Source organism: Talpa occidentalis, unplaced genomic scaffold, assembly GCF_014898055.3.
Source record: "Talpa occidentalis isolate TD23 unplaced genomic scaffold, MPIMG_talOcc4v2.1 talOcc4.9, whole genome shotgun sequence".
Lineage (NCBI taxonomy): Eukaryota > Metazoa > Chordata > Mammalia > Eulipotyphla > Talpidae > Talpa > Talpa occidentalis.
Genome location: NW_023605305.1, coordinates 2480878 through 2607423, shown reverse-complemented (window position 1 = coordinate 2607423; position 126546 = coordinate 2480878). Strand labels below are relative to the sequence as shown.

Here is a 126546-nt window from a genome sequence, read left to right as displayed (position 1 = left end):
GCGCTGACGTCGCGGCGCCCCCCGCTCGGCTCCCCGCGCCTCGGCCGGGCGCAGCGGGCGTGTTTCGCGGCTGGGGCTCGGGCGGCGGCTCCCGCCGAGCGGGGCTCGCGCCGCGGGGCTGGCCCCGGTGTCGGGGGACCCACTCGGGGTGTCGGGGCGCCGCGTTTTTAAAAAACCCGGCCTCGCTCGGTAGGGTGGAGCGGCTTGCTTAGCTTCTTTTCCATTTTCTCCCCGACCTCGCGGCGCCCGCGCACCCGCGCTTTGGTTGGGTTCCTCCCCAGAGCCGGTTCCCCGGGGTCGCCGTCGGGGCGGGCGGAGGCCGGCTCGGGCCGTCGGTGTCTCGTGCGGTTCGCGGTGTGCGCGGGCCGGGCCGAGACGGGCCCTCCCTGTTTCACGGTGTCTTACAACTTCCCCTGCTGGGAATGGGCCGCACACCCGGTGGTAAGAGCCCGCGCCCGATGGCCGCGGGAGGCCCCCTGGACGGTCCGCAGCCCCGTGACAGCGCGAGCCCCCTGCGCACACAGCCGAGGCCTCAGCGACCTGTCCGGGGGCTTGGAAGGCAAAGGAAGGGGGGCAGGGAGGCCGGCCGGAGGGGGACATGAATTTTAGGTTCAAATCAGAAAACCGACCGACATGCCAGGTCAAGTCGGTGGTCGGAAGCGCCCCAAAACACCAGCTGATTTCCCAGGCCGTGACTGCCAGGCTGGTTGGCTGTTGAGGTGGAGAAGTTCATTGACTGAAACATTTCGTAATTGAGAGACTGGATCTTAGGAATACTTCTCCAGCCTCAGCTGCGAGGTTATGCTTACGCTGGGGCATTTTTATAGTGTAGCACTGGCTTCAAATGGTGGTTTACACTCACTGTTGGTGTTTTGTTTTGTTTTGTTTTGTTTTTAAGATTTATGTATTTATACATACAAGCACTGGGGACAGTCAGAAGCGCGGGAGGGCGAGAGAATTCACCAGAGCCAGAGCGGGGAGCAGAGCAGGCAGAAGGACCGAAGGACACTGCTGAGGGGAGCAGCGGGCGGCAGGAGAGGTCTGCGCGCCATGTGAGACCCTCCGGTGGCCGGGGAGCAGCCGGGGATCGAACCAGCGCTGCAGAGGTGCGGGCAGCTTTGCAACCCAGCGCTCAATCTCTGCACCACCGGGGAGGCCCTCACTGCTGTTTTTAAACCTCAGCAATATCTTTCCTGATGGGCCTGCCCCGAAGTGATAACACATTGAGGTGCTTTAGCAAAGCTGTAAGATTTTTTTTTCTTTAATCAGGCATTGGACTTGGCCTATGAAAACATCATTACTAACTTCTTCCAGAGTTGTCATTTTCAGACGCCACTTTTAGCCAGAATTGGAATGTCATCTGATCTCCGTGGTCAGAGCAATTGTCCTGGGGTTGACCAGTGTTGCCCAGCGTCAGATTCTCCAGGCACAACTGGTTTTGCCTGAATAGGAAATGGCCAAGAAGGATATTATGTCATTGGCTGTTAGGAAAGAGGAGGGAAATTTATTTAATTTTTGAAAGTTTATATCTAGTCATTATTCCCTAGGGAATAATTTTTCACATATTCAGGTACTATTTCTCAAATTTTGCGTGAAATCAAGAACTCGCTCCTAATCATTGTGAATTTGATGGATGTACAGCAGCCTAGAATTGGGGAACCTACACTAGGCCACTCAGTCACACTAGGGAGGAACACCCCCAACTTGAATTGTGTCATGAGACAGTGATAACTTGCTCCAACAGGTGCCCGACAGCAATTTTTCGAGTAAGTTGTTCCTAAAGGGTGATTCTCAGTGCGCAAGCCTGACCAGCACTTAACTGCTGTGCTGTCCCTGCCCCTTGCGCTGCCTGCTCTCCGGGGAAAGAAAACTGCAGGCCAACTTTCTCCCGCCTTTCTTCGATTTCCCTTGGAAACTGGCACTTTGAAGGAAGTGTGAACATTAATATTTGCCATCCCTTAACTAGATTCAAAGGACTGTAACCCAGAGCCCCTAGTGGCACAGAGGTTTAAGTCTCAGCACTATCAAGCTGTTGCCAGCCACTGAGTCCTGAGTTGGATCCCAGGCCAGGGAGCTACCCACATGGCGCAGCAGACCTCTCCTGTCTGGCCCCCTGCTCCCCTCAGCAGTGTATTTCAGTCCATCTGCCTGCTCTGCTCCCCACTATCTCTGGTGAATCTTCTCACCCCCCCACACACACACCCCTCTGGCCTACACCCCAATCTTATATGCATAAATAAATCTTTAAAAAACAGAGGACTGTAACCCCAGCAGCTGACCCAAGTTCAATAACATATGTGCCTGTGAATAAGGTTGCCTTTTTCTGCAGGACAGGGTTAGGTTTCTGTGTTACGCCAATTTCTCGAGTGGACTGTACTCCTCCCGGGCTGCGGGAGCAGATCTAGAATTCCTCCATGAATGCATTAGCCACCGAAGCAAGGTCCTTGGAGTCTATGACTCTTTGTTTTCTGTTATACCTGGGGGGCGGGGAGGGGAGGGATTGGGGTCAAAATAAGGGCGTTGCAATTGTATGGGGAATATAAAAATAAAATTTAAAAAAAATAGATACAAAATTAAAAATAAAATTTCACGTAAGCTATAAAAAAATAAAAAGACTTATTATAAAAAAATTAAAATTAAAAAAAAGAAAAATTATACCTGCTGCTGCATACTAATTCTCAGATGATTATAGTTACTTAGGAAAGAGGAAGAAAAAAGCCAATGTTAGCACAAGTTGTGACAAGTTTAAAAATACTAAGAATACCATGGTTTCCCAGTAAGTAACTTGAGAATGGAGTTATTTTAATTGAGTTACCAAATATAGCTTCACCTTCCTAAAGCTCACTGGCTCCACTGCATTCATAGGGGAACATTCAGGAAAGCTTTCTGCCTCCTAGTTAGTGTGTTATACACATAAGGATTTATGTTCCCCAGAATTATTTTTCTGGTATTTCAGCTTGTTATTTAGCTTAATTAATAGTATATTCTTTTAGGAATTTTCAGGAATTTTTGCTCTCCTGCTTTTCTCACTTCCATTTCCATGGAAGGGGGGGAAAGTGAAAATTTCTCAAAATTGCATAGTTTTAAACTTTTCAGACTTTATATGAATATATGAATGATTGTAAATTGTTAAAAAAAAATTTCTGAATGATGTAGTCAGCCTTTCATCTAGTGAGGAGAATGCGTACTGATGAACAAATTTTCTTATGGTTTGTGTAAGTAAAATATAAAGATTAACTGCTAACACTACGTGCCAAACACTAAATAGTTTTACTTTCAATAGCTCACATATAATAATGAGCTACATAACGAGAGACAGCTACAACATTCTTTAAAAAAAAAGTTGGGGGTCTCCCTGGTGGCACAAGCGGTTAAGACGCAACCTACGAAGCTGTCTGCAGCCACTGCAGCACAAGTTCGATCCCCGGCCAGGGAGCTCCCACATGGCACAGCAGACCTCTCCTGACTCGCCCACTACTCCCCTCAGCAGTGTGTTTCAGTCAGTCTGCCTGTTCTGCTCCCCACTCTGTCTCTGGTGGATCTTCTCACCCCCCACACCTCTGGCCTATACCCCAGTTCTTACAGGCATAAATAAATAAATCATCTTTAAAAAAGAAGTTAATAGGGCCTCCCCGGTGGCACAGCGGGTTCATCGCCGCACTATGAAGCTGTCCACAGCCTCCGCTGTGCGGGTTCTATCCCGTCTGGCCAGCGAGAATCCCACATGGTACAGCAGACCTCTCCTGTCACACCCGCTGCTCCCCTTGGCAGTGTATTTCTGTCGTCTGCCTGTTCTGCTCTCTGCTCTGTCTCTGGTGAATCCCCCGGCGCCTCTGGCCTGTACCCCAGCTCTTGTATAAAAATAAATCTTTTTTTTTTGTTGTTTGAATGAAGTTAATATAGGCCTACCCAAAGGCCTAGGGGTTAAGTCCAGCCCTATCCCTATGATGGCCTGAGTTTGATCCCCGGCCAGGTTGCTGACCCACATGGCACAACAGACCTCTCCTGCCTCTCCTGCTACTCCCCTTATCAGTGTATTTCAGTGGATCTGCCTGTTCTGCGCCCCACTGTCTCTAGTGAACCCTGTTATCCCCCCCATACCACACCTCTGGCCTACGCCCCAGTTCTACACAAAAATAAATCTTTTAAAAAAAGTTATTATATTGTAAATGTGTTACTATCCACACCCATGCAACCCAGAACCAGAAAAAATCAGGGCATATAGTAGGGAAAAAGGGTGACTCTAACCAGGCTAAGTTATGTCTTTTTTTATGTTCTCAAAAGGATAACAACTTTTAACATTATCTCAGCCACCTTTTACCCCGTCTGCCCAAAATCCTAACTCAAATATCAAAAGGAGGTAGTTTGAATTTGTCTAGTCCCATTTTGTGTTAAATTACATTGGCATAAAGAAATTATTTAAGGTGCCCTCCTGCTGGCCTAGGGGTGAAGTCTCAGCGCTATCACTGCTATGGCCTGAGTTCCATCCCCGGCCAGGGAGCTGACCCACATGGTGTGGCAGACCTCTCCTGTCTCGCCTGCTGCTCCCCTTAACAGTGTATTTCAGTAGATCTGGCCTGTCCTCCCCACTGTGTCTCTGGGGAATCCTCTCATCCCCTGCACCTCTGGCCTGCACCCCAGTTCTTCTATATACAAAAAAATTTTTTTCAAAGAAATTATTTAGGTAAACACCACTGTCATGATTATGGAAAAGATAAACTCCTAAAATTGTCCTGGCTGAAGCTTAACCTATAAATACATTTTCCCACAAACTGTTGCTGAATTGACAAGTTTATCCTCTTCCTTAACCAACCATAGCGCTTCCCGCACATGGGGTTGGGTGATAAAATTTGGGTTTGAATCCCCTTCATTAACAACAGTTTGCCGGCTGTATGGGCTGTATGGATGACATGGGAATGGGTGGCCACTCTCCCATTTTGAACTCAGGAGACTGATGGGTTGATGTGTTACTCAAAATTCCAAACACAGCTGACAGGTCTAAATCTGGGCCTGCCTTTTCTAACCACATTCCTTTCAGGACTTGCTTCAAAAGCTGGCCTGTTAAGTCTGGGATGTTAATAATAATCTCCTTTTTTACTCAACAACTGAATCTTTCATTCCACTTTGACTTGTTTTCTTTCTTTAATGCACAGATTGTATAGGTCTGGCACAGAAAGCAGGAAAGGCAAGCAAGCAAAAACAAAAACAAACCTAACCACACAGAGAAAGTGTGAACCTCACACTTTTGTTACGCCTATGAAAACATCGATCAGGCCCTATCACGGGGCAATCTGATTCTCACAAGATGCGCTGGAGGGCTTCCCCTGGTGGCACAGGCGGTTGAGCACAGCGCGGTGAAGCTGTCCGCAGCCTCTGCAGCGCTGCGGGTTCAGTCCTGGCGGGCGGGGGAGATACCCACATGGAGCGGCAGACCTCGGCAGTGTATTTGTCAGTCTGCCTGCTGTGTTCCCCGCTGTCTCTGGTGAATCCACCCACCCTCCCGCACATCTGGCCTGTACCCCAGTTCTTGTATGCATGAGTGAATCAATCTTTAAAAAAAAAAAAAAAAGATGCGCTGGAGCAGGAAGGTCGTCCCTTCCAATACTTAACTCTGTGCTCCTCAGGGCAGCCCAGGAGGCTGCAGGGGGGTCTGTCGAAGCCCCCTTAGAAACACACCAGGCTGGCCGCGGATCTGCGCTGTGGAAGGCCGGCTCCAAGGCTGTGGTTGGTGCAAGGTGGGCGGGGGCCGGGGCTTCCCCATCCACATCCCGCTTCCTGGCCGCTCAGCCTCTGTCACGGTCCGTGCGCGAGGGAGCGATTGGCCCGGCTCCTGGGCCCAGGAATGCGGCGCTGCCCTTCCCGGCCCATCTATGGGCATCGGCGGCCGGCGGGTACCTGCTGTTTCCTCCCTGAGCCCGGCCTCCCCTGCTGAAATGCGGGCCAGACGTGTCCCCGCGGCAGGGCGGGCAGGGGCGCCGGCAGCTCCCTCCTCTGCGGGGGCCGCGGCTGGGCCTCCTCGGGGGCTGCGCTCGCTCGGCCGGGCCCCGGGCCCCGGACGGCTCCACCCCCGTGGGTGTGGGGGGACGCGCTGCCCGCGCGGGGGGGGGCTGTGAAATGACAGAAACTCGGGTTTCAACTAGGAAACCCGGGCACTGGAGGCAACAGGAGGGGCTTTCCCAAACCTGAGCACGGCAGGACTCACGGAACCAAAGAAAACAATGGCTTCCAGCGAGTGTTTTCAGGAGGTTCTGTGGAGAGTGAGCTAAGGCGAGGCCGGGGCCTCCCTCGCGGCCACCCGGACAGCCTCACCCCCCGCCCGGGCCGGCCGTGCCCGGCTGACCTTGGCCCGGGGCTGGGGACGGGGCTGGCAGCCCGGGGCTGCCTTCGGGCGCCCGCGCGTTCTGCGGGGCGCACTCGGGGCGCCTCGCGAAAGCTCAGGGCTCTCCCGGCCCCCGGTTTTCGGCCCGGCGCCTTCCCCCTCCAGGAGCGGCGGCGGCGCGGCCCGCGCGCCCGGGCACCGGCGGGGCGGGCGCTGCGCCCCGTCCAGTCCGCGCGCGGGGCGGGGGCGGGGGGGGGGGGGGGGGCCTGGCTGGAGGCCTGACGTCCCCGCGGCTGCCGCCCGGCGGGGCCCGGGCTCGGGGCGGGGGAGCCCGAGCGGCGGCGGCCATTGTGCCGGCCCAGCGCCGGGGCGGGGCGGCGGGCAGGCGGCGCGACCGGGCGGCCGGGCTTCGGGGCCGGGCTCGCCTCCCCGCTCCGCCGCGGCGGCCGGGCCGGGGGGGTCGGCGAGGCCCGGGGCGCGGGGGGCGGGCGGGGCGCGGGCGGGGCGCGCGGTGACTCAGCCGGGCGCGGGCCGGGCGCGCGGGGGTTAAGTGGGCGGCGCCGCGCGCCCCGCCCCGCGCCCGGCCGCCCCCGCGAGGCCGCCCGCCCGCCCGGCCCTACTTATAGCGGCGGCGCCGGGCGCGCCGCGTCTCTCCCGCGGCCCCGGCCGGGCGTCCCCGCTGCGCGCCCCGCGCCCGCGCCATGGAGCGGCCGGCGCCCCAGGCCGTGCTGCCCTTCTCCGACCCGGCGCACGCGCTGAGCCTGCTGCGCGGCCTGAGCCAGCTGCGCGCCGAGCGCAAGTTCCTGGACGTGACCCTGGAGGCGGCGGGCGGCCGCGACTTCCCCGCGCACCGCGCCGTGCTGGCCGCCGCCAGCCCCTACTTCCGCGCCATGTTCGCGGGGCAGCTGCGCGAGAGCCGCGCCGAGCGGGTGCGCCTGCACGGGGTGCCGCCCGACACGCTGCAGCTGCTGCTGGACTTCAGCTACACCGGCCGCGTGGCGGTGAGCGGCGACAACGCCGAGCCGCTGCTGCGCGCCGCCGACCTGCTGCAGTTCCCGGCCGTCAAGGAGGCGTGCGGCGCCTTCCTGCAGCAGCAGCTCGACCTGGCCAACTGCCTGGACATGCAGGACTTCGCCGAGGCCTTCAGCTGCGCGGGGCTGGCGAGCGCGGCGCAGCGCTTCATCCTGCGCCACGTGGGCGAGCTGGGCGCCGAGCAGCTGGAGCGCCTGCCCCTGGCGCGCCTGCTGCGCTACCTGCGCGACGACGGGCTCTGCGTGCCCAAGGAGGAGGCCGCCTACCAGCTGGCGCTGCGCTGGGTGCGCGCCGACCCGCCGCGCCGCGCCGCGCACTGGCCGCAGCTGCTCGAGGCCGTGCGCCTGCCCTTCGTGCGCCGCTTCTACCTGCTGGCGCACGTCGAGGCCGAGCCCCTGGTGGCGCGCTGCCCGCCCTGCCTGCGCCTGCTGCGCGAGGCCCGCGACTTCCAGGCGGCGCGCTACGACCGCCACGACCGCGGGCCCTGCCCCCGCATGCGCCCGCGCCCCTCCACCGGCCTCGCCGAGATCCTGGTGCTCGTGGGCGGCTGCGACCAGGACTGCGACGAGCTGGTCACCGTCGACTGCTACAACCCGCAGACCGGCCAGTGGCGCTACCTGGCCGAGTTCCCCGACCACCTGGGCGGGGGCTACAGCATCGTGGCGCTTGGCAACGACATCTACGTGACGGGTGAGTGGCCGGGCGGCCCCGGGAGCGTCCCTCGGCGGGACTGGACCGCCCTGGAGGCCACTGTCCAGCTTCCTCTCGGAGCTGGCCTTGGGCTTCCCCGGCAGGTTCCTCTCTTGGGTCCAGAGACCCCCGGGTGTGACTGGGGTCAGGGAGCTGCTTGAGCAGCCCCGTACCTGGCAGCGCCCGCTCCTGTCCAGGATGTGCCCCCCCCTTTTGCTTGCAGAGTGCTGGACCCCGAACAATGGGTGCTTTCTTTTCCCGCCTGAGGAATGCAGGCGCCGGCTGGAGGCTGACGCGCCCCGTGAGACATCCGTCTCCCCCCGGGGCTGGCTTCCTCACCACCGAGGCACCCCGGCCTGCTGACGCGCTCAGTCACCTCTTTGTCACCGGTGACAAGCTCCCGGGCCTGCACCTTCGTGTGGGTCACGTGTCGGGCTGCTCCGGCCCGCACTGTAAACACAGTCACATGCTAAGAGGTTTTCCTCCAGTTACTTGGCCCAAACCCCAAAACACTGCCGAGTCACGCTGGGCGGGTCCCGCCAGCCCCAGCCCTGGGCTCTCCCACACTTCGTTACAGAGAAATCCCCCTTCAAGCTGGCGGCCCCTCTGCGGTGGCGTGAGGAGGGCGGTGGCCGTGCTGGCTATATAAGGAAAGAACCAGCGCCACCCGGGGCCCCTCGGAGGCTCTTATCAGCCAGGGGGCCTGCGGGCAGTCCGTCCCGTGGGGCGCTGGCTAGAGACCCGGCGCTTCCCCCCGGGGACGCGCTGGGCTGCGGCCACCCCTTCCCGGGCCTCTGCGGAATCAGAATCGGGCCTTTTCTGATCCCGGGGTGGCCTGGGCGGGCGCGGAAACACCCGTCTGGCCGGTGAAGTCCCTCCCAGAACTGGTCAGACTGGCCCCACTTTGCTCACTTCCATAAATGTCTCCGCTTCGGGCTGGCGGCTGGGTCACTCCACCCAGCCGCCTGCGGGGGATTTCACAGGGCCTGCCTGGCCTAGCACACAGCTGGCCCCACTTCACAGGGACTGGGCTCTCTCCCTTTAGCCGCTGGAGGCAGACAGGATGTGGTGCCTGCTCTGCTCCGGGGGCCCCGGCCTGGGGGCATCGCTGGGTGCTGGGGTGCCCTCACGGGGGATCCAGTGTCCTGGTAGGCCTGGACTAACTCCGTCACCATCACCGCCTTCGTGGGCTTCCTTCGTGTCTCCCGTTAGCTCTTTTTGAAATAAAAAAAACAGAAGCAGGCGTAGCCCCCTCCTTAACCATGGGGCTCTGTTCCATGACACCCCCCACCCCGGTCCGAAGTCTCAAGCAGTGCTGAGCCCATAGGGACCTGTTGTCTTCTCCACTCTCATACCCGAAGTTTGACTCACCGGTTAGGCAGAGTGAGAGAGTGGCGTGACTGGTGATAAGAGGGAGCAGTTTTAACAGCGTGCTGTGACCTGGTCTCTTGATGGAATGTTTTGGGCTGTGGAGATCACCGCTCCAGACAGGGGGGTCACCATCGCACGTGGTCAGCCTGGCAGGTTTTTCCAAACAACACGCCTCAAACCTGCACCTACAGGAAGAACTAGCACCCGAAGCCCCACGCGTGGCCTGAGAGCTCTTGCTCCAGCACAAAGTAGAGTTTCTCTCGGCTCGACCTGGAGCAGCCTTGGTTAGGAAGGGGTACCAGGGAGCCCAGGCTCTGGTGCACAAGTCCCTGTGCACCCCAGCGTGCCTGCTTTGTGGCTCCCCTTCTGGTGTAGATGTGCTGTTAGGCAGTGTGAGTGGGGGCCAGCATGTGGCCCCAGGGCCTTGGCTTCACCCTGGTAGTGTTTTTCTGTAAAGGTATTTTTATTTATTTATGCACAGAAGACCCGGGGTTTAGGCCAGAGGTGCAGGGGTCGAGAGGATTCACCAGAGACAGAGTGGGGAGCAGAACAGGTGGATCTACTGAAATACACTGCCGAGGGGAGCAGTGGGAAGGCAGGAGAGGTCTGCTGCGCCGTGTGGGTAGCTCCTTGGCTGGGGATGGAACTTACTGCCTGGCAATAAATAGCTTGATAGTGCCTAGGCCCAGGCAGGCCCCCTGGTGGTGGTTTAAACCTGAAGCTCGGCTGACTGTCTTCTGGGCCTGGGGTTCCTTCCTGCATTCCCCCGGCAGAGCCCCTACACATTCATATCATATCATATCATATCCACGGCAGAGCCCCCCCACATTCATATCCAAAAGGCCTGTGAGGTTCCTTCCGCCGGGAGACACCACCCACTGGGCAGTGCAGGGAGATCCAGTGGGCACCCTGGGCTGACCACCCACCCCCTGTGCCCCTGCAGGCGGGTCTGACGGCTCCCGGCTCTACAACTGCGTGTGGCGGTACAACTCGAGCGTGAACGAGTGGACGGAGGTGGCGCCCATGCTGAAGGCCCGCGAGTACCACAGCTCCTCCGTGCTGGACGGGCTGCTGTACGTGGTGGCCGCGGACAGCACGGAGCGCTACGACCTCAACACCGACTCTTGGGAGGCCCTGCAGCCCATGACCTACCCCATGGACAACTGTTCCACCACGGCCTGCCGCGGCCGGCTCTACGCCATCGGCTCCCTGGCCGGCAAGGAGACCATGGTGATGCAGTGCTACGACCCCGACGTCGACCTGTGGTCCCTGGTGGACTGCGGCCAGCTCCCGCCCTGGTCCTTCGCCCCCAAGACGGTGACGCTGAACGGACTCATGTATTTCATCAGGTGAGTCCCCGTGGAACTGGACTGACAAGGAGACCGAGGCGCTGGGTGCTGAGGCCGGGCTCGCTGACCCCTGAGGCTGGGCTCTGCCTCCTAGGAAGGTTTCCACGGGCGCCCCTAAGCAGGTGCCTCCATCTTGCGGAGACCTCGTGGTGTCCCTTCGGCTGGACTTGCTTCCAGAGGGGCCTCCTAAAATACCCAAGTGGTTCTTGTATTTTCTCTGTTCAAAAGGACCCCGGCAGGGCCTGGCATCGGATCAGGGGCAGCTTTTGACCCCTCGAGTCTTTGTGGCCGTGGCTGGCGGCGGGGCCACGCGGTGGAGGAGCTGCCCCCACTCCCGCCCAGGGCTCAGTGTCTCCCCCGGCATAGCAGGCCTCAGAGTCTTGTCAAATGACGACTTCTGGGGAGCCCCGAAGCTGCCCGTGTGTGATGAGGACAGTGAGCGGGTGTCAGGGCCCTGGTGTCCGGTGCTGCCTGTACCTCAGCGATGGCAGGAGGGTTGGGACGCTTGCCCATGGCCCCCAGCTTTATGTGGGGGCTCAGGCTTGGGAAAAGGGCATCCACCCCGGTCCCCAGGAGGCATCCCTGGTCTGGGCGGTGGCCTGGGCAGCGCGGAGTGGACACGGCCCCCTCCTGCTGGCTGGTGGACACGAGGGGCCAGGAGCTGGTGTGGGCGTGACGGTCTGCTGCTCCCTCTGGCCCATGGTCTGCCTGAGGGAGCAGGGCGGGAGAAGGGGGTCGCTGTGAACAGCGCTGCCCTCTGTCCGGTCCGCCTGGGGTTTTGAGTTGGGATTCAGCAGACGAGTGCGCTTTGCTTCTCAGCCTCCCCCACCCCCGCCCCCGCCCCCGGCTTCCTGGGTGAGCACATCAAGAACCGGCAGCGTTGCTTGTCCTCACCCGGCAGCAGCCTGCCGTCGGCCCTGAGAACACCCTGGAACCCCAGCCAGCGCCTGGGCTTCTTACAAAACACCTCTGACCTTCGGCTTGCTCTCCCTCCCCCAAGTCCGGGTGGTTGTCTTCAAAGAGGGGGTGGCAGCTGCTATAAATACCACCCGCAGAGCACCAGTGCCTGGCCTGGGCCTCGCTGGCCGTTCCAGCCCAACACCCTTGTGAACAGCCTCCCACCCTGTGGCCCCCGGTCACACCCAAAGGCTTCCTGTCTGGGCGGGGCCCGGGTCTCCCTTCCTGGTCTGTCACTTGTTTGTCACTAGGCAACCTGAGACTTTCCCTACCCCGCACTGGGAAAAGGTGGGTGTCCCAGTGAGGTCGCACAGGCTCGGGGGGGCAGCCGGTGATGTGCTTCAGCCCACGTGGAAGCCCCGGGCCCTCCGCCCCTGGTGTGCTGTCGGCCTTGCTCCAGGTGCCTGAGTGGAGCTGGGGGCCTGGCCGGGCCTCCCAGACCAGCCCCAGGGCCAAAAAAAAGTAAGCAGTCGGGAAGGGCCAGAGCTTGCCCCGGAGTTGGGAGGCCGGCCTCCACCTGAAGTGGGGGACAAGTCTGACGCCTTCACTGGTCCCTGTTCATGCGCTCCAGAGCCCCATAACCCCCACCCGACACCTGTCTGGAAGTCGGGTGCTGTGTGGACGCCTCGCTGCTCGCGCTGCTGTCCTGGGCTGAGCAGGTACCCGTCTTGGTCCCGGCGAATGAAAAGTGGCCCTTGGCTGGGCCTCCCCGGCCCCACACAGGAAGGGGTGGGCCCTGTCCCGCCCCCAGGCTGCGGTCCGTCTACCCGTTTGTCCGCTGGGGGTGGCAGCCCAGTGGGTCCCGGCCTTCCTCGTCATCACCTCGACCACAAACAGGATGGTTTTCACAGTTTGAAATGATGGGGGAATCAAAGCAAGAGTAACGTGTTGTGTGAGAGGTTCTACCGAACCCAGGTCTCTGTCCATAGTGAGGTGTGTGGGCACCCAGCGGCCCCAGTTTCCTGTGCCTGGGCTCCGAGCCACTGCCAGGCCCGGGCTGCTCCCCATGGGCGCCCCTGCCACCCCCTACCTGTGCTCCTTGTCACTGTTGCTACTTGGGGGGCCGTGCCTCGGAGCATCAGACAAGGCTGGAGGGGGCCCCAAAGGGAGGGGCGTCGCTGGTGCCCTCATCCTGTGACGGTGCCTGCTGGGCTCCGAGGACACAGCAGTGATGGGGCAGGACTGGAGGCCGCGGCCATGGGGCAGGCGGGTGTGCTGGAACGGGAATTCTGGAGGCCTGGCAGGGCGGCCCCAGGGGGATGGGAAGGGTGAGTAGGAGCCCATTCAGGGGGTTGGGGTAAGTTCGGGATCTGAAGGAGACCCCTGTGGCCGCAGTGAGGGGCAGGGGCCGCCTCGTTGGTGCTGGGTAGCATGGAAGGGTCGAAGCTGCCAAGGGCGTGATCTTTCAGAGTCGGGATTGAGGCTGATTCTGGCCAGAGTCTAGACCGGAAGTCAGCTGTGCCGCCCAGGTGGGCTTCATGACCAGTTGGGCTGCCAGCGGCCATCAGAGACGTCCCCCATGGAGAGGGCCCTGGAGGACTCTCCTCCAACCCTCCCCGCCCAGAGTGCCCCCCTCAAACTCCCCGCCTCCCCCACAGGGACGACTCCGCCGAGGTGGACGTGTACAACCCTACGAAGAACGAGTGGGACAAGATCCCCGCGATGAACCAGGTGAGTCTGCAGGGGCGCCGGGCAGGGTCCGTCACGGGGACCGTCCTGGCGGGCAGGGCCGTGCTGGCCCTCCTGGGGCTCTCTGACGAGACCTGGCGTCTCATCTCTTTGCACTTGGCCGCAGACACGGAGACCTTCGGTTAGACCCCCGGGTCACGCGGCTTGGTCGTCCGCTGCGGCCAGTACCGATTGGTCGCCTGCTGCGAGCCGGCTTCATGCTGGGGCAGTGTCACAGAGGGACAGTCCGTGCAAAGGCCCGGAGGAGGGTGCGACACAGGATGAGCTCAGACAGGGCTTGGGGACTGACCCTGGGGTACACTAGGAGGCGACTGCTGTGCTCTCAGCACGACATAGACCGGGACTGTTGGGACAGACCCACCGCTGAGTCCCCAAGCACCTTCTCCTTGGAGCGGGGTCTGGCGCGCTGTGTTGCCCTTGCTGCCAGCCTCCATTCACCCACCCACCCCTTTGACCCACAGGTGCATGTTGGGGGCAGCCTGGCCGTCCTCGGAGGAAAGCTCTACGTGTCGGGAGGTTACGACAACACCTTTGAACTCTCAGACGTGGTGGAGGCCTATGATCCAGAGACTCGGGCGTGGAGTGTGGTGGGCCGGCTCCCAGAGCCCACCTTCTGGCATGGCAGCGTTAGCATTTTCCGCCAGTTCATGCCCCAGACGCCCTCGGGCGGGCGCGGCTTTGAGCTGGACAACAGCAGCAGCTACATGGACCCTGGCCGGCCCCGGCCGCCGCAGAACCCCAGCGAGCCGCACTAGCGCTGGCCTGGCCCAGGGCGGGCCTTGGTGCAAGTAACTGGCACCTCTGGGGGTCGTGACCCCTCCTTGTGCACATGGACAGGTGGAGCACCAGCTCCTGGGCTACATGAGCCCGGGGATCTGGCGCCCGGAGAGTTTCTGCATTTAGAGCGTGGGCTCAGCTGCTTAGGGTGCCCAGACCTGGGACGCAGGCCCCGCCCTTCGTCCAGAAAGACCTGCCTCCTGGCCGGCACTGGGCTCCAGCTCCAGCATGTCGCCCCAGCTCACCAGCGCAGAGCCTGCCTTCCCTGCTGCTCCCTCCCACAGGGAGGGCTGCTTTGAAGTCCTGCCTTGGAGCCTGGGGGTGACGGGCCTGCCCCCCACGCTGTCTGCCCTGGAGATCGGGTATCAGGCACAAGGTGGCTGCAGCAGGGTTCCGGACTCCAGGCCTGCACTTGGCTCTCCCAGCAGTCTGCTCCCCAGCCCCTGCCCCTGCCAGGGTCTCATCAGAACACCCCATCAGGAGGTAAGCTGAGCCCAGGGCGCTGGCAGTGGGATGTAGCAGGAGTGTGGTCCTCGAGGGGGCCCAGAGGGAGCTGCTCAGTGTTTTTTGCCTCCAGGGGACCCGGGTGAGGCAGGTGCTGGGCCTCTGGCTCTCCATCCACCAGCCTTGTGTCCTCACCTGGACCTTTGTCCCAGGCCATAAGGGTTGGATGGGAGCCTGCAAGTGCAGACTCACGGGCGTCACCGGGCGCCAGCCAGGCCCCAGGCCAGAGCGGGCCTGTGAGAGAGCCGTCCTCAGGCAGGCTGGGCAGCGCGGTCGGGCCCTCGGGAGGCAGGGGGTCGAGGAAGCAAGGTTGGGGTGGTCAGAGCTCCGTGTCCATGATGGTGTCGCTCTGGAGGCGACACTCCTGGGAAGCCTGGGCGAGCCCCCGCTGTTCTCTGGGGTGATGGTATTTCTGTAGACCCGGTGGTCTCGTTCCTCCAGGGCCCAGGCGGCCTTGCGTCAGTTCGTCCTTCCCTTCCAGGAGGAGGGCGTTTTCCTCATTAGATGAATTGAAAGCAAATGTTCCCAGCACCGCCGCCTCCTGGTGAGCTAACTTGGGGGTGTGTTCTTGGCAGGACCCTGAACCGTGGCGCTGAGGCCCTCGCACTGGCCTGACGGCGCGGGTGGTTCTGGGAAGGCTCCCTGGTGCCTGCCACGCCGGGACCCTGGGGCTATGGGGCGGTCCTCCTGCTCACAGCTGCCCCTGGGGCCCCTCTTTCGCCGTCTGGCTAGGCCTCTTGCAGGGATACCCGCGGCTCCCAGCCCACCAGGGGCCTCGCTCACATGGTCGCCCGGGCACTGTTGCTTCCTGCCTCAGCCCTAGGAGGGACTCAGCAGTCTACCTGCTTCTGCAGGTCTCAGCCTGGGCCCTAGGGACATGCCTCCCCTCTGCCCAAGTGTTCTGGGGTGAGCAGGGCTGACCTGCTCACATAAAGCTTTGCTGGGAAGGGGGCTGCAAGCGTTTTCTTCTTGTGCGGCCAGCTTTCGGAGCCGCCTCGGCCGTCGTGGTCAGGTCTGGGGGCCAGAGCCGGTCTGGGGCCCAGGCGCCAATTTGGGGCTCAAGCCTTTGTGGGGCTCCCCTGAGGAAGCCCCCTCTGGGCAGCTGGCAGATGTGGGCCAGTGAGCCCAGCCAGCATCTGGGTTTTCATCTACGCGTTCACTCGCTAGAACCCCCAGATCCTGTCCCAGAGGTGTAGCGGAGGCAGTCGCCTAGGCAACAGCAGGTCCCTCCAGTGGGTGGGCCAGGGCCAGTGACCGCCCTTGAGAAACCTGCTCCCCTACCTTGCCCGCTCCCTGGGTGTGGGTCCTGAGCTGGGGAGCCCCCACCCCTTCCTGCTGTCTGTACACTGGCTGGGACAGGCCGGCCAGGGCTGGGGCTCCACGTGCTGGATTCGTTGCCTGGCTGGCCAGTGCCAGGGGCTGCGTCCGGCTGCAGGACACGTTAAGTTATGAGAATTCAGTGACGAGTATTTAATGAGGTTCTTTATTTATGTGATTCAGAGACTCCTGTGGACTCTAGGACACCCTCCTTCCAGTGTCCAACACCCAGTTCCAGCCCCGCGCAAGGGGCCGACCTGCGTATTTATTTGTTCTGTAGGCGTACGTGGCCAGGATCCTGTGTAAGGTTTTAGGGTGCCTTATTACACTTTTTGAAATAAAACCATTTCCTATACGTTGGTGTCCCTGGCCTTTATTCCGCTGCTGCTGCATTTCTGGGACCTCTCTGGGCTGAGGTCGACCGGGGCCAGGAAATTAGCAGCGGTGGGTACAGGGGTGGAGTCTGGAGGGCAGATTCGTGCCAGCAGTCACGCCTATGCAGCAGCAGGGGCCGCACCTGAGAGAGGACTGTGCGGTCTCTGCCCCCACCCCCCTCCAGCGCGCAGAGCCCCGTGAGCATCTGAATGATGCCCATCGAGCCTGAGTGAGCAGGGAGAGGCTGTCTGGGCCGGGGAGGCGTCTGGCCCCAGAAGTTGGCCAGGGGCTGACAGAGAAGGTGGGTTAACCAGTCTGGCCCCGAGCTGTGCACGTAAGTGGCCCGGCGGGGTGGGTGCTGCAGCGTCCCCCAGCGATGGGACTCCATCTCAGGGTCGCGTGCACCGGTCACGTGGTGCCTCGGGGGCCACTCCGGGCAGCAGTGTGGCTGCAGGGTTAGACCCCCATCCCATCAAGCAGTGGAGGGACTTCTTTGGTCACTGCCTGGGCCAACAACATGGCGGAAGTGATGGACTTCCAAGGTCCAAGGTGTTAAAAAGACCCCGCAACCTCAACCTTCCTTGGGATGGTTCCCCTTGGCACCAGCCACCAAGAACCCGGACCAGTGCCAATAGGGCCTCGAGGGCAGACTCCAGGGCAGCCGGACAGTGAGTTACCCATTGAGGGGACTATCTAGAGGCTGGTTCTGTTAGTAGCTCTGCCCCCGCCTAGAGCCGTCACTAAGGGAGCTGGATGTCAGGGCAAGTGACCGTGACAACTATGCCCTCTTCCAAGGCACGGCGGTACCCCACTTCAGGAGCTAGGGAGCCTGGGGACCATCAGGGCCTCTTGCCACACTGGGCCCCATGTGGCTTGCGCCCCAAAGCAAGTAGGGCTCCCCAGGGAAAGGCCCCGCTGGGCAGCCACATTTGGGTCCAGAGGCCCTAGCCACGCCCCTCCCCAGGCCCCTGTGCTCACGCACACCCTCATGCGCCCTTGTCTGGGGCCAGCAAGGACTGCGGGGACCGCCTCCACACCCCTGGCTGGCAGCACCCCAGCCTGAGCAGGGGCCCCGTGCCATTCCAGGCCACTGCTCAGCTGAGACTCCGGAAGGACAACGGGGAGATGCACGCCGGGCGCGTGCCTGGCTACATGTCGGGCCCCACAGCTCTGGGCCAAGTGCTGCGCCCGGGTCTCCGACAAGAAGCTGCTGGCTTAACAGGCGCAGGCGCCCTCCCTTCTCAGGACACGTGAGCAGCACAGCCCTGGGGCCGGTTACCGGGAACAGACCACCGGATGGGCTGACGTGCTGGAGTCCAAAGCCGTGTGGTTTATTGGGGGAGGGAGTCGGTGGGCTGTGGGGGGCTACGTGTCACAGTCCTCGGGGATGGAGGCTGTGATGATGAGGGGGGGCTCCATGACCCCTGGGCTCGCAAAGCTCTCCTCCGCGCACAGTCTCTGGCCAGGGAGCTGGGAGGCCAGGCCGCCCTGGGCCAGGGACTCCACGATGACCTCGGCCGAGCCCACCTCCAGCTCAGCGGGCGGCTGCAGCGCCACAACCACCACCTTCTCGTCCTCGATGACCAGGTTCCGGAGCTTGCGCTGCCGGGGGTTGTAGTTCTCCACCCGGTCGTGGATCTCCATGTGCCTCCGGAGGTGGGCCTGGGGGCGAGCGGGCACTCAGGGCCAGGCTGGACGGAAGTGGGGGGGGGCGAGCGGCAGAGCAGTGAGCCGGGGACCTACCTGGCGGGTGAACTTGTAGCCACACTCGGTGCACTCGAACTTCCTCACCCCCTTGTGCCTCCGCACGTGCACGCGTAGCTGCTCCACGGCTGCGGGAGGGAGGGCGGGGCTCAGGGAGATGGGCGGTGGCAGGGCCTGCCCTGAGGAGAGGCGGCAAGCCCAGGGCAAGCAAGGAGCCCTGGCAGGAAGGGATGGGGGGGCGGTCCAGCATCCAGGGGATGCCCCTGTGACCCAGGCCGAGGGCTCCAAGGCTCCGCCCCAAGGCCGCCACCGCACAGGCCCTGAGGGGCTCCCCCACCAGCGAAAGCATAAGCAGCTGCGTGGTGACATGGGGGAGGTGGAAAGGGGAAGCTCTGGCGTCGAGAAGAGCACACACAGCCGCCGCTGCTCCTGACTTTGAGACCCCCCCAACTCTGACCCCGCCAACCCAGGTACCCTTGAAGGTCTTCCCGCAGATCTGGCAGAAGTGGGGCCGGCCCTCCTGGTGGCGGCTGGCCACGTGCCGCAGCAGCGGCCCCTTCTCGGTGAAGCGCTGCTGGCAGAACTCACAGCTGAAGGGCCTCTCACCAGTGTGAGTGCGGTTGTGCTTGTCCAGGCTGGCTGTGGGGACAGGGTGAGGGCTGAGCCACAGGGCCGTAGGCCCACGGGACGGGAAAGGGACGGGCCTGCCTCACCTTGGGTGCGGAAGGTCTTGCCACAGAGGTGGCACTGGAAGGGCTTCTCGCCCGTGTGCGTGCGCAGGTGCATGTTGAGGTTGGCCTTCTGGGTGAAAGCGTGGCTGCAGAACTCACAGACATACGGCCGCTCGTTCCTGTCCGGGCGGGGGGCACAGCAGAGGCAGCGATCAGGGAACCGGCCCCTTCGCGCTCTACAGTGGCGAGCAGGCCTGGCCTCGGATTAAGGGAACAGGCGAGGCCAAAGTTGGCCTCCTTGAGCCATGGACACTGGCCTGGGCTACGACAAGGAGCCTGGCAGGAGGGCTTGGGCAGTGCCAGGAAGGGGGCACCGACTCCATCCTAAGGTCACACTCAGGGAGGCGCAGAGCCTCCTCTTAGCCTGAAATCCCCTCCCCCAGACTCTTGGCTTGGCAAACTCGCTCCTGCCAGGAAGGGCAGGGGGAAGCTGCCTCCCTGGCCCCACCTGTGCTTGGCCTTGATGTGCATCTGCAAGCCATTCCGGCTGGAGGCCCGGTGCCCGCACTCCTCGCACACAAACAGCTTCTCCCCGCGGTGCTTGAAGGCCTCGTGCAGCTGCAGCTCCGTCCGGGACAGGAAGCACTTGGCACAGGTGGGGCACTGCGGGCGGAGGGAGCAGGGTCAAGATGACCACAGGGCGGGGCTGCCTACACTGGACCCGAGAACGCCCTAAGCACAGCCGGCACGTACCGCGTGGGGCTTGGGGGCGCCGTGCAGCTTGATCATGTGGCTTTGCAAGTCCTTCTTCTGCATGAACTGCTGGGAGCAGGAGGAGCACTGGAAAGCGGGCGCAGTCACTTCAGAGGCAGCCCGCGCCAACGGGACCCTGGGCACCCAGGCTTTAGGGCAGCAATCTGAGGGCAGGCCCAAGCCAGAGATCCCAGGGGGCTCTGTGGCTACTGTGAGGCCAGGCCCACAGGGGTGCTGAGCTTGCCCTCCAGGGAAAGAGATGAGGTGCCAGAAAGAGCTCGTGGTGCTGCCCATTGGTTTGGGGGCACTGGATGGGCAGGGAAGGCTGGCAAGGGGGAGGTGCCTGCCACCAACCCACATAAAGGGCTCGGCCAGGGGAATCCCGGGCTGGACCACGGCGCTGGGGACCGGCAAGCCTGACCTTGTAGGGCATCTCCCCGGTGTGGGACACCATGTGCACCCGCAGCTCCATCCTCCGGCGGAAGGTCTCCTGGCACACGGAGCACGTGAAGACCTGGTAGTGTGGGGGCAAGCAGGGCTGGTGTCAGGGGGCCCTCTGCCTGCGACAGCAGCCACTGCCTGGGTCTGCCCGAAGCAGGGGCACTAGGCTGGGAGAGGGCAACAGTAACTGCTGCCCTGCCGCTGCCCCTGGCCGAGTGCTGCACACCCACCAAGCTGGCTGGGGCAGGGAAGGGGCGGCTTTACCTACAGCCCCTGCCCCAGGAAACAGGCCTCTGGCGAGAGAAGGGTGGAGCTCAGCTGGCCAGCAGGGCAGGGGGTGCAGCCAGGTGGCCTCTCAGCAGCCATCCCCCACGGTGGCACCCCTGTTCCCTAGCGCAGGGGCCTGGGCAGACAAAGGCCCTTCGGGGGCTTGTCCCTTCCGCGCCTAGGACCTGTGTCCCCACCTGTAACACCGAGGGGGGACCCGACAGCATCCAAAGTAGCTGTAGACCCTCTGCGCTCGAGTTTAGTCCTGTCCCTTCCCCAGGGGCCCCTCCCGAAGGCAGGAGGACAGAGGCCCGCGGGCCCTGCCAGCAGGATCTGGGCCGCCCATGGGTACCTGTTCTGAGCGGTTCACACAGTTCCGGGCTTCGTGCTCCAGGAGATTCTCCTTCCGAAAGTAACACTTTCCACACTTGGGACACTCGAAGGGCTTCTCCCCTGTGTGTTTCCTGCCAGGAGTCACAGGCCGTCGGCTGAGCGGACAGCCCGCCGCCCAGCAGTGCAGCCCGAGGACTCCTGGGGCCGCCCGTGGGGGACGAGCGGGTAAACCTGCACGTCAGCCCAGACCCCCTCCTCTGCGAGGAGAGAGGGGCCGCTCAGAGACCCCCACCTCTGCCAGATCCACACAGGCTGGCGGGGGCTGGCTGACCAACACGGCTCTGAAGGCGGAAACGACCCCCGAGTCCGGACTCCCGAAACCTGCACGGGGTCTCCCTTCAGAACTGAGGCCAGAATCTGACAGCGCCACAGCTACCGCCACCCCAAGGGTGGCCGGGCCTGCCCACAGCACCCCCGCCCCGGGCTGCTGCCTGAGCCTGCCCCCTGCTCTCCGGGCCTGCCTCCCTGACGTGGCTGGACCTCGGGAGCCAGACGGGCATGAACTGCGAGTCAGCTCTCGTCACTGCTTTGTTCACGGCCCTTCACGCTGCCCACTTCGCCCTGAGCAAAGACCTGGGGGCCGTGGGACCTCCCTCCCAGGCCCCTGCTGCTCGCTGACCACACTCGCGCCCCCCCAGCGCCTCTGCTCTGGCTCTTCCCTCAACCCCTGCCGCTTGCTCCACCGTCTGCTCGGCGGGTAACGACCGTCCTCCCCCACCCGCTGACCCCGTGAGGCCGGGCCCCTCCCAGCTGTCAGGGCCAGCAGGGCAGCCCGCAGCCCAGGTAGGCATGGGGGTGGCCCCAGCTCCTGAGCCTTACACTGCGGGAGCATCCAGGCCATGCAAGCCCCCACCCCCCTTTCCTCCCCTCCTGGGGCCTCCCCAGACTCCACTGCCCCAAAGCGGGGAGCGCAGCAGCGGCCATGGCCTCCCAGAGCACCTGCTGTGAAAAGGCCCCACCTGGCTCGGCCAGGAACTGCACCACTGACTTGCGGTGTCCAGGGGTGTCCCCCCAGGAGCAGCGCAGCCCAGAGCCGCTCGGCGACCGGGACACGCTGTCAAACTCGGCAGCCCAGAGCCGCGCGGCCACGGAGCACGCGACATGTGGCTGACGCGTCCGGGCTGCTTTCACCTCGGTTGCTTTTAAGTTACAACAGCTTCGCCAGGCGTCTGGTTACCTCAGCGGGCACTGCAGGGACACCCGGAGCTGGCGTTTCCCCAGAAAAGACAGCGCCGACCCTGACGATTGACCTCTCGGCCGAAGGCCCCACTGCCAGGCTAAGGAACCAGCTGGGGTCGAGGCTCAGCTCCGTGCAGGCCCCGGGCTTCGAGTGCCCTGGGCATAGGCAGCTGGAGGTCAAGGTCCACAGAGGGCGGGGCCTATGGACAAGCTGTCCACAAACCCCTCCAGCCGCAGGCTCATGGGGGAAGGGGAGAAAGGGGGAATCTGACCCCAACCTGGTGCCTCAGGCCCACCCCCCCCCCGCAGAGCCCGGGCTGACTTGCCCCCACTCCCCCAATGTGCAAATGCAGGCAGAAAAGAAAATAAAAAACAGAAGGTTTACCTGTTGTGGACTTTCAGGTAATATTTGCTGAGGAACTTTTTATGACACGTGGGGCATTCAACAGGCACCGCTGTACCTTTTCTGTTCTCAGCGGGCTCGGCGGTGAGGGACGCCGCGCTCGGGGCTGGCTCAGCAGCACACGGCTGCCGGATTACGTTTGATTTCCTCCTGCTTGGGACAGTCTCAGTCTCAGAAACATAGTCTCCGTCGCCGTCGTCCTCAACTTGAACCACCACTTCCCACTAGGGCAGAAGAGGCAGAAGGAGGGGGCGAGATCGGCAGGAACTCTGGGGAGTAGCTGGCCGCCCCGCAGTTCCAGCCCCCCCATGAGCTCCCTGCAGGGCCCCAGGGCAGGCAGGATCTGAATCTCGGATTTGGAGGATAGTGGCTCTACTTGCGGGGAACTAGAAGTGTGGCTGGATTTCACCACCCGGGGGAAACACCTGTAGCCCTAAAGCCGCCCCCTCCGACCTAAGAACTGGCAAGTAGGGACAGCTGTGACTCGAAGAGGGTCAGCCCGACACTGCAGGACAGACCCGCTTCCTATGTTTGAGGAAAGGCTGCTCCAAACCCACGTAACTGAGCTTCTACCTTGGGGTCCGGATTATCTCGGGAGCGAATCCACTTCTCTCCCCACCTCCTGCCTTCCCATTTCCAGCACCCTGAGCACAGTACCTCACTAGTCCCGCCTTGCAGCTGGGCACCATCAGCCTCAAAGGGCCTCGGGGGTACTTTGCAATCCTCAGGCTCCTTGTCCTCTGGGGGACAAAGCTTCAAGGCCTGCTTGAGCTTCCCACGGAGAAAGGAAGGGCTCTCACTATGAGCAGGGAGACCAAGCTGAGGTCCCTGGGGGCTGTAACTGCCACTGGGTTCCTGATCCTTGGGGACTTGACCGAGAGTCCTTGAAACTTCCTCTTCCCCCAAGCTTGCAGGCTCCTTCAGATGGCTAATCACATCCCGGGGGGCAGGTTTCCCCGGCCCACTGTGGCCATTCGGTGCCTGTCCCATTGAGGTTTTGGGCTTGAAACTCTGGCACAGCTCCACGGCCTCAGGCACTCGTAACTCCCTGGCAGCCAGGAGCACCTGATCCCGGTTTCCCGAGGTGAGGGCCAGGTGACCAGTGTAGAAAAAGTCCAACAGGAGGCCAAAGATCTCAGCAAAGACGGCAGGGAGGACAACACTGCCCCCAGAGCCATCCCCATTAAGGCTCTGGAAGAAGTGGCTGCAGCAGGCAAGGACGCTCCAGTGTGCCTTGAACACCAGGCCCCCGACGTCCAGGGTGGCGTCGCAGTACTGGCCCTTCTCCCGCTGCTTGTTGAGCTCCTGCAGAACCCTCACGCTGTGCTGCACGAAGGAGCCGTCCATGGTCCGTCTGCGGGGGGAAGGCAGAAGTGACACCGTGGCCAGCCCGCCCCGGGGTGGCAAGAGGGGAGGGGGTCATGGACTCTGCTCATCAGAGGGTCTGGGTCGAGGCCAGAGGGGCTACTGGGCGCCTCCCCGGCAGGGGCCCGGGCAGTGAGAGCAGCGGGCGGGGGTCAGGCGGACCCCCGCGAGGAGGGGCCGGGCGGGGCACAGGGCCGGGTCGTGGGGGGCTGGTGGAGGGTCAGTCTGGGAAGAGGCGCGGGGTCACGCGGCCCGCGCGGCCGGCACGGCCAGGGACCCGCGCGGCGGGCGGCGGCGGCAGCGAGCGGAGCCCACGCCGCGCCCACACACCCCGGCCTCCGGGCGGAAGGCGGCCGCGGCCCCACGCGCGCCAGCGGCCCCGGCGGCCCGGCGGCCCCCCGCCCCGGCCCCCGCCTCCTCACCGGCCGGTCCGCCCCCGCCGCCCGCCGGCCGGCCCCGCCGCCGCCCGGCCCACCGCCCGGCCGTACGTGCCGGCAGACCGCGGGAGACGCCGCCGTCGCCACCGCCGGACGTGACGTCAGGGCGCGCCGGCCGGGGCGGGCGCCCGGGAGGCGGAGGGCCTCGCGCCGGCCCCCGGGGCGGGGCCACGCGGAGAGCAGCCAATCGCATGCGGCGGGAGGCGGGGCTAGTCCCGTTCACGCGGCCCTGGGACCGCCTCCGCGGTTGCCTAGCAACGCCAAGCGGGGCCTGGGCCGCGTCCTGAAGTTCCGGTCCCGGCGCCCCGCTGCCGGTCTGGGGCGCGCGGTTCCCTTCTCCCCGGACGGAAAGCGCCACCGACACTCAGCTGAGCACGTCATCTCTTTATTGGCGCCCTGGAGCGCGGACTGGGCTCTCCCGCGGGTTTACACTCCCGGAGCCAAGTTCAGGAGCCCGGAGGCCTCCATCGCCCCAGGCTCCTCTCAGCCTCTCCCGCCCAGCCTGCCCGCGAGGCCCCCGGGCGGTGGTCAGGAGGAGCCGCAGCGCCTGGTGTAATCCTGGATGGAGGCTTGGAAGTGCTCCGTGCTGTTGAGGTCTGGGCGGCGGAGGATGACATAGCACTTGGGGAGGAAGTACCCGCTGAAGCCGCTGCTCAGGCTGCTCAGGGCGGCCAGCACGTTGACCGCGGTCAGGTACTGGCCCTGGTAGACGCTGGTCATGGTGAAGAAGGCGATCCAGGTCACGAAGTTGAGGAGCAGGCTGAAGGTGACACACTTGGCCTCATTGTAGTTCTCGGGAAGGTCCTTGCCCAGGTAGCTGCAGGCGAAGGCGCTCACCAAGAGGCAGGCGTTGTAGGCGAAAGCCAGCATGAAGCCCACTGAGTTGGCCTCGGTGCAGTCAAGCACCACCAGCTGAGGAAAGCGCTGGTAGTCCCTGGTGGGCAGCGGTGTCCACACTGCCAGCCAAGTCAGACAGATGAGCAGCTGGGCCGTTGAGCTGATCACCACAAACAGCCCCGCACCGTGGTTTTGGACCCAGGCTTGGTAAAACATGGGCAGTTTGGTGGAAAACTTGAAGATGAAGACCAGCTGGAAGGAGCGGATTGTCAGGCAGGAAAGGAAAATGGCAAAACTGAGAGAAAAGAGGGCTTGGCGCATTAAGCACATGGGCAGCGTGGGCTCCCCAAAGAAGCCATAGAGGCTGCAGCTGCCCCCCGCCAGGGAACCCAGCATGAGAAAGCACAGCCGGCCCCCAGCTGATCTCACCACTGGGGTGTCTAGGTGCCGGGCAAACAGGCCCACAGTGCCAGCCAGCAGCAGTAGCAACAGCGTATTAGCTGCCAGCAGCACCCAAGAGATGGGCTCATGCCAAGTCAGAAAAACCACGGTGCGTGGGAAGCAGGTCTGGCTTTCCTTTGGTGCCCACTCTTCTTTCCCACAAGGCTGGCAGCTGTGGGGGTCTGGAAGGGAAGGAGAACCAGGTCAACAGAGCAGGATGGGAGGCCATGAGACCCACAAGGTGCTAGGAGGGCAGGACCTGCAGGAGCTGAGCTCTGCTGGGCACAGTGAGATGGAGGCGCCCCAGAGTGAGGCCCGGGGCCAAGTGTTTCTTCAAGGTGTGTTATTACGACCCCAGAGACACGTGGGTAGGTTCTCTCTGGCTCATGATCCCAGCCAGGGTTACAAACCAAGAGATCCTTAGGGCTCCCTCCTGCTAACTCTGCCCACAGGCCAGTGAGTTTATGATCCAATGGGAACAGCCACCCCCAAAGGAAAGGTGTTTTCAGCTCTTTCCCCAGCCTTTCCACCAATAATGTTCTTAAGCTGTTGCTCTGTGGATTCTTTGAGCCAGCTCTCCCAGGACAGAAAAGATACATTCCTATGCCCACAGAAATAGTAAAAGGAACAAATGTAGCCTCTGGAGGCCAGTCCTGGGCTGAACTTCTTCCAGCTGTCTGATCTTGACCTTGTACTACTGGGTAAGGTGTGGGTTTTTTTTCCTTTGCAGACACCCTACTATGTCCGGGCCAAGCTATTCAGGCGCTGGCTGTGTTTGGTATGGGCAAGAGAAGAGACTGGATATAGAAATCATGGGGAGGTACTCTGGGAACAAGAGCTGCATCCAGTTGGATGACGAGTTTGAACTCGGATACGATTGCATCTGTAGGAGTTGGAGGGCGGGGGGGGGGTCACTGATTAAGGATCCAGTGAGGTCTGAGGCTTTCACTGGCACTCTCTGATCTGAATTCTCTCTGGTGGCGGCAGGTAGCCTCCAATCTGAACCGAACTGGCAGCAAAGGGACCAGGGCCTGGGTTCTGGGGCCCCGGCCATCCAGGCCGGAGGAGTGCAGGGTCATTTGCCCGCTGGCTGGGCCACTCACCACTCTTGTTGAGGAATGTGCCAGCCTCACAGGGCACACACTCAAAACAACAGTGGAAAAACCCCATAATCACTCGCTGATGCCCTTCCGGACAGTCACTGGAGCACACAGACGTGGGCACCTGCAAGAAGCCATGGGTGCTCTGCATCCATCTGGAGGTGCCCGCACATGGAGCAGAAAGCGGCCTCTGTGCCTCTGCCCCACCAGCTGCTCCCTGAGCGCTGCCCCGGGTTTGTGAGCCGACAGCAGCTGTCCACCAGCCCACGGAGTTTCCCTGGCAGGGTGGGGTAGAGTGGTCCCTGGGGCCTCCCGCTCCATGCCAGCTGTGTCAGCACCGCCCCCAGCTCTGGGCCACCCACGAGGCATTACCTGGTTGTCCTTTCCGTGCCACTGGATCTTGGTCTCATCAATGTCCAGCTGAACTGGAGACCACGTGGAGGAGCCAATGACACTGAAGTTCCACTGGAGGCCAATCCAGTTCCAGGCAATTATGTCATAGCCACTGAGCGGGTCCCCCTTGTCATTAAATGCCAAAGAGTCCCCGTATAGCGGGAAATTCACCTTGCGGATCTGCTCCAGGAGCTGGAACAATGAGGGGTGGATGGTGGCGCCGTCGGCAGTGCCTCCTCCACCCTCTGGACCCAGGCCTGGGAGGCCCAGGAAGCAAGTATGTGGGGCCTTCTCGGGCTTCTCCTGGGCAGTCTGGAAGTTCTAGTCCCTTCCTCAGAGCCACCTCCCCTCAACCCTCACAACCAGCCTCCTCCAACAAAGGACCCCTTAAGAGAGATGTTGGCCCCATCAGTGGGTGATGGGGGCAAGTTCAGGGGAAGAAACCTCAAAGGTGGGCCTTGCCCCCCGACGCCAGCATTGGGTGGCCAAGCAGGGGCCACACTGCCCCCCGGGAGAGCACTCTGAGGTGGGGGCCAGTGCTACTGTACCTCCCCAGGGTCGACTCGGCCCCTGGAACAGGCTCCAGAGGCACAGCCCAGGAGCTGGTGGAGGCCGTGGGCCGCGGCGTAGACAGCCCGGTACACGTTGTAGGCAGAGCTCATGGAGAAGGCTCCCAGCGTGGGCACCGTATGCTCCGTGAAGGCCTGGCACTCTCTGCAGAGCTGGTTGCAGCTGCACCGGGGGCCCTGCGGGCAAGGTGGGCGGGCCCCCTGGTCTGCCCGGACAGAGGCCTCCTCAAACGCCTGGAGGCCCGGGACCGACCTCTGCCGGATGGCCACGCCCAGCACCGTGCCGATGCGCCAGATCCCCGGCACCTTGCTGATGTGTCTAGAGATGGCCCAGTCTTCCGAGGCGATCCAGACCTTGGCCGTCAGGTTGGCCAGCACCACGGACTCAAAGAACACCCTGGCCAGGTGCCTGCTGGCAAAGACGACCACAACGGTGGTCCTCACGCGGGCCAGGTGGCGCACCAGGCTCCGCATGCTCTCGTCCCCAGGCTGGGCAGAGGCGGGCACGATGCCCCTGAAGGCAACGCAGATGCCCTGCTGTGTGGCCCGGTACTCCAGCGCCTGCACCCCCATCTGCCCATAGTCACCGTCGCTGCCCACCAGCGAGATCCAGACCCACCGGAACCTCCACAGCAGCAGCACCATGACCTCCACCTGGTGCTCATCGCTGGGGAGGGTGCGCAGGAAGGAGGGGTACTGCCGGCTCGCAGTCAGGATCTCGCTGCTGGCCTCGTAGCTGATCTGTGGGGGTTCAGGTCGGCAAGTTCAGGGGCCTCAGCCTCGCCTGAGCCCCAATGCCGGCCCTGTGCCGGGCGTGGGGGCGCCAGGGCTGTGGAGACAAGGCCTCGGCCCCGGTTCTCAGGGAGAGTTCGATCTGACATGACTGAGAAGCTGCTTGCACAGAAGGGGCAGGTTCCAGGGAGGAGGGGACACCCGTGGGCAAGGGAGGCGCCATGCATTCTCAGAGGGGGAGCGACAGGAGGCAATGGGACGGTGTGATGTGAGGGGCCTGGGCCCCACTGGAGGGCCATGCCAGGAGGGAGAGCTAGAGGTGTGCATGGCAGGGCGGGAGTTCTCTGCTCTCATGCCCAGGGGCTCGGTCTTGACCCGAAGGCCAGGGGGAGCCCCCATGGGCTCACACAGAGACATGGTGGGTTCAGGTGGGTTCAGCCTTGTTTTAGGAGAGTCACTCTGGGTTCACGCTTGTTTTAGGAGAGATTTCAGTGCAGGGTGTGTTAGAAAAGGCTCAAAACCAGAGTCGGGGAGAGCTGAGCTGGCTGGTGGAAGTATCTAGAAGAGAGATGCCGGCAGTGAGCTGTGGCAATGGTGATGGGGTGTGGCCTTGAGAAGGTGAAAGCAGGAGTTGTGGCTCCAGCTACTGGGGCGGGGGGCAGAGGGGCAGGAGTGCAGGTTAGTTCTGGGGTGCACAGACCTTGCGCTGCTGGCTGGGCTGCACAGAGGACGCAGGAATCAGAAAGACCTCAGCTGCCTAGGGAGGGGAGTTCCAGCTGGGGCCTGTGCATCCATCAAATGGGGGCACTGGGTGAGCACCGGAAATGAGGCCCAGCGCTCAGAAGTTAGGGGGGACGTGAGAGCCGGGAAGGTGGGCCTCGGAGCTGCCCCCCGCCTGGGAGCCAGAGAGGTGAGCAGAGGAGAGCGCCGCCTTCTCGGGGGAACATGGGGAAGAGAATTCTCTACAGCAGGTGCAGACAGAGGTGCCACGTGTGAAACAGGGGTCATAAATGCCCAGGAAAGGGGGTCATAAGGTCATCATGTAAAGGACTTGGGGAGCCAAGAGCCGCAGCTCACAGCCAGAACAGGAGCGGTGTCGGCACAGAATCCAGGAGAAAAGACAGAGGCCCACAGAGAAGTCTCCGTGGAAGGGGCGGGGAGGGCCGGGCACGGGAGCAGAGGGCCCAAGAGGTGGCCGCTGGCAGGAGGAGGCAGCGGGGCGTGCAAGGGGCGAGGCCCAGAGGGGCAGGTGGGCCTGGCACTGAGGGACTCCGCACCTCTCACCAAGAGGGCCCGGGGGATGTGGTGCGTTGTGGGGTTGAAACAAGAGTGTGCAGAGCGTCAGGGGTGACAGAGCTGGGGGGAAGAAGCCAAGGACAGAATCTTCACAGGAACATGGTTTCCCGTGAGTGCCCAGCGGGCGAATCTGAAAGCTGCACTTGGTGGGAAGGACCTGGGGACAGGGACAGTGCCAGGGGGCAGGGACCTCCATGTGGCTAAGGAGCTGTGTCCACCAGGGCACCCAGGAGGGCAGCCTGGCCCTGAGCTCCTGCCCACCCGCCCCAGCCCAACCTGGGGAACCGCCGGGGCCCCGCTCACCAGGGGCACCAGGAAAGGGCTGAGCAGGGCCGCGGTGGTGGCCGCCCGCTTGGTGGTGTCGGGCCCGATCACGGCCACGGCCATGGGGGAGTGGCTGAGGTTTCCCGGGACCTCCTCGAGGTGCGTCCCCAGCAGCGAGAGCACGCTCAGCGCGGCGTACACGTTGGCCGACTCGGAGCACACGTCGTAGATTTCATATCCCAGCGTGACGTTGGGCAGCAGGGCCGTGGAGTTGTTGATCTCCTGGACGGCGAACCGCATGGCCTGGAAGTGGTGGTAACCATGGCCGTTGAGGCTGTTGGGCCTAGAGGGAGGCACAAGGTCCCCGTTGAGACCCTCGGCCACCTGGAACCCAGGCTTGGGGGTAGGAAGGAGCCTGTGGGGTCCCTGCCCGGTCCTCTGCCACCGAGATCTCCACAAGGGCCCTGGAGCACTGCGGTGCCTCTGTGGGGAGCAGCAGGGAGAAACGCGCGTATCCACATCAGCAGTTTAGCCAGGAAGGTGCCCGGGTCCTGTAGCGGAGAAACCTGCTGTTGTTCTGGATTCTCCAGAGACGCAGAGCCCTCGGGATAGAGGCAGGCAGACGGGTTTATTTTAAGGAACTGGCTCACGCGACTCTGGGGCTGGCCAGTCTGAGACACGGAGGGCAGGCCGAGATTCCTGCGGGAGTCGGAGCGGCAGGCTTGAGTCTGAAGGCAGAATTCTTTTCCTGGGGACCCCCATCTTTTCTCTTCAGGTCTTCAGCTCATCGGATACAGCCCACCCACATCATGGAAAGCAGTGTGCCTTACTCAGTCTCGATTTATTTATTTTTTTTAATTTTTAAAAAAGATTTATTTATGCATACAAGAACTGGGGTACAGGACAGAGGTGTGGGGGGTGAGAGGATTCACCAGAGACAGAGTGGGGACCAGAATGGGTGGATTGACTGAAATACCCTGCTGAGGGGATCAGGGGGGAGTCAGGAGAGGTCTGCCGTGCCATGTGGGTTGCTCCCTGGCCAGGGATCAAACTCGTGCTGCAGTGGCTGTGAAGTTGTGTCTTTTTTTTTTTTTGCGGGACCCTCAGCGGCCAGGGAGCGAACCAGCGCTGCAGAGGCTGCAGGCAGCCTCGCAGCCCAGCGCTCAACCACTGAGCCACTGTCTCCTTTACAAGAAAAGCAGCAATGGGGCCTTCCCAGGTGGTGCAGCAGTTGAGAGCTAGATTGCGAGGCTGCCCGCAGCCTCTGCAGCGCCAGTTCAATCCCCGGCCACAGGCGAGGGTCCCACCAAAAAAAAAAAAAAAAAAAAAAAAGGGGGTCTCCCAGTGGCGCAGCGGTTGAGCACTGGGTTGCGAAAAGCTGCCCGCAGCCTCTGCAGTGCTGGTTCGATCCCCGGCTGCTCCCCGGCCACCAGAGGAGGGTCCCGCATGGCGCGCAGACCTCTCCTGCCGCCCGCTGCTCCCCTCAGCAGTGTCCTTCGGTCCTTCTGCCTGCTCTGCTCCCCGCTCTATCTCTGGTGAATTCTCTCACCCTCCCGCGCTTCTGACTGTACCCAGTGCTTGCATAAATAAATAATAAATAAATCAATCTTTGAAAGAAAGAAAGAAAGAAAGAAAGAAAGAAAGAAAGAAAGAAAGAAAGAAAGAAAGAAAGAAAGAAAGAAAAGCAGCAATGTTGGGCCTCCCTGGTGGCCCAGGCGGGTGAGCGTAGCGCTGTGAAGCTGTCCGCAGCCTCTGCAGTGCCAATTTGATCCCCGCCGGCCGCAGAGATACCCACATGGAGGGGCAGACCTCTCCTGTCTTGTCCACTGCTCCTCTCAGCAATGTGTTTCTGTCGGTCAGCCTGTTCTGTTCCCCGCTCTCTCTCTGGTGACTCCTCTCACCCTCCTGTACATCTGGCTTGTACCCCGGTTCTTGTATAAAAATAAATAAATCTTTAAAAAAAAAAGCAGCAGCGATGTTTTCTCTGAGGATGCTGCTGTCGATGTGAAGGCACCAGCCTGCTTATGCTCCTGCCGCTCCTGCCGCAGGCCGCGTCTCCGTCCCCCACGGAGAGCCCTGTGGGTCCTCCAGGCAGCTAAAGAGTATGAGCTTGAATAGGAAAAGGGCCGCGCTGACCTTGTCCTTGATGTCTAGTTAGGTCAGCCGGCCAGGACATAACGATGCAATTACAGTGCAAAGCCTGATAATAGCCAGGACAGCCGGACTTGGGAGCAGAGCTGGGGAAAGGCCAGCCAGTGCCTGCAGGCGGAGACCCCATGGACATGGCCCTCAGGGACAGGTCTGCTGACCCCTACTCACCTGTCACAGAGGGTCACAGTGGGCTTGTGTCTCACCCCCAGACTCTCGGCGTGGATTGAGAACAGGCCTGCAAGGAGGTAATCCCCAGGGAGGCTGAACCCAGGCGAGCACTCGGCGTCGTGGCAGCTGCAAGCCCAGCAGCAGGAGAGGGACAGCAGCAGGCTGACCTGGTGAGCCAAGTGGGGTGACATGCTGGCCAGACAGCCCTGCGCCCAGCACAGCCGAGTAGCCCTGTCGGGCTGGCTGGGGCTGTTTAAATAGAAAGGGCCGGCATTGGCCAATGGCTCCCCAGCTTCTTGCCTATAGAAGGGGGGGGACTGGAACCCTGTTGTAGGAAGCCACGGTTTGCTTTGGCCTTCCGGGCCTGCGGGCCTCCTGGGCAGGGCACACAGATGCAAACCAGAGGCCCCACCAGCCCTGCCCCCGGGGGCTCCTGTCCTCCCTCAGTGCCTGCGGCTCCACCTGGGTGGGGAATGGAGCCCTGGCATTTTGTGCAGAGGAAGGCTGGGCACAGCTCCTCTGGGGGGCAGGGGGCAGCGTGGAGGGCTGCGATCAGGGAGCTGTCATCTGGGCCTCAGTTTACCAGATGAGAGGGGACTCTGATCTGACCTCACCCCCCACGTCCTCAGTTTTCTGACAGTGAAATTCTGAGTGAATGCATGCAGGTTTTGCCCGGTAATGCAAGGCTGCTCCCACAGAACAAAGACGGACGCATGCAAACAAAGCCATGCAAATGGGCGGTTTTGCTTAAGCCCGAATCCAGGAGCTTTTCTGTAGGGAAAAGATTCCCAGACGCGTTTCCGGAGGAGAGGCCCCGCGGCGGGGCGCGGGGTGTCCGGCCTCCCTCTCGAGGCGGCCGCGGGGGCGCGTTTGCATAGAGTCCAGGCGGAGGGTGGGTGCCCCGCGCTGGCGCTCCGGGGCCCCGAGGGGCGGGCGCCGGCCCGGGGCGCTCCCGAGCGGCCGCCAGGGGGGCGCGCGCCGCGGCCGGGCTCGCGCTCGGGGCTGGGGCGGAGCGTCCTGTGGGCGGGGCTCCGGGGCGGGGGCGCGGCGCGCGGGCGGGGCGGGGCGGGGCGGGGCCGGGCCCGGGGCGGGCGGCGCGATCTCGCGAGACCCCGCGCGCGGGAGCCACGGCCGCCATGGCGGACTCGGCGCCGCCGCCCCGGCGCGCTGCCCCCCGCGCCACGTGGGTGCGGGCCCGCAAGGCGCGGCCCCAGCTCGCGCTCGGCCGCCGGCGCCGCCGCCAGCTCGCCTCGCTGCGCGGGCTCGGCCGGAAGCGCCTGCGGCGGCGGCTCCTGCAGGCCCAGGCGGCCGGCGCGGACTGGCGGGCGGCCGGCTGCCCCTCGGCGCGCGCGGCCCCCCGGCCCGCGCCCGCCGCCCCGCGCCCCGCCGCGCCCCCCGCGCCCCCCGCGCCCGCCGCCCGCCGCGCCCCGGCCGCCGCCCCGGCCGCCGCCCCGAGCGCCCGCCTCCCGCCGGCGCGGCCGCTGGGCCCGGGCCGCGCGCTGCTGCTGCTGCCGCTCGAGAAGGTGGGTGGCGCGGGGCGGGGCCGGGCCTGGTGGGGCGCGCGACCCCCGCGCCCCGGCCCTCGCTGGCGGCGTCCCCGCGACGCCCCGATGTGCCCGGAGAGGACACTGCCGGGCCGCCCGCCGAGAGGTGTGCGGCAGAGGCAGCACTGGGGTTCGCCGCAGGCAGCCCGACTGCAGCCCCCCTCGCTGGGACCCCGCGGAGGGGCCTCAGGCAGGACCGGAAGCCAGAGAGCAGCAGAGCCCAATTTATGGGACCCCCTGGTGGTTCTCGTGTACTTGACGGTCACGTGAAGCGGGGTCCTCTTGCTCAGAAGGCAGCTGCCTTGGACATGTGAATAGCAATTAAGGTTTTTTTTTTTTAAGATTTATTTATTTATTCATACAAGCCCTGGGTACAGTCAGAAGCGCGGGAGGGTGAGAGGATTCCCCAGAGCCAGAGCGGGGAGCAGAGCAGGCAGAAGGACCGAAGGACACTGCTGAGGGGAGCAGCGGGCGGCAGGAGAGGTCTGCGCCCCATGTGGGACCCGCGCCTGGTGGTCAGGGATCGAACTGGCGCTGCAGAGGCTGCGGGCAGCTTCATAGCCCAGCGCACAACCGCTGAGCCACCTGGGGAGGCCCAAGGGTTTTTTTTCTTTACGTTCAGTTGGTAGCAACAGAATATGTAATGTTCTTTCTTCCCCTCCTTTCTTTCCCTGCTAGGATTTCACATTCAGCGGGATCTGTCGGGTGACCTGCCTCTATGGCCAGGTGCAGGTGTTTGGTTTTGCCATCAGCCAAGGCCAGCCCCCCCAGGATGTCTTCTCTACCTATACCCACTCTCGCCTGACCATCAGCTCAGTTCACTACTTAATGCCTGAGAGAAGCAGGAAGGAGATAAAAAGGGAAGCCCGGGCTTTGCTCCGACCGCACCTTAACCGAGGTAACGGGAGGAACCTGCTGCTTTCCTGCTGCTTTGCTGCAGGCCTATAAGGCCTCTCAATTGTAGGTGCTTACTGTGTTTAGATAATGCAGACTTCGCTGTCCCCGTTTATTTTTTATTTTTGCATAGAACTGGGGTGTAGGCCAGAGGTGCGGGGCTGAGAGGATTCACCAGAGACAGAGTCCCGGAGCAAAACAGCCAAATTACTGAAACACACTGTTGAGGGGAGCAGCGGGGAGACAGGAGAGGTCTGCCGCGCCATGTGTGGGTCAGCTCCCTGGCTGGGGATTGAACCAAAGCGGTGTTGGCCCTGAGATTCAACCCCTAGGCCACCAGGGAGGCCTCACACTGTCTGTGTTTAAACCCTCACCATAGTGCTGTGAATGGAACTATTGTTTTCATTTTTTTATATGAGAAAAATTAAAATTTACCTTTTAGCTGAGGAGATCATAGTCCAAAAGGCAGGTAGAGAATTGAATGGAGTCTCCCTTTCTAAGGTAGTTTATCTTTCTCCTTATAGAGGACAGGTGTTGGCTGATGAAGAATTTTTCTCCTCTGTGCTCCATTGTACTGCTGGAACAACTGAAAACCCCCACCGTGAACTTCATCAACAGCCATCCGGGCTTGTCGTATATTTTCGTACAAGAGGTAAAACCAGTTTTCATTTAGAATTTAGGTAGTTACTGTTTTCCCCAAAAGTCTTGTCCACTGAGTGTGTTGGGCGCGCCCTTAGGAGCTCAGTCTGTCTGCTGGGTTGTCTGTAGGTCACGTGGAATGTAAGATGTGGGCACGGGAAAGATGATATAGAAGATGTGTTGTCTCCGCCCCACCCCCCTCAGCTTCATCCCCCAGAAAAAGACATCATTTCATGTTGTGGTTGGTTTAGCACCTCTTGGCATTTTTAAAAATGATTATCTTTACTATTAATGGCGTTGTGGACAGACTAGATGTAGGTGTGAGCAGGAATCAAGGGATTGGGCTTTTTGGCCTCATTATCTGGGTGTGTGGAGCAGGAGGCGCAGGTGAGGCGTGCGAGCGTGCGAACATCCAGTTGGAGATGTCAGGTGGGCAGCCTGAGGGGTGACTCCGAACTTCAGAGAAAAGACTGAAAGTGTAAATTTCAGCTGAGGAGGACTCCAGAAGCCATGCAACGGGCAGCGGCCCCTGGGGAGGTGCCCAAGAACCCCCAAGGGAGAGCTGGGCGGAAAGGAGGGAGCAGCTGAGAGGCGGAGACGAGTGAGGGAGGGGTTGGCACTGAGCGTGACCAGGGGGAGTCCTTCCCGGACAACAAGTGCACGGCTGTGTCAGACAGATGCTGCGACCGGAAGATGAGGCCTGCGGAGGCAGCTTATGTCTGGATCAGAGAGGGTCGGTAGATCCCCAAGGAGGATAACCTGGCTAAATGGAGCTTAGAGTTTGGGGCTACGGGGGAGAGGACCCCAAGGGTGCAGCAGCAAGGCATTTGGTTTTGTAAAGGAAGGGAAAGCAGATGACAGAGTGGTAGCGATATTAGTGTGATCAAGAAGAGTTGCTTCCCCGCCCCCACCAAAGATTTACTTATTTATACAAGCACTGGGGTGCAGGCCAGAGGTGCGGGAGGGTGAGAGAATTCACCAGAGCCAGAGCGGGGAGCAGAACAGGCAGAAGGACCGAAGGACACTGCTGAGGGGAGCAGCGGGCGGCAAGAGAGGTCTGCGGGCCATGTGGGACTGTCGCCGGTGGCCGGGGATTAAAGCAGTGCTGCAGAGGCTGCGGGTAGCTTAGCGGCCCAGCATTCAACTGCTGCGCCACCTGGGAGGCCCCCAAGAAGAGTTGCTTTTTGTTTTTTTGGTTTTTTTTTAAAGTATTTATGTATTTATTTATACAAGCACTGGGTACAGTCAGAAGTGCGGGAGGGTGAGAGAATTCACCAGAGCCAGAGCGGGGAGCAGAGCAGGCAGACTGACGAAATACACTGGGGAGCAGCGGGCGGCAGGAGAGGTCTGGGCGGCAGGAGAGGTCTGCGTGCCATGTGGGACCCTCCTCTGGTGGCCGGGGAGCAGCCGGGGATGGAACCGGCGCTGCAGAGGCTGCGGGCAGCTTCGCAACCCAGCGCTCAACTGCTGTGCCACTTGGGAGGCCCAAGAGTGCTTTTTGTTAAGGTGGGTGGAAAAAATGTTTGTATGAAGTCACTAGGTGGGATTGATGGAGGGGTGAGAGAGCTGCTGGCGCTGCAGAGAGGAGGGAGGGTGCTGGATTGTCGGCTGCGAGCTTGGCCTTGGAAGCACCGGACGCGGTGTGTCAGGGGAGCCCAGCGAATGGCAGGGCAGGGCAGGCACAGGTTGCTCTGTTGGGATTTCTGTTGCTTTTGAACAAGGTTGGATGTCACAGCCGAGTGGGGTGCTGGGAGTCAGTTGGTCGCCTTTCCAAGTTGGAGGTGAGAGAAGACAGGAAGGTGGGACAGCAGACAGACTGTTGGGGCTGCATCAGTTTCATTGTGCAGAGCCGAGTGGCTTGATCAGGGCAGTGGAGAAAGGACCAGAAAGCCTGTGGAAAAGCCTTTGCCACTTGAAAGTGAAAGTTCTGAATGGCAAGATGCGACCTTATGTTTTCATCTCTATTTTTCTGGGGCTTGTGTATTCAAAAGGATTTTGCCCTAAAGCCTTAAGGACCTCATGCCATCGGGGCGTCTCCATCCTCAGCAGTGACAAATTACAAGGGTGTGGTCGAGGCAGGTCTCTCCTTGCTCCCCTCTTCTGTGCCTATTGGACAGTCCTTGGGCCTCTGGACTCGCCTCCCACTTCCTTGGGCTCCAAGTGTGCTCCTTGTTCTGCTGTTTCTGGAGACCATCTTGACTTTGTTCCAAACCACCAGCCTGTTCCACAGCTGTGGGCCTCCTTTCAGTGTTCTCGTGGCGATCACTTTTAAATTTCCGTGTTTTCTTTTCCCGTGGCGGCTCCTGGAGAGGCCATGGCAACTGGAAGTGGAGCTTAAGTGCTGGAACACAGAGACATTAGTACTTTGGGATAGATTCTGAAGGACTCATCGAAGGATTTGGGGGGTGAGAGAGAGGCTTTATTCCTTTAGAACTGAAGAAAGGGGCATTAGTTTTCGCTTTTTCTTAGAGTTTAAATTGTTCGTTTCAGAGTCCAACTTCCCAGATTAATGCTGAATCTCTAGCCTTGAGATCTGTCGGCATTAGAAAAGAGAAAAAGAGAAAAAATGGCCTTCGTTTAACTGAGAGTGCCCTCTCCGCCCTGGAAGAGCTGGTCAGCGTCGCCTGTGGTGAGTAGGATGTGGGCGAAGTCCAGGCGCGCCCTTGGGACCGCTGTGAGTGGAGCCCTAAAAGAGAGCGCTCGTTCTGGGCTCATCTCTGTTTCCCCGCAGAGGAAGTCGATGGCTGCCCTGTCATTCTGGCGTGCGGGCCCCAGGACATCGGGAAGTCCACGTTTAATCGATACCTGATTAACCAGCTCTTGAATAGGTAAGTGTTTCTATTCTGTGCGACGTGTTGCTACATTTTTGGTGTGAGGTGAGATTTGAGAAACTTAATGGCATGCGTCTGCACCCCTAAACTGCTGGCCTGGCGTCTGTGCCCATGCTTGGACTCAGGTGTCTCGGGGCATGTGGCCTTTCCTGTCAGCTGGCAAAGGGGCCTTTGGGTCTGAGTCTGTGTTCGTCCAGGTCCAGAGAGAGACAATAGGGATAAGATCTGAGGTTTTAGGGGAGACAAAGTGGTGCCTCCCATGCGTGGACACCAACCACCTGTGCCCTCTCCCTGGCGGCGGCATCCTCACCTCCCCGGAAGCTGGCGTGGTGGTGGGTCTACCCGCGTCGGGGAAGCCTCTAAGGTCTGGCTTATCCTTCCAGGGCGTAAGCTGCCTAAGGTTTTCTTCTTTTCAATTTCCAGTCTTCCTTGTGTTGACTATTTGGAGTGTGATCTGGGACAGACAGAATTTACTCCTCCTGGCTGCATTTCCTTAGTCAGTGTCACGGAACCAGTTCTGGGTACGTATTGTATGCTTCTTAATGTTGTGGTTTGATGAAACTCAAAAGTAATGATGCTTATTTAAAACTCAAAGAACGTGTAATTATAAAAAGAGAACGTTACCCTATCAAGCTTACAGTCTTATCATAACTCTTCCCCAGCCTGTAAAAACATTTCAGTGAATGGAACTAATGCCCATTTTGTTTCATGTAAGTGAGAAACACCTTTTCTTTATAGTGACATTTTCTGTAACTGTGTAAAATGGTCTATGAGTAAACCAAGTTGTTAACGCTGCTATAATATTAACAATCTATAGGTTTTATTAAGCACATATCGATTCTCCCGCTACTGTCGTTTTTCTGGTTTTGAATCCAACCTGGGGTCCCCAGTTGCTTTTATGTTGTGGTAAAACACACATGACCTGGCACTTGTCGTGTTAACCAGTCGTGCATGTACTGTTGCGTGGCGTTAAACACACTCACAGTGTTGCCCAACCATGTCACTGGTGGTTCCAAAACTTTTTTTTTTTAATACTTATGCATGCAAGAGCTGGGGTGCAGGCCAGAGGTGTGGGGGGTAAGAGGATTTACCAGAGACAGGGTGGGGAACAGAACAGGCAGGCTGACTGAAATACACTGCTGAGGGGAGCAGCGGGCGAGTCAGGAGAGGTCTGCTGCGCCATGTGGGTTGCTCCCTGACTGGCCGGGGATCGAACTGCTACAGAGGCTGCGGATAGCTTCATAAGCTGCATCTTAACCCCTTGCACCACCAGGGAGGCCCAATAGTGTATTTCAAAGCAGGCGTGCCTTTGCATTCAGTGGAAAGCTTAGATTTCTGAAAATGGGAGTACAGCTGCTCTGTGGGTGCTGTGTTCTCAGCGTCTCTCCCCTCCTTCTTCTGTGATGACAGTGGAAGGAAAGCCCTCCCACCCTCCAAGGGGTAGAGGGCTGACAGCCCTGACCCTTGTCTTCCAGGACCACCTTTCACCCACCAGAGGACACCACAGAAAATGGTGTATTATGGGAAGCCTTCCTGTAAGAATAACTGTGAGAGTTACATTGAAATAGTCAAGTACGTGTTCAGCGCCTACAAGCGGGAGTCCCCGCTCATCGTCAACACCATGGGCTGGGTGTCGGGTAAGCCGCATGCGTGTCGGGAGGCTGGGTGGCCACGGGGAAGAGGCCATTCCCCCAGCCTGTGCAGAAGTCTGACTCTCTCCCACTCACAGATGACGGGCTCCTGTTGCTCATCGACCTGATCCGCCTGCTGTCTCCCAGCCATGTGGTTCAGTTCAGCTCCAGCCGCAGCCCGTACATGCCGCGTCTCACCCCCGACTACGTCGACGACATGGACGGCTTGTACACGAAGAGCAAGATCAAGGTCAGAAACAGGGGTTTCCACCTGGCAGAATTCGCGGAGACTTTGGACTTTGCTGATGACGAGAAGGAGAGTCCGGTGGTGTTCACTGGACACAAACTGATGAGCGTGCAGTCGGAGTTTGCATTCAGGAAAACTTCAAGAAATAGGTACATCATGTCTTGCCTGGGAGGCTCGCTTCCTCTGGCGTGATGCCGCCTCTCCCCTCGGGTTCTTGAGTACTCCCCGGGGCCTCAGGCCTCTGCCACAGCTCATGCTCCAGAAGGGGACTCCGTTACTCTGGGAGCTCTCATTACCCCAGGGAAATGCCTGGAGTGGCCTCCAGTTGGAAGGAGAGTGTTCTGTCTCTCCAGGGAGTTCGCGGGAGGTGGGCTCCATGGTGTTAGGGTGGGGCTGACTCTGAATCTAGAACCCACGTGGTGACAGACGGCCTCTGGTGCTGTGTTCGCTTTTTGCAGGGAGTGGCACAACAGGATTTTCCGTGATTTGGCGGTGTTGGGTTACCTGGGCCAGCTGCAGCCCCCGGTGCCAAAACCACTCTGCCCCTTGCAGGGTCTGAAGCCCTATCAGGTGAGCTGAGACATGAGTACTGGAGTGTTAGGATTCTGGGTGATGATAAAATAGCAACAGGTGGCTCTTGCTTTTTTTTTTTTTTAAAGATTCATTTATTTTTATACAAGAACCAGGGTATAGGCCAGAGGCACGGGAGGGTGAGAGGACTCACCAGAGAGAGAGCCGGGAACAGAACAGGAAGACTGGCGAAACACACTGCTGAGGGGAGGCGTGGGCGAGACAAGAGAGGTCTGCTTCGCCATGTGGGATCCTCACCGGCCGGCCAGGATCAAACCCGCGCTGCAGAGGACAGCTTACAGTGTGGCGCTCAACCGCCTGTGCCACCAGGGAGGCCCTCTTGCCTTTTTTTTTTTTTTTTTTTTTTAAGGATTTATTTATTTATTTCTACAAGCACTGGGTACAGTCAGAAGCGTGGGAGAGTGAGAGAATTCACCAGAGCCAGATCAGGGAGCAGAGCAGGCAGAAGGACCGAAGTACACTGCTGAAGGGGGCAGCCATGTGGAACCTTCGCTGGCGGCCGGGGATAGAACCGGTGCAGCAGAGGCTGCGGGCAGCTTCGCAGTCCAGTGCTCAACTGCTGCACCACCAGGGGAGGCCCACCTCTTGCTTTTTTTATTTTTAAAACTTTTTGAGGACAATCTCTTCGTGCTTACTCTGTGCTAGACTTTGTTCTAGGCCTGTGCTGACTCCTCACCGGGCCCTGTCATTGCTCCCATTTCACAGATGATAAAAAGTGGCATTGTTAGCTTGGGCTGGGTGCCCAGTCCCGGCCAAGGTACTCCAGGGCCAGCGCCTTCATCCTCTGCGTGTTGGGCCGGGCGCTCTTTGGAGCTCTTCACCGCCTAAGAGGGACACTCATGACACTGTGTGGCGACTGGATGTGGAGGTGTCGCCTGACCTGCAGCCCCAGGCCCCCGAGGCACCTCCCTGGAGGAGCCGGGAGGTGTTCAGGGGGTTGGGGCTGATGTGCCGTTGCCTCGTGGGTGACACTCTGGAGCCAGACTTGAAACTTAGGTGCCACCTTTTGTTATTTCAGATTTGTTTTTGAAATCTACATGACTTGTTGCCCGGGAAGGTACACATTAAATAAAGGGAGTCATTCATCGAATGTTCCAATCTATTTTCTAATTCAGTACATTTTGTCAGGGAGTAATCGGGGCTTTCTGTCAATGAACAGATTTTTACTTTCTTATATTAGGGGACTGCTCTGTGGATGGGGTGTTCAGTCTCCCTTGACTTCTCAATTAGGACATCTCCAAACCTGTACCCTGTTTGTGTCTTTGGAGAAGAGTCCCAGGCACTTGGGTTGGATTGCTGGGATCGTTGCTGTAGGCAGGGCCCGGGTCAGTGCCGTAGGCTCTTCACGTGAAAGTGGCGACTGCCCGCCCGGGGACTCACTGGCTCATGTTTTCATTCCTTTTAGATACTTTTTGGTAGGTGGTTTGGCAGGCAAATTTTTTTTTTTAAAGATTTTATTTATGCATACAAGAACTGGGGTACAGGCCAGAGGTGAGGGGATGAGAGGACTCACCAGAGACTGAGTGGGGAACAGAACAGGCCGACTGGCTGAAATACACTGCTGAGGGCCTCCCCTGGTGGCGCATGTGGTTGAGTGCAGCGCTGTGAAGCTGTCTGCAGCCTCTGGAGTGCCGGTTCGATCCCCGCCAGCCAGGTGAGGGTCCCATGTGGCGAGCAGACCTCTCCTGTCTCCCCACTGCTCCCCTCAGCAGTGTATTTCAGTCAGACTGCCTGTTCTGTTCCCCACTCTGTCTCTGATGAATCCTGTCACCTTCCCACATATCTGACCTGTACCCCAGTTCTTGTATAAATAAATAAATCCTAGGGGAATAAAAACACTGCTGAGGGGAGCAGCAGGCGAGACAGGAGAGGTCTGCTGTGCCATGTGGGTAACTCCCTGGCCGGTGGTCTTGCAACGCCAGTGAGGGCAGGAGGGCGACTGGAGTGTAAGCACTTGAGCTGGTGCAACCTCTTTTGTGTGATGTTTATCTCTGTAGTTTCTTTCTACCTTATCCTTCTCATCTTAAACTCCTAGAACCATGGCTCTCTCACTTAAGAAATAGACCTTAGTTAAAGTTACTACTTTTAAGAACTGTTGCTGTGTCAGCAAACTCCAGATCATCTTCAGAGGAATCATTTCTAAGGTGGTCAGATTGTGATAGCTGGCCAGGGATCGAACTCGGGCTGCAGAGGCTGTGGATAGATTCATAGGTTGCGTCTTAACCCCTTGCGCCACCAGGGAGGCCTGGCAGGCATACTTTAGATAACTGATTAGTTAATTTGTAGAAATTAGAAACAGTCTCGCGAAAAAGTGGGATTAATAGAGGGAGATGCAAATTTCCTTCCAGGTCCCTTTCAATGCTGTCGCGCTCCGGATCGTCCACTCCGATGTGGCCCCTGCCCACATACTGTACGCCGTGAACGCCAGCTGGGTGGGCCTCTGCAAGATCATGGATGATGTCCGCGGATACACGCATGGTCCTATCCTGCTCGCCCAGACGCCCATCTGTGATTGTTTGGGGTTTGGTGAGTAGGAGTGAAACGAGTCTGTAAGCCACCGACACTGACCCCTTGAGCTGGACTGGCTGGTCCTGACCGAGGAGCCCCGCATGGAGCCTGCTAGTCAGAAGCGTCTCTGTCTTCTGCACACAGGCCTCAGGTGGGCAGGATCTGCTTCTGTTCTGCTTCCTCTCCCAGAGCCCCTAAGATGCAGGGTCCTCGGGTCTGGTCACTGGATGTTTCCCTAACATGTGACCCACTGTGAGGGCCAGCCCCTCCTGTGGCTTACTCCCAGATTGTCTCCCCGGCCAGCTCTGCACCTGCTTCATGCCCGTGCTCCCCATTGGGCGTTGGACTGAGGTATCGCTAAATGAGCTAAATCCTTGAATAGTTGACTGCCCATCTCTGGTTTGGCTTTTTTTTTTTTTTTTTTTAAGGTTTATTTATTTATGTATACAAGCACTGGGTACAGTCAGAAGCGCGGGAGGGTGAGAGAATTCACCAGAGCCAGAGCGGGGAGCAGAGCAGGCAGAAGGACTGAAGCACACTGCTGAGGGGAGTAGCGGGCAGCAGGAGAGGTCTGTGCGCCATGTGGGACCCTCGCCAGTGGCTGGGGATCAAACTGGCGCAGCAGAGGCTGTGGGCAGTTCTGCAGCCCAGCGTTCAACCACTGCACCACCAGGGGAGGCCCCCCCACCTTTTTTTTAAAGATTTATTTATTTATTTATACAAGCGCTGGGCACAGTCAGAAATGCGGGAGGGTGAGAGAATTCACCAGAGCCAGAGCGGGGAACAGAACAGGCAGACTGACGAAATACACTGCTGAGGGGAACAGTGGGCGGCAGGAGAGGTCTGCACGCCATGTGGGACCCTTGCCTGCAGCCAGGGATCAAACTGGCGCAGCAGAGGCTGCGGGCAGCTCTGCAGCCCAGCGCTCAACCGCTGTGCCACCAGGGATGGCCCCTATCATTGGTTTTGTGCCCTGTGCGCCTCAAAAGCATCCCACAGAAATCACATTGTTTAACATAGACCACGAAGAAGGGCTTGATGGTGGGGAAGGTTAGGAATGTCCTTGTTTCCCAGTGCCTCCCTGCCTGTGTCCTTGGTCAGCAAGGACACTCACCTGGAGCCCACCTATGCCTCACAGCCGCACGAGGAGCCGCACGACAGCAGCTTCCCAAGTCCTCCCATCATGCTCTGCACTTTTGCAGCAAAATAGTTGAAATGGAAGCTAACTCTGTAAAGGCCCTTGAGTTCGTCTGGGGGGCGCGGTTGGGTTCCTTCCTGAGTGTGTGACTCTCATGTGTTCTAGGAATCTGCAGGGGGATCGACATGGAGAAGAGGCTTTACCACATCCTCACCCCTGTGCCCCCGGAACAGCTAAGACATGTGAACTGTCTGCTGGTTGGGGCCGTGTCCATCCCACAGTGCGTCCTCAAGTGCCAGGTGGGTGTGGCACCGGGCAGCCCCACGGGCTGCAGCCCAAGACCAGGGCAGAGGGAGTGAGGGCCTGGGGTGGGGCTGAGCCCCAGGGGAGCAGGGCCTTGTTTGGGACACTCAGTCTGTGGGAGAGGCTTAGGGAGGTGGGGCAGGAAGCCAGAATGGCCGCAGCGGCCCAAGGCCAGGAACCGCCAACGCTCGTGGTCAGGAGCCTGTGGTGCAGCCGATCTCCTGGGAGCAGGATGTGGGAGAAGGAGCAGAGGCGGCCACCCCAGGATCACCTTCCTGCTGCACCACAGGAAGGTCATGGGGGTCACATTGGCCAGGGCGTCCAGAGGGCCGGGCAGGCAGCAGGTCTTCCTGCCCTCTTGCCTGCTTGTTGCCCTGTAACAGTTTCTTTTGTTGGGGACTTGGGCACTCCCCTGTACCACCTGCACTTGTGCTGTGTGGTGCGGCTGTGGCTGGGGGGACACAGACCCGGCTGTTGCTCCGAGCAGCCCTTTCCAGGCCCTGATGTCCTGGCAGGAGCGGGAGGATCCGCAGGGCCCTGCGCTCTGCGGAGGAGGGGGTGCCGCGCACGCGCCTCACAGGGCTGGCGGGGCCCATGTGCGCTCTTTGCTTCGTTTCAGCGCGGGCCCGAGGGCACAATCCCTTACATCACCACGGACTATAACTTTAAACTTCCTGGTGCGTCAGAGAAAATTGGAGCAAGAGAATTCGAGGAAACACATAAAGAGAAAGTGCACCCGAAGCCTAAACTCTATCGGAAAACGAACTGATGTTGCTCTTTTCAGTAAGGGAAAGGAATTTTTGACCAAAAAGCCTGCCTTTGTCTCCAGCCTGGCCCGCGTAGTCGTGGGCTTCTCTGTGCGGATGCTTGCGCTGCAGACAGTGCCTCGTGCGGGACTCGTGGGCATGCCGGCGTCTGCCCCAGCTGCATGACCTGGAGTTTTGCCCTCGTCATCTGTGTAGATAACCATTTGCTACCTATTTTATTTTCTAAAGGGATAAAACAGCAAGGAGAGGTTTGTATACCATTAAAACAGAAAGAACGTGGTTCTGCAGAAAGTTCCTGAAGGATCTAATTGTTGGAATCCAAATAAGAACAGAGAAACTGGGGCCGCTGAGATGTGCCTAGGAGGAAGGCAGGCTGGCCGGGGTTGGTCATGGGCACCCCGCCTGTGAGGCTACCTTGCTCCCACCCGCCTGCCGGGGCACAGACAGGACAGGTGTCCCATGGGGAGGGGGGCGGGCCTTCTGGGGGCTTAGTGCCGCTCCTCGCCCGGAGGGTTACAAGGCTGTGTTTGGTCTCTTCATTGTAAGGGTTTCACAGTTTGGACCCAGGGCCCTTTTTATTTATTTTTTTATTCTAATGGTTTCTTTTGAGATTTTATTTATTTTTATACAGAAGAGCTGGGGTACAGGCCAGAGGTGCAGGGGGTGAGAGGACTCACCAGAGACAGAGTGGGGAGCAGAGCAGGCGGATCCACTGAAATCCACTGCTGAGGGGAGCAGCAGGGAGACAGGCGAGGTCTGCTGCGCCATGTGGGTCACCTCCCTGGCCGGGGATCGAACTCTCACTGCAGTGGCTGCTGATAGCTTGATAGCGCTGAGACTTAACCCCTGCGCCACACAGAGGCCCTGGTTCATATTTTTTGAAACATCTCAAATCCAGAAGCCTCTCCTGGGGGCTCCGCACTCTTCATCCTGGTTGACTTCTCATCTGGGACAGAAGGCCGGCGTGGGCAGGGCTGGCGCTGGTAGCAGGGCTGGCACTGGCAGAGCCTCATGTGTAAAGCCTCGTAGTTTTGCCTCTGATTGCTGGACCTGAACTTGCACACATGTTAGAGCTGGCCCCTGGGGAACAGGAGGTGGTGAGGGTGACTTCTGCCCTGGTTGGGGGCGGGGGGGTGTTGGAAAAACAATGAAAACCTGTACTTCGCCCCGTAGTAGCCATGCTGCTTTACCCTCGGGGTTGGAGGTGGTCGCGGTGGGCACAGGTGCCCACGCTGGGTGAAGCCCTTCCTGCGTGTGAGACTGAGATGCACAGGAGGCAGCATTTCAAACTGGCAGATTGGATCCCGGCAGGTCAGCTTTATCGGGGTGTGTGGGTTCTGACGCTTAGGCCGGTGACTGGCATTGTGGGGGCTCTCTCCTGGCCCCCCACATCTCACCCACCCACAGCGGAGGACTTAACGGATGCATGCACGAGCCCTCCAGGGTGAGTTTTGACACCCTTCACACCAGCTGAGGTCCAACCTCTTAGTTGCCTGTACATGGTTTTCTGTCTTGACCCTGCAAAGAATTTCGGTGGACAGCCCTCCTTCCCACAGCAGCAGGCCCGCAGCACCTTTCCTCTGAATCCTGGCTTGGCTTCTCCCCCCACCCCCTTCCTCCTGGTCTCCACTCAGCCCTGGTGGGGAAGACAGGTCACCACCAGAGGGCGCTGTCTGTGTGGGTCAGTTGGCTCTGGGTGATGGGGGGTGGGGGGGGCTGAGGTGCACTTTCTCTAGGGGTCTCTGGCCTCCTTGGTCTGGATCTGTGGCCAGCCCTGGGGTGCAGGTCGACTGGCCAGGCGCCCGCCACCTCGTGTCCACGTGATCAGAGTCAGCAGTTCGGGCTGCTCGTCGTTCCCGTAGTGGACAGAGGGGGCGCCACGGGCCGGTCCATCTTCCGAGGCTGTGGCTGTTACATGTGACTCCCAAAGCCGGGCATGCTTATTTTAAAGAAACGTGGCTTCAAATGTGAGAACCCTCCTTAGTTGGCCAGTTTTGTGGCTCTTCAAAGACCCGCAGCTTCTGGAGAGCGCCGTGTATAGGTAAGGCAGACGGACGGCAAGAGCCCCGACTCCAGGGCTCCTGGATGTAGTGAGTGAGGCCAGCTCGTGTCTCTGTCCCCAGTGGTTTCCCCTGGGCTTGCAGGCGGGAGTTCGTGCCCTGACACCGTGGGACGGGGGGGCGTGGGGAGCAAGGTGAGCTGGTACTCCTGAGCCCTTGATAGTGATTTTTGAGAGACTGAGATCTGGCAGTGGCCTGTGGGGGGCCCTGTGGGTGTTGCGGCCCCAGCCTGAGGCCCGAGGCCCACCACCTCCACCTGGGCCCTGCGCCTGGTTAACCTGTGGACCGGGCAGGTCTGCCCAGCAGGTGGTATGAGGACGAGTGTGGATGAGGAGCTACTTCTGTTGCTCCAGATGGTGGCCTTTTAAAACTTGTCTATCTAAATGATGGGCTTTTACTAGAATTCAGATTTGGGCCGGCCCTGCGGGGGTTAAGACGGGCTCTGATGTCAGACCTCCCCGCTCAGACCCCACCTTCGCCACTGGCCAGCTGTGTCCTGGGTGGGGCGCATTTAACCCGAGGCTCTTCCTTTCAGTGGGACAGTCCTCCCCTCTCGGGGTCCCTGTGTGAGGAGTACCGAGGCCCCAAATGGCACGCCTGGTGTCTGAGTAGATTAACCCAGGTCGGGACGAGACAATCATTCCAGTCCACGTCCCCCCACTGTCTTGCCTCCAGGTGTCTGTTAAAGTGCTCCAGGGAGGGCCTCCCTGGTGGCGCACTGTGACGCTATCTGAAGCATCTGCAGCACGAGTTCGATCCCCTGCCAGTCAGGGAGCAACCCACATGGCACAGCAGACCTCTCCTGTCTCCCCGCTGCTCCCCTCAGCAGTGTATTGCAGTCAGTCTGCCTGTTCTGCTCCCCACTCTTGTCTCTGGTGGATCCTCTCACCACCCCCCCACCCCCCCGCATCTCTGGCCTGGACCCCAGCTCTTGTATGCATAAATAAATAAATCTTTAAAAAAAAAAAAAAAAAACGCTCCAGGGAGAGGGCTCCCAGGGTGCCCAAAGACACCCATCCGGGGACTTTCTCCTAACCCTCCACTTAAGACTTTTAAGGGTGCTGGAGCAGCTGGTGTGTGGCGAGGACCCCCTATACCCACCCACCGCCTGCGGTCTCTTGTGGTGGCCGGGTGTGTGTGTGTGTGTGCTAGGTTATACGTGTGCTTGTGTGTCTTACACTTGGTGTCCTCTGTGTGTGTTTCTGCAGCTCAACATGTGAACTTCTGTGTCATTAAATATTTTTGAGAACATGAATTTGTTGGTCATATGGTTTGCATAGGTAGGCCATTGTATTCCTCGAAAAAAATTAAAGGCTTCAAAGGAATTAAGGTGCGAGCATTGGGGAAAGTCAAAGATGAGAAGGGAAGTCGGGGTGCCACGGTGGGGAGAAGGGAAGCTCCAGCACGTGCCAGCCTCGTCCCATTTCAGTGCTGAGTGTGGGAGTTTCATTTTCAGTTTGGGCTCAAGTATAGAAGTGCAGGTACGATTTGGGATTAGAATAGAAGGAGAAAGAATTCTGCTCCCAAAAAGCTTTAAAAGTGGGGAGCGCCTGGGGCCTGTCAGCCTCGGCCGTGGCTCCCAGGCTGCACCCACAGGCCAGCCCCAACAGTGGCTAAGACAAAAATGGGGGCCCTCTGTGCAGTGAGTGGGGGAGCCACGTGATGCTCGGGCCCCTTCAGGAAGACTTCGCTAAGTTAGTGACCTCCCAGGATTTGCCAGGGAGAGTGGGGTAGCGGCTGGGCTGGGGGCCATCTGGAAGGAGGCCCTGGGGTTGGGGGCAGCAGGTTCCATCTGGAAATGCCAGGTGCTGAGTAAGCAGTTTTGGGAATAGGCAAAGCCAGCTGAGCTGGGCAGACACAGTGTTGGGCTGGGAAGCTGTGGGTTGCCATGGCAGCGGGCCCCGATGCTGCTGTGGGCTCACAGTCTGGCTGGATCTTGGTCTCCCAGCTGCGAGCGAGTCTGCAGGGCAGCGAGAAGTCATCAAACTTCTAGACCTTCCTAGAAGTTTCCCTGGCAGTCCCGCCAGGGTCTGCTGCCTGCCATTGCGTTGTAGAGAGGAGGGTCTTTGTGGCGCGCTTTCCAGGAAAAGGAGGCGCCCATCCCAGACGGCCCGCCGTGGCAGCAGTCTGTTCCTGGAGCGAATGGGTCCCCGGGAATGGAAAGTCCAAGGGGGAGAAAACCAGCAGGAAGGAAACGCAGTGCGAACAGTGGCTCCGGAGTCCACGCATTGAAACACAGCCCCCCGGGACCTGCGGCCGCGGCGAGAGGAAGCTCTTTGGCAGGGGCTGAGCGCGGCGCTTTCTGTGCAGACGATTCAGCCGGAGGAACTAGGGCTGGGGCTGCGCTGGGACAAGCCCTCCAGCGCCCGGACTGCAGCTGGCGGGGAGGGCCGCGGACCCGTGGCTCTGATCGCCCGCGACTCTAGCAGCAGGCCTGGTGCACCCCCAGAGGTCAAGCTCGCACTGAGTCCTAAGGAAACCGGGGCCCCCCACTTGCAGCTGGCCTAGCCTTCGCCTGCGGACTGGTGAGTACGCCTGCTTTTGTCCAGAAAGGAGGGTCAGTGTTACAGAGTGCAGGAGCCTTGGAGGGATTTGGAGGGGCCACCACGTGCCCATGCTTGCCTAACGAGACCCCTTAAGCGCCCTCCTGCAGGCCAGGCCGCTGTTCCTTGTTAGCACACCAGTTAGGGGATTGAGCGTGGAAGGCAGGGGTCTCCATCAGCTCCGCTGGGCGGGTGCTTTAAGGGCCCTGTCTCCTGAGAAGGTGGAGCAGGGAGCCCTTCACTTCCGTCCAAGCCCGCTCCTGGAAGAAGAAAGAGGCTCTGTGCTGAAGAATTGCTCTCCTGGCAGACCTGGCAGCAGCTGGAGGAGCTGGGGCGGGGGGCTGGGAGTTGTTTAAAGTTTATCAGGTACCTCACGCCTTTCAGGCTGTCAGCTTAGGGCATCCGTGTCCCTGTCGCTCGGAGGGTCCCTGGACTGGCCTTTGTGGCTTTCTGGAGGGGCCAGGGCCTTCCTCCCAAACCATCGCTACTTTTAAGTTGCCTTTGTGATGGGCCGTGCCTCCTTCCAGCGTGGGGGTGAGGAATAGTGTGCGCGGAGCTGCGGCATTCCAGCAGCCCAGAGTCAGCGCCTGACCCGGGAGACACCCCATTCCTGGCTAAAGAGGAATGGCGTGCAGGAGTGCTGCCACCAAAGGGCACCCCGTTTCAACCTTATCTGGCCCAACACTGTGGTTGGCCCTGCCCAGAATGATGAAGCAGACAGTGAGGTGTGGGGAAGACCTGCCTGTGGGGAAGGTCTGGGCTGCTGACCTCTTCCTCTGGCTCCCCTTTACTCCCCCAACAAGCAAAGCAATTGTCACAGCTGGGCTCCCTGCTGGGCGAGGTTAGAGGTTCAACTGAGTGCATCGCCCACGCTGGCAGGGCCTGGCTGGTCATCCCAGCCACTGGCTGCCCTGATTCAGGAACGTCCTGCCCATTCCTGGGAGGGGAGAGTTTCCAGACCTGGGTGAAAGGTGGCTTCCAGGCACTTGGCGTGTCCCCCAAATTATACCAGTTGCAGGAATGACAGCAACAGGCCACTGGTTGTGCCCACACCTGGTGGTGTCTTCCAGCCTTTTATATTGATTTCTTTCCTTTTTTGACATTAAAAAGGCTGTGTCACAGTTAACTCATTTAATCACAAATCACAAATATTTATCAAGCTCTTACTGATCATCTCCCTAGGACCAGGGAGATGGTGGTGGCCCAGGAAGATGCCCTTCCTTCTAGACTCTGTCTGACTCATGGGCGATAAGACATGAACAGGACTTGAAAAGCAGCTCCGTGGCCCTTAAAGAGAGTGATTACGGGCTGGTGAGCTGGTCCCTGGGAGAGACTCCTCCCAGATCACCGTCTTAGTTAGCCCTTCCTGAAGAAGTGATGTCACCTGAAGGGTGAATTGGCAGTTAGGTCAAAAGCAGGGGTGGGAGGTGGGGGAAGGCAGAGTCAGCAGAGGTAGAACTGGCCGTTGGTGGGGCCCGACAGGGATGTAAGGAACCAGGGGAGGGCTGGGCAGCACTTCGGGTGGGGGAGCTGTGGCAGGCCCCGCAGGTCAGTCCCTGGAGAGGCAGGGGAAGCCTCTGAATTCAGATGTTGGCAAAGCGGCACGGCAGCAGCGCTCTGCCCACCTGTGTCTGTGCAGGTGCCTCTTTTCCTGTCTCCTTTTCCTAATAAACCTGCCCTTTCAAATGCAAAATAATAATAATTCAGATTGCATTCATGGAGCAAATTGTTCATTAAGCATTTTTAGCAGGGTGGGGAGCAGTGTCTGACTTGCCTTTTAGGAGAATCTGATGACAGTTGGAGAGTGGATTTGGGGAGCTTAAAGCGGTCGCTGTGGTCTTTCATCCGTGTGTTTTATGTTGAGGTATGACCCTTCCCTCTTTACCCAACTGACGGAGGTTTTTATACAAATGGGTGTTGGATTTTGTCAAGTGTTTTCCCTTCCTCTATTGAGCTGATCATGTAATTTTTGTCTTTCACTTTGTTGATGTGGTGTATCACATGGATGGATTTGTGGGTGTGGAACCATCCTTGCATCCCTGGAGTCAGTCCCACTTGGTCACAGGATATGATCCTTTTAGTGTATTATTTACTTGGTTTGTTAATATCTTATGGGGGATTTTTGCATATCTGTTTATCAGAAAGACTTGAAGGCTCTGGTAAGGTTTTTTTTTTAAAGATTTATTTATTTATGCATATAAGAACTGGGGTGCAGGCCAGAGGTGCAGGGGGTGAGAGGATTCACCAGAGACAGAGCGGGGAGCAGAACAGGCAGACTGACTGAAATATACTGCTGAGGGGAGCAGCAGGCGAGGTCTGCTGCGCCCTGTGGGTCACCTCCCTGGCCGGGAATCGAACTTGTGATGTAGTGGCTAAGGATAGCTTCATAGTGCTGAGACTTAACCCCTGTGCCACCAGGGAGGACCTTCTGGTAAGTTTTTAATAGCATAGATTTTTTTTTCTTTTTTTAAAGATTTATTTTTATTTATTTATTTATACAAGCACTGGGTACAGTCAGAAGCGCGGGAGGGTGAGAGAATTCACCAGAGCCAGAGCGGGGAGCAGAGCAGGCAGAAGGACCGAAGGACACTGCTGAGGGGAGCGGCGGGTGGCAGGAGAGGTCTGCGCGCCATGCGGGACCCTCCTCTGGTGGCCGGGGAGCAGCCGGGGATCGAACCGACGGTTTAGAGGCTGCGGGCAGCTTCGCAACCCAGCGCTCAACTGCTACGCCACTGGGGAGGCCCCTAATAGCATAGATTTTATTTTTTTTCCAGGTTGGCATTTTATCCTATATATTATCATGTGATGAATTGACGTTAGCTCCTCCAGGCTTGGGAATGGAGCTGATGGGAGACAGTTTAGAATCCCTTCATGTTTTTTTAAGACCTTAAGTTGACCTTTAAGACCAGCAAAGAAATTCCTCCACATGTGGCCATCATTAAAAAGAATTTTTTTTACACATGCTTCTGCCATGTTCTGGAGATACTCCCCAGTCTGGGTTGACCTTAGTCCAGGTTCACATCTGAGGTCTCCTGGACTTTGAGCTTCCCAGTGAGGCCCCTTAGAGCTCAGTTCAACTTCCCAGCACATTAGGATACGCACATAGCCCAGGGCAGAATCATGTGCCTTCACCTTCGAGACCACCCCTCCCACGTCTGCTGCGCCACCGGGGAGGCCCTGTTTTTTTAATCTTTTTAAAAAAGATTTATTTATTTATACAAGAATTGGGGTACAGTCAGAGGCACAGGAGGGTGAGAGAATTCACCAGAGACAGCGGGGAGCAGAACAGGCAGACGGACCGAAGACACTGCTGAGGGGAGCAGCGGGTGAGGCAGGAGAGGTCTGCCATGCCATGTGGGTTGCTCCCTGGCCGGCCGGGAATCGAACCTGCACTGTGAAAGCTACGAACAGCTTCACAACCTGGTGCTCAACCCGCTGCGCTACCAGGGAGGCCCAATCTTTTTTTTTTTAAAGATTCATTTATTTATGCATACAAGAACTGGGGTACAGGCCAGAGATGCAGGGGGTGAGAGGATTCACCAGAGACAGAGTGGGGCAGAACAGGCAGATTGACCGAAGTACACTGCTGAGGGGAGCAGCGGGGAGACAGGAGAGGCCTGCTGTGCCATGTGGGTTGCTCGCTAGCTGGCCGGGAATTGAACTCGTGCTGCAGAGGCAGCGGATTGCTTCATAGGTTGTGTCTTAACCACTTGTGCCACCAGGGAGGTCCTTGCTTTCTTTTTCTTGAGATTCAAATGAACAGGACCTAGCAGAGACTCTCCAGGCCCATATGGCAGGTCCTCTGGGGTCATTGTGGGCTACAAAGCCAACGCAGGCTACTCCAGAGCAGCTGCCTCTGCAGGCTGAGGCCGCGGCGGGGACGGGGCAGGGGCAGAGAGGAAGGGCCTGTGTCCAAGGCAACCGGGGTCTCTCCTGGGGATGTTCAAGGGACAGTGATGATCATTCCCAACCTCTGGCATTGCTGTGCCAACAACGGCTGGATCCTTTGAAGTCCCAGCTGTCCTGAAAGTCTGTCCTGTCTTTTCTGCGGCCAGGAACCGGGCCCAGAAGCCTTTGTTCCTTGGACAGACTTGGCCCTTGAGGGCCTCGCAGTCTGTCTGGCCAGGTTTAGAGGCCTGCAGTGGCCAGCGGCCAGCACTGAGACTGGAATGTGACTGTCCTGCCCAGCCACAGACAGCCCTGGGGATCCAGCCCTCCCTCCCTCCCCTCCTCTTCCCCCGCCCGCAGGCTGGGGGATCCCTGGCCCCCTAGCTCCCAGAGCACGGGCTTGAGCTGGGAGCTCCTCCCCGTGCTGGACCTGACCCCAGGCTGAGTGCCCAGGCCTATGAGATGCCCTCTCAGCTGGGGTCGTGGAGTCCAGGGACCCAGGCCCCTTCACCTTCAAGGATGAGGTGGACCCAGCTGGACCAAGCCTTGAGGTGTTTGAAGGTTGATTGTGAGCAGATCCAAGTTCAAGTAACAAGCACCGTCCTGCTACCCGCCCCGGGCCAGGCCTAGCCTTTGGGAGACAGTGCAGCCAGACGCTGCCCAGGGGCTCCCCATCAGGGTGAAGCCGGCCCCATCCTTTGACCTGTGCACACTCAAAGGCAAAAGGCGGGACCCCGGGCAGCCAGGGGGCTGAGGAGGGCGGGGCCCCCAGGGGTCTGGAGGCTGTGCCAGGGCAGTGGCCTGGCCCACCGTGGCGGGGAGCAGGTTTTTAACCACACCAGTGCCAGTGTTCAGACCAGCTCTGCAGCCTCGTGACGGGGCGCGCTGTCCTGGGAGCCCCGCCAGGAGCGGGCCGTGCGTGTGAAGCCACGACAGCCCTGTGGGCCCTGTGCTCCGGCCGCCAGGCTGCATCCTAGGGGCGGACTTGGGTGGACGAGGGCAGGCAGGAGCCCCAGACGGGACACTAGGGGCCTGAGCCAGGCTGGGCATTTACAGGCAGCGCTTGGATCGGTGTGGGCGGCTGGTCCGTGGCCAGCAGGCCCCAGGCTGTGCTTGTGTCTGGCTGCAGTGGGCAGGCGGGTGGGCGACTGGTCAGGCCAGATGCTGGACAGTGGCTGGTCCTCCCACCCCGCTGCCTCTGGGAAGCCGCCGGGTCTGAGGGGCCTGTTGTCTGGCTGCCCCGCCCACTCTTGGAGCCCGGAGAGGGACCCGCTTTCTGAGAGGCCCGTGACCAGCGGGCTCAAAGGTCAGGAGGTGTGTCCGAGACGGACAGGCGGCCAGAGGCCTGAGGCAGGTGTGCTGGGATGGGAGAAGCCAGGGTCAGTCACCCGGGGCGGCCCCCTGAGAGCCTGTGAGTGGAGCATTGAACACAGATGGGCAGGGAGGGCTGCTGGCTGAGCCTCGGGGGCACAGAACTTGACTATCTTGGCAGTAAGGGGGGGCACGGAGCATGTGGGGAGGTCTGGAGCCAGCTCCCTTTCCCACCTCCTGGCTGACCTGGGTAGGCCTCTAGGCTGTTTGAGCCTCAGCTTCCTGCTCTGCAAAATAGGGTGATAGCAATGAGGGGGCACCATTGGACAAACTGAAGGGGCCTCATCTCGAGGGCTTTTGGGCCTGGGCCTGGCATGCAGGAGATCCCTGCTGTGTCCCCAGCCAGGACGTGGACAAAGAGGACCGGGCAGGGCTCCGGCTGAGGAGGCACTTCTGCTGCTGTGGGATCCTAGAGGGAAACTTGAAGGCGAGCAGCACGGCTGCCCCGGCCCAGCCCGCCGGGCCCAGCCTCCCCTGTGCACGGCTGGCTCCCTGGCTGCGGGGACTGGCCCCTCACCTTCCGCACGGGGTGGCCTGGCAGTGGGGGCACAGCGCTAGCAGCCTGCCAGGGCAGAGCAGAGCCCCACACCCGTCCCTGGCTTGGGGAACCTCTCTCTCCCTGCCCAATATCTCTACTGTCTCAGTCCCAGCTCCAGGGGGCCCCCAGGGCGACAAAGATATGTGGGGAGCACGGGAGTGCGGGGTCCCCTCCTGCACGGTGAGTGCAGGCTGTGGGCTCGGAGAGGTTTCTGGGAGAGCCAGGGCCGGCCGGTTCAGCCTGGCTCTAGGCCAGGTGGCTGCGCCCCAGCCTCCCCCCAGCACCTTCCAAGAGGATCTGCAGATGGCCCAGGCGCCGGGCCCGTGTGCCGAGCCTTTGGAATGGCTTGCTCTGCAGGGTCTGTGCTGCCCACCCCAGGGCCCACTGTCCACCGCTCCGGCAGCCACGGACAGGCACCCTGCCGGCGGGAGGGAGCTGGCTCCCACCTGACCCTGGGCCCCCCACCCGCAGTCACCACCAGGTGCTGGTCCTGGGGGTTCCTTGGCCCATGCTTCTGGCAGGTGGGGGCAGATTCAGTGCAGGGGTGAGTCAGCTCCTCCCAGGCTTGGCCAGGGGTAGAGACGAGAGAGCTGGAGGCTGGTGGCTCTGACCCTGCCCTGAGCTGGTTACATAAGGCCGCTGGCCGCCTGGCCCCGCAGCCCGAGCGGGCGCACAGAGCAGACGCCAGAGTCGTTGCTTCTCACGCAAGCCGGGCAGCTGGCACTGGGCTGAGCCTGGCAGTGCCACTCCCCGCCGCCCACCCACACCCAGCTAGCTCTCCCTGGCTGCCCTGGGGGTCCACATAGGGCTCCCCAAACTTCAGAAGGAAGGGATGAGGGCTCACAGAGAGAGTGGGCCTGGCCTGGGGAGAAGGGGGCGCCCCTTGGCAGATTGCAGGGGCCCCCAAGTCTTCATTGCCAGGCTCCCCACTTTGCCCCAGATCCCGCTGATCTCACAGATGTGGACCCTGAGCAAGTCCTGCCACTTAGAGAGCTGCCCCCCACCCCCGGAGCTGCAGGGCCCAGATTGTGGAAGGTGCAGGGGGCCCCAGCGCCCCCAGTCTGTGAGTTCAAGCTGGGGAGTCCCCCAGAGCCCAGTTTCTGTCTGCTGTGGGAGGTGCTGACGGGCATGGGGTGGGGGCCTCTCAGGCCACCTGCTCCCCTTCCTCTTTGGGCCCCTCACCCAGCGGGCCTCACATGACACTTCCGCTCTGGAGAAACAGCTGCAGTCACAGAAGGCTCGACCCCCACCGGGTCCAAGGTCATTGCCAGGCACTGCGTGAAGTCTCCAGCTTCTGTCCCAGCCCAGGCTTGAGGGTCCAGGGGTGTGTGTGGGACCAGAGGCAAACCTCTGGTGTCTTCCTGACCTGGGCAGAGCCTCCCGGCCCCCAAGAAGAGGTCTAAGAGGAGGGCATGAGCCTGTGGTCCCCGCGTTTGCCTCGGAGCTCCGGGTTGGGGCAGAGGGAAGGTGCCCTGCCCCTCCGTGCCCGGCTTGCCAGGCAAGGTGCATCATTGAGGGCCGAGCAGTGTAGCCCAGAGCGAGAACACGGCTGTGGTCTGTCCGGCCTGCCCCTTCCCAGTCCCGCTGGCCCGGGCAGTTGCCTGCCTTCCACCTCAGCTCGTCCATCCTCCTCGTGGGGACAAAGGTCCCGGCTCCGGGAGCTGCCCAAGGGTTCCCGCAGACGAGCACGAGCAGCACTCAGCAGTGCAGGCCTCCAAGGCAGCATCACCGACCATCATGTCCGGGCTTCCCCACACCCAGCACAGGGCCCGGGTGTGCCACCTGCGCCACCCGGGGGCCTCTGTCACAGGCCGGCCTGGCGCCAGGAGCACCAAGGGGACCCTCTGGCCTCCTGGGTGTGCCCACCCTGGCCCCGGGCTGCCTCAGGCCTCCTCCGTGTGGGGAGGAGGCAGGGCTGGGGCCGGGGGAGGGGCACAGCCTGGACAGAAGGCGCGTGGGCGACGGTATAGGGCCGGAGGTACATCCAGACCGTGGGCCCAGCCGAGTCTTGGAGGCGGTGGGAAGCCGGAGGCACGTTTGGGAACACGGAGAACCTTGGGGGTGAGGTTGCATGTGCCTGGGTGGCAGAGCAGGGAGTCTGCTTCCTCTTCACAGTCACATAATCAGCCCAGCGCAAGAGGGGCCTCCACAGGGGGTGGGGGCTGCATGTTCACCCCAAAGCCGGGAGTAGGATGAAATCTTTACCCCTACCCCACCCCTAGCAGGCCTGCTTCGGGGCTGTCTGTTCTGAAACCATCCCCATGTGTGGCCCCCCAGCCAGGATGCGGGGGGCTCAGCTGGGCAGCTGCCCTAGGCCCGCCCGCGCTTGCAGCTCTGCCGAGCGGGCACCAAGTCTGGCTTTGGCTGCCGGGGTGGACCATCTCACACCCCCGCACTGGCCACTTGCCCGTGAACACAAGTTGGGGCGCCCCTAGTCTCCTGTGGGCTCAGGCCCAGGCCACATGGTGGCAGCCATCAAGCGTGGAGGGGCTGTGTGCGGGCCCTGCCCTCGTGGGGCGGGCTGGCGGGAGGCGGCATGTGGTGTGAATTACTCAAGATGCCTCTTGGCACCTTTACCCTCAGCTGGGGGTGGGCAGGCTGCTCGCCCTGCCGCCCGCCGCAACCTTGGGGTGACCCTCCCCAGAGCAGAGCCTTCTGCTGCCAGCCTCCCTGCCTGCTGCCAGACATCTGGTCCCGGGGTGGCCGGCTCTGCCCCAGCCCCGCCTGGCTCGCAGGCTCAGTCACTGGCGAGGCCCCGGGCAGGCCCAGCGGTCACCCTCCCCCGTTTAGCCTGGATCTCGCCGAGCCCCCCCGCTGCCCTCACTGCCAGGCCCCCGCACGGGCTTTAAAGCCAGACAGTCCTGGGTTCAAATACAAGTTCTGCTCTTGCCTCGTCTGGGCTGCGGCCCCATCCTGGCTCCCGGGGAGGACCTCGGAGGCTGCGGGCCAGCTTTCCTGGAGAGCAGGCGGCTCCCCGCAGAGGCGGTCCTGGTCACGGCGAGCAGCTCTCATTTTCCAACCTGATGAAACACCGCGATTGACCTGCCACTTTCGTTTTCTGTGTAGCAGGTTTTGATTTTCTCAGGGTTATTTTGGGATGGCTCTGCTCACCCCGGCTTCTCCAGCCCTCCTGGCCCTTCCGGTCCCTCTGCCCCCATCACACCCTGTGTCCACTGTGTGGGCAGAGGCAGCGAGGCCCCGGGCGATGCGGGAGGAGGCAGGCGCTGGTCTGACGAGGGAGGCAGGGCTGGGTGGCAGCCGGGTGCTGGGTGGCCAAGCCGGGGGGCAGAGACCTGGGAGACCAGAGGGTAGCTTTGGCCTCACTGGCTACTCCCACCCTCTGACCCAGGGCGAGGCCCCTCGGGGGCCTGTACTCAGCGGAGGCTGGAGAAGTGCCTCGAGTTTCCAGGAGAGGGGACCCCACCAGGCAGCGGAAAACAGTTCTGGGGCCACCCCATGGCACCCCCATGAGCGCGTCCACCCCTCATTGAGAAGTCCTGCTGGGACTGGGGCTGGAGTCAGAGGTCAGGGGTGGGGGCTGGAATGGCTGGGGGGAGGACATTTTTCTCCTCTGAAAACTTATCTTAGCAAAGAGACCACGGAACAATCGCACTCTTTTGCAGGCCTCTGCCGTCCCCAGACGGCCGGCCCATCCTCTTGGTGGGGGCTCCGAGGGGGCCGGGAAGTCGAAATTTGTAAAATGTCTGTAGGAGGGGAAGAAAGGCGCTTTGTGTGGGGCCGGGGCCCGGCCATTGGCCCGCTCCTAGGCCCCCAGCCTCTCCCAGAATGCTCCCCTCCCTGGGGAGGGCCATGCTTGCCGGCCCCAGGGTCCCCTCTGGCCCTCCGCAGCCCCTGCGCCCACCGTGACTTGGCCTCGGGGGCCCAGGTCCCCGGGGCCACCCAGCATCTAAGGGCACCGGCCGGCAGGGAGGCGCCCCAGGCCTCAGCATGTTTCTCTACTGGAAGAAGCGGGGTGCCTACGAACTGGAGGCCCTGCCCAGGGCCCTGGCCCAGCTGGAGCTCGGGACTGTGGAGCGTTTTTCCTGGAGCTCCTCCCTGGACATCACCGAGGACCTGGGGGGTAGGTGCCGTCCACTTTGCCAGAAGCCTCCACGACACCTGGTCTACCTGGCCGCCTCCCTCCGGCCATGAACATGCCCCCTGGTCACTGGGGGCCAGAGCGCTTCCCAGAAGCCTCTGCTGGGGAGGAGAGGAGCCTGAGCTTGAGGGCCCCGGGCCCTGGGGACAGCAGGGCTGGTGAGGAGCCTGACCAAGCGGTGGGGGTTGCGGCTGGGCTTGGCGCATGGCAGCACGAGCTGGGGCCCGCAGGGGCTTCGGGCCAGACTGCTCCGGCCGCCTAGCCCAGCCCCGACCTCGGCACTCTGAGGCCTTCGGGTGTTCCGGGCCCCGGGATGCATGTCCTTTCTGGACCTCCGTGGAGATGAGCGGGCGGGAGCAGAGGCCTGGAGTCCCTAGAGCAGCAGGTGGGATGTGGGGGCCCCTGAGGCCCGAGGCCTGCGTTTGGATGCCCACCTGGCCATTTCCAGACACGAGCTGTCCGGAAAGTGGCCGTATAGTGGGTCTGGCGGCAGCAGTGTGGGGGTGATGGAGGGGCACAGGCAATCAAGCAGTGAGGCTCCGAGAGGGGTTTCCGAGCTGACTTGTCACGGCCGTGGTTTGTCAGCTCGAGTGTCACGGTCGGGCTGGTGCCGCTGGTTCTTTCGGAGGCTCCAGGGCCACGACAGAATCCTGGCCTGCAGGGGCCAGGAGCACAGGCCTGGGCCTAGGGCAGCCCTCTCCCCCTCAGTCTCACCTCAGGTCCCAGGCTCTGGCCCCCCAGGCCTCTCCCTGCTGCCCTGGCCGGGTGGACAGAGGCCCTTCCCTGAGCCCATTCCTGCCGCCAGAGGGACAGACAGCACCGGGCAGCCTGGGGTCCCCAGGGGCCTGGGTGCCCAGAAGCCACTCCGAGGGGGGGGATGCTGGCGCAGTGACAGGTGTCCTGTGTGTGACGGCCTCTCCCGCTTCCTGCCCCCCCTCCGCCGTGGACATGCTGATGGAGGGTGGGGTGATGCAGCTCTCGGTGGGGAGGGGCAGACGCAGGCCCAGGAGCACCTCAGAGGAGGGCTGGGGTGGGGGGGGAGCCCCACCGCCTCTGCCCCGCCACAGCCATGGGCATCTTTTTGGAACCAGAGGTGGGTTGGGGACTGGTGTCAGGGGGCTGCGGGGCCCTGTCTGCTGTACTGACCCGCCACCTGGCAGGCTCCTGTCTGCCTGAGGCAGGTTGGGTGGCCGAGTTCCAGGCAGTGCCAGAGCCTTGCTGAGGCCACTGCAGTCCCAGTCAGAAGCCGGGGGAGCCCCCAGCCCACTGCACTGTGGCGTCGGCTTCCAGCTCAGGCCTACAGCGGAACTTTACAGGGGACTGACCCTCACCAGGCCCTGGTGAGGCCTGGTACCTTGATGCCCCTTTGAACCAGGGCTGATTCCTGCGTTGCCCTTTGCTCTGGAAGGGAAGGCAAGCCTTACGGAGGCTGAGTGGGGCGTCCAGATACACGAGCCCCCCTCAGCCTCACAGTTATAGGAGATGGCCCTGCTCACCCACATGTCCCCGTGCCCGCACTACCCCCTCAGGCCGGAAGGTCCTGCACCTGGGGCTTGGGCGATGGCACAGGCGCAGGTCTCAGGGGTGAGCTGGGCAGCCCGCAGGGGTGAGTAGGCACACAGCTGTGTGGGCTCTGTCCTCTGCACCCAGCAGCCCTGGCTTGAGCCCATGAGGGTAGGTGGGGAGCCCCGGCGCCAGCCAGCCTCATCGTGGGGGTGGGGCTCTTGCACGGAGCGAGATTGTCCAGGCTCATAATTTCAAGCCCGTTTCTGCAGCCCTGCTCCTCTTCCTCCCTCGGCCACTGTCAGTTCCCCTGGGGAGCCTGGGGCGGAAGCCCGTGGTGGCCAAATGGGCAGGTGCCCACAGCCGCCTCAGCCGGAGGAAGTGGCCGGCTGGCTCCAGGCCTGCGAGCAGGAACTGTGTGGACAGTTTTTAAAGCCCCAGGAAGGATTTCGGAATGTGACTTCCCCCTCTCCTGATCCCGAAGGGCGTGGGTGGGCAGGATGACTGGGGCCACCAGGCCCCAGAGGACCGTGCTGGCGATGGCTCGTGGCTGCAGGCAGGGTAGCCCGCAGAAGCCATTGTCCGAGGTGCTCGTTCTTCCCAAGATGCCCATGGGCTTTGGAAGGACCCACATTTCTTTCCCAGTCCAGGGTCTGACCAGCCTCTGGTCAGTAGCCATTTCCAGGATGTGCCCATCCGTCTTTTGACCAAATCTTGCCCCCCCCTCCGCCCTGGGCAGTCCTGGCGAGGGGGTCCAGCCTGAGCACAGGCTGCCGCAGCTGCCCAAGCCTGAACAGCCTCCTGGAGGGCTGGGCTTGCGTGGGAAGGGGCATTCAAGGCCACAGCTGCTTCCTGGGAGGGGCAACCTTGGCATGGCCAGGCCGGGGGCTGGGAGGTGGTGGGCAGGGAGGCTCTGTCTTCTCTGGGCAGAAGAGTTCACCAGGGCAGGGGCTCCCTGGTAAGGGGCTTCTCGAAGGAATGAGAGCTGGGTGGTTTCTTCCACATTTGGGTCAGCCAAGGGCCAGTTGTGCTGATGGGGAGACCAACTCATGGTTGCCAAGCACCTACTGGTGCCAGGCGCCACAGGGCACCATGGGGCAGTGGAGCCAAATGGTTAGGAACACAGACTCCTTGCCTTGTCACTCCCCAGGCAAATCGCCCAACCCCACAGCCTCAGTTGCTTCATTCATCAAATGGGCACAACAGTTGTTTGGAACAGTGAGATCAATGGAGCTTTTGTCACTTACGCTTTTCAGTAGCCACGTTAAAGAACAGAACGAAAACCCTGAACAAGTGAGGGGAAATAATTTTATTTTTGGGAAAATAATTTTTAAAAAATTTTAAAGATTTATTTATGCATACAAGAACTGGGGGACATACAAGAGGTGTGGGGGTGAGAGGACTCACCAGAGACAGAGTGGGGAACAGAACAGGCAGATTGACTGAAATCCACTGCTGAGGGGAGCAGCGGGACAGGAGAGGTCTGCTGCACCATGTGGGTAGCTCCCTCGCCGGGGGTCGAACTTGTGCTGCAGAGGCTGCGGATATAGCTTCACAGTGCTGTCCTTAACTCCTTGTGCTACCAGGGAGGCCCGCGAAAATAATTTTAACTGTGTTTTATTTAACCCCAGCATATTCCAAATATTACAGTTTCAACAGGGAATATCAAAAGTAATCATTGAGATTCTGCTTATTTACTTTTTGGCACTGTCTTCAACATTGAGAATTTCATGTATAAAATACTGTAATCTTGGTGTGGACTGGCCTCCCTGAGCATGCTCGGTCTGTACAGCAGCCAGTGCTGCCCTCAGGGGCCCGGGGATGCTGCAGAGGGTTCGACGGGGAACTGAGAGCACGCATGGCCGACACGGGGCCCGGCAGGTGGGGAGGAAGTCAGAGCCGTGGCTACTGGCAGAAGCCATCTGGTAGGCAAGACAGGTCAGAAGTGATAGGTCACCCCAAAGGCCCAGCCCAAGTCAGTGGGGTCAAGGAGAGAGAGACTCATCTGCACTGATAGGTCGAGATAGGGAAGTCTGGAAGAAGAGCGGGCAGGGTGTCAGCAGACAGAGATGGGAAGGATGTGGCAGGATGTCAATAGACAGCAATAGGAAGGATGTGGCAAGAGGAGGGTAGAGGAGCAGAACCAGAAGACCAGTGGGGGTCAGGAGGTGGTGAGTAACTAAGCAAGGGGCCTGGTGTGCGGCGATAGGGAGTAGTGGGGACTGGAGCAAATCTAAGGCAGACAAGGCACAGGAACTGGAGCCATCAGGCCAGAACTGTCAGGCTCCTCCGGTCTGTCCAGAGAAGTTAGAAATCTGGATTTTTTTATGTGAAATTTGACTTTTCAAAATTGGCAACTAACTCAAATTCTTTTGAGGCACTGTGCTCGGCCAAACCAAACAAGTCTGCCGGCCGGCTTCTGCCCGGGCGCCCTCTCAGCCAGTTGTGTGAGAAATGGTATTGGGGGAGAATGGACTCGGCATCCTGTGACTAAGGTTGGGTAGGGGGAGAGCTGGCAAGCAGCTTGTCTGCCTTGCCGAGGGCCCTGGCTTTCCCCGGGACCATGGGAGCCAGAGGGCCAGAGGCAGCTGGGCTGTTTAGACCCAGGGAGACAGCCTCGGGCACCCTGGCGGGGGTGAGGGGCACTTTCAGGGCTCTAGGTTTGCCTGGGTCTGGGCAGTGCTGACTCCAGCCTTGCAGGCACCACAGCACGCAGATCCGGGACAGATCCGGGGCAGCCCCGCTGCAGAGCCCTGCTCTCCCCTTCCTCTCTGCTCAGGGCCCTCTCCGCTGACAGAGCATTTCTGTGGGTCCCCTTGTTCTTGCTCCCCAACAATCACGGGGTCCACTACCTACTCAGACTAACCCATGAAGTCAGGGCTCCATGGCACAAAAGGCTCAAGAGAGAGAATCAAGGTCCTCTGGTGGCGCAAGAGGTTAAGACGCAACCTATGCCGCTATCTGCAGCCTCTGCAGCACAAGTTCAATCCCCGGCCAGGGAGCTACCCACAGGGCGCAGCAGACCTCTCCTGTCTCCCCGCCGCTCCCCTCAGCAGTGGATTTCAGTCCTTCTGCCTGTTCTGCTCCCCACTCTGTCTCTGGTGAATCCTCTCACCCCCCCCACGCACCTCTGGCCTGCTCCCCAGTTCTTGTGTGTATAAGTAAATAAACCTTAAAAAAAAAAGGAGAATCAAATTGTCTGGGCTATGCCTGAGGCTCTCAATGGGGCGAGGGGTGGGAGGGGGGCGGGGGTTGTGTGACATCACTTGGGATGAAAATGGCATAGACTGCACAGGGTGGGGGCTGGGGCTGGGGCAACCATTCCCACACCTGAACACCCCAGCACCCAGAGGCCCCTTGTTTCCTCACCATGGCTCCATTTTCCTGTGTTTGGATTCACTGGAGAAGGAAAGAGCCCCTGGGGGGTTGCGGGGCGGGTTGTATCTTGGAGCAGAGCAGGGAGAGAACTGCTCGCAGGGCTGCCAGCGGCCAGGGAGGGCATCTACACTGGACACCTGTGGGTGCAGAAGTCAGGGGTCAGAGACCAGGGAGCTCTGCCGGGCAGGACCCCAGTGCCTGAAAGAACCAGGACAGACAGTTCCAGAACTTACATGTCAGCAAGCCTGTGGCGGCTGTGGGGAGTCTGCCGCTACAGCAGCGTGGCCCGGGCAGGTGGAGGAAGCAGCCTGCGCAGGCAGGACGTAGAGACAGGACCAGCAGTCCTAGGCCAAAAGCATCACCCAACCGCAGGGCCCACAGCTGGGGGAATCCAGGCTCCTGAGCCAACAGCAGAGCTAGTCTGGCTCAGTTTGAGGAGCCCCCAGCAGGGTGCGCAGGAAACTCCCCAAAGCTGAGTGAGGCCTCGGGGTGTCCGTGGCAACCCAGATGGCAGGGGTGGGTCCTGAGTTGTGGGAGAAGAGCCGGGCCTCCCGCCTCACCTTGGAGTCAGCCGCCTCATGCAGGCAACTGGCACCCAGGGGCCCAGCAGCGTCCTCGTGGGGCAGGCTTCCTCCTCCACCAGGGAAAGCGGCGGCCAGTGGATGGAGCGGGGCAGGTGGGCCCGAGGCGCCAGGGCGGGGCGCTGGGTCACTTCTCAGAAGCCCCATGTCCACAGGGGGCAGAGGAGACCCAGGGCCACCAGGCAGCTGCTTCCCTCTCTGCCGGGAAGCGGAGGGGGGGCGCCAAGGGCACCCTCTGTGCACATGCGCCCCGCAGCTCTGCCCTGAGCACCCCTCCCCACAGCTCGCAGGTGTGATGCCGCCAAAGGACAGCCCTGCCCACCGGGCCCAGTGGTGGGAGCCCCACCCTTGCCAGGGTCAGCGATGGGGGCAGCCCGGGGCCTGTAGGGGACCCTCCATATGCATTTGCTGGGTAAATCCAGAGAGGCCGGAAGCCCTGAGACCGCGCCCCCCAGTGGGGTCCGAGATGGGTTCTGGTCACAGGAGTCTCCTGGGCTGGCCGCACAGGGAGGGGCGCGGGGAGGCTGGCACCCTGGCCCAGCAGAGGCGTCTCCCTGGGAAGGGGCCGGACGCCTTTGGGGCCCCCGTCCCTGCCGGAACCTGCTTCTTGGGCGGCTGGGCGGTTGGGACGGGACTAGGCAGGCCCAGAGCTCTGGGACCCTGTGTCGGGGGCCTCGGCCCCCCTCTCCATTACTGCAGTGCCCAGCACTTCGCCCCACGAGGATGTGCGGATCTGGTCAGCCATGTCCACCCGGCGCAAGACCGCGCGGCCACGGGCAGTGTGAGGTCAGGGCTGGGGTCCCCTTGGGGCGCGCCGCAGATGCACGGGGGTGCGGGCGAGGCCCCGCATCTCCTTCTGGGTCCTGGTCTCGGAAGACACGCCCTGGACGCTGGCTGAGCGCGGCGCGTTGCACACTCGGCGCGTTGCACACTCGGCGCGTTGCACGCTCAGCTGCATTTCTGCGAAGTCTGGAAACCGCGCACACCCACAGTCAACTCGGGAGCCGCTGAGCCCACTCCCGCCTCGCGCCCCTCCCGCCGACACCCACACCCCATAACCTCGGCACAGCGGGCCTAGACCGGGAGGGCCCGCAGGGGGCGGAGAGTGGGCGCGGGGCGCTGCCCCCCACCCCGCACGCCCCCCCACCCCAGGCACCGGGCCACGCCGGTGGGGCCGGGGGACCCCGGGGAGCGAAGCTGCGCAGCCGGGTCAGCCCCGCTCCCCGACCCCGAGAACAGGTCTCCCCACGCCGCCCGCCGGGGTGTCGCCCTTCATCTGAGGGGCTGGGAGGCGGGGTGCGGGGGTGCGGAAGGACGCGACGCCGGGTCACACCCGCGACGGAGCAGGTCGGGGCCCCGGGCGTGCGCCCTCCCGGCGCGGCGGGGTGCCGGGGCGGGGGGGGGGGGCCGGGACGGGGTGCCGGGGCGGGGGCGGGGCGGGGCGGGGGCGCGGGGCGGGGGCCGGGGCGGGGGCCGGGGCGGGGTGCGGGGCGCGGGGCGGGCCCGCCCCTGGGCTCCTCCCGCCGCCCACCTGCCCCGCCCCGCCTCCGCCGCCGAGGGTCCCGGCCGCGCGCTCGGGCCTCCCCGCCCCGCCGGCGCGCCCCCGCCCCGCCCGGCCCCCCGCGGCCGCGGCGCCCCGCCCCCCGCGTCCCGGCCGCTCCCGGCGCCCGGCGCCTCCTCCATGGGTGAGTGCGGCGGCGCCCGCCATGCAGGCCCGGGGCCCGGCCGGCGCCGGCGCGCGGGGGGCGCGGGGGGCGCGGGCGGCGGGGGCGCCGGGGCGCGCGCCGAGGGGGGCGCGGGGGGCGGGGCCGCGCCGTCCCCCCGCGCCGGGGGCTCGGGCCGCCCCTCCCCGGGAGAGGCCGCTCGGGGTGGGGGCGGGGCGGGGTGGACGCCGGCCGCGGCACCGGAGCCGGGGCCCGAACTCTGCCCCGTGCTGGGGCTGCTTCGGCCGCGCCCCTCCCCCGCCGCGGCCGCGCTGGCTGGCGGGGGGTGGCCCTTCGCCCCCGCCCCCGCCCCCCCCGCCGCCGCTCGCCCCCCGCCGCCCGCAGGGGGAGACCGCCCAGCGGGGCAGATTCTGGGGCGGCGGTGGCCCGCGGGGGGGTGGGGGAGGGGAGCCTCTGAGGGGTGTCCAGCGGAGAGGCCGTGATGTGCAGGAGGGGGGACAGGGACCCGACCCCTGGGGTTCTCCCCCAGAGCCCCTTGGAGTCCTCCTGGAAGTTGGGGGCCCCTGAAGGTCACTGCGCTGTCCCCCGCGGTGAGTGGGGCGAGGAGGGAGCAGCTGACACCCAGAGATGGTTCCTCCCGGTGGAATCTGGATTATTTCCCTGGGGAACCGCCGCAAGAAAAGACTCCACAAACAGATCCCCCAGCTGATAAGTTGGCATTTGAAAGAGAAAGGGACACTGACCTCCTTTGAAGGGAAGCTTGAGGAGCCCGCCCCACCCGTCCACCTCCGGGAGGCCACTGGGGCCCGGGGAGCCCGCCCGGGTGCCCCAGCCTGGGGCGCAGCCTCGTGGGCCCCGCCCGCAGATAACCCTCCCCTCTCCTCTCTGCAGACGACCGGGGCCTGGCCGGGGAGAAGGGGCTGCGCTGTCAGAACCCAGACTGCATGGACAAAGGGCGGGCGGCCAAGGTAGGAGGCCCGGGGCCGGGGCGGGGCGGGCGCAGGCGGGCGCTGACCCCTGTGCCCAGGCGCGGACAGCCAGAGGACCCTGGCCACGGCGCAGGGTGGGCATCGCCGAAAGGGGGTGGCTCAGGAGGCAGAGGAGCTGCCCCTCCTTGGGGACAGCGGGCGGGGCACCTCTGCCGGGCAGGAGGCCGGGCCAGGGGGCGCAGAGCCCTTCCTGCAGTGTGGCCTTGCGGCAGCCCCGAGGTGACAGGAGCCGCCGCCTGTGTCACGGATGGGGGAGCCGAGACCCCGCGAAGGGGTTTCTATGCCGGTGCCCGCTGGTGCCCTTCCTGTGGTATCAGCCCCTGCAGCCTTGGACGGGGTCAGGGACACTCTGGGAGGTGGTGAGAGTGACGTTGCCCCGGGGATGGCGAAGGGAAGCAGGGGCAGTGGGCCCTGAGTGCCAGCTCAGAAGTGGGAGCAGGGCAAAGCCAGGGGCAGTGAGAAATAGTGCCTGGGTGCTTCTGCCCATGCCTGCGGGGCCCAGCGCGAGTCTGCAGCAAAGCACGGCTGCCCGGTCTTCCAGATGAAGATACCAAGGGTCAGAGAGGTCGTGTGACTTGGCTGAGGTCCCACAGCTCGGGAGAGACCCAGCCAGGGTGTGAACTCGGGCCTGGCCCCTCCCAGCAGCCAGCAGGCACCTGAGCGGCAACAGCAGCAACTGCGCCGCTTGCTGTCAGGTCCCGCCTCCCTCCGGCCCCCTGGACCCGTCGTGTCACTGCCCATGTGCGGACGGGGGCACACACTGGGGGGTCACGGCTGCCCAAGGACACATCCCGAGGGGTGGTCGAGCTGGGACTGGAGCCCAGAACCCAGTGGGATGTCTTGCCAGAGCTCCTGTCCCTCACCACAGTGTCCACCAGCCCTGCCAGCTGCAGGCAGTTGCAAATGGCCCCAGGGCTGCGGAGCCCTCGCCCCAGACACGCGCCCTGCATCGGCGGGAAGCCCAGGCTGGGAGGACTGTTGGGGGGGCGGCGGCGGAGGAGCGGCCTTCAGTTGCTGGTGGTCACCTGGCAAGGGGGTGTCGGGTGCTGTCAGCCACAATCTGCTGGCACAGAGAGGGCTGGCACTGGGGCTCTGGTGTTGGCCGGTTGCCTCGCCCCCAGATGGGGGCTCCTGGCAATGAACTGGCTCAGCTCCCCCCAACATATATCCTGCCCGGGGCCTGCGCAGGTCTGGGGCTTCTGCCTGTCCAGAGGGGGGACACAGGGAACCAGGCCGCACTGGCCCAGCTCCTCCTGTGGGCTGCTGGCTCTCAGGCAGACTGCTGAGCTGCTCTGGCTGGGGCAGGGGCAGGGGCAGGGGTGGGTGGGCCCAGACTGCAGGACAGAGGCCTGGGAGACACTGCTGGTCTCAGAGAGCGCAGGCCCCCACAGCCCCCAGGTGCCCGCTCCAGCCCTGGCCTGCCCAGAACTCAGCCTGGCACTTGCCTACCACTGGCTTCAACCATTGTCAGAGGGTCACTGTGGCGGCCCCCTTTGGTTCAGATGTCCCAGGCTGTGGGGACAGGGATGCTTGGGTAGTCAGAGCCCGGCGAGCTAGGCAGGAGGACATCCTGGGGAAGGTGGCTGAGAATAGGTAGAGGCCAGCCAGGAAGGGGGGGCTGCCACAGCCAGAGATGTGCAGAGACAAAAGACCGGGCCACAGGTAGGGGCTACAGGAGCAGAGGGCGAGGAAGGGTGACAGAGATAAAAGGAACATCCTTGCGGCCTCGGTGATGGTAACCGCCGCGGCCGGAGGGCGTCTCTGGCTGGTGGGTGTTAGCCTCCTGCGCCGTGGCGCTGCGAGCCTTCGGGAAGAAGGAGGCCCGCGGGAGAGTTTCCGACTATTCCCACGTGGCATGTAAGGAAACGAGGCCCGGAGAGGTGAGGGAGCTTGCCCACATGGCACAGCACGGCCTGGGATGAGGTCTGGGGCTCCATCTGGCCTCGTCTCCAGCGGGCTGGCAGCTTTCGGAAGGGGATGACGTCATTCGCTCGTTCACCAGATCAGCCTTGAGCATCTGCTGTGCCAGGCCTGGTTCTAGGCCCTGGGGATTGCCAGGAAACAAAGTCCCCGCCCTCCCGGAGCTGCCATCCTGGCCCCACTGGAAGGGGAGGGACTGGGGACTTGGGTTGGCCTAACTGACCCCTGGGGCTGCCTTGGGGAGGGGCCATTTTCTTCCCCTTGGGGGCTTCTTCCGGGTGCTGCAGTTTCTGAATCAGTCTCCACCCCCGCCCTGCTCCCCTGGGGTTCGCCCTGGGGAAGGGATAACCAGGGTGGACTTTCTGGAGGGGGCCACTGGCATCCTGAGGAATGAGTAAGAAGAGATGGACAGCGAGGAGAGATGTTGGGACTGTGAGCGTGAGCTGGCCTGGGGGATCGGGAGGGAGGCACAGCTGATGGGGGGCACCCTGATGTCCTGTGCCCCCGAGTCCACCGCAGAGAAGCGGTGCCCCCGCCCTCCCGGGGTTGAAGGTGTGTAGAGTAGCTCAGCCTTGTGCCTCCCAGGGCCCAGGCCCACTCCTTTCCTGCTGTGTGACCCTGAGCCAGTCCCTCTGTCTCTCTGAGCTTCAGGTTCTCATCTGGAAAGCGAGGCTTCTGGATTTGTGGCAAGAGTTGGGAGAGGCCTCATTCGTGACCTTCTTGGCGCTAAGCAGGGCACGCTCAAGTTCAAGGGGACGCTAGTCTGATCGTGCGTTTCTCTAGCAGGGGGCGAGAAGCCCCCAGACTCTGGGCATTCCCTCCCTCCCCTCCCTGAGAGCTGAGACCTCCGCAGGGTTCCCTTCCTGACCCCAGCCACCCCCTCCCCGCCCAACAAATGTTACTCCATATCTGTCCCCTCCCCAGGGCAGGTGGAGATGGGGAGGGGGCGATGGAAGAGGGGTTCCCCTCCCCCCCACGGAGGGCCAGGTGTCACTGTGATGGCCTGTGTCTCCTGCAAGGCAACCACAGGGCCCTGGCATCTGATTCCCTGGTCCCTTGCTGGGCAGGGCACCCCAGATCATGATGGGGCGTGGGGGAGGGCTGATACCAGCTGAGAGCACACTGGGCCACCCTATTTGAGGAAGCAGAAGCCTTGGGGGTGTTCATTCCGGAGATGGGCCCTTAGAGCATCATCTCAAACGAAGAGCTCTGGCAGGGAGGGGAGTGAGTCTGGGTCAGGAGAGGATCCACAGCCGAAGTGGTTCCCCGACGTACAGGTAGGGAGCAGCCCATCCCTGGAAGTATTCAAGCAGAGTGGAGGGGGACTGGATGACTTCAGCCTTCCCTTCCAGCTTAACAATGGGTTGTGGGGTGGCAGGGATGAGTCAGGGGTGTGTGTCTAGGGGAGGGGTGGCCAGATGACTACCAGTGGACACAGACAAGGAGCAGAGGAAGGGGTGGATCTAAGATCCCAGCAGCAGCAAAAGCGCGGGCAGGATGTTGTGAATAATGGGTGAGGGAGTCACCTCTCCTCTGGGCTTTGGGGGCAGGAGGCGGACACCAGGGTGCCCTGGAGGACGGCTGGTCCCCGGCTCCCTGGGGGTGACTGGCCTTCTGGATGCTGGTCTGCTGTGGAAGGCAGCGGTGCCGTCTGGCTCGAGGGAAGGAGAGCAAGTGGAACTCCTGGGCTTTGGCTAGGTAATTTTGGGGTGAGCAGGCTAGGTAATTTTGGGGTGCCTGGCCCAGGAGGCAGGGATAGAGGACCCACCCATGGGACCTGGCCAAGATGAGCTGCCCTGGCCTGGGCCTAACCTCGGGGAGATCAGCACTGCCCAGGAGCCAGCTTAGTGGGGGCACCAGCAGCCCGGAGGCTCTGGCCTGGTGAGAAGCTGGGGGGTTGGGGGGTGTGTTCTAGAATTGGGAAAATTCTTGTTGGCCTAAGAGCCACACCCCTGGGGCTTGGGGACCTCCAGCCAAGATACCAGGGTCAAGACCATCCCTCTGGGAAAAGGTGAGGGGCATTTGCAGGGGGCACCTTCTTTCCTCACACATCCCCCCAAGCCCCAGTCTTTAGATCCCGGTTAATTCTAAGCAGGAACCTCTGGGAGGAGCTGGGACCCTCCACTGGGCGGTTAGGACCCCTTTTCTGCCCGGTTGAAAGGGGGTGGGGGCACAGGTGGCATCGTGGGGGCGGCGGTTCCGAGTCCAGCGTGGATCTGGGGCCAAGCGCTCTTGCTCGGGGCGACTCCGGGTGGACTGCGCCTGTGGGTGCTCCGCGGCGCGGGGGCTCCCCTTCCTGCCTGTGCGGCTTCCCGCGGGCGAGCCCGGGTCCCCAGAGCCGCGGCAGAGGCTAGGGGCTAGGGAGGGGCTCTGGCCTCGGCGGAGAGGGGAAGCGCCCCCGGGCAGCGAGGCCCGCGCGCCCCCCCCTCCCCGCGCCACTTCTCCGCGCCCCGCGCCCGCGGCCCGGCCGGGCTTCCTGCCCCCCCCCCGCCCCCCACGGCCGCCGGCGCGGCGCCGGGCGCGCCCCGGGATCCCGCGCCCCGTCCCGGCGGGGCGGCCTTGGCCCGGCCCGACCCGCCCAGCCGGGGCCGCGCGGCCCACCGCGATGCCCCGACGCCCGGCGCGCCCCGGCCCCGCGGAGGGCCGGCCGGTGAGGCTCCCGGGGCGCGCCCGGGCGGGGTCCGGGCCTGGAAGAGCCCCCCGCGGGCGGGCAGACCCCGCGCGCTGCCCGCGGGTCTGGGGTGCGGCGGCGAGAGAGTCTGGGGGCCCGGCCCTCCGCGAGGACTGCTGGGGAGCGAGGATCCTGGGGGGTCTCGGCCGGGATGGGGGTGCGACCCCGCAGCCCGGCCCCCCCCCCCCCCGCGCCCGCCCGTCGGTCCCAGCGCGGAGTCCGCGCCCCGCCGGCAGGGGGCGCGAGAGGCGCGCGGCGCGGCCGGGCCGGGCCGGGCCGGGCCGGGCCGGCCGGGCGGGGAGAGGACCCAGGCCGCTGCGAGGCCGGGAGCCCGAACCTGCCTGGACCGCGGACGAGGGAGTGAGGCGAGGCCGGGCCTGCAGGTCCCCGGCCCCGGGGGCTCTGGGAAGATTCGCCGTTTCTCTGCCCTTAGCGGGGTGCAGGTCCCGCCAGGACCATCCCTGGGCGGAGCCCGCAGCAAAGGTGGGGACACTGCGGCGGAGGGGGGTTGGGGGGAGGGCCGCGCAGCCCGCTGCTGCCCGGGCAGGAACCCCGACCCGGTTCCCTCCCGGAGCCTCTGCAGGCGCCGCAGGCCCAGGACGCGCAGCTGCTGCGCTGCCCCTGGCGCCGGCGCCCACGTTTTGTGCGGGGGGCAGGCGGGGAGCCGGGCAGAGCGCGCCCCGCCCCCCGGGCCCAGCCCGACGGCTCCCCGGGGAGGAAGCCGCTGGGGCCTCCCTGGCTTCTGGGGGCTGTACCTGGCCCCCTGGATCCAGGAGCTTCTCCGGCCCGCCAGCTGCCCAGCAAGGGCAGGGCCTTAGGGTAGGTTCCGCCCCAGGTGGGCCCCAGAACCCAGAGGACAGGGGTGAGGCCCAGGCCCCCGGGCAGGGCGGAGCCGGGTGGGAGTGAGGAGAGCTGCCTGGCAGAGCTGCCCTGCCCTGGCCAACCTGCCCACACATGCAGCCTCCGTCTCTGGTGCCAGATGGGGCCTCGGGGCGGGGAGACTCCCAGGGGCGCTCAGCTCCGGTGGGGAGCCTCTGGGCGAGGGTGGCCCTCCAGCCAGGGGCCCCCCGCCTCTGGTCCCAGGCGAGCCTGCTGTGGGTAGAGCGCCAGTGGGCCCGACCTTGCCCCAGCCCCCAGGTCTCTCCTGGACAGGGTGCTCCCGCTCCACCGCAGACCAGGCTGGGGCTCCCCGCCACTTGGGTGCGGTGATGCCCACAGACCTTTGCCTTTGGGGGCCTGGCGAGCGGGTGCCGTGGGGAGTGGGAGGCGGCCTTCCGCCTTCCAGACTCCATTATTCATCAGCCGCAGGGCCGGCTGCTGGGTGGCAGTGGCAGTTTCAGCAGGCCGCCCTGACTCAGGGGCCTGGAGGCGGGGTTGCGCTGGGGAGGGGCATGGACCGCCATTGCAGCTCCCTGCCCGAGAGAGGAGATGGCCCCGGGGGCCTGCGGGGACCCCCCTCCCAGGCAGCGCCAGGCGCTCCTTTTCTCCTCCCATCGGCTGGTGCCTGGGCCCTGCCCCTTCTGGCCTAGCAGCAGTGCCTGACCCGCTCAGCAGCAGCCCCTGCCCTAGCTCTGGGACCGAAGCAGCAGCGTGGCCCAGGTTAGGTTAGGTTAGGTTGGCCAGGGCTCTGGTCCCTCAGGGGGTCCCCAGTGACCCGCCTGACTCAGCTCCAGTCTCCTGTTAATGTGACTGGCTACCCCAGGCCCATGGGATGCCCCTTAAGCTGGCTTGGGATCCGCCCTGTGTCTCAGGCTCTGCTGCCCAGACACCGCTTAGCTGGTCTTCACGGCCCCCCGCTGGCCCCTTGCCTCAGGCCCACGAGCCGTGACTTGGGGGCAAGTCACTGAACCAGTCCAAGCCCCGTTCTTCATGGGGACAGTGGCCCTATCTCCTTAGGGCTCAAAGGAATAGGATGGGATTTGCTGCTCAGACTCCTGGGGCTGGTCTGGTCCTTGGGAGGGCTCGGCTCTGGGCCCGGGGCAGCAGGAGGGGCACAGGGCCCCTGTGAGACCCCCAGACTACCAGGGCTGGAGGTGGGAAGTGACCTGTCCAGGGCGCGTAGGCCCGAGGCCAGGAACGGTAGGGGGACTGCAGGCTTGTAGTGACCGTTGACTGCAGCAGGGACATCTCCCCAGCGCCTCTGGCGCGAAGGCCCTTCCTCTGCCTCCGTCATTCAGGCGGCCCCCACCTGGTCCGCGCTGAGCTCCTGCTGTGACCGGGCCTGTTCGGGTGCTGAGGACCTGGGCCAGGGAGCAGTGTCCACAGGGGCGGGCGGATGCGGTTGGACAGGGACAGAGTAGCCGTTCCAGGTCGCAATAAATGCTGAGGTGGAAAGAATTCAATGTAAGGGGATTGAGAGTGGGAGGTGGGGCTCCAAGTTCGCCTGGGGAGGGGAGAGGCAGGCCCCTTGGGGAGGCAGCATTTAGGTTGGGGTGCAGAGCCAGCGGTTGGCACGCGGGGCCTGTGGTGTTCAGGCACAGGCAGGGGTGGCGCCTGCACCCGCGAGGCACCTGTGGGTGCAGGCAGATGGGGTGCAACGACCCACCAGGAGGGCGGCAGAGGCTTGGCCTTGTGGACGTTTTCTTCTGGGCAAGATGGGACGCCCCTGGAGGTCTTCAGGGGGTGATGGGATCAGGTTTTTGTTTCCCAAGATAGTTCTGTGTCCAAAGGTGTGCACGGCGGATGACTTGGACTTTGGGAGCTGAGGTGGCTCTGGAACCCCGGGACCCTAATAAACAGCTGCCCCCTCAAAACAGCTTCAGAGCCCTTTGCCTCCCCCCCTCCCGGGGCTGTTTCCCGGCGCCCCCAGGAGCAGACTGAGGAGGGGTGTCCAGGGCTGGGTGGGCTGATGGCCACGTTCCAGAACCCAGGCCAAGTTTCAGTCCTGCGGGTGGGCTTCTCTGTCGTTGTCACGTTGCCCCCACTGAAAAGTGGGGATACCAGTGCTCACCCCCACCTCCGGGGAGGCGCTTCGAGCGCCTGGACCGCCTCCGGAGGGCAGGGGCTGCGGCCCCGCGCCCAGTCCGGGCCACCTCCCCGCGGGTCCGGCGCGCGCCCCCTGGCGGCGGGTGCGGGCTGCGGCGCGGGGGGCCCGGCCGGACGGGGCGGTCGGACCTGGGGGAGCCGAGCCGGGCTGGGGTTCCCCCAGCTCCCGCCCGTCCTGCTCCTGGGGCTCCAGAAGAGCTGCCCTCTGGCGCCCGGACTGCCCGCCTCCCCCGCGCCGGTGCCCCGGCTCCTCCCGACGCCCCCGGCTCGGCCTGGGCAGCGGGGCTGGGGGAGGGGGAGTCCCCGGAACTGAGTCCTGGGGTCTCGGACTGTGGGCGGCGCTAGGACTCTGGGGGGGGGGGGCTCCCTGGTCACCAGCGTGGCGGGCAGAGAGGCCGGAAGGGCCTAGTGGGGAGGGGTGTCCCCGGGCAGGGAGGAGGGGTGTCCCGAGCCGGAGGGGGGTGAGTCCCGGGCCCCCCTCTTGGGCCCGCAGCACTCTGGGGGGGCCACTCTGGGGCAGGGTCTCCTGTGCTGATGCTCCGGGGCAGGGTCTCCAGGCCGAAGGGGGAGCCTCTGGAGACCCAGACATTGGCGTTGGGGTGGAATGGGGGTCGCGGGAGGGTGGGGGGCCGGCGGGGGCCACCAACGGGCCCTGCAGAGATCACGGCCCCCTGGGGGGAGCGTAAGTTCGAGAGGGGCCTTCGGGGCCAGGACCTGCGCCCCGGGGGCGGCGTGGGCCGGGCGGGGAGCAGCTCCGGCGTCCCCGCCCGCGGGGTCCCGGCCTGGGGGGCGGGCGCGGCGCACAATGGCAGGAAGCGGGGCTCCGGCTTTGTCCGGCGGGCGGTGGTGCCGAGAGCGCAGCTTCCTCCGGCCGCCATGGGGACGGGACCCGGCGTCTCCGGGCGCCGCGCGGCCTCCAGGCCGGGCCCCGGGCCGCCCCCTCCGGGGCTCCGAGGCCCCCGCGCGGGGGGTCGCGCCCCACGACGGCGAAGGCCAGGTACGGGGCGCGGGGGCCTGTGTGGGCGGGGAGCGGCTGCGGCTCGGCGGGATGGGAGGGGGTGCGCGGGCGGAGTGCGCACCGGGGTGGGGGGGGTGGGGGCTGGGCCTGGGACCCTGAAATGCGCCCCTGCCCCGCCACCCTGGGCCAGCTGCTGGCCCTGACCCGCCACCCTCGGCCTTTCGTGTCAGGGGCCGCCTGGGACACACCTGCGACCCGGCCGCCCGGCGCCCGCCCCTTCCTTCCTCACCCAGACCCTGCCCACGTCCCTGCCCCTCCTGCCCATCTCCGTCTCCTGCCCGCGTCCCCTGCCCCTCCTGCGCGTCTCCGTCTCCTGCCCCGTGTGTAGACTTGACGGCTGGAGTCCCATCCCAAGGGGGGAAGCCTTGACGGCGCCCTCCAGAGCCCCGCACCCTCCAGGACCGTACAGTCCGGGTGTGTCCTCTGCCAGGGGGCCCGCGCTGGCACCTGGCGCTCATCCCCTCTTGGGTTGAGTCCTGAAGCCGTCCCAGCACCCTCTGCCCCTCCCCCACCAGCAGGCTCTGCCCGCGTGGGCACAGTGGCAGAACCAGGGTGCTAGTAGGAACTTGGGCCCAAGGGGAGGGCGCCCAAGAGGCTGGCTTTGGGAAGGGACCTCTCGGGAGGGAGCGGTGAGACCCTGCGGTTTGGGGCCGGCGCTGTGAGGAGTGTGGGGTCCCTCCAGCCTCCCAGCTGGGCTTGTGCCCTGGGGGTGGCTGGACCTTCCTCCTCAAGTAGCGGGTAAGTGAGGAAACTCCCTGCTCAGACCCTGAACCCTGTGCGCCCCCCTTGGCCCTGGGCTGGGAGCGGTGGGTGGACGGAGCAGATGAGGTCAGCTGCAGCCCGCACCAGCTCCTGCGGCCCCACGGCCACCTTCACCCTGCTCAGCCCCAGAGGTCTGGCGGGAGGAGGAGGTGGAGCTGCGGTGGGTGGGGAGGGCGAGGGCGTCACCCAAGCCCCGCCCCGTCTTGAAAAGAGTCTTCCCGGGAGCTTTGTCCTCACAGGGCGTGGCCCAGGGGGTGCCCAGAGGCGGCTCAGCATATCGGGTGTGCCCCAGGGTGGGGACCGTGGCATAAAGTCTGGGTGGGTTTACGTCGGAGACCGTGGCGCAGAACCAGGAACTTGGACTGGAGGCCCAGAGACCCTGCACCCTGCAGAGCTGCCGGCTGGCAGGGCTCCCGCTGTCCCACTCGCCTGAGGCCGCAGGTGCGCAGCCCCACCACCCTGCGCCAGTCCCTGCTGCCGAACGGGCAGACGGGCTCCTGGGAGGAAGGGGCTCAAGTGGGCCGGTGCCTCCCAGAGTCATAGTTAAGAGGAGATGCTGGCAGCCGGGGTGCCAGGATCTGCCATGCCAGAGCCTCTGTTGGCTGAGAGGGTGGCAGAGCCCCCGGGCACGGGGCTTTTCTCACTTTGGCAGATGATGAAACAATTAGAAACGGCTGCTCTGTTAACCGTGCCCCGCCGCACCCCAGGTCCTGACATGCACCTGAAGACCAACTGAGAAGGGTGTGGAAGCTGGGGGTGCCTTACTGGGCTGCCCTAGGAGATCTGGACCCTAATGTGGCCAGCTGCCTGCCCAGGACTCTGCCTTCCGGAAGTCAGGCCTCAGAGCCAGCGCCCTCGGCCTGCCCCCTTCCATCTGTGCTCACGTTCCCCTCGGTCTGGTGGGGGGACTGGGCGGGAGAGAGAGGTGCCAGGTGGTGAGCACCGGACTGTCGTGGATTTTGTCTCCCGGCTGACCCGCGGCCTCCCCTGCCCTCACTCCTCGGCATCCCAAGAGAGGGTGGACCTGGTGAAAATCTGGAATCTGGGTTCAGTCCCTGGTTCCGCGGGCTGTGTGGCTTTAGACAAGTTACTTAACGTCTCTGAACCGCCCTTTCATCTCCTGTAAAACCGGGGCGGTCCTAGGCCCTGCCTGCTGGGGTGAGGAGGGTCCAGGCACTCGCCACCACCTTGTAAGAGGTCAGGCCTCGGGCCCTCCCTGGGGGCACGGGGGTTAAAGACAGCGCTGTGGAGCTGTCACCAGCCACTGCAGCACGAGTTCAATCCCCAGCCAGGGAGGTGACCCACAGGGCACAGCAGACCTCTCCTGGCTCCCCGCTGCTCCCCTCAGCAGTGGATTTCAGTAGATCTGCCTGTTCTGCTCCCCACTCTGTCTCTGGGGAATCCTCTCACCACCACCCCCACACACCTCTGGCCTGCACCCCAGCTCTTGTATGCATGAATAAATCTTAAAAAAAAAAAAAAAAAAGGAAAAGGTCAGGCCTTTTCGGGCCCCTCCTTGCTCCTCCTTCCTTTAGCAGCTGACCAGGCTGCCCTCGTCCCTCTGTCACCTTGAAAGTCTTTGCTCCACCTCTCCCCAGCCCACAAGTCTGCTGCTGCCACCTCCACTGAACGAGCTGAGTGGCCTGGATGGGCTGGGCCGGCCAGTTATTGGACAAACCGAACCGCTGTCCTCAGGACTGACAGGGTGTGGCGGCCGCTGCCAAGGATCTCCGAGGGAAGGGGGTGTGGGTGGCACTGAAACCCCAAGGGCCAGAGGCGACTTGGAGTCCAGAGCTGTGGGAGGGCGGGTGCTGGGTGCTTTGGGCTGAGGGACAGTGTCGCCAGCCTCAGAGACGGGGTGCTCCTTAGGAGCACGTGGGGAAAGCAGGAGACCGGGCGGAGTGGAGCAGAGTGAGCGGGGAGGTCCCCCAACCCCTGGGCCCCCTGGGAGGCGTTGCTGTCCTGCAGCTGCTGGGGGACAGGCTGGGGCTTTGCGCACTGGCCGCCCGTGCCCCGCGGCTCTCCTAGAAGCTGCAGGTACTGTGGGTGGGTCAGCAGCATTTCGGGCTGGCTGGCTGGGGGTGCGGCCGGGCATCAGGTGACCCTGCTAGAACTTTCTGTTGCTTTGGCTGCCATGACAGTAGCACCACTGGGCGCTTCGCAACAGCAGTTTATTCTGTGGCAACCTGGAGGCCAGAAGTCTGGAATGAGGGCTCCAGGGTAGGGGCCTTCCTGCCTCGCCCAGCTTCTGGGGCCCACGTGCTCCTTGGCCTGTGGCTGCACCATCCCAGTCGGCCTCAGGGGTCCCCTGTGTATCCTTGTTTCTGTGTCTCTTCTCGGAAGGACGCTGGTCCCGTGAGGGACCCCTGGCCTCTGTCTGACCACACACGCTGGTGTCTTCACCGCTTACATCCGTGGTGACCCTCTTTCCAAGCGAGGTCCCATTCTGGGGTCTTGGGGTTGGGATGGACCCATCTTTGCTCGGGACACAATGAACCCCTAACTTGGCGCATCTGGAAGGCCAGGCCGCGTGCTGGCTGGGCAGAGCCGCGTGGGGAAGGTCAGGAGCTGGTCTGTGCGCCTTGTGGTTTTGAGGTGCCCTCCTGTGTCAACGAGGGGCCCGTGGAACAGACAAGCGAGCGCGGCGGCGTGGAGGTCGCTGGGGGCGGAGGGGAGGGGCCTGGCGTGATGGCGAGGCCAGGGGGACGGTGGAGGTACTCTGGCTGCGGTGTCCTCCAGAGAATGGATCGGGCGGAAGCCCCGAGGGAGACAGAGCCCGGGGTGTGAGCTGGCCGCGGGCTGGGCCTCGTCCAGTCTCCCCGATGACTTAGGCCTTACGAGGAAGAAGGGGGTGACTGGACAGTGCGAGCCCCAGTGCCCTGGTGTCCTGGGCACGCAGGGGACACGCAGCCCCTCTCCTGTGCTCCTGGCAAAGCTGAAACCACCGAGACCCCCAGGCCAGCCACACCGAGGGCCTTTCTGCGACCGCTGGCGCTGGCTCGGGCGCTTGGAAAGTGTCAGTGTCAAGAAAAGACAAAAGAGAAAACAAAATACCCCAGATCCGCCCTCTCAGGGCCAGACAGACACAGCCTGAGGCCTGTGAGAACTCGGGGGGGGGGGGTGTGCAGGACCTACAGGGGTGCCGTTTAGACAGCTGGGGAGGCAAAGGGAGGTGGAAGGTGGCCCCTGTCAGCCTCAGTTTCCCGACTGTGACAGCTTATTGGGGGGTGTCGCCCAGCCCTGCTCTCGGGTGCTGTTATGACTTCTGCATGGGCGCAGTGAGGGGGGGACGAGAAAGGACCCAGAGAGCCAGCAGGGCCAGTGTGCCCCGTGGGAAGGAGAAGGGCATAGCGATGTCCCCAGGGGTCCTTCCTCTTTATGCCACAGGTGTCAGGTATTCGGAAGGGAATGCTGGGAAGAGAAAGCGCCAGGCAGCAGGGCACCGGGAGGGCTGAGGGCGGACAGGGGTGCCGAGTGGAGGGGCGAGAGTAGGGGGGCACAGCTGCAGCTGGGGAGGGAGCAGGTTCGGGTGAGCCCATGGAGAGGAGCCCGCTGGTGGAGGACACGCTGAGGGGTGCCCACCTGTTGAGGCGGTGGTCTTGGTGGAAGGCTGCTCTGGGGTGGGAGCCGGTGAACCCCCATAGTGCTGGCCGGGGGCGGGGGTGGGGAGGGGATGTGGTGGTGGTTACCCAGGGACCACCTCGGGTGGCTTCCATTTCCCTTAGAAAATAGAAGCCAAGTTGGCAGGGGTGATTTTGGGTGAGCTGTGGGTGAAGATAGGGGTGTCATCCATTGGGTCAATCCCTATCAAGTCACCAGCAGTGGCCCTTGGGTCCCTTCCCCTGGTTCCTGCATGACCCCTTCCAGCCGTGACTTAGGGAGGGAGTCGGGGTGGCTGTTTCGGGGGCAGGTAGGTCACCCCCAAGGGCAGAGACCTGGGTGGGGAGGGGAGCTTGCTGGAGCTTAGGGCTAAGGGTGTTCTGGTCCAAATACCGCAGCAGGCCCAGCCCCAGCCCCAGCCCCAGGCCCGACCCCAGCTTCATTTTCTGGTGCTTTCCCACTGTGCCCAGGAGGAGGCGCTGGCAGCACCTGTCTTCTGTGCCCACTCGGGACTTCTCTCTGCGCTGCGTCCCCTGTGGCCAGGGCTTGGCTTTTCTCTGCACCCCGGATCACGTGGACGCAGAATAGGCGCGTGGGGGAACCTGTGGAACTTGGCACCTGTGGGAACCAGTGGCTGAAAAGTGGGGAGCAGCCCTGGAGGGACCAGGCATCCCACGGGTGCAGTGGCCTGGGCACGTGTCTGCCAGCGAGGGCCCAGCCCACCCACTCCCTCCCCGCCCAGGTATGCCACCATTCCGACTGCCAGCAGCTGCACCGCCGGGGCCCCCTCAGCCTCTGCGAGGCCTGCGACAGCAGCTTCCACAGCGCCATGCATTATGACGGCCACGTCCGCTTCGACCTGCCCCCGCAAGGTGAGCTGGGGAGGACCCCCAGGCCTCTGGGCGATGAGAACTGGCAGGGCCCGCAGAAGGACGCCTGGCCCCTTTGTTGCCCGAGCTTTTTAAGGAGAGAAAGTGCCTGGAGCACCAGGTGCTGGGTCTGTCCTGGCCCCCGGCCAGCATGGGGGAGGCCCCTTTCTTCCTGTCCCCGGGCAGGGGCTTCCGGACAGGACAGATCCTCGCTGCCCCGCGCGGGGGTGGGGCGGCTGGGGCGGTGGGAGGGAACTTGCAGCAGGAAATCAGACTCCCCTCCTGCCCCCGGGCCCTGGGCCAGGCCTCCCCTGTGCTCGGACCACTGTGGCACCCAGGTCTGGCAAGAAATGCCAGCCTTTTGTCTCCTTTCTCCTCTGGTCAGAGGGACAAAGGACTGTCCCCCCACCGTCCGCCCGGGCCCCTGGGGCTTTGGGCATGGTGTCTGCGGGAGGGAGGGAGCCTGGAAGAAGAGCTGCAGCTGTGGCGCCTGCGGCCACCGCCCCAGAGGCAGTCTGTATGGAAGGGAAAACTGAGGCCACAGGTGGCTCTCTGGGGGGGCATCACCTGTGTCACCCCAGGGTGCCATTTTGAGTGGGGGGTGGAAGATGAGAAGCAACGACTGAGCAGCTCTGCTCACAGAACCCACGGGCCCCAGCTAGCTTGGGGGTGGTCCCGGAGTCTGTGGCGGGGGGGGGGGAATCGAGCCCTGCCCTCTTTACCTGAAGGCTCTGTCCTGGCCCGGAACGTGTCCACCCGGTCATGCCCCCCGCGCACCAGCCCCGCCGTGGACTTGGAGGAGGAGGAAGAAAACTCCATGGACAGCAAAGGGTAGGCGGGTGGGGCAGTCCGGAGGGCCCCCAGGGCCAGGTCTCGGGTCTCGGGGCCAAGGCTTCCGAAAAGCTGACTGGAGCCCCTCCCCCCGCAACGGTCCTGACCCCCACGGGGCCCCCAGGCTGGGCCCAGATGCCCTCTGACTTGGTGCCACTGGGCATGACCTGGTGTGGCCAGCAGAGGGCGCAAGACCCGACGGCCTGGGGCCCACCTGAGCCGCCTGGCTACCTGGGGAGATGGGGGGGTGGGGCCTGCTGGGGCTCACACCCGCCCTGGTGCGGCCCGCCGCCCTCTGCCCTCTTCTGCAGAGACCGGGCGAGCTCAGGCCTGAAGCTGTCCAAGAAGAAGGCACGGAGGAGACACACTGATGTAAGGCGCCCCAGACTGGCGGACGGGAGTCCCCGACAGCCCCCTCCTCCTGGGCCCGTCCCATTCTTCGAGGACCAGGGATGGGGCCTGGCACCTGTGTGTCCCACCCCCATGCCCTGCAGCCCAGCACTGCCCACCTTGGCCAGGAGCCTGGGACAGAGGAGGGTTAGGGAGCCCCGTGGGGCTTTTGTCCTGAACCTGGGGAGAGGGTGTGGGGCACGGGGTACAGAAGCTGAGACCTGTGTCCTCTCAGGACCCCAGCAAGGAGTGCTTCACCCTGAAATTTGACCTGAACATGGACGTCGAGACAGAGATTGTACCGGCCATGAAGAAGAAGTCGCTGGGGTAGGCCTGGGGCGGGGCTGGGGCAGGGGTGGGCCCCACGCTGGGGGCCCTGGGTCTTTGCAGGTGTGACCGTGTGTGTGCAGGGGGCGCCCTGTGTGTGGCTGCGTCCAGCAGCGCGTGGACATTGATGGACGAGTGGGCAGGTGTGCGCCTGGGTGTGATGCAGGGGTGCCTCCCTTTGCCATTCGGAAGGCGGGTGCATCTGGGACGAGGGTAGGGTGGGGCGTGTGGACTGCCGACACCGCCCACCATCCCGGGCAGGGAGGTGCTGCTGCCCGTGTTCGAAAGAAAGGGCATCACGCTGAGCAAGGTGGACATCTACCTGGACCAGTCCAACACGCCCCTGTCCCTCACCTTCGAGGCCTATAGGTTCGGGGGACACTACCTGCGGGTCAAAGGTGAGCTGCCACCCAGGTCGGGTGGCAGGACCTGGTTGGGCCTCCCAGAGCTGGGCAGAGCAGGGGGCGCTTCTTCCCTGGGGCCCCAGCACGCTCATCACCACACAGGGCTGGGGCGGGATGCGGGGAGGGCCTCGAGCCTGGGTTTGGCGCCTGGGGAGAAGACTCGGCCCATGTCTCCATTGGCTCTGGGCGCTGAACCTTTCCTTGCCCCTCATGCCACCCCAGCCAAGCCAGGGGACGAGGGGAAGGTGGAGCAGGGGGTGAAGGACCCCAAGTCCTTGAGTCTGCCAATTCTGCGGCCGGCCGGGGCCGGGCCCCCCGCCGTGGAGCGCATGGACTCCCAGAGCCGCCGGGAGAGCCTGGACATCCTGGTGAGGAGGGGCTGGGCCGCAGAGGGTGGGTGGGCCGGGTCCTCCCTGCCCCCACCTGGAGCTTACATTTCTCCTTCCGGAAAGTGGGGCAGGCTCTGAGAATAGGGCCCCTCTCTGGATCTAACCGAACCCCAAGGAGATAGGTCGTCGCTCAGCGACTTGTAATGCCCAAGAGGTCGTGCGCGTGCGAGTCCTGAGGGCAGCGCTAAGCGCACCTGACTTGGGGGTGACACTGGTGGTGTGTGTGGGGGTGTTGTCACTCTGTCGCTCCCCACCTGCTGCTGAGGGCTGGGGACTACGTGGGCCTCCAGCCCCGAAGCAGGTGAGGGTCTCAGGAGAGGTGGCATCGGGCTGGGGGTGCAGAGACCGTTGCTGGTCCTCCTGGCCTAGGTGCTGGGAACCCAGGCGTTGGCTGGGGACGCGGGGCCGGGCGGGCCCGACCTGACCCTCTCCTGCCTGCCCAGGCCCCTGGCCGCCGGCGCAAAAACATGTCGGAGTTCCTGGGTGAGGCGAGCATCCCCGGGCAGGAGCCCCCCGTGCCGTCCAGCTGCTCTCTGCCCAGCGCTGGGAGTGGAAGCGGCGACAGCTGGAAGAACCGGGCGGCCAGTCGCTTCAGCGGCTTCTTCAGCTCAGGCCCCAGCACCAGCGCCCTGGGCCGGGTATGTGGGCCGTGGGCCCGGGGCTGGGCTGCCGGCGGGCCTGACCTGACCACCAGCCTTCTCCTAGGAGGTGGACAAGATGGAGCAGCTGGAGGGCAAGCTGCACGCCTACGGCCTGTTCGGCCTGCCCAGGCTGCCCCGGCGGCTGCGCTTCGACCACGACTCGTGGGAGGAGGACGAGGACGACGACGACGAGGAGGACACCTGCCTGCGGCTGGAGGACAGCTGGAGGGAGCTCATCGACGGGCACGAGGTGTGGGGAGGGAGGTGCCCCCCCCCCACTTTCTGGGTCTCTCCCGAGGACCCTGTGATATCCAGGCTGCTGTCCTCGCTCCCCCACTTTGGGAGAGCAGCTCCCTGAAAAGGCCACATGCTGCCCCGCTGTTTTGGTGGCAGGGGAGGGCCTGGATCTCGGGGGACCTCCAAGGGCTCCTGGCGGAGCCCTGACCCCCACCCTTCCGGCAGAAGCTGACCCGGCGGCAGTGCCACCAGCAGGAGGCGGTGTGGGAGCTCCTGCACACCGAGGCCTCCTATATCAGGAAGCTGCGGGTGATCACCCACGTGAGTGTGGCGCCCAGCGGCGGGAGAGCACCCCCTCCGGGCCCTGTGACCTTGTGCCGGCCTTGGCTTTAGGAGCTGGTGCTGGGCACTGCGTGGGGAGGGAGGTAGAGGAGGACCACCCCAGGGGGAGCCCCACGGCCGGGCACCTGGGGGCAGGTGGCAAGTGGGCAGCCCTGAGCCAACAGGGGCTCATGCCTCCCTTCAGTGGCTGTTTCTGGACACCTGCTCTATGCCGGGTGCCCAGCAGCCCCCACCGCAGATGTAGGCCCTGAGCGTGTGTGGGGGCTCTGAGCTGGGGCACGCTCTCCTGGGCTTGGGGGCTTGAGGACGGCACCCTCTGAGCCGAAACTCCGAGGCCAAGCCAGGGCCGGGGTGGAGGAGAGACCAGGCTTGGCCTCCAGGCCGCTCCCCTGGAACATCCTTCCAGGTGGGGTCCAGGCCGGCACCCCCAGGTGGGCCGTGGGGGCTGGGCCTTTTTTCAGAGGTGAGCCCTCGCCGGCTCAGGCGGCTGTTGGCCCCGGGCAGCCCGTAGAGGGGCGCCTGAGTCTGGGTGGGCGTTGGGAGCTGGAAACCCCCATGGCCGTGTTCCCTGCCCCACAGCTGTTCCTGTGCTGTCTCCTGAACCTGCAAGAGTCGGGCCTGCTGTGTGAGGTGCGGGGCCGGTGAGGTCGGGGGTCTGGGCTCGGAGAGCGCGGGCTGGGCCGGGCGGGGTGCGGGTTGGGGCCCGGGCCAGGGCCAGCGGGGCAGGCCCGAGCGCACCTCCCGCCCCCAGGTGGAGGCCGAGCGCCTGTTCAGCAACATCCCCGAGATCGCGCGGCTGCACCGCGGGCTGTGGGGCAGCGTGATGGCCCCGGTGCTGGAGAAGGCGCGGCGCACGCGGGCGCTGCTGCAGCCCGGGGACCTCCTCAAGGGCTTCAAGCTGGTAGGGCCAGCGGGTCGCGGGCGGGTCCCCGAGCAGGATGGGGGCGCCGGTCGCGTCCGCCCAGCATGTCGACCTCCTGGCCCTGGGCAGAGGCCTCGTCCGTGGCAGGCCCGGGTGGGTCGTCCGCCCCCTGCCCTCCCCCGCCTGGGGCCCGGGATGGGCTGGGCGCGGCCGGGCGGGGAGGGCGCGCGGTGACCTGCTGGCTTGTCCCCCCCGCCCCCCAAGTTCGGCTCCCTCTTCAAGCCCTACGTGCGCTACTGCGTGGAGGAGGAGGGCTGCATGGAGTACATGCGCGGCCTCCTGCGCGACAACGACCTCTTCCGCGCCTACGTCACGGTGAGGCCGGGCGCCCACCTGGGCAGGTGCGGGGCGGGGCCCGCGGGGCCGCCCTGAGCCGCGCCTTCCCGCAGTGGGCCGAGAAGCACCAGCAGTGCCAGCGGCTGAAGCTGAGCGACATGCTGGCCAAGCCCCACCAGCGGCTCACCAAGTACCCGCTGCTGCTCAAGTCGCTGCTGAGGAAGACAGACGAGCCGCGCGCCAGGGAGGCTGTCGTCACCATGGTAATCGGAGGGTTGCCGGGGCTGCCGCCGAGGCTGGGGGGTCCTGTGGGCCCCGGGCCTGAGCCCTTCCTCGCTTGCCCAGATCGACTCGGTGGAGCGCTTCATCCACCACGTGAACGCCTGCATGCGGCAGCGCCAGGAGCGCCGGCGGCTGGCGGCCGTGCTGAGCCGCATCGACGCCTACGAGGTCGTGGAGGGCAGCAACGACGAGGTGGACAAGGTGGGCACCGGCCTCTGCCCCGGAGCGGGGAGCCTGCGGGGTCTCTCTGGCCGGCTCCTGGCTGGGGTGGGGTGTCCACCCCGACCAGCTGTGCCCGCTCCCCACCCCGACCAGCTGTGCCCGCTCCCCACCCCGACCAGCTGTGCCCGCTCCCCACCCCGACCACCTGTGCCTGCTCCCCACCCCGACCAGCTGTGCCCACTCCCCACCCCAGATCCTGAAGGAATTTCTGAATCTGGACCTGACGACGCCCATTCCTGGCGCCTCCCCCGAGGAGACCCGGCAGCTGCTGCTGGAGGGGGGCCTGCGGATGAAGGAGGGGAAGGACAGCAAGGTGACTCCAGGGGCCCCCACCCTGTGCGTTTGCACCCCCCGTTCTGGGACCTCTGGCCTGGCCAGTCAGGGGTCGGAGGGTGGAGGCGGGGAAAGAAATAAGAGCCCGGGGAATGATTTTCAACTTCGTTTTCCTTATGGTTCAGTTTTTTCTTTCTCTGGTAAGTACAAGGAAAAAACCCCTGAAGGCTGAAAAAGAAAAGATTAGTCATAAGAAGTATTTTTGTCAGAACGGGAGGCAGACACCTATCTAAGGCGGAGTGGTAATTACTAGGTGTTGACTCCGGAAATGCCCGGGAGGGTCACCAGGACTGTGTTCTTGGTAACGACCCACAGAGGGAGGCGTTCCCGTGCACCCAGGCCTGTTTGTTTAAGATGCTGAGGCTGAGTAGGTCGTGCAGTTCCTTTTTTCTTTGTGTACAACTGGGGCGCAGGCTAGAGGTGCGGGGGTTGAGAGGACTCACCAGAGACGGAGTGGGGAGCAGAACAGGCAGACTGACTGAAAGGCATTGCTGAGGGGAGCGGCGGGGAGACAGGAAGGGTCTGCTGCGCCGTGTGTGTCAGCTCCCTGGCAGGGATCGAACTCAAGCAGTCACGGTGATAGCCTGAGACTCAACTCCTAGGCCACCAGGGAGGCCCCTGTGCAGTGTCTTCCAAAGCATTTTCTGGTTACCTGCATCTCTACACGTCGCCACAAACCCCTTCGCTCTCCTGACAGTGTTTCTCGAATGTACATTTCATCACGTGACGTCAACTCCAAGGTTTAAATTGCTTTAAGCTATCGGGAAACCAAGCTAACAAATTTCCCTAATGCCTCGCTGAACCGGATGCTTCAGTGCAAAATATCTGGGCGATGGGAAGAAAATAGAGAAAATCATCTTCCTTTTCTTCTTTTTTTAACACAGATACTTCATTGAATTCGATCACCTGCCTGGAATCATCTTACTCTTCATTTTAATTTCACTCTTGGGCTGGCTTGGGCCGGGTTGGGGGTCGGGGTGCGCAGTGGAGGAGTTTGACCAAGCCTGAGTACCCCCAGGGGAAGGCATTGCTGCCGCTAGGGCTGAGGGTCCCTCACCCGCGGCCTCTCCTCCTCGGCCCCCAGATGGACGTGTACTGCTTCCTTTTCACGGACCTGCTCTTGGTGACCAAGGCTGTGAAGAAAGCCGAGAGGACCAAGGTCATCAGACCGCCGATGCTGGTGGACAAGCTCGTGTGCCGGGAACTTCGGGACCCTGGTGAGGGGCCCACCCCCTGCTGGTGGGCAGGCGTGTTGGTGGCAGGGGCTGTGGTCCTGGCTGACTCCGACCCTCCCTAACCAGGCTCCTTCCTCCTCATCTACCTGAATGAGTTCCACAGTGCCGTGGGGGCCTACACTTTCCAGGCCAGCGGCCAGGCTTTGTGCCGTAGCTGGGTGGATGCCATTTACAACGCCCAGGTGAGAGCGGGGTGGATGGAGTGCAGTCAGACCAGGTGGGCGCGGTGCCAAGGTGGGGGTGTGGCCGCTCACAGCCCCGCTGCCCCCGTGCCCTCCCGCCCCCACCCACAGAACCAGCTGCAGCAGCTGCGTGCGCAGGAGCACCCCAGCAGCCAGCAGCACCTGCAGAGCCTGGAGGAGGAGGAGGAGGGCGAGGAGGACGAGGAGGAAGCGGGAGAGAGCAGCGCTTCGGCTGCCAGCTCCCCTACCATCCTGCGCAAAAGCAGCAACAGCCTGGACTCCCAGCACAGGTATGCTCGCCCGGGGCCCCTGCAGGCTGGAGCAGGCCGTACCCCGGCCTGGGAGCCCTGACTCTGAGGCTGCCACTCTGGGGAGGGCCCAGCCAGCTCCCTTGCCCTGACAGACTCCAGGATGTGAGCCTGGAGTGGGGACGGGCGCTGTATCCCCCAGAGTGCAGGCAGGCATGGCAAATGGCTGTCGACCTGTGCACCTGCTCCCACCCATCAGTGGCAGCTGCCTGGGCTGAGCCGAGGGTCCTGAGCCCCCTCCGGTCTCAGCAGGAAACGGCGGTCTCCCATTGAGCTGTGCTGCGGGCCCAGAAATTGGGAGATTTGACCTTCGTGCCACAGGCTCGCTGTCTCAGCCCGCAAGCTCCTGGAGGGCAGAGGCTGGGCTCCGCGCTGCCCGGCCGGGCCACGCTGGCCATTGCGCTGACTCTCCGTCCCGCCCCACAGTGCCTCGGAAGGCTCCACAGAGACCCTGGCCGTGGTGGTGGTGGAGCCTGGGGAGATGCTGTCCTCTCCGGAGTTCGAGGGCGGCCCCTTTAGCTCCCAGTCTGACGAGACCTCTCTTAGCACCGCCGCTTCGTCCATCACGCCCACCAGCGAGCTGCTGCCCCTGGGCCCCGTGGACGGGCGCTCGTGCTCCATGGACTCTGCCTATGGCACCCTCTCCCCCACCTCCCTGCAAGACTTTGTGGCCCCAGCCCCCGCGGCGGAGCCAGTGCCCCAGGTCCCGGAGTCACCGCCGACTCCCTCACCCTCGCCCCGCCTCCGCCGCCGCACCCCAGTGCAGCTGCTGCCCCACCTGCCCCGCTTGCTCAAGTCCAAATCTGAGGCCAGCCTCCTCCAGCTGCTGTCGGGGGCCGCCGCTCGTGGTGCGCCCCCGGTCCCCAGCCGCAGCCTGTCAGAACTGTGTTTGGCTACTCCAGCCCCTGGCCCTGGGACTCAGGCCTCCCCTCGGGAAGCTGGGCCCAGCTGGGATGGCCGGGGGCTACCAAGCCCTGGCAGCGGCCCGCGGCTGTCAGAATTGGAGGGTGGAGCCAGCTGCCCGGCTGGGGGGCCAGAAGCACCTGCCAGGAGGAGCAGAGAGCTGCCCTCAGGAACTTCACCCAGAGTCCAGCCCGAGCCCCCCCCAGGGATCTCCGCCCAGCACCGGAAGCTGACGTTGGCGCAGCTCTACCGAATCAGGACCAGCCTGCTGCTCAACTCCACGCTCACCGCCTCGTGAGTGGCCGGGCTGGGGAGGGGCAGGCGGCTGAGCATGCTGCCCCAGGGGGTGCAGGACCTTGGGGTGGGGAGGGGCACTGTCAGAAGGAGCAGACAGTATTTGGGGGTGCAAGAGGGAGCTTGAGGCCTCCCCGGAACCAGGTGAGTGCGTCCTCCATGGACAGTGGAAAGGGCCAGAGGACCCGGTGGGGGAGAGGAGACCAGAGCCCCTCTGAGTGGCATCAGCCAAGGAGGGACGGTCACCCCCTCTGTCCCCCTCTCTCCCCCCACCTGCTGCAGGGAGGTCTGAGCCGAGGGAGGCCTCCAAGGGTGCCACTGACCAGGGGCCGCAGACAGCATGTCTCCCGGGGTGAGCCAGTCCCTGCTCCGACAGCTGCCTCGTGTCTGCGCCAGCTGGAGCACCGGGCAGGACCCTGCCCCCACCCTGGGGCCCGATTTGCACTTTGCTGGACTGGACGGGTGGACGCGGAGGAGGGCTCCTCGGAGCCCCGAGCCCAGGCCGCAGCACCCCTCAGGAGTGCCCCGGGGCCGCTGCTGCCGCTGAGCTGCACCTCCCCACCTGCCACCCGCCTGGGCAGGAGCCCTTCCCCTCCTGGAGGTCCCCAGCTCCAGTCCACAGGACTGGGGTCCCAGGCCGCCCTTCCTTCCCCCCCGTCTGGCCCCAAAGGGCCTGTCCCCTGCCCGCCCTTCTCCCTCTCTCCCTCCGGTTGGGGTTGGGCTTTATATAAAGTTGCATATTTATTGAGCTTTGGATTCTTTTATAAAGACTTGTATATACTCGCTGGACAGAGTCCTTTGTCTTTGGAACCACCTTTCCCAGCTCGGGGCTCCGGCTGGGATGCCGTCTGCACGCCTGACCCCCTTCATCTGCAGTGGGGCACCGCTGGGAGAGACTGGGAAGCAGAAGTGAACTAATGGGGGGGGCACCACACCAATCCCCCACCGTCGACTTTCAGCCCCTCCCCAGCCTGAAGGCCCGCTGTTGGAGACCCCTGCCCGCGGCTGCCCTGTGGGCTTGGGCCGGGTGCCTCAGGCTTGCCTTAGAGGGCCCCTAAGTCTTGGCTTCTGTCCCCCACCCACGTGTGTCTGGGGAAGGCGGGTGGGTCTCTCATCCGGGTATTTGGTCCCAGCCCTCGATGGCCCGGGGCGGGCTCTGAGGCCTGAGAGAGGAAGTCATTCACTCTGGTCTCACCTCGAAGTGGTGGTCTCCACAGGGGGAGAGCCAGGCGTGGGGACGGGATGAAGCCCGCAGGCTACCAGTGCCAGGTGAGCGCAGGTGTACCAGGAACAGACCTGGGGGCTGAGGGTGCTGCTTCCTGGGTCCCATCCTGGCCCCCACCCTGAGGCAGTGCCTCTGGGTGGCTAGGGGCGGGGCCTGGGTGCCGGGCTGGGCGTGGAACCCCAGCAGGCAGGGTAGAGAAGAGCCAGGAAGCCCCCAGCCAGGCCTATGCACGCCCATAGGAGGGCCCGGCACGGTGCCCAGGCCATGGAGCCCCGGCCAGGGGGCTGCGTGGCAGTGGTGGCTGTGGTGAGTGAGTCGGGCGTGCGGGGCGGGGAGGACCAGACCTCCAGCCTGGGTCCCTCGGCAAAGGAAGGGGCCCTCTGTGAGTTGGTGTCTGCTCCCAGGCTGCTGGGTGCCCCCCCCCTCTGACCTAGTTAGAGGCCCAGCCAGGGCAGGGCCCTTCCGCTGAGAGGAAGCACCTTCCCAGGGCCAGATGCGTTGGGGGTCCGCAAGCAGGGAAAAACCAGGGTCCCCCACCTTATCAAACACATGGGGGGGCACTGTCTGATGGTGGTCCCGGCGGAGGGGAAGCCTGTGGGGCATTGGCAGGACCACTGACAGCCTCCCCAGCCTAATCTGTGCCCAGGGGGAAGGAAGTTAGTCCCACCCTCACCCACGGGTGCCCCTTCTGCTCAAGAACCTGGGAAGATGCTGCTCTGAGGGTAAGGGCTGGGCCTCTGTGGTGGGGGATGTGGGGCAGGGGAGGAGCCCTGCAGGGCGTCCCCACGGGCAGCCAGCAGCACCTGTCCCCCAGGCGGTCCTCCTCGTGCTGCTGGGTGCCCAGTGCCAGGGCCGCCCTCCGGGCCCCGGGTGCGACTGCGCCCACCTCCGCCAGAAGAGGGACGATCCGCGGTGCTGCGGGGGCTGCCCAGCAGGTGTGTGGCTGGGAGGGAGGACTGTGGAGGAGGAGGGGACGGCAAGGGCCGGGTGAGGGAGGCCTGGAGGGAAACGGGGTGGGGGGTGCCAGGGGTAGGAGAGGGGAAGGGCGGGAGGCCCCTCCTCTGACCCAGCCTGGGTTCCACAGGGCACTTCAAAGACGGCTCCCGCAGTTGCACCCCATGCCGGCCGGGCTCCTTCCTGGCCCAGGAGAACCACCACTTGAGCAGCTGTGCCCGCTGCCGCACCTGTGATGAGAGTGAGGGCTGCTGGGGCCGGGGTGGGGGGCGGGTGCCCCGGGCCCGGGCTGCGCCGGGGGCTTTCTGAAGGAAGTGGCTGGCTGGAGCCGCCACCCTGAGCGCTGGGGCTGCCTTCACCCTCTTTTCCGGCACCCACCGCAGGGCATGCCCTGGCCGGGTCTACAGCGGGCTCCCCGGCCCCGCCCTTTGGGGGGGTGGTCCCGTCTCTGTTCTATCCTGCCTCCAGCCTCTGGGGGGCCTGGCCCTGCCGCCCTCTGTGCTCCCCATCTCCCGCACCCCCCACCCCCAGTGTTCTTCCAGGTGGCCCTGGAGAACTGCTCGGCCGTGGCGGACACGCGCTGCGGCTGCAAGCCCGGCTGGTTCCCAGACTGCTGGGACTGGGGCTGCGCGGACAAGTCAAACTTCAAGTGCCACCCCTGTGTGGACTGCGAGGCCCTGCACCGCCTCCCTCGCGCGTCCTGTGAGTGCCCCACCCGGCCGCTGTGCCCCCGGCCCTGTCTCCCTCCCGCATCTGAACCGCGTCTCGGACTGCAGGTTCCCGCACGGAGGCCGAATGTGGGACGTGCCTGCCTGGCTTCTACGAACATGCCAACAGCTGCGTGTCCTGCCCCACGTAATGTCCTGGCTGCCCGGAAGGGGAGAGGCGGCTGGGAGCAGAGCGGGGGCCGGGGACAGGAGGGAGGGAGCTTGGCCCTGCGGTGGGCGGCCCCTCTGCGGGCCTGGTAAAGGGAAATCTGGACTCGCCTCCCGCGGATGAATAAGGCCGGGTCTTCGCCTTCCCCGACGGCCCCTTAGCAGCCCTTCCAGCTGCGCGTGATTGGACGCGTCGTCCCTCCAGAGCCAGCCGGCTGCTAGAGTGTCAGAACTCGGGTGCCATTCAGGGGCTGCCATTTGTTCCCCGGGGACCCTGGGCAAGTTACTTCCTCAATGACCGAACACGGGGATGCCCACAGAGGGCGGCTCCCCAGGGCCAGGATAAGGGGTACCGCGCTTCATCCATTCACTCATTCACTCCACAGGGGTTTATTAAGCAGGTGCCATCTCCCAGGCGCTGATTAGGTGCTGGGGAGACAACCTGACCGACAGGCTTGTCCCGGCCCTTGTGGAGTTGGCATCCGCGTCACTTTAATCTAGAAGGAGGGCGATAACCGGTGGCTGCTGGTTTTAGGGACACAAGAGCAGAGCCACTTCTGCGTTACTTTGGGAACATTCTAGGGTAGAGTGAGGCTGCCAGCGGCAAGGCCTCCAGGATGGAGATGCCAAGCAGCCCTGGCTGTGACTCCTCACACCCACCCCAACCCCTCCCCTCGCAGGATGACCCTGAGGAGCTGTCCGGAGCCCTGCGTGCCCGTCTGTGGCTGGAGGCAGAGTAGGTGGCCTGCTGGGAGTTCCAGCGGGAGAGCTGGGGCGGGGCGGGGGGGCGGGAGTGGCTGCTGCCTCCCACCCACCCTCGGCTCTCCCAGTGTTCTGGGTGCAGGTGCTGCTGGCAGGCCTGGTAGTCCCGCTCCTGCTTGGTGCCATCCTGATCTATGCATACCGCCGCCGCCAGCCTTCCAAGCCCAGGGTGCCTGGTAAGCGCACACGCACATTTATCGCATTTATAAGGGCCTCGGGTTAGGATGGATAGCCCAGGGCCCACTCACCCGCCATGTGGAAGGGGAAACTGAGGCAGGAAGTGCCGGGGGAGTGCAGAGGAACTGGAGAGCAACTGGACCAGAACCCGGTCCAGGAGCCTTGCCTGTTGCTGACCAGGCCCTCTCTGTGTCTCTCAGCCCAGGAAGCTGGGATGGAGGCTCGGACCCCCCTGCAGGTAAGACTTGCACCGGCTTCAGGCTTCTGAGCTGAGAGGTTGAGCCTTAGGACAGGCTCCGGCCCAGCGTGGGCACGGAGGCTGCGGAGTAGACCAAATGCACCATGGATGCGGTGAATGTGGCCAGCACAGAGCCTGCCCCCAAGGGCCTCTCGGTCCACAGTTGAGTGGGATGGGTGCCACCTGGCGAGGTCGCCATCAGGGTCAGGGGGACAGGAGGAGGACAGCAGGGGCAGGGTGTGCCGAGCAGAGGAGATAGCTCTCCTGCCACCAGGCCACAGCGGGAGAGCATGGCTGACCTGCAGGCAGAGCTGGGGGGCATTCGCAGGGATGGCTACTCCTGGCCAGACCCCAGCCAAGGGGCCTCACTAGGCAAGGATGCTGACCTGGGCCTCTCGGCTTCCAGGCTACCCATCTCTCACCCCCCGAGAGCATCCATGCCCTTCTGGTGCCACCCAGTGAGAAGGTCTGCACGGCCCACTTGGTGGGGAACGGCTGGGCCCGCTGCTCCCCCCAGGAGGTTCCCTGGGACCAGCCCAGCAGAGTTCTTGGTAAGGGGCCTCAGTGGCCTAACTGACCAGACGGACTTCCCACCGGTCTGCCCCCCAGCCCCCCTCGCCGGGCCCCAGCCGCGGCCACAGCTGCATTTTCCCTTGGCTCTCTCCTGGCCCAGGCCCAGCGCCGCTGCCCGCGCCCTCGCCAGCGCCGCCCGCAGGCTCGGGGGCTGCCATGCTGCAGCCCGGCCCGCAGCTCTACGACGTGGTGGACGCGGTGCCCGCGCGGCGCTGGAAGGAGTTCGTGCGCACGCTGGGGCTGCGCGAGGCCGAGATCGAGGCCGTGGAGGTGGAGGTGGGCCGCTTCCGAGACCAGCAGTACGAGATGCTCAAGCGCTGGCGCCAGCAGCAGCCCGCGGGCCTGGGCGCCGTCTACGCGGCGCTGGAGCGCATGGGGCTGGGCGGCTGCGCCGAGGACCTGCGGAGCCGCCTGCAGCAGCGCGGCCCCTGAGGGGCCCCTGAGGGCCCTCCCCGCCCGCCCGCCCCCAGGGCTGGGTGGCCCGAGCAGAAGCCCTAAGTAGAGTTACTTACGCGTGTAGACATGTTATGTCACTTACTAGGCCCCTGGCTTGGCCCTGCATAGCAGCGCCGGCCGGTCACCCCTGTGCGCCCCCGGGGCTCCAGTTCAGCGCAAAGCGCAGGACGGATATGAGGGGGTGCTCGGCCTTTCTCAACCTGGGTTTGGCTGAGTCCTTGGTATTAAATCTCAAAAGCACCAAAACATGCTGCTCGTTTTTTCCCGCAGGGCTGGGGACCTGAAGGGGCCCGAGCTTGGCTCTTGGGGGAGGGCGTGGGAAGCGCCAGGCGTCCGGCCACCCCGGGATCTGGGCCCCAAGGTGGGGGCCGGCGTGGGGCTCAGCGCCCGGGCGCCCCTCGCTCTCCGCGGCCCTTACCCGAGGGGCGACGTCAGGGCGCTGGGACGGGCCGAGAGTGAGGGTCGGCGTAGCCCCAGGCGGCTAAAAGAGCTTTATTGGGGTGCGACTGCGGGGGGCGGGGTGCGCAGAGCCGGGAGGGGCGGCGGCCGCTGGAGACCCGGGTTCGGGGCCCTCGTCCCTCGGCCGCCGCTCACCCACCGGGGCCGTGGGGGGCGGGCCGCCAGTGGGGGGCGCGGAGGGGCCGGCCCGGCGCCCGCGTCCCGACCGCGGGGTGCAGTTCCCGCGGCTTCTGGTAAACAAGTGACTGCGGGGAGCCGCGCGGGGGGGGGGGTGTGGGGCGGGTGGGGGCGCCGCGGGCGCGGATCTGGGTCAGGCAGGGAGGAAAGCCCCGGACGCGAGCGCGGGCCCGTCCCCGCCCAGGATGCGAAGCGGGTTCCGGGGTGCGGGGGAGGGGGCCGCGGCGGGGCGCGCGCCCGCGGCGAACACAGAGCCGCCGCCCACGGCCGGGGCGCGGGGGGCGGGGCGCGGGGGCGCTGCGCGCGCGGACCTTCCCGGGCACGCAAATGTATGCAAACGAGCATGTAAATGAGCATGCAAATGAGCAGCGGGCGGCGGCAGCTCGGGCGCGTCTTCGGGGTGCTCCCGCGGGGCCCGGGCGGGGGGGCGGGGCGCGGGGGGGGCCGCGCGGGAGGGGAGGGCGGCGGCTCCAGCCCCCGCCGGGGCGCGCAGGCCGGGGCGGGCGGGGGCGGCTCCCGGGCCGCCCCGAGCTCGCGCTGGCGCGGGGGCGCGGCTAGTACTTAGCGATGTCCCCCTTCTTCAGGATGATCTGCCGCTGCCAGGGCGCCAGCTTGGTCTCGTCGTAGCCCAGCGTCCGCAGCTTCTCCGACTGCTCCTTCTCCCGCTGCATCTCCTCCTGCTTCTGCCGCTCCTCCTCTTTCCTGGGCGTGGGCAAGGGCGTGGGCAAGGGCATGGGCGTGGGGTGGGCATGGGCGGGGCAGGGTGAGTGGGCGGCCCTGGCAGGAGGGGTCACCCGCGGCAAGGAGGGGGTTGCTACGGGCAGGGGCCGTCTGCTGAGGGCGGGGGGTTAATCGGCTCAGGCAGCGGGTTCTAGGGTCGGTGGGTTTCTGGGGACGAGGGGGCGCACGGACAGGACTGCGGGCACAGCTTGATGGGGTTGGGGCTCCCGGAGCGCACACAGGCCCGGGGAGAGGCCGCGGCTGGTGGCGGGGTTGTTCTTGGAAGCAGCGGGCGGGTCATGGAGGGGCAGAGGGTGTTATGGGGCAGGGACGGAGGGATGAGTAGGACCTGAGTTCCTGGGGACTGGGATTAGGCTGCTGGGGAGCAGGGAGACCATGTTTTGGGGAGCTGGCGGCTGCTAGTTAGGGACAGGTTATGAGAAGACAGGGGTCAGACATGCTGGCCACGCAGCCACAGAGCACACGTGGCTGTTGAGCATTTGCAGTATCAGGACATCTTCAATAATTAAATTGGTTATGTATTCATGACATATTGATTACGTATTGAAACATTATTTCTACGGCTGTATCATGTTACACTATTATAATTAAGTTCACCTATATCTTTTTTCCAATGGGATTACTAGAAAATTTAACATTACTCGTGTAGCTCGAATTACATTTCTATAGGACAGATTACTGGGGGGCAGAGACTAAGTTTTGAGGGATAGATGATCTGAGTTACTGATACTGAGGTTGGGTTGAACTGCAGGGCAGCACGGCTAGGCTAGTGGGAGAGGAGAGCTGGGTAATTGGGGACAAGGTTAGCAGGGCACAGAGCAAGGCTTTCGGGGACAGGGCAAAGTTACTGGGGGAGAGGGGTCCGGTGGCATTACTAGGAGCGGGGAGGTTGTGCTACAGGGTTGAGTGATGAGGGGCGGCACTCAAAAGGAGGCTGAATAAAGAGGCAAGTGGGGTGACTGGTTTGTGACTGGCTGGGGGGAGAGGAAGGCAAGTCAGGCCAGCCCCACACTCACCGCTTCTGCTCCCTGGAAGGGAAAAGAGACAGCATTAGCAGGTGCCCCCGCCTCTGGGTCACCATCAAGTCCCGCTGCCTGGTCCCACCTCTCCTGGGCCCTCAGCTCACCTCTCCTCCTCCAGCTTCTTCCGCAGGATGTCCCGCCTCCAGGCAGGCATGCTGGCCAGCCGGGCTTCCTCCTCCTCCTCCTGAAACACAGGCACAAAGCTTCAGGGCTGGCAGGGCCAGAAGGGATGCACCTCAACCCGGGGACTTGCTGGAGTCAGGAACAATGGGACATGGTGGGGTCACAGGAAGAGATGTTGGGTGCCCTGCTATAGGGCAAATGGACGAAGATGCCTGCATCCAACCTCCTGTCCAATCTGCAACCCCAACAACTCAGGGCCCCGTGTCCTAGGGGCCAGGCCAAAGAGCTGAATAAGCGTGAGAAGGGGCAGAGAATGAGATTCCCCACAGGGGCGGCTGCACAGGTGGCCCCAGGCCTGTGACCCAGAATGACCGGGTAGCCTCAAGTTGGCTTCTGCAGGCCCTGCCAGTGCCCCCCAGCCCCAGCTCCAGTTCTACTGTGAAGGCCCCGCTGGCCCATGCCTGCCCTGTTCCCAAATGGAGCAGACCCCAGCTCTCGGCAGCAATGACTTTTGGAGGGTGCACCCAACACAGATGAGGGCAAAGTGTTTTATTGCTTGTTACAGAGGAGAAAGGGTCTGCACACGCCGTCACACGGACACCACATGCCCGCGCGCCGCCCGGCACCTCAGCCAAAGAGGCAGCTGCGAGCTCTAGTGAAAACGGAAAGCCACGCTGCCCCAAGGGGGACCCACAGTCCCTCTCTCAAGGGGGCCGGCTCTTCCACCTGGCTGCACACGGAGCCCGGGAAGCCTGGAGGGTCAGGCAGAGGGCCCTGCTTTGCCCTGTGCGTGGCCTGCCTAGGGGGGCAACACCCCACATCCAGCCTGGATGGGACCTCAAAGGTCGAGGCAGCCCGGTCCTGGGCGCTCTGGTTTTCCAGGGCCACCATCCTGGCTCCTTCCTGCCAGTTTCTGGCCGCTGGTGGGCATCAGACAGGCATCCCGAGCAGGTTACGAAGCTCCAAGGTAATCTCCCAGTCCCGCTGCTCAGGTGTCAAAGAGTTCTGCCTCCTTCTCCTTCCAGAAGGAGAAGCTGCGGTCGATGAAGCGGCAGACCAGCTCGTTGCTGAACTCGCCCATGTCGGAGACCAGCTCCAGGGGGTCTTCAGCGTCGGCCAAGGGGTCTTCGGACCCTGGGGGATCCGCGGGCGGGGGCGGGGCGGCCGGCGGGGGCGCGGGGGCGGGCGGGGGCTGCGGCGCGGGGACTGGGGCCTCCTGCAGAGCTGGTGCCGCCTCTCGGGCCGGCTCCCGCGCCCCTTCTGGCGCCTTCCCCGCCTCGTCTTCCCCGGCGGGCTCAGCTTCCGCGCCGTCTCCGAAGAACTGCCGCCTGAGGTCCTCGAAGCCGTGGCTCCAGCGGCGCCGGCCGGCCTCCACCTCCTCCAGCACCGCGCGGTGGAAGCGGCGGATGCGCGCCCAGGGGTGGCTGCCCAGCCGGTCGAACATCTCATAGCACAGCAGGTGGCGGAACCTGCGCTCCTCGCGGCTCAGGCCCATCTCGAGCAGCTGGAAGTAGCCGAGCATGAAGAGGTCCAGCGAGAGGCTGTCGTAGCTCCGGGGCGCGCCGCCGTCGAGGGGCGGCAGGAAGTGCTGCGGCCAGTACAGGCCGTGCGCCAGGCCCGGGCCGCGAGGCTGGCGCGCGGGCACCCGCCGCAGCAGGCCCCGCCAGCGGCCCAGCAGCCGGCCCACCGCCTGGCGCTGCTCCAGCAGGCGCCGCAGCCGCTGGTCCGGGCCCTGGCCCGCGGGAGGCTGGGGGGCCCGGGCCGCCTCGGGGTCGGGGACCGCGCCCGCGGCCGCCAGGCGGGGCAGCAGCCTGCGCAGGCGCGCCTGGGCGCGGGGCCCCGGGCCGGGGAAGGTCCACCTGCGCCAGTGCTGCAGGAACAGGTAGACGATGCGCTCCTTGCGCAGGTCCGCGTAGTCCTGCGCGCCGCCGAGGCGCGGCTCGCCGGGGAGCGCAGACCCGGGCGCCGGCTGGGGCCGCGCCGCCGGGCTGTCCGAGGCCTCGGGCGGGCCGTTGGCGACGCCGGCCGCCGGGGAATCCTCCAGGGAATCCTCCAGGTAATCCTCCTCGAGGATGGGCTCGCGGCCCGGGCGCCGGCGGACAGGGAGGGCCGGCGGCGCGGGCGGCGCGCGGGCGCCGAGCCCCGGCGCGCTGCTCGTAGGCGGCGCGCAGGTGCCGCACGGAGACGCCGCAGTCCAGGATCTCGCGCGCCACGGCCTCGCGGCACCAGCTGAGCGAGTGCGAGCGGCCCAGGCAGAGCGGCCCGGGCCGCGAGGGCGCGTCGGACAGCGGCGCCAGCGGCTGGCCCGTGTCGGCCGCCAGCAGCTCGGCCAGGTGCGCGGGCCGGCCGCCCAGGGCGGCCAGCAGCGTGGCCATGCTCTTGAGCAGCGTGGAGATCTTGCTGCACCAGGCGGGCAGGCTGGGGGCGCGGCCGTGCATGCGGCGCGGGTCGACGGTGAAGCGCGGGGCCGACAGGGCGGCCGAGAGGGGCAGCAGCTGCTCCAGCTCCAGCTCCAGCTGCTCCAGGCGCGCCTCCAGCCTCTGCGCCTTGTGCAGCACCTGCAGGTTGTCGATTTGCTGCTCGATGCGGAGGACGTCGGCCTCGGTCATGAGCTCGCCGAAGGGCCCGAGGACGGCGTTGTGCTCGCGGGAGTACCTCCAGCCCTCGCGCGGGTAGCAGCAGGCGCCGGCGGCCGTCAGCTAAGGCGGGGAGACAAGAGAGGGGGGGCGGTGCGTCTCCCTCTGGCCCGGCTCCGCCTGGGCGCCCTTTGCATATCCTGGGTGGTGTAATGGCTCCGGGAGGCGGCTTTGCAGGGAGGAGCCGCGCCTGGCTGGCGGGCGCTTTCGATGAAACTAGACTTCGGCCCGGTTCCGGGCGCTGGGCAGTGTCCACTTGGGTCGCTGGCAGGGACACCGCAGCGGTTGGGAGCTGCTGGAGAGGCAGGGCGGGCAGACTGTCTCCACACGGGGCTTGGTCGCTCATTACACCACCCAAGGATCGTGCAGAAGGCACTGCAGCTGCCGCGCCCCTGGGCCCTCTCCCGCCCCGGCCAGCGCCTGCCCACTAGGGGCCAGAGCAGCAGCAGAGGCAGACCCTGCCTCCAGCTCCCCGCCCCACCCGCTTCCATGTGTCAGCTTAGTGTGTGCCGAGGGGCCCTGTGACAGGTCAGTGCCCACCCCTAGCACCCCTGGAAAAACAGTAATACAGTTTAAAGAACCAGACTTGTCGGGGGCGCTTGTGCTCCCGCTTACCCCTCGCTTTCTCCACCCCTGGTCTGCTTTCGTGCCAGGCTTCCCCCCTGGCTGGGGCTGCCCTCACCTCCTCACAGCCTCTCAGTTCATCCTGACCCTCTACCACCGGTTCCCCCCATACAGGGGTGACGATGCAATGTCCCCACTGCCCGCCAGGCCCCCCACTGCTCCAGCAGAAGCCCATGTCCGTTTTCCTCCAGACAACTGGCCAGGCCTTGGTGACCCGACCCTCACTGACCGCCCCGGCTCCACCCGCCCATAGTAAGAACCGCCCAGAGCCCCACTCAGGCGACCTCCCGTCCCGCGCTGGCTCTGCCCCGTGTGCTCCCGCGGCGCATCCTGCCAGTCCTTCCCTGACGCCGCCGCTCAGCCCCGGGCCGCTGTCCCCCCATCATAAGCATGCTGCCCGAATTGGAACAGCCCAATTCTTTGGGGGCCCCTCCTCTCCTAAGGTGCTGTGTTTGGTCATTCTCTGCCCCCCTGCACCTTGAGAGCAGCCCCCGATATCGTCGCCACCAACCCCCGGGGCCACAGTGTTGGGCACAGACCGTACTCAGAGCAGGGCGGGCGAATGAGCCCAGGGCAAACCCCTCTGCCAGCCTGTGATGATGAGCCCGTCTGAGGGGGTGGGGTGGGGGCAGGCGGGCTTGGTGTCAGAGTCTGGCAAGTGGCCGTGCGGGACAGGAATCCAGGTCCTGCAGGCCGCTCAGCCTGTGGTCCCCGGCCAGCCTGCCAGCCTCACCCAGCAGCGGGTGCATGTGCAGAGTCAGCCCCGCCACAGCTCCCGAATCAGCAGACTTTCGTGTTGTGGTTCGGTGTGTTTGTTTACTCGGTCCCAGGCGATCTGAGCGACCTGAGCGTACATTTGCGCTTGACAACTTGGTCATCTCACCGCGGGACCTGCTGCCTGGGGTGGGAGTGGACAGCGGGGGCAGCCCCCGGCGAGGGGAGCGCAGCCAACCCTGCTTTCCCCCCAGAGGAGGCGGGAGCCGCCCGAGGCTGAAGGACCGGGGCAGGTTTGGGGTGCTGTGGGGGGTGGGCTGGGGGCCCAGATGCAGTCCCTGGGGCCCTCTGAGATGCTCCACGCCGCCCACCTTCTGCCTCTGCTCCTCCTCCTCCTGCATCTTCATCTGCATCTTGCGCACCATCACCTGCCGCTTCCACTCGGGGATCGGCCGGCCCTGCTCGTCGTGCTTGGGGATGAGCGCGTCCACGTCCAGCTGCACGCCCGGAGCGGGGCTGGCGGGTGGCGCGGGGGCCAGGCTGCCGTTGAGCAGGGGCTGGGGCCCTGTGGGTGGCGGGGTGGGGCTCCGGGCCCGCGATGGGGCAGGCGATGCTGGCGGCACCGGCGAGTCAGGCTGTGGGGAGACACGGCAGGGCTGAGCGTGGGGCGGGCGGGGCTCAGGGGAGCCGGGAGAGGGGCGCCCGCAGGGCCGGTTACCTGGGAGGCCGGATGCCCGCTGCCCGAGAACACCGTGGTCAGCCCCTTGCTCTGCGGCGTCGGCTTGAGGCTCTTGCCCGCCTTGATCTCAGCCAGGAGCTCGGAGTTGTCACCCGTCGGGGACATCATGTTGAAAGACTTGGTGCCTGCCGGGAAGCAGGAGAGGAGGCGCTGGCCGGCGGTGGGGACCTCATCCCCGCCGCCCCCACCGCCAGCCCCGCTGCCACCCCCTCCCAAGTCAGCTCTGGCGACGAGGGGGCCTTCCCTTAGGCGGCGAGGGCGTCCTCAGGGCCCCGGGCCGGGTCTCAGCTACCCGAGGCTGTCTTCTGCTCCAGCCGGCTGCGGCCCCACATTCTCCCCGTCCTACTCACGGGGAGTGGGGCCCCCACCTGGGGGCCCCTGAGAGTTCATGGCGGCTGCTGGGCCGACCCTGGGGACTCTAGCGAGTGTCTCCGCCCTGCGCACGGACCAGCCAGCTCCAGAGCGCTAGCCGGGGCGGGCACGCGACCTTTGTCCTGGCCTCCCTGGCTCTGCCCTGCGGGGTGGAGTCTCCCCGGGCCCTCTCGCCGCATCAGCAAAGGCCAGTGAACCTTGGACTGAGTCACCTGCGGTCTTCCGGCCTCTGGTCTACAGGACTCGGCCCCGGACGCCAGAGCCCCGCGGGCCCCGCCCCCACACCCAGAGACAGGCGACAGGCGGTAGGGGCGCGAGCAGTCACACTGGCCTCGAGCCCCAGCACACTTATGGCAAAGCCTGCTCCGTGCCGGGGGGCGGGGCGCGGGGAAGCGGAACCCTTGCTCAGAACATGGGGTGAGGGTACCCAGGAAGCGCCAGGCGGATATCATGCAAATGCCCGGAGCGCTGTTTGCATGTGCCACTGGAGGTGGCGGCGACTGAGGTCTGGAGGGTTCTCTGGAGAGCCCGGGAAGTGTTCCGGGATGGGCCAGGGGAGCGAAACCGGCCAGCGGCTCGGATTCCCAGGGGGGCTCCTAGAGCAGAGCAGCAAGAGAGGCGGAGGGGCAAGGGGCTGGCAGGCCCTGGTGATGGGGCATTTATTTGGGCGAAACCATCCGCTGCGCACAGACTGCGGCGCTTGCGTGGAGGCGTGCGGGATGCGAGGGTGGGGGGGGCAGGAGCCAGTGCCGAGACATCTGGGACCCCTTGCCTGCCCGCCCCGGCCGTGCCCTTCCTTCAGTTCGGGACCCCACCCCGTCTCCCTTTCCTCAGCGCATCTTGTTCTCCGCCCCACGCCTCAGCCAAGAGCCACGCACGCACGCACAGCTACTCACTCTTCCTGTGCCTCAGGACTCTCACTTCTAGGACCGAGAAGAGAAGTGACAGCGAAGTTAGGAGGAGGAGGGGGACAGGGCGAGACTAGGGCAGCAGGGGCAGTGGAAGAGGGGCTGTCTGTCTGTCCGTCCGTCGGGGAGGGCAGGAGGAGGGGAGGGAGAAGCGCGCAGGCGAGAGACAGGAGGAACTTCCCGGCCCACTTGACCCTGGCTCTGGCTGCCCTGGGGCTCCACAGGGGTGGTCTGCCCAGTTCCCAGCCTGGTCAGTGCCCCCGAGAGCCCAACAGGGCTGCTGCTGACCCTGGCCCCTAAGCAAGGGCCTCAGTCTTGGCATTGGGTCGGGATCGGGCAGCCGGCCCAGGCCTGCGGACAGTGGGCCTGGAGAAGCCTTTCTGCCCTTGCTTCAGCCTGGCTGCAGGTTGCTGAGAGGAGCAGCTGACCCCAGAGCCGGGGGCGGGGGGAGGGGAGGCTTTCTGGGAGGCTCAGTGGGGGGCTAGGCTACCTTGGGCTCTGGTTGGCAGTGGGTGGGACCCCACAGGGGCCCCAGGGAGCCCAGGCTGGCTCTACTGCACCCTGCTCTCCTAGATGAAGCTTTGAATGGTGCCGCGCAGCCTGTCCCTGCACTGAGTGCGGTGGCCGAGGGGGGACGGCAGCGCACCCCATGTCCTGGCTGGGGCGAGAGCCTCAGCAACCAGCACCCCTCCTGCAGGAAATCTGCCTGGATCTCAGCTCCTGCTTACAAAAGGAAGCCCAGAGACCCTGGTCCCCAGTCTAGCTCCTTTAAAGAGATGCCCAGGAGTCACCAGCAAGGGATGTGGAGGGCATGAAGGGTCACTGGCCTTGCTCCCACAGCCAGGTCCTGGCCCCTGGGGAGATCTGGCTAGTTTGTGTCCCTAGTGCACCTGAGGGGGCCTCACGGCTACAGCTGCCTTGGCCATACAAGAAAGAGGTGAGGCAGGGGAGAAGAACTCAGCGTAGATACGGGGCACATAAGGTTGACCAGCAGCCCCGAGGTCATCCCAGCGCCCCCTCAGGCACCAGCTCGTCAGAAACTCCAGCCGCTGGGAGTCCAGCCAGGCCGGGGGACTCCCCTAAGGTCACACAGCCCCACCCTGTTCTGGCAGAACTGTAGAATCCCACACCCTCCCTCTGGCCGCTGGGGTGGGGGCCGGCAGAAAGAACAAGTAGAAGAGGAAGCGCTGGGGCAGTCACAGCTGGGGGGGCGTGTTTCCATTTCCCCCCCTTTCCGGGGCTAGCGCCGCCCCCCACCCCTCAACCCACGACTCACTGCCAGTGGACGAGGAGGAGCGACGCTGCCCGCAGCCAGGGCCCGCGCCCTCGAAGGGCAGAGGCGGAGCAGGTGGCGGCGAGCTCAGGGCCTCGGGCAGGGGCGTGGCGGTGGCGGCGGGGGCAGCTCCCTGGACGCCTTGGGGTCCCCGCGCAGCCGTTGTGCACGTGGCTTCCAGGGAGCAGCGCCGCCTGCGGGGGAGCGGAGGGGCCGGCAAGTGAGGGGCGGGTGGCTCGGCCGGGGCCGGGGCGGCAGGCGGGCGCGGGCTGGCGGGCACGCACCTCCTCGCTGTGCGCCATGCCCGGGCGGCGGGCCGGCGGGTCCCCCGGACAGCGGCCCAGCTGGCGGTAGTAGTCCCCCGTGCTGGGCTGCTTGTTGAAGGCGCGGGGCTTGCGGCCAGAGTCCTGCCTCCGCAGCCCGTTGTGGCCGTCGCGGGACCTTGGCTGGGGAGAAGAGTGGGTTCAGACAGCGGTCCCCATGGGCCCCACGCCCGCCACCTTCCCGGGTCTCGCGCTCAGCTGCACTCCCAGACCCTCCTGCTCTCAGCGGGGATGGGAGGAGGGCCTGGGGGCCTCGATGTAAGGGCAGGTTGGGTCACCCCACGGAGAGGGTTTCTGGGTGCGCGCCAGGGGGCACAGGGGCCCTCGCTGAGGCTCGAAGGGGCGGGCCCAGGGGCGGGGTGGCCGGTCCAGACGCCAGGGGAGCCGGAGAAGGGGCAGCGCCCAGTTTAGCCAGATCTCAGGCCTCAGCCACACCCCACTCCCGACAGCCAGACCATCCCCAAGGCTCCGCCGACCCCTCTCTTGCGGGGGTTCCGGTCCCGAGGGAGCCCTCTCTGCGCCCGTGTCCTTGCCCAGGGCCCTCCGCCGGCCTGCCCGGGCCGGGGCTGCTCCTACCTGCGACTGTGCCGGAGGCCCCCGCTGTGCACCTGGCGGCGGGGGCGGCAGGGACCCGACACCTGCGCCACCCGATCCTCCCTCTCCGGTTACCGCCCAGCCCGAGCCGGCCCGCGCCTATGAGCTCCTCGGCCTGACATCACCCAGGGCCTGCCAATCCCGCGCTCAGCCCCCGCCCCGCCCGCCCCCGCCCGTCGGGGATGCCACCGGGTGCCTGGGCTGCCACACCTGCCCGCTGCACGGCCCTGGCCCTCGGGCCAGATGTGGCCCGCCCCTGCGCCTCTGTCCCTTCCCAGGTGCTCGGCGCCCCCACTGCTGTCCCTCCACTCATGCCCCCCAGCCGCGGAAGGCAGATTTCAGGTCTGATGGCGAGCAGTGGAACCCCCCCATTTGGCCCCCCTGGCTCCGGGTCACGCCCCCGCCCTTCCCCTGCATCTGGAAACCATCGGTCTCCGGGTAAGCGACACCGCCACCCGCGCCCGAGCCTCGGGTTTCAGGGGCCGCGCGGGCTCAGGTGACAGCAGCAGCCCGCCCTGTCGTGACGCTGAGCTCCCCCCACGCCCACCTCCCCTCGCAGCTCCTGAGAAGCACTTGGGGCACAGGGGCAAAGGCCGGGTCACCCCGCGGGGGCTGTCTCCTGCCCACCCCCAGAGCGGGCGTCCGGGCGGTGGCCCCGGACCCTCCATGCCCCACCGGGCCAGGCTCCTGTTGCAGGAAACACGACACCCCGGGATTTGTTTTCTGGCCAACTCGCCCCCTCAGCGTCCCCTGCAGCCCCCAGGCGTGGGTGCGGCGACCCTGCTCCCGAGGCAGTCCAGCAACTGCGCGTCCTGCACAAAGAGCCCTTGGCTGCGCGGGGCCCTGTGGGCTCACCACCCCGGGAAGGCTGGGCGGAGGGGCCTGGGCCGAGGCCCGGGCTCTGCAGGGGGAGGGGGCCGGCTTTGGGCAGGACCCCCCCCATCTGGCAAGGAGAGCTGCGTCTTAGGCCCCCAGCAGGCCTCCCTTGGGCCCCCTAGAGACGAAAGGGGAACCCACTGAAAGCTTGGTCCAAGCTTGGTCCGAGGTGGCGTGAAGGAGGGAGGGTGAATCGCTGTGGAGTCTGTCGGTGCCCTCCCTGCCCAGTGGCCTTGTGACCTGGCCACTGGATGCTCGTTCTGCGGGCCCTGGAGCCACTTCCTTGGGGCTGACCTCAGCCTCCCCTGCCCACAGGACCCAAGGGCCTCCACCCGCAGCCACCTTAGGTCTTGGGCCGCCCCTACCTCTCAGCCCAGCCTTGTCCTGCCGGGCTGCCCAGCGCCCCTGTGTCCCCAGCTCAGGACTGCCCTCCCAGCACCCCCACCCTACAGCCCAGTTCAACTGGCGAGGCGACCTCTGTGTCCCCACCCCAGCACCCACTGCCAACGGTGCCAAGGCCCGCTGGAGCTTTCTCTCCTGGTCCCCACTGTCACAATCACACACCCGCGCCTCCCACAGGGAGGAGGCCTCTTGCACAGATTCCCTGCCGACCCACGGCCTCCCTGACATGCTGTGCAAGATGCGGCCATGGCCACAGAGCTCATGAGGGCATGGCTCTGGGTAGCTGTTCCTCTACCCCTTTTGCGCCCAAGTCCCCAGAGGATGGTGACTTTGTCTACTCATGTCCGTGACCCCAAGGCCCAGCCCTGAGCCCCATGGAGTGGGCCTGGGGGGTGGCTCTCGAACCTCCACTGGCTAGGGAATGCTGCAGGCCTGTGCCCCCAACCAGGTGCCCCCAGCACCCAGGACCAGCGCTGGAGGGAGGTGAGCAGGCGCGGGCACGCTACCTCCTTCCTGAAGGTCTCGATCTCCACATGGCGGAGCTTGTTCTTGGTCTGCATGTAGATGTCAGCGGCGGGCAGCCCCCGGGGGGGCTTGGGAGCTGGATAACCTGGCGGGGGTGGGGGCACTTGGGTGCCAGGGGGAGGGGCGGTGGAGGGAAGCTGGGCGGTGGTGGGAGTGGGGTTCTCTCCGTCTTGTCCTGGGGCAGGCCCAGCTCGGGGCTCAGCATGTCCATGTAGCTCTCCATGTCTGTGGCTCTGGCACTGGCCAACCCTGGGCAGGCAGGGAGGGAAGGCTGGGGGGAGCTCGCCCAGGCTGTCCCCTAGGGCTGGGACGAGCCTCTGCTACCCGGAACACCTGGCCGAGGGGCGCTCAGGGGTGCGCTTGCCTTGGCCAGTCAGTGGGCCGGCCACGCTGGGTCCCCTCCCCCAGCCCTGCACTGCTAGGGCATGGGGGAGAACACACGCAGGCTTGGAGGGAGGGGCAGGGGCCCTGGGCTCCAGGGTGTGCCCACGGAAGAGGCTACCTGGAGGGCGGAGGGGCAGCTCCGCAGGGCAGGTCGGGCAAGGCTGGGTGGCAGGAAGATGGGCGGCCACGCCCGATCTTTGCCCGGCCAGCTCTGCAGGCCACCACCTGCTGGCACGACGGAGGCATCACAGGAGGACGGGCACCCCAGTTCCGGGCCGGGCCAGTGTGTATGCACGTGTGCGCCCGCTTTCTGCCTGAGTGTGCATTCGTGTGTGTCATGGGTGTGTGCACATGCTTCTGTGTGCATGTTTGCACAGGTCTGGGGACATGGGGCGGGCGTCCCGGCGTGTGTTAGTGGAGCTGTGTGCCGTGCGTGGCGCGCGCACCTGCGTGGCTCCAGCCGTCCGGTCCACGTGTCATGTGTACACACAGACAGGTTGGCACTTGCGTGTTTGGGGAGGCATGTGTGAGCGTGTGGGTGCCTGTGGAGCACGTGGGATGCGGGGATGTGCGTGACGGGCACACAGCGTGTCACCCGTCAGGGACGAGAGCCAGCATCCCCTTCTGTGACCCGGGCAGCTCCGGTGTCCGCTGTGGGCAGAGTGGCCGGGGCCGGGGGCCGGGGCCCTGCCTCCGCTCTGCCCTCCCCCACCCCTCCCCGGCCCACTCACCACGCGGGGGGCGCCGGCCCTTGATGCTGGAGTGGCCGGAAGAGCACGAGTCGTAGTTGGAGAGGGTGCTGGCGGGTGAGCTGAGGTCGAAGTGGGGCGGCTGCGCCGACACAGTGGTGTTGGGCGAGGACATGCCCGAGTCCGGCTGCTTGGCCTCCAGCTCCGCGGATGGGTCCCGGGACAGCACGCGGTGCTCCACGCTCTGGGCAGGGAGGGGGCGCCGTGAGCACAGCCCGCCCCCCGTGGCTGCGGGACCCCAGCCAAGCCGCTGCCCTTTCTCAGGCTCCCCGGGGCTTAGACTCCAGCCGGGCCCCTCAGCCGCAGGACCTCGGGCTCCGGGGACAGCCCCAGCCGCGGCCCTCCTGGCTCAGAGGGTTGAGAGACCCACGGAGAGGGAGGGGGCCTGGCCCGCGGCACCGGCACCCGCTTCCTCATGAGGGCAGAGGGCCTGGGCTCCGTGTGCCTGGGGAGGGGGCCTGGGTGCTGTGGCTGGGATGGGGGAGGGGCGCAGGGCCCGACCACCTGCAGGAAAGACAGGTGCCCCCATTACCTGGCCAGCACCCCAGCCTCCCTGCCTGCCCGGGGCATATCCCGGCACCAGCCCAGCCCGATCTGACGGGACCCTCGGGAAAGGGCGGGGCCGGGGGTGGCCCGGCTCGGCCGGAGGAGGACCTCCGAGGTCAGGCCGCCCAGCCGACCGCCCCCGCGCCGCCGGCCCCGAGCCCGTGGGCCCGGCCCTCCCGGCATGGAGAGTGCCGGGGTGGGGGCCCCGCTTACGTTGCCCATGCCGGCCCTGCTGCCGCAAGCCCGCTCCGCGCTGCCTCCTGCCCAGGCCTGCTCCTCTGCCCCGGGCCCCCTCCCTGCCTGAGAAGTGTCACAGGCCCCCCGGGAGCAGGAGGCCGGTCTGGCACCAAGTAACGGCTCAGCCGCCTCGCTCATTGGCCCTGTAATTAGGGGCCTGCGGGAGTGTTTGCCGTTTCTGGGCCAGCGTCCTCTGTGGCTGGGATCTGTCAGCCACAGCTGGGCCCGCCGGGTGAGGGGCCAGGGTGCTCACTCACCACCCCGTGCAGGCGGGCCAGGCCCTGCTACCTACCCCCTCGCCCATAGGAGCTGGGCTTTGGGGGTGCAACGAAGAGGCTCCTTTCTCGGCAGGCAATCGCGGGTGCTGGGGGACCCAGTCTTGACCCCAGGGACGACAGGTTAGGGGCACGGCTCTGGAGCTTGGGTTGCTGGCTCCAAATTTCACCTCCCCGGCTCATTAGCTGCATGACCTTGGCTAAGCCACTGATCCTTCCAATGTACCTGGGTTTCCTCGTCTGTCAGTTGGGGTGACAGCCCTGCTCCCCCCACTAGGTTGTGAAAAGGATTTCACAAGTGAGCGAAGTGTCAGCGTGGTACACAATAAATGACATCCGTGTCAACTAGCGACGGTAATTTACTGTGAAGATTAAGTGAGATGATACCATAAGGCCCTGGGCACGGGACCTGCCAGCTTCAAAAGGCAAGAAATGATTGCTTATTGTCAGCCGCAGCCACAGTCGGGGGGCGTGAGGGGGTGCAAGCAGTGTGCCACCCCCTCCCCACCGTGCAAGGGAGTTACAGTGTCAGCTGGAGGAACCCGCTCGTCCATGGAGGACCCCTTCATTGTAGACACTGGGAACAGGGTGCTCCCTGCGCTCTCTGTGTGGCCCTTTCTCGGGGGGGATTCTTCCTCGGGTCCAGCTGCAGTCTCTGACCCGGGCCTTGCTGACTCTGGAGGCCCAGAACCAGGGTGCCCCCATTGCTGGCAGGAAGGGCTCTGGGCAGGGGCATGTGCAGCCTCCTCTGCTCCAGGCCTTTCTGCAGCCCCTCCCACAGCCAGGCTGCCCTGGAGCCAGCCAGGGCCCTTCCGAAGCCACCCATGAGGCCCACCCTGCCCCTCCCTCCTGCCCCGGAGCAGGCCTTGCACCTGCCACGCTGCCCGGCTGAGAGCCACCCACACCTGAGCCCACGTCCCCAGGGCACGGCTGTGTCACACAACAGAGCCAGTTTAAGAGGAGCTGCAACTGAGCCATGGCACAGCTGCTCCGCTCCCCCTAACAGCCGGGGGGCCTCGGGTCTCCCCAAGACTCAGTTCACCCACCTGTGAGGTCGGACCCACCTACCTCAGTGGACTAGTGTGTGGGGGTGGGGTTCCGAGGTCTGTAGGTGTCCTGTGATTTCTCCCAACCTTGCTACTCTGGGCTGGGCTGCTCCCTCCCGCCGCCTTCTCCACCCGGGCCCCTAGTGGGCGGTGGCCCCCGCTGGGAGCTCCTGAGGCCCTCGGGTGGCCCGCGGGGTGACCGCGTCCAGCCCGGGGGTGGGGGGTGCGCGGGGTCATACCAGGCTCTCCACGGTGCGCAGGTAGCGGGTGCAGTGGCTGTGGCCGTTGTAGTCGGCGAGGTCGGCCGCCGTGTAGCCGTCGCGGTCGCGCAGGTCCAGCTCCGCGCCGTTCACGACCAGGATCTGGCAGCACTGCGGGGCGCGCCGTGAGGACCCCGGGCCGCCGTGGTCCCCATGGGGCGGACCTGGGCCCGCAGCGCCCAGCCTGGGGGTGCCCGCCCCCCCTCCCCCGCCTCACCTCCAGCTCCCCGTTCTCCGCGGCGTCGTGCAGCGGGGTGCCGCCCCACAGGTCGGCCGCGATCTCGCCGCCGTGCAGCAGCAGCCAGCTGAGCACCTTGGCGTGGCCGCGGCTCGCCGCGAAATGCATGGCCGTGGCGCCGTCCTTGTCCTGCTCCGACAGGCTCACGTCGGTGCAGCTCACCTGGCGGAAGGGGTGGGAAGGGGCGGGGGCTGGGCGCAGGCCGCTCCTGCCCCCGCCGGCCCCCCCCACCTGTCCCCAACTCACCAGCCACACGATGACCGGGCTGTGGCCCATCTGCGCCGCCGCGTGCAGCGGGGTCATGCCGTCGTGGGCGCGCGCGTGCGGGTCGGCGCCGCACTCCTGCACCAGGTGCTGCGTCACCTCCAGGTGGCCCTCCTGGCAAGCCAGGTACAGGGGCGTGGCACCATTCTTGGTTTGGGCATTTACCCCCCTGCAGAGACAGAGCACATCGCGGCTTTCGGCCACTGCCCCCTCCAAGTCCTCTCCGTCTCTCGCGCCCCCTCTAGGGAGCTCTGGAGGGCTGAGAAGGGGGCTAGTCACGGCCCCCAACCTGACTCCCTCTGACTCTCAGTCAGCAGCCAGCCTCCCGGGGCTGTCCCCCCCCACACACCCAGTTACCCCAGCCCAGTCTCCTGCCTACAGTGCAGGTCTGACGGAATAACTAGCCGGCCTTTCCACGGTCTGCAGCGGAGAATGGCCTGCCCTCGCCTGACATTTTCAGCCACATGGTCACTGTCACTGTGCACCCCCCAACTTGTCTGACTTCTGTGACTTTGCTCATGTCCTCCCCTCTCCCTCTGGCCTGCCCCTCCCTCCCTAAGACTCGGTTCTGATTTGCCCAGGCCTTTCCTGCCTCTTTGCCCCGTACTCCCTGGGCCTGCTCCAGACTGCCTCAGGCTTGGTCCACCATGACTGATTTGGGCTCTGCTGCTCCCAGAAGACTGAGCTCCCAGGAGGCCTCCCTGGCACAAGGGGTTAAGACGCAGCACTGTGAAGCTATCTATAGCCACTGCGGCCTGAGTTCAATCCCCGGCCAGGGAAATGACCCACATGGCGCAGCAGACCTCTCCTGACTCGCCCGCTGCTCCCCTCAGCAGTGGATTTCAGTAGATCCACCTGTTCTGTTCCCCGCTGTCTCTGGATCCTCTCACCCCCTAGACCTCTGGCCTGCACCCCAGCTCTTGTATGCATTAAAAAATTTTACAAAAAGACTGAGCTCCTAGATGGCAGCATGGTAGGACTGGCTGCCAGATCAAACACAGGATGCTCAGGTAATGTCTGAATTCACAGTATATCCAAACCCTCATGAGAGATACTTACACTAGAACATTATCTGAAGACAGCATGGAGGAAGGGTCACTCCATCTCTTCACTCCTGGACACTCCCTGGAGCCCACTTTGCAGCTGTCATGGCTCTCCACTCCCCAAGGGGGTCCCAACTAGGAACGGGGACCTAGCCCCCCTGAGGTGGGGCTTTGCTGGGGCACAGGGAGCTAACCTCATTTTTTCTGACTACCATGGGTGCCACAGCCCAGAGTGCAGTTACCAGAGCCGGGCACCAGGGGGAGCCATGACCCAGGCCCAGGGGCCTGCCAGCACCACCTCAGCCTAAGAAGTTTCTGGCTGAGACTGTCCCACCAGCTCACCAGCCCTCTGCAGCTCCTCTGACCCCATCCGTGCATTCCGGGTCCTCCATCACACGCCCCACCCCCTAAAGACACGCCCTCCCTTGCTCTCCCATCCAGTTGCCCTCTGGTCTGTCCATCAACCTGGTCACCAGGTCACCCACTTCTGCATCTGCCCACTCACCCACCCTCCCGTCAACCTGGCAGGACTTGGCCCCTCCCTCTCACACACCCCACTAGGACCTCCCAGCTGACCTCTCCCTGTCCCTGGGTCTTACCTGGGATCCCAGGTCACTTCAGTACTGCCCTGTCCTTGGTGTGGGCGCCCCTCCCCGATACAGAGCTGCCATCTGCTGGCACTTCATGCATTTAGGGACCAGGGACCACACCTGGCTCTCCTATCCGCGCCCCCATGTCAGGGTCAGAGGGTGCCGGAGTCACACTGAGGACACGCACACAAAGGCAGACAGGGATCCGCCCACATGCCTCTCTGCAGGAGCTCCTGGCTCCTGGCCACTGGCCTCCACGCCCCAGCGCCCCCCACGCGCATCCTCATGCGTGAGTCAGTAACAGCCTGTTTAATATTTTATGGCCGACACTCAGTGGCCTGAATTATTCACCCCGTAACCAAGGCACAGCGAGTACTGGGGTCCTGGGATGGTGGGCCGGAGGGGACCACCTCCCAGGACCCGCTGGGCTCTCTCTGGGAGGCCAAAGACAAAGGACGAAAGTCGGGGCGCTAGTTCCGCCTGGAGTCCTGCCCTCCCAGCACCCCCTTGGCAGGTGTCCATGACCCCAGGGCGACCAGCACGTCTGAGAAGCTGGCGCAGAGCAGGACGGGAGCAGGAGGGACAGTCATGTCCCAGGGACTGGCGCGGGCCTTCTGAGTCCCTGGTCCAGGGTCAGGGTCAGGATTCCAACTGGTCGGCACTGAGGGGCAGCTCTGCCCTGCATGCCCAGGAGACCCCAGGACAAGGGGCCGAGCTGCTGAGGCGCCAGGTGGGAAGGGGTCCCCGCCCTGCTGCCCTCTTCTGCCGTGGCCTGGAGGCAGGAGGATGGGTGCGCTTGTGCTCACCGGGGCAATGATAAAATAGGGGTGCGCACGAGATGAATGAACGCACCTGGCGGCGAGAGGGGAAGGCGCAGCAGTAACTCAACACTAACCGGCCCGAGCGCCAGCCGGGCTGACCGAGCGAGCGTTCCGTTCCAGGCTCTGCGAGCAACATGCTCCCATCCGGCCCTGTGAGCACCTTGTGTGGGGGGCCAGCGCTGATGGCCTCCCACAGATGAGGAAATGGGGGCACAGAGGGCTAAGGTCACTCCGTGAGAGCTGGAGAGTCAAGATTTGGGGCGCGGTCTGTCTACGTGTGGTCCCCACCCCCAGCTGTGTGCGCTGCCTTCTGTCCGTCCCTCCGCCAAGGCCCATTTCTTCGAAGAGCTGCCGGACGAGCCTGCTGAGCACTCAGTGGCTCTGCCAGGCTCAGCTCTTGGGGTGGGGGTGCCGGGGGCCGCCTAGGCAGCCGCGTGGGGAGGGCCGGGCGAGGCTAGAAGGACCTGGGTGAGCGCCTGCCCCAGCTGCCAGGCTGTTGCCTCTGTTTCCCCAAAGCCATGCTCGAAGGGAAGCAACGCGGCTCATGCCTGCCTTGAGGGGCCCTGGGGCCCAGGTATACCGGGCGAGCGCTCGTCTGCGGCCCAGCTGTATGTAAGGAGCTCCGCTCCTCGAGCCTCCGGGGGCGCTGCTGGCCTGGGGTGCCCAAGCACGAATAGGTTCAGGCTCTCTTCTGCCTTGGGGAGCTGCTGCCTACGGGGGGGTGGGCTTTGGGGGACAGCTGGTCGCCGGACCCCACCCCACTCCAAACCCCCACTTCTAGTCGCAGTGACAGCGAAGGAAAAGCTTCCTGCCCCAGCCCTGACCTGGCCTGGCGTCCACCTGGCTCTCAGGCTCTGGCTGGGGAGTGCGAGTCCTTGACCTCGAGCCTCGGTTTCCACGTATGGCCAGTGGGCAGCAGCGCGTGGACTTTCCACGCCTCCCGTGAGAGAAAGGCCTTGGGCAGTGGCCGGTTCAGCTCCTTCCCTGCCTTCAGGGGTCAGAGTGCTGCAGGCCTCACTCTCTCCCCGCGGAGGCCTCTGCTTCTCGGGATGAAAAGCCACTTGTACTCGAAACTGCCCTTTCTCCACACCCCCTCAGCTCGCTGTCCGCCGCACTCTGGCCTGGCTAGAACCTGACGGGCCTGGAGCACCCCACCCTTGCCGCTAGACTCAGCAAAGGCACCTGGCCGGCTCCTCCTTGACCCGTCTCTGCAGGCCTGAGCTCCCGGCCACCATCACTAAACCATGCCTTTTTTTCTTGCTCTTGGGAGAAAAGACGACGTGGGCACCCTGTACTGATAAAGCAGGTCGCTCTGGCAGAGAGGACGTGCAGGGCTGGGGGGGCTGATGGAAATCTCGGCTCTGATTGGCACCCACTTATTGTGGTTGTTGCCCATGGAACCAGACTCCAGACAGCAGCGCTTCCAGGTGCCTCAGCCCCGGCAACCTGGAGGGAGGTCGGGGGGCCTGGGCCCCTGAGGGTGGGGCTTCTTCCTAGGGGAAGGCTCTAGTCTCCCAGTCCCCAGCCTCGCCTCCTGCACCCTGAGCCTTGAGGAAGGCTCTAGAACAGCCAGCTTCACCCAGTCCACCTGCAAGCCTGGAATATTCTGGAAGCCTGCGCTTGTCTACTGCTCTCTCTGCAGCGTGGTGGAGCTGAGCTGACCCTCCCCTGGTGCCACACCCACCCACCCTTCCACTGCTGTGACTTCTAGGATGCCGGTGTCAATGGCCTTTGCTGCTCCCCCACATCAGCTCCCCCAAGCCCGAGGCCTCCACATCCCAGCGCTGGCAGGGCCGAGCAGGCAGAGTGCCGGGTGGCCGGCTGCGGGGGGAGTCTGAGAGGGTGGCCTGCTCTGCGGAGACCCCCAAATGGGCTCAGCTGTGGGGGTGGGAGGCTGTGCGCCAGAGGGACCGTGGACAGGGGCATCTGGGCTCACTCATGAGGTGCTACAGGCAGGGTCAGCCAAGACTGGGGTTCCAGACTCCTCCTTCATTCAGCCAATCAGGTGCTGGGCGTGCGGGGCCAGGGGAAGAGGGCAGAGGTCCCTCCTGCCGCTCCCAGCACCAGCCGACCCTCCCCGAGGCCGAGGCCGTCCAGCCTCCTGCTCTGTGCAGTTTCTCGTCGCCCCGGGCCACACTGGCCGCGGCCTCCCTGGGCGGGATCGAGTTTCCCGCTGGCAGCGCTGGGAGTCCTCCCTGCCGCACAGGCTGCCGCGGAGAGCTGAGCCCTTGTGAATAATTCACGCGGCTCACGGCAGCCGGGGAGGGTCACGCGAGCAGGAGCCGCAGCAGCCAGGGGCCAGGCGCCCCGGTCCCCCCACTGGCCCTTCAGCCCAGTACAGCTGGAGCTTCTGCCCTCCCTCGTTCTCTGGGGCCCCCAGTCTGGAGGAGCAGGTGTCTCCAGCCCTCCTAGGTAGGCCAAGGGGACATCAGTTCTCAATCTGCGGCTGGCAGGCTGCACCCCAATTGCCAGCCGCCCCCCCTGCTGAGGTCAGCCTGGCAGCCACACAAAGCAGCTCCTTATCAGCCAGGACACAGCCCGCGGGAACAGTCCAGGACGTGACCACCTCCCTGAGATCCATGGGCTCCGGGGGTGCTGGCAGCTCATCAGCCCCAGCCACCTGGCCACAGAGTCCCCTCATGCCCAGCACCGGGCAGGCCGGGGGAGGTCAGCGTCCCGGGGCCCCAAGTCCGAGAGGGCACCCCGGTGCAGCGAGTCTTGCTAAGGCGGGACCCCAGCTGGGGGACCCCCATCCGAGCCCCAGGCTTCTTGGGGCACAGGGACTTGGGAGCCAGGCTGGGGCTTCTGAACCCCTCACCTGCACTCCAGGGGCCATCAGCCTGGCTGTCTGGCTCCTGTCCTGCATGAGGGGAGGCTGGCAGGGTAGGAGGGGGAACGCAGCCTGCCCCCCATCTAGGACCTCGTGGTCCTCTTAAACAAGGCGGTGGGAGGGCGTGCCTGTCCCTGGGGTGGGGGCAGGTCACAGCTGAGCTCGCTAGCCCTGCCCCAGGAAGTCTAACCCTGGGCTCTAGAGCCAAGCCCCAGGGGAGCTGAGGGGTGCTCGGTTGGGATCTTGTATTTGAGGGTCTCTGGGGCCTCCCCCTTGAAACCTCACAGATTTTGATGAAACCCAAACCCTAGCTGATTGGGATGCAGAGGATTCATACTGAAGGGCACCAAAGGGTCTCTGGCAGGGATGGCCTTGAAGGGAACCCCTGCCCCTGGGGTGCACCTCCTGGTCTCCCGCAAACCAGATCAGAGAAAACCAATTTGACGAGAATGAACCCGGCTCAGCCTGTCCATCTGGGGCCGAGGGGATGCCTGCTGCCAGCCTGGCTGTCCCAAGGCACCCTCTGTCCATGCCGGTGGGCCTGGACATGGACACTAGCCACCATCCCTGGCCTCCAGGCTGGCCTCCTGCCTGCTCCCTGGTGGCCAGTGACCCTGCAGGTGCACTCGGGAGAGGAGCCGGAGGGAGCACAGACCCCCTGCAGGTAGCTGCTCTCTGCACGAGGCTGGGTCCTCTGTCTCCAGTACACCCTGAGCACCCGTTTAGACTGGCACACTGGCAAAGGTCCCAGCCTCATCTTTTGGGTGCCAGGACCACTTCTTAGGAGAGGGTCAGGACACCTGTCTCCCCCAGGCGCTCCTAATACCTGGCTTCTTCCCTCCTCTACTCTGCATTAGAGCCCATTCTTCTGCCTGCCCCGCCCCTGCCTGGCAGTGCCAGCCCCCCACTCACTGCTGTCTCAGCCAGCTGCTCTGCGTGTTCATGGAGACTCTGGAGTCTCCCCTTGGCAGTGGGATGTGCTCGGGGGCCACAGGAAAGGACAAGCTGCTCTCTGGATGGCGCGGGGTGCTGGGGGGGCAGCCCTCTCCCTTCGCTGCTGATAAGTAAGGGGCTCTTCTGCTTTCAGACCAGAGGTCTGGGGGAGGCCCCCTCTCTTCCTCCCACCCGCATTGAGGGGGTCTTGCCAGCGTGCCCAGGCCGGAGCTCCCGCATGGCCCACTGCAGGCTGGTACGCACTCCGGAAAGAACACGTGACTGTGGCTGGTGTGCCAGCACCCCGACTCCAGCCTGTGCTGGGGAGCTCTGCTTTCTGGGCCCTGGACAGGTGGCTGAGGGAGCCCCCACGGGGGAGAGATTCGGGCTTGGGTGGCCGCTGGCCGCCAGGAAGGCCCAGGAGTGACAATCCTCCTGAACGCTCGTGGGACAGGGCATCCCCAGGCCCGGCCCGGCCCACCCCGAGGCCTCCGAGAGGGCGTTCTTACTCTGGGTAGTGCCCGATGAGGAGCCTCAGGGAGGGGAAGTCTCCTTTGGCGGCGGCATAGTGGACAGGCAGGGCGCCCGTGTCTGTGGCCGCAGTGGGGTCCCCTCCGCCGTGACGCAGCAGCCAGTCCACCACCTCGGGGTGGCCAAAGCGGGCGGCCAGATGCAGGGCTGTGGCACCAGAATTGTCTGTGTCCTGCGGGGGAGAGTCTGTTAGAGTCTCTGGTTTGGACCGTGCCCTGGGGCTCACCAGCCCCAGGGCAGCTCTGTCCTGGCCCCTGCTCCGGCCTCCTGGAACCTCGGTCCATTTGTGGCAGCACCTGCTGCCCACACTGAGGCCAGGGGGCGTGACTGGCACAGCAGGCCGTTGGGACATGACACCCTTGTCATGCCACCAGGAGCCTGTCCTCAGGACCTCTGGGGACCCCCAGGAGTGAGGGAGAAGCCTGTAGCAGGAGGTGGGTGACAAGGCTGTGCCAGGCCGGCCTCAGGACTGCCCACCCCTGCCCCCCTCCTTCGACCCCTCCCTGAGTGTCAGGTGCACCCCAACCTCAGGGCTGGAACTGCTCTCCCAGCAGACTGCCTGCACCCCCGCCCCACCATGGGGACAAGTTGTTCTTCCTGCCCCGCGGAGGAGGAGGAGGAAGCTTCTGGGCCCTGGTGGGCAGGACTTGGGCAGCCAACAAGTAGTGGCAGGTGTCAGCTTGGGCAAGGCCGCCTCCCTGCCCCCCAGGGGCCAGGCCGAGGGTCTGGGCCCAGAACTGGCCCATGCGTCCATGGCGAACACCCTGGTGTGTGTCTGTCTCGGGGGAGGGGGCTGTTGGGTGCTGCTGCTGTGACATGTCAGGGGAGGATCACCCGGAAGGCGGCGCTTTGGACTCAGAGGCTGCGCTTCCGGGAGAGTGGGCACTGCGCGGGAGGGGCACAGACCCCGGAGCCGTGGGATGAGGGTGGCTGCAGGAGCCCAGAACAGGGCTGGGCAGCAGTGAGCGGTGGGCGCAGCATGCAGGCATAAGTGCCCCTCGGCCAGGAGGCCACCTGGGGACACGTGTGGCCAGGGCAGCCCGAGGGGTGTGCGTCAGTGCGGAGAGAAACGGGCCCCTGTAAGGAACCCCGGATGAAGCGGGAGGGCCTGGCAGGACTGTAAGTCAGCGGCAGCCAGGTGGCCTGGCATGGGGGAGGGCTGGCTCTCCCCCCGGGAAGGAAGCACAACGGTGAGGCAAAGAGCAAACGGCCCCTTGGATGCTGAGCACGAGGCTGAGACTCTGTGGTGGGATGCCCAGGGCAGATGGAAAGACCGGTTCAGCTGCCCCCTGGGCCCAGGGGTCAGGGCTACCTAGAGGTGACCCCACCAGGACCGTGACGAAGCTCTGAGCCCCAGCTCCTGAGAGGTCCCTGCTGCCTGGTAACCTTGGGGCCTGCACGTGTGAGGTGCCAGGAGTCTGGGTGGCTCTAGGCCTCTAGGTGGGTGGCAGGATGGAGAGGACCACCAGCCTGAGGGTTCTGGCCGGTTCTGAGGTCCAAGAGCTATGGAGGCCCCAGGAGCCCCACTTGCTGTAGCCCACACCCTAAAGCTGCTTATCCCTCCAGGCCGAGCAGGCCTGGGGATCCAGGTCATCTTCCTCCACCACAGTTCCACCCCCGGCACCCAAGGGGGGACTTAAGGGCAAGGGACTTGATAAGCCGGGCACAAGGCCACCTGCTCCTCCATACCCTCTGCAGGGGCCAGGGAGGCTCTGGCCAAGGCTGGACAGCAGATCAGGGAGGCACCGCATCTCCTGAAAGAGTGGGCACGGACCACATGCCAGGAACTCCTGATAACCAGCCAGCCAGGAGATAAGGGGTTGGGCCATTGCCCAGAAGGGTGCGACAGAGAGGTGGGGGGGCAAGGGGGGGCCTGCCCACCCCTAGGGCACAGCCAGCTCACAGCTGCTCCTGCCTCCTCGCCTACAAGTCACCCCAGAAGTCGTGCTAGGTGGAAAATCAGTTCTGTTGCTCCTGGCACTGGTTTCCCCCACAATCACGGTATCAGCCAAACCCGCCCCACAGCCTGTGGGACCCTAGGACCTGGCCCTCACGGCGCCGCACCCCCTTCCTGCACCAACACGTGTCTTGGTGTTTCTGCCGCAGGGGCAGAGGAATGCACACGCCCCAGGCTCTGCACGTCTTGTTCCCTGTGTCCGGAACACTCTGAGCGCCACCCGGCCGCCCCCTCAGCCAGGGGCGCTTCCCAGAGGGGCCTGCCCTGGCCACGCTATCAAGCTCCCTAACGCGCCCCCTCTGTGGCCCAGTGGCACCGGTGTTCCTTGCTTCACTTTCTAGCCCGTGGGCTTGCCGCTGTCACCCCCGTGGACTGGCAGGTCCCGGAGCAGGAGCGCACCTGAGCTCCAGGTACCTGCCAGATGCCCTGTTGACAGCAGGAGGCACACAACAGACTTGAGCCGTGTCCTCCCCCAGCTCAGGGGCTGGGCTCACACCAGCCTGCGACCAAGTGGGGTCTCGCTGAGACGCCGGCGGGGCTGGAGAAGCAGTCTGGATCTGGGAGACCAGAGCGCCTGCACTCAGGTCCTGGGAGGCCCCCATTACCAGGTCTACCCGTCCCCCCATGCCCTGCCCTCACCTGCATCTCAGCCTGGGGTGGGGGGAGCTCGGCCTGCACCTGTCCGGGCCTGGGGCAGAGGACCCAGGCTGCTGATTCTGCGGCCCAGGCCCTTTCCGGGACTCCCTGGGTCGGTGGCCCCTCGCCCCCCATTAAATACTAGCCCGGCTGAGTCCAATTTCCCTCTGCCTCTGCAAGGCCCAAGCGCTCTTCCAAGCGCCACCTGCCCGGGCATTGCGACCCTGGGAGCCACCCCACCCAACCAAGGCCCCGGGAGGCGCTCCCGGGCAGGCTGGCGGGGAGGTGCCCAGCCTCGCCCACCCTTGAGCCCTGGGGGGCTCCCGCCTGAGCTCTCTCCGGGGGAGGAAACCCGGGGTGCCCGGCGCGCGCGGACCCACCTGCACTCCGCAGCCGCCCTGCGAGAGCAGCCACTGCAGGCAGGCGAGGTGGCCGGTGGCGGCGGCGTCGTGGGCCGGCGTGGCGCCATTGCGCGCGCGGGCCGCGGCGGGCAGGGCCGCCTCCTCCACCAGGAAGCGCAGGCAGGGCAGCTGGCCGGCGCGCGCCGCGTGGTGCACGGGCAGCGCGTCCAGCGGGTCGCGCAGCGAGGGCTGCAGCTGGCCGGCGGCGTGCAGGGCCTTCAGCACGTCCAGCTCGCCCTGCCGCGCCGCCTGCAGCGCCTGCTCCAGGGCCATGGCGCGCCGCGGCCCCCGCCCGGCTCAGCGCGCGCCCCGGGGCGTCATGCGCCCCTGCTCCCGCCGGAGGAGCCGCGGCTCGGCCGTCGGGGCCCCGCGCGCCGCGCGGGCGGAGCCACTGTCGGTCGGTCCGCTCGGCGCAGCCCGGCCCGCGGCGCTCCACCTCCGCCGCGCTCTGGGGCGGCCGGACCCCGCGGGCGCCCGGCTTAAGGCTCGGGCCCGCCCCCCGCCCCGCCCGCCCCGCCCCGCCCTCCCCGCCGCCCGAGTCCCCGCCCCGCGCCCGCGCCCCGCAGGCTGGGTGGGCGCGCGAGGGCGCGCGAGGGGCGGACTCGGGCGACAGCCGCCAGTGTGCCCCGCGGCCACTCCCCTCATTTAGTTCATGTAAAACTGAGACCCCAGAGTCGCAAACTGGGTTCGAATCCAAGCCGTCCAGGCACTGGCAAGGTAAGCCCCCCAAAGAATTGGTGCTCCAGATGCTGGGGGCACCGGCCAGGGAGCTATTACCACACTTCCTTGGGGGGACAACTCTCAGGGCAGAAACATGGGGTGATGGGGAGTGAGCTGCAGAGGTTAGGCAGGAAAGGCCTATCCGAGGAGGTTCAGGGGGCTGAAGGGGTGTCCCAAGACCAAGGTCCTGTGGCAGGAACAGGTCTAACAAGATCCAGAGGGACTAGGGGTGGGCGCCAGGCACGCGGGCCCCTCGGGCCTCCTCCAGACCCCAGATACCCTCTGCGGCCCTGGAGGGAGAGGGAGGCAGAGCGCACTCGGCAGCCTGGACGTAGTGGCGAGGCTCCGGGTACGCAGAGCCACTGTCTGGGGTGGGGGCGGCCGACGGGGAAGGCAAGGGTCTGGGCGCAGTGGGAAGTTCCAGAGCAGCCTCCTGGGAGTGAGGCCAACCCCCTCCCCAGAGGCTCAGGAAGGCCCAGGAGGGCGATGGGCCAGGAACGCGCACCCCAGCCTCCCTGCTGGTGCACAAGCCCGTGTGGGAGCCGAGGGAGGCACAGGACGAGCTGCCAGAGCCGGGGCTGCGGCGCGGTGGGCACCGTCAGCATATCCGGCGACCTTGAAACGGCCCTGCCTTCCTTGCCACCGCCTGCTTCCCATGCAGGCCCACGAGGGTGAGGGTTAGCGGGGGCGGCTCTGGAAACGCTGTGCCATGAAGCTGCTTCCAGGAGCGGACAGAGGCCCAGGGGCCCAGGAGCGGCCGGGGACACCATTCCCTGGGGCCGCCACCTGGTGGCGCCTCGCACTGCGGTCTCCCTGGCAAGGGGCCTCCTGAACCAGACCTGCCGGTGGTGGGTGCAGGTGGGTCTCCGGGCGCCTTCCCGCCATGCAGCCCAGCCTCACTCCCTTCATGGCACCGGGGTCATGGGGTCTCAAGCCCTGCCCGGCGGTTTTCAGGCCAGGAGAGGAAGGAATCTTGTCCGGCAGCCCCTGTGCTTTGGTTGGCGCCTGCTGCCCGCTGGAGCTGCCCCCCTCGCCCAGGGGTGCTGCACCCACAGCACCTCCGCTGTCTGGGGCTACCCCCCGTACCCCTCCATGCCTAGAAACACCTGCAGTTCACGTCCTGTGATGGCAGCGGGCGCGGGGAGCCCTGAGCCTCTCCGGTGGCCGAGGGACACCTCCCTGTGGCCGGGTGTGAGAGCCTGGGCTCCACGGGGCCCACGGTGGTCCCCAGTGTGGAGAGCTGAGCCAGTAAGAACGTACTCCTGGAAGCCCTCCTGCCTGCTGGGCACCACGCCAGCATCACCGGCTTGTCTGACCCCCACACCACATGCAGGTATAGCCACGGTCCCTACTCTCAAGTTTTTCTGGGTTGGCTTCATTTTTTTTTAAGATTTATTTATTTATGCAGACAAGAGCTGGGGTGCAGGCCAGAGGTGCGCGTGGTGAGAGGATTCACCAGAGACGTAGTGGGGAACAGAACAGGCAGATCTACTGAAATCCACTGCTGAGGGGAGCAGCGGGGAGTCAGGAGAGGTCTGCCGCGCCATGTGGGTAGCTCCCTGGCCGGGGATGGAACTCGTGCTGCAGAGGCTGCAGTAAGCTTCATAGGTTGTGTCTTAACCCCTTGCGCCACCAGGGAGGCCCTGTTGGTTTTTTCTTTTTTAAGATTTATTTATTTGTGCATACAAGCCCGCTGCCATCACAGGACGTGAACTGCAGGTGTTTCTAGGCATGGAGGGGTACGGGGGGGGGTAGCCCCAGAACTGGGGTGCAGGCCAGAGGTGCGGGGGGTGAGAGGACTCACCAGAGACAGAGTGGGGAACAGAACAGGTGGATTGACTGAAATCCACTGCTGAGGGGAGCAGCGGGGAGACAGGACAGGTCTGCTGTGCCATGTGGGTAGTGCCCTGGCCCGGCATGGAACTTGTGCGGCAGTGGGTGCAGACAGCTTCATAGTGCTGTGCTTAACCCCTTGTGCCACCAGGGAGTCCCCTGGTTTGGTTTCTTTTTTTTACATATCCTGCCTGTGGGTTCACAAACAGAAGAGTGCTTTCTTCCCTTTGCCCTGAAGTTCCCTCTGCCCAGACACCCCCACTGTCTCTAGATGTCAGCTTTTGGGATCCCCTCATTTCTCTGCTAGGTTCACACCCACCCACCCTAGCTTTGGGGGAAGCACCTGTTCAATCCTCGCCCCCCCACCCAAGGGCAGGGGCCAGGGGGTGGAGAGTGTCCCTCCACCCAGGGGGTGGAAAGGCCCCAACTTCCCTAAAGCCTGCACCCTAAAACCCGGCCCACTCAGCTCTCTGGGTTATAAATGACTCTTGTTCCAAATAACCAACAAGACCCCCAGGATCCTTCAGTTGCAGGGAGCATGGGGAGAAAGACCTCTAAAATCTAGGGTAACTTAAAAGGGAGTTCGCTCCTGTTGTTCTGAAGACTCAGGTGGGGAAGGGGGTGTCTGAGGGGGGACCTTGCTCTCCGGCTTCTCCCCCAGAGCTGGGACCGCTCGGGGAGGGTGCAGCCGTGGGGCAGGGGGCTGGGGGGAGCACGCCCAGCCGAGTGAGCCAGGTGTGTGGCCAGGGCCGGGGAGAGGCATCTGGGGCATGGCTGCGGGAGCTGCGCGGTGCTTTTCTGAGCCCTAACGAGTCCCTAACTGCTCTGCAGACGGCCGGCCGGCCGGGGCCTGGGCTCAGCGTCGCAAGGGGCGAGGGGCTCCGGCGCCCCGCGGGCCCTGCTGTGGGATGCACGGGACAACTTATTCCCATGGCCTGGTCTGTTGGGGTTAACGATACACGCCAGATGCTCCACGGATGCAGGCTCGGGGGTCCTCGGTGGGCCAGAGGGGTCCGTGTGGCTGAGGGCCGTGTCTCCCAGCCCGCTCGGCCGCTCTCTGATGGGCACGCTGGGCTTCTCCCGCCAAGCAAGCAGGGGCGAGGCCTGGGGGGTTGGGTGGTGAGTGGGGGAGGGAGGGTCCTTCCAGCACCCTGGACAGCACCCTCGACTCCGGGCCGGGGCCTCCTCTGGCCGGCAGGTGGGGTCTGCTGGCGGCCACTAGGGAGTGGGCAGGGCCGGTGGCGCGCTTCCCTGAGCTACCGCTGCCCCGCCAGTCGGCTGGGGGGGGGCTGCCCCCGAGCAGGTGGGCAGGGGATGCCCTGCCAGTTTGCGACAGCAGCAGCTGCGCTGGGAGGCTGCCCGGAGGGCCTCTGGGGCGTGGAACTGTCATCCTGCACCTCCCCACCCACCCATCCCGCGCGGGGGTGAGAACCCGCCGGGGCCAGTTGAGATGAAAGCGCGCAGGGCTCCTGGGAGGCCTCATCTTCCCTGGACCTCAGGCTCCCCGGGCAGCACCTGGAGCCGGATGAGACTAACTTCCAGAGCCACGAGAATGCGACGGAGCCCTTTGGGCTGCGGGCGGGCTGTCCAGCCCCCGGCGCTCGTCCTGCCTCGGCCAGGTCCCCAGCCGCCGGGACCCAACTGGTGGAGACCCCTCTCCGGGCCTGCTTCCCCTCCGGCCCAGCCCTTCAGTTGGCAGAGCTCCTGGTGGGGGACGGCCTGAGGGGAAACCCACTTGGGAGCTCGCTGAGCCCCGCCCCTTAGTGCCTGCCACCTGCTGGGCCGGGCGGGTGAGGGCTGGGCCCCCAGAGGGGGCGCTGAGCCCGAATGAACACAGGGCCTTAGAGCAGCAGGGGCCACAGCCAGCGCTAGGCACGGTCTGGCCCCACCCGTGACGCTCACATACACCCCTACAGGTGCTGGGGTGCTCCTGGGATGGAGGGACGCGCCCCCAGCTCTCCCCCATCCCCCAACCCAGCCCAGCGCAGGAACAAAGGCCAGGAGGGGGGACCTGCAGGTGGCCCGGGGCAGGGCGGGCGACACCGCCTCCTTAGGGTGCCGTGCACGCTCCTCCAGCGACCCGGGGAGCCTGGCGCGGGGCCTCCTATCCTGACTCCGCGCGGTGAGGGCTCAGGTCTCCCACAGCGCGGGCCCCGGAGCCGCTGCCTCTTTCCAGCCCATCATCATGGGGCTACCTCGGAGACTGGGGGACCCGATGGAGCTGTGCAAGGTGGGGGTGGGAGACTGGGGCTGGGGGCGTAGAGGCGGGGTCGGGGGGGCCACTGACTGTGACCCGCGTAACCGCCACGGAGCCTGAAGCCGCTGCTGGAGTCGGAGCCAGCTCAAGGGGCTCATCTGCCGCTGCTGGGCAGGGAGGTGCGTGCCGGGCAGGGGCAGGGGTGTCTTGGGGCACGAAGGGCGCCGGCCCGGGGACCCTACCCCTGGCAAGATGGCGGTGCTCGCCGCAGCCTGTCAGAGATCTGCCTCGCT

At 64.1% G+C, this 126546-nt stretch overlaps 7 protein-coding genes across 16 annotated transcripts; 4 read left to right on the top strand and 3 right to left on the bottom strand.

Annotated features, from left to right (window-relative positions):
• Window positions 1-7020: 7020 nt before the first annotated feature.
• KLHL21 (kelch like family member 21) lies at window positions 7021-16577 on the top strand. Its single transcript, XM_037498946.2, has 4 exons — window positions 7021-8041; window positions 10356-10761; window positions 13317-13389; window positions 13869-16577. Exons 1-4 carry the CDS (start codon window positions 7021-7023, stop codon window positions 14160-14162), a joined length of 1794 nt encoding a protein of 597 aa, XP_037354843.1. The 3' UTR covers window positions 14163-16577.
• Window positions 16578-17692: 1115 nt separating this feature from the next.
• ZBTB48 (zinc finger and BTB domain containing 48) lies at window positions 17693-24010 on the bottom strand. The gene is made up of 11 exons (XM_037498944.2): window positions 23979-24010; window positions 22849-23545; window positions 22174-22415; window positions 20569-20680; window positions 19930-20022; window positions 19509-19595; window positions 19264-19418; window positions 18798-18934; window positions 18559-18723; window positions 18124-18212; window positions 17693-18042 (listed from the first exon to the last, which is right to left on the bottom strand). The coding sequence occupies exons 2-11, from the start codon at window positions 23536-23538 to the stop codon at window positions 17746-17748; spliced, it is 2067 nt and encodes a 688-aa protein (XP_037354841.1). The 5' UTR covers window positions 23539-23545; window positions 23979-24010; the 3' UTR covers window positions 17693-17745.
• A 359-nt stretch (window positions 24011-24369) lies between these two features.
• TAS1R1 (taste 1 receptor member 1) lies at window positions 24370-32790 on the bottom strand. 5 transcript variants are annotated; one of them, XM_037499071.2, is made up of 7 exons: window positions 31945-32790; window positions 29665-29968; window positions 27953-28074; window positions 27313-27745; window positions 26744-26956; window positions 26375-26495; window positions 24370-25453 (listed from the first exon to the last, which is right to left on the bottom strand). In XM_037499071.2, exons 1-7 carry the CDS (start codon window positions 32133-32135, stop codon window positions 24522-24524), a joined length of 2316 nt encoding a protein of 771 aa, XP_037354968.1. In that variant the 5' UTR covers window positions 32136-32790; the 3' UTR covers window positions 24370-24521. The 5 variants fall into 5 exon arrangements, with proteins under 5 accessions (XP_037354968.1, XP_037354970.1, XP_037354967.1 ...); XM_037499073.2 differs by having other exon boundaries at window positions 27313-27742; XM_037499070.2 differs by having other exon boundaries at window positions 27313-28074.
• A 290-nt stretch (window positions 32791-33080) lies between these two features.
• On the top strand, window positions 33081-47968 carry NOL9 (nucleolar protein 9). Its single transcript, XM_037499075.2, has 12 exons — window positions 33081-33467; window positions 34167-34386; window positions 34907-35034; window positions 37512-37650; window positions 37753-37849; window positions 38276-38373; window positions 39328-39489; window positions 39582-39879; window positions 40189-40300; window positions 42670-42847; window positions 44133-44266; window positions 44890-47968. Exons 1-12 carry the CDS (start codon window positions 33081-33083, stop codon window positions 45037-45039), a joined length of 2103 nt encoding a protein of 700 aa, XP_037354972.1. The 3' UTR covers window positions 45040-47968.
• Window positions 47969-49575: 1607 nt separating this feature from the next.
• PLEKHG5 (pleckstrin homology and RhoGEF domain containing G5) lies at window positions 49576-91457 on the top strand. 6 transcript variants are annotated; one of them, XM_054691091.1, is made up of 22 exons: window positions 49576-49622; window positions 67554-67630; window positions 81350-81479; window positions 82205-82307; window positions 82619-82679; window positions 82933-83024; window positions 83286-83422; window positions 83651-83796; window positions 84261-84455; window positions 84523-84708; window positions 84921-85016; window positions 85617-85667; window positions 85789-85938; window positions 86164-86274; window positions 86349-86498; window positions 86581-86718; window positions 86933-87052; window positions 88157-88289; window positions 88374-88489; window positions 88601-88779; window positions 89224-89994; window positions 90277-91457. In XM_054691091.1, exons 2-22 carry the CDS (start codon window positions 67607-67609, stop codon window positions 90284-90286), a joined length of 3099 nt encoding a protein of 1032 aa, XP_054547066.1. In that variant the 5' UTR covers window positions 49576-49622; window positions 67554-67606; the 3' UTR covers window positions 90287-91457. The 6 variants fall into 6 exon arrangements, with proteins under 6 accessions (XP_054547066.1, XP_037354760.1, XP_037354757.1 ...); XM_037498863.2 differs by lacking the exon at window positions 49576-49622 and adding an exon at window positions 66649-66683; XM_037498860.1 differs by lacking the exon at window positions 49576-49622 and adding an exon at window positions 67134-67252.
• On the top strand, window positions 91445-95230 carry TNFRSF25 (TNF receptor superfamily member 25). The gene is made up of 10 exons (XM_037498866.1): window positions 91445-91522; window positions 92034-92154; window positions 92304-92414; window positions 92705-92875; window positions 92950-93028; window positions 93729-93784; window positions 93879-93986; window positions 94188-94225; window positions 94632-94776; window positions 94899-95230. The coding sequence occupies exons 1-10, from the start codon at window positions 91445-91447 to the stop codon at window positions 95228-95230; spliced, it is 1239 nt and encodes a 412-aa protein (XP_037354763.1).
• A 1197-nt stretch (window positions 95231-96427) lies between these two features.
• ESPN (espin) lies at window positions 96428-121776 on the bottom strand. The gene is given in 18 exon segments (XM_037500202.2): window positions 96428-96592; window positions 97648-97659; window positions 97758-97837; window positions 102122-102385; window positions 102469-102614; window positions 103758-103784; window positions 105046-105150; window positions 105153-105194; window positions 105197-105236; window positions 105327-105488; window positions 107744-107886; window positions 107889-108011; window positions 108878-109079; window positions 111239-111370; window positions 111477-111659; window positions 111744-111930; window positions 118488-118681; window positions 121483-121776. Coding segments are annotated over 18 exon segments (2484 nt in total). The 3' UTR covers window positions 96428-96444.
• Between the last annotated feature and the right edge of the window lie 4770 nt (window positions 121777-126546).

Excerpts from the sequence above, each read along its gene's own strand:
- KLHL21 (XM_037498946.2), top strand. The coding sequence starts at position 7,021 with ATGGAGCGGCCGGCGCCCCAGGCCGTGCTGCCCTTCTCCGACCCGGCG. Across the intron at positions 10,762-13,316 it reads GGACTCATGTATTTCATCAG|GGACGACTCCGCCGAGGTGG; the intron begins GTGAGTCCCCGT and ends CCTCCCCCACAG. Across the intron at positions 13,390-13,868 it reads AGATCCCCGCGATGAACCAG|GTGCATGTTGGGGGCAGCCT; the intron begins GTGAGTCTGCAG and ends TTTGACCCACAG.
- ZBTB48 (XM_037498944.2), bottom strand. The coding sequence starts at position 23,538 with ATGGACGGCTCCTTCGTGCAGCACAGCGTGAGGGTTCTGCAGGAGCTC. Across the intron at positions 20,023-20,568 it reads GTGTGAACCGCTCAGAACAG|GTCTTCACGTGCTCCGTGTG; the intron begins GTACCCATGGGC and ends CCACACTACCAG. Across the intron at positions 18,935-19,263 it reads CACATCAAGGCCAAGCACAG|GAACGAGCGGCCGTATGTCT; the intron begins GTGGGGCCAGGG and ends CCGCCCGGACAG.
- TAS1R1 (XM_037499070.2), bottom strand. The coding sequence starts at position 32,135 with ATGTCACCCCACTTGGCTCACCAGGTCAGCCTGCTGCTGTCCCTCTCC. Across the intron at positions 29,969-31,944 it reads ACTGTGACCCTCTGTGACAG|GCCCAACAGCCTCAACGGCC; the intron begins GTGAGTAGGGGT and ends GCCTCCCTCTAG. Across the intron at positions 26,957-27,312 it reads GCCGAGTCGACCCTGGGGAG|CTCCTGGAGCAGATCCGCAA; the intron begins GTACAGTAGCAC and ends TCATTGTTCCAG.
- NOL9 (XM_037499075.2), top strand. The coding sequence starts at position 33,081 with ATGGCGGACTCGGCGCCGCCGCCCCGGCGCGCTGCCCCCCGCGCCACG. Across the intron at positions 34,387-34,906 it reads CCGACCGCACCTTAACCGAG|AGGACAGGTGTTGGCTGATG; the intron begins GTAACGGGAGGA and ends TTCTCCTTATAG. Across the intron at positions 38,374-39,327 it reads TGTCACGGAACCAGTTCTGG|GACCACCTTTCACCCACCAG; the intron begins GTACGTATTGTA and ends CTTGTCTTCCAG.
- PLEKHG5 (XM_037498860.1), top strand. The coding sequence starts at position 67,144 with ATGTGCAGGAGGGGGGACAGGGACCCGACCCCTGGGGTTCTCCCCCAG. Across the intron at positions 85,668-85,788 it reads AGTCGGGCCTGCTGTGTGAG|GTGGAGGCCGAGCGCCTGTT; the intron begins GTGCGGGGCCGG and ends TCCCGCCCCCAG. Across the intron at positions 88,290-88,373 it reads CCGGGAACTTCGGGACCCTG|GCTCCTTCCTCCTCATCTAC; the intron begins GTGAGGGGCCCA and ends CTCCCTAACCAG.
- TNFRSF25 (XM_037498866.1), top strand. The coding sequence starts at position 91,445 with ATGCACGCCCATAGGAGGGCCCGGCACGGTGCCCAGGCCATGGAGCCC. Across the intron at positions 93,785-93,878 it reads CGTCTGTGGCTGGAGGCAGA|TGTTCTGGGTGCAGGTGCTG; the intron begins GTAGGTGGCCTG and ends CGGCTCTCCCAG. Across the intron at positions 94,226-94,631 it reads AGGCTCGGACCCCCCTGCAG|GCTACCCATCTCTCACCCCC; the intron begins GTAAGACTTGCA and ends CTCGGCTTCCAG.